The following is a 117467-nucleotide window of genomic DNA, read 5'->3' on the forward strand; positions in this document are numbered from 1 at the left end:
TGGAGCATCTGGTTATCTCTTCCTAGTTGGGATTTTATAAACTAACAGAGGAATGTCAATGAAATGAGGAGGAGCTGGGCTGCTGTAAACACAGTCTGACACTAGGTGGTAATCTTGTTTTGCAAATGGGTTTAACTGTGGTTTCCATAGGAACCCGTGTATGGGTGTCAGGGGTTGTTTCTTATTTCTGAAAGAGCTTGTTTCCACAGATATGGTGACAGACAGCTGAAGATGGTACTAGGCAAGTCAAATTCTTCCTGTTACTACTAGAAATAGTAGAACGTACATTTACTCGAGCACTGTCTTAGGACAAATCTACGGTACTTTCTTTAAGTGTTTCCTTTTATGCTACTTTATACTTCTACATTTCAGAGGGTAATATACCACTTTTACTTGACTGACAGCTGTAGTTATTTTTCAAATTAAGATTTTAAATAAAAAGCATTTGATAAGCTTATAAAAATAAAATGCAATGTTGAAGATTAAACCAGTGGTTTTCAACCTCTTTAGCTTGTGACCCCTTGTCAGTTTCAGATGTCTATGTATTTTTACGTTGTGGCCCAACTACACTTTGACCAGCTACAAGAGAAACATGCACATTGTTGTAGTATTAACAATCTAATAATGCCATATATGAAAATATGGCAGATAGACAGTTTTCTGCACGAGTACTTTTACTTAAGTAAGAGTTTGAATGCAGGGCTTGTCATTTTTACATTGTTGTATTCGTACTTTTACTACCACCAACCACCAAATATACATTCAGTGTTGCAAGTGACTGTGGTGCACTTTTGTCATGGGACTGTCCTTCAGAAAAGAGGATAGAGGCATGGCATGTTTCCTGGACTGGGGAACCACTTTAAGGGGGCGTGAAGAGCGGGCAGCCACTGCTTTCTGTAGGGACTGCGGGGCCAGTCTGCCTAATTCCTTAGATTAAAAGCAGCAGTTGAGTGGCTGTAGGTTCCAGAGGCAGCATGAAGACAATCTAAACAGCATCATGATTAGAAACGTACCGAGCATGTGGCTTTCATTAGCTGCAGGCTGAACCCACAGCACAGCGCTGAAGAGCAGGTCTCAGCATCAATACTGTGCCTGCCAATCAAACGCACAGCCATGAATGTGACATGTTAGACCAATGAGCTTTCCACAGCACTAATAACGGCAGGTTGGTGGTTGAATGAGCAAACTGACATGTCAGTACATAAACAGTTTCCCTTTTATTAAAAGGTCAAAGCACCGATCAGTAGCAGCAGTAACACTACCTGAGGTCCGTACATTCAGTATACTTAATAAACAATATAAACAGGTTTAAAAGAAAAAAACCCAAACAACAAAGTGGTAAATAAACTGTGTTATATGTGTAAACAACAATTAATGAAAACAAGTGATTATGCATGTACAACTGAAAAATTCTATAAACAAAATATGAGAAAACGGTAAACGTGACAAATTTACGGCTCAGACTTAGTCAACAGCATTTTAAAATGCTAGAAGACTGGTATACATAAGGTGCATGATCATCCACATACAACAATACAAGGGCTTTAAGAAAATAAAAATAAAGTACATACAATGAACTTAAAGATAATGGGCAACTTACTTCACACTTTTTTGTGGCATTCTGACACAATAAATCTTTTGTGCCAGGTATAATAAAAAAGTAAAGATTTGCCCTGGTTATTATCTGAAAGTCATCTCGTAAAAAGACATTTAAAAAATAAAAATAAAAAAATCAGCGGATAGAATATTTAAAGTCCTCACTTCATTTAGCTTGTATGTGCTGAGTTTGAGCTATGTTTGTAAGAAAGTACAAAAACACATACGAGTCTAGTGTTGAGAACAACTTTGCCATAAATACTTTGCCTGAGGTGATGCTGATTATCATCTCTCTTCCCTTTTTTTTTTAATCCAGTTTTTATTTAGTTTCTTTGGCACGCTTTCCCCTTTCGTTGCTGTTGTGCTTAATTTGGGAAAGGGGTTAGAAGTCACGAGCCCATGTGTAAGCAATGGTACAGAGGCTGAGGATTCCCATAATGAGACCAAAGATGACCAGAAGCACAGCCTGGAGAAACAAAGAGCAGAGACAACACAGTTAGCACCATAACTTAAAGGAAATGGTCATGATCCCCCCCAAAATTTAGATATACATCAGTGTGTAGTTACCCCAATGGAGCTGAAGGATCTGAGGGGTCCTCTGTTGATCTTGAGGTAGAAAATGCCGGGGAAAACAAACATCAGGCAGGTGGAGGTTGTGGATCCTGGTGAAAGAAACAGGAAAGTCACTTAAATTGCACAGACAGCCCGCAGCACATCTCTGAGAACAGCAGCTTCATAAACTGTTCAAGCAGGACTGCACCATTAATTATGTACGAGCAGATACTGTGATTCTAGCCACCACGATCAATAATTGCAAAATATTGACATCTTGGCTGAGAGCATGGCTGCGTCTAATGTCTGCTGTACAGAATAATGTCAAAGGTCACAGTTAAGCAGAAACTATTGCTCTACTAAAATATAATAATATCTAGCAATACAGACTTTTCCCATATATAATAAGCATCACATACCCACTACTCCAAACACATGACTGATATCAGGCACAAAGATGGCCAGCAGCAGCACCGCACTCAAGATGATTACTGTTGAAGTGATGTGGACCAGCCAGGTGAAGGGTCGGCCTCCAAACAGCAGCAGGGTCGCAGCCTTACGGGCCTGGAGCACACACACAAACAAAGCTCAGTCTAACCAAACATATTCATAGAAGATGTGCAGTGTTAATCATTCTGACCAAATGTCAGATAAGTGAAGAGGGAAACTGGAGTGGTGTTTGGACTAGAATGAAGAACTTGTTGGTGGTAGTTAAAAGTAAATCTATTTCTAATTGCATAACAGGATCTGAGCTAAGGTACAGACATACATTTAATTTGAAATTCAGCATTATAAATACATGTAAATAAAAAAGTTACAAAAGAAAAACAAATCTAGCTCTGCTAAAATAATCAATCAAAAATGTTTTAAGTTAGAAACTGAATAACCATTAAAAAGTAGTGATATAAACATACAAAGCAAGGACTCGATAAACAAAATAAAACTTAATTTTACATCAGAAGTTCTGTTACACAAGTGCAACAACTTCAAGCATTTCTTGTTTTTAAGTAATCTCATAGAATTGAGTAAATATTCCAAAATACGGAATGAGCATAGTACTATTCAGAGTTATTATAACTTTGCATATTTTATTAGGTTTTTTTTTTTTTTGCTTTGTTTTGTTTTTCAATTTTTGGTTTCAATTCAGTTCGTTTCAGTCAGTTTTTAGCGTGGGTTGGCTAATATCACTTTAGTTTTTAGTGTTTAAAATGTTAAAAAAAAATTCATTAGTTTCAGTGTAAGTTTTAGACATCTATTATTGTTATCATTATTTAAAATTATTTAGTTATTTAATCAATTAATTACATGACATATCAATACTGGAGTTCCAAATCATAAAGAAGGAAAAAGACCACGAAAATAAATAAATAAATAACAATCAAGACAGATTTTTTTTATAAAGGGGTCTAAAAGTATGAGTTCATGGGATATAATTTAACTGATAACTGATACATGCAAGTCAGAGGATACATTTTACCACCATAGGGCATGACGAGGGGTGCCATACATAAACACATCTTTTATTATAATACATGGGGTATTTGTGAGGGGCAATAATTAAGAAGTTCTCATTCCATACACATCCCAGGTTCAATCAATATTATACATCTCCTCATGCTTACTGTGTCGACAAATTTGACCACATTGACAAAGACTAAAACCAAAGGCATTTCCTGTATTTTTTTTTTATTTTAGTTAGTTTTGTAAGTACATAATAAACATTTCAATAAGTTTATTTTTTTTTTCTAAAGTCTAGTTTCTATTTTTATTTCAAGAAACGAAAATGTGTTGTTGTTTTTTTTTACATCTAGTTTCAGTCTTATTTTAGTTAACTTTACTAACCACTATAGTCTTTGATACCTGTGTTAAAAGAATATTATGGGGTCAGTGTACTCACAGGGAAGAGGATGAGGGGTACAGTCAGCAACACGGAGAACAGGATGGCCAGTCGAACCACCATCACCATGATGTCATGAGGCATAATCTTGTCGTAGCCAAGCAGCAGCTCAGAGTCCACGTGAGCTGTGGGCAGGAGACAAGGATAGAGTGAGGGGACAGTGCATACAGATAAGGCAGGGCTTGGAAAAGTAACTACAGGCATTAGTTACAGGTAAGTGTGTCGCTGCAGGCTTACCGTAGAAGGTGAGGTACCCAAACAGCGCAGAAACGAGGTAAACCAGGAAGCTGAGGCTAATACTGACATTTGTAATGTTCTGCATCTTGGACTTTGAAGGTCTGAAAGACACAAGGACACATTCACTGAGTGTCATGTTTACTTGGCAGGTAGACAGTAGATTCAGTGACTTAAACTGAGCAGTCACGTGAAGGTGAGAGGCTGCAGTACTCACTGGTCCAGTTCACAGTAGATTGGCAGGATAGCCGTGTGGCACAGGAAGGAGAAGGCCATGGTGGGGATGGCGTAGCCACTCTGCAACACACATCAGAGCACAGCCGTCATTAACAAGCTATCAGCTTGCAGTTGTACACAGGAGTGAGGGGTTAGGTGGGACGAGGTGTGATTTGTGTCATGGTTAATTATCATCTGGGGAGCAGAGTGTGACGATGCAAAGTTCAGGAACTTTCCCGAGTAAATGGATGGAAATATATATCACTAAATACTGTGTAAGTTGAGAGTTTATAGAATCTTCTTGCAAAACATTGTGTTAAAACCACAGACTGTATACAAGAAGTGGATGAAGCTGGTGGAAGTGCTTTCAACCTGCAGTCTTTCTAATTGCCAGCAAGGGGCGACTTCACTGGTTGCGAACAAGTGGCAACTACAGGGGCTGAAAAAAAGAGCCAAAAACTGCAGTTCTCTGAATGGCCACTTGAGGCTGACTCTAAGAGTGAGTCAGTCCCCATTGACCCTCATGTTAAAAATGCCCAAATTTAAGTGGGAAATAAACATGTTTACAGTCTGCTTAAAAAAATAGTTTTGATCTCTAAAGCTAATTTCCCTCTTCATGACAACTGTACGAGGGTACATCTTTACATAAATCACCATTAACTTTTTTTTATTTAGACTTAAAGGTAAGCATAAGTAAGGCTGGGGCCACTTTGAGTGAAAGGCTGTATGAAGATGGAGCCCTCAGATCCACCCCTCACTCCTCCACAGCGCCAGCCTCCTGCCCAAATATGGTCACGTCTGGCTCCAAAAATCAAGATGATGACAGCCAAAATGCCGAACTCAAAGCTTCAAAATGGGAGTCCACAAACCAATGGACTACATCCATTTTGTTTTTTACAGTCTTTGGTTGCAGAGGAAGTTGCTGCCACAGCAACCTGTCAATCAGAATAGAGGAGAGCAATGCCAACGTCTCATACAAATATGTTCACATCTGGCTTCAAAAAACCAATGTCGATGGCCAAAGGGCTGAACTCAAGGTGTCAAAACATTAGTCCATGAACCAATGTGTGATGTAACAGTGGCTTCGTCCACTTCTTTAATACAGTCTATGGTTTTAACATCTGGACCAAACATGTGCTTTGTGTAATTCTGAATGTACATATGCCCTTTAAGTGTAACATAAATATGAGTGGCAGCTGCACGGTGCACCCGCGATCCTTACACATACAGCCCAAACTTCATGAGAAGTTGTTCTGTCTGCTGGTGACAAGTCACACCGTTTTCCTGCCACCTCACGGGTCCTGCATGTGCAGCTTAGAGGAAAAAGGTTGGTTTCATACACGTACCTTACTGGTGATGATAAAGAGTTTGGGTGTGCATTCTGCGTCAGAAGAATTTGATAGCTGGAGAAACAAGGAGAGAAGAGGATGCGTGTTATTTCTGAGAGGAGATGACTTCTGCAGTGCTGCTGAGAATGGAGGAAACATGAAGCTAGATTCCACAGCCTGGCTTTGGAGCCAGGGAAAACAACCGTGCCAGGTCTGAAGCTGTACTGCGGTCTGTATAATTCCAAAAGGCCAGAGGTCATTTCCAGACTGATGCAAGGTCACCTGAACTTCCTTCCCCTAAGGACTGGCATCGTTCACCATACACAGCTCTCTGCAGCCTTCTCTGGTACTCATCACCCTGAGCCGACATAATCATTGAACTCAGTCTCCTGGGTTTTCTTCATACGCCTGTGGCCATGACCGTCTGATCCAGACTACCTACCTCAGACCTGCGGTATCTTATTTTTGCGTGTCTGTGTGCACGTGGACTAGAACAGAAGGAAACTGGGGTTGCTGTTACCTGGACGGCAGCTGAGATTGTCATATTTTGAGGCAGTGGGCACGGGATGGACCACTTCTTGATCACAACCTGGAGAGGAGACAACACAACATGTCAACAACAGGAAAGCTGAGGAAACTAAAACCATCTTGTGGTTGTATGCCTCCACCAACCAGTCGAGTTACAGTTCACACCAGACTTCCAGACTTACATAGAGCGATGACAGCAGACAATTCTTCAAATATGGATGTTGCTGTAAAGAAGCTACAAATTCTAAAACATGGATGCTTCACACACACATCTTCAACCCAGTAGCATAGAAGATCTATACAGTCAGTTCATGGTGGACACCCAAGATTAGAGTCACCAATTTACTATCGGACCGAATGTCTTCCCTTCTGTTCCTCGGTTATGATGTTGAATAATTTGATTTAATTTGATTTCGGAAAGAAATCTCAGATTTGTCTTGCATCTCAGGATGTCAGGTGTTTCACATAAATACAAAACAACATTTGACAAAACAACAAAACTATATTACAAACACCACAAATCACATCAGACATTACGAAAAGTAGATGCAGTGGAGTGGATAAACTGAGGCTACTTAGGAGCCATACTCTGATTTAATAGAGTTAGTTCCTCAGTCTGTTTATTTGAGCCTGTGGGACTCTAAATCTTCTGTGTGATAGCCAAAGCTGATATTAATAATGGCCAGGAAAGTGTTTTTGCAGAACATTATGATGTCATAGTGAAGTTGACCTTTGACCTTTTGGATAGAAAATGTTATCACTTCACTTGTATTAGACATGTGTGGGAAATTTTGTCATAATTAATGTCTGAATTCTGGAGTTTTGTGAAGTCACAGTGACATTTGACCCCCAAAATCTAATTAGTTCAGTGTGCTTTTGAGCCAAAGTTTGAGATAACATGTTCATAAAATAGGACAGACTGATGTACAGACAACTTGAAAACATGATGCCTTCAGCCACAGTTGTCGCCAGCATGGAGGCATAAACAAATATGTTTTTGAAGATGTATATTTCAACTTACCACAATTGCGAAGTACAGCATGAAGCAAAAGGCAATGCTACTGGTGTAGCCCAGGAAGCCTGTAAAGGTGAGAGACATACTGGGTGAGACACAACGATTCAAACCACTCATGGCAGCAAATCAAGATACCACTTGATCTATGTACTTACCAATTTTAGGCAACATTGCCAGGGGTAGAACAACACATAGTGTGGCAAGGATCAGAAGCAACCTGCCGTCTTCATACCAGGTATATCTGGAAAACAAGTGGGCATGAATAATTAACGTGTGAAGCTGAATCAAGCCACAGTTCCCATCATCATCTTCCTGGTCTTGGCGATGACACGGTGACAGAGATGAATCTTCAGAGCCGTAAAAGGGACCAACTCTGGAAATTTGTCTCCATTTCGTGCTCAAATACAGAGCGACAGATTCATCATGTGGTATGAATTAAGGGCTTTAGTTCTTGCAAACCATAACAATTATGTAATTCACATGCAAACGTTGTGTCGCTCCGTCAGATGAGACCACATTTCACTTGCCGGGTTTTCGGAGAAGGGGAATAATATTTTCCTTTGCTGAGGGATAGCCTTGGCGGTTTATTCGGGATTGGAGAGCTCGTGGAGAAGAAGGAGGAGGAAGGGGGGCAGTGTTCGAGGTGACACATGTGGAAGGCATGCCGGCTCTGCTGGGGTCGGGGTCGGGTGGGAAGGGTGCTGCTGTATGTTGGACCGCAGCGTGGGGTCATGAGGGACTGGCTCCACTACTCTTTATGGGGCTCCCACAGTCAGCAGCACCTGCTCTGACCACATCAACACCCACTGACCCCTGTTTGGCAGTTTCACAGCTGTGGCGTTACCATAGGCGCTGATGGATTTGTCTCTGCGTCTACGCTGTTTTCTGCCCTGTAACTGGATGTCAGGGAGACCTCCGCTCTGACCCTGACTCTCTCCTGTCCAATCACTTCTACTCCAACCTAAGTTTAGCTGAAGCACTCGACCGCAGCTTAGCTAACCCCCTTCTCCACTTTTACAGAACGTTATGCACACACGGGGATGTATAAAAATCTCCACCACCACTAGGATCCACTCTCAGGAGGCTGGAGGCTTACTGTAAAGGCGCAGGATACCTAGAAGACCCATGAAATGTGGAACATTTCACGCTCTAACAAGATGCAGGATAGCTCTCAGTTAAGGTTGGAGAGTTGACTGCCAATGAGTCAATCTCCACATAGTGTTGAAGATCAGCATAAATCTGACTTATGCAGCACAAACCCACAGCTGTCCGCATCGTTGGCCTGAGCTGAGACTTGATGGGAGAAACCTAAACAGGACACACAGTCCATTAGCAAAGACAAAGACTAAAAGATTGAGCACAACTGTGTTTTCGCTCTGCTGCGTTATGATAAATGAGCCAGAAAAAAGAAACGCGTTTTAATATAAAACAAGTTGGTTATTTGGGCTTTGATGGAATCAAGCGTGTGTCTGTTAACATCCCAAAGCCACTCATTAACAGAAATGTTTTGTTTCCCTCAGCAGCGAGCTGTAATTAGAATGGCAAAACTGATATCCCCTTGTATCAGTCTGATTCCGGGGAACATGTGCGAGAGATTTGGGGGTGAAAGGAGAGCACTAATACAAAGCAGCTGTGTGTGGAAGATTCAGATGTTGACGGATTGGGCTGAGAGCAGCTACAACGCTCACTTAAACCAGTGTGGCCAATAATAAAGTGATAGAAGTTACATTCTTGGCCTGGGACGGCTCTGTGAGGCTCGTCCATGTAGGCCAATGAAAGACACGGGCTGCTCATGATGGGTGATGTATGGCTCTACGTCGTAAATACATTTCCTCTGGGCATGCTTCAGGCTACAGAGCACCAGTTTCCCTCCAGTCACTCACAGACAAACTGTTAGTAGTGTACTGTGGTTTAGTGAGAGATCTTCTCCCACCGCATTATTCATACGTTTCTCATTGCCCGGCTAAGTTTTTGTAGCTTTGTGGTGCACGAGTGTCAAATTTGACTTATTTGAAGGCCAAAGGTATAATCTACAACATCATGGGAACAGGAATGACTCATTCGTTATCTTAGTGCAGCTAATCTAAAAGAATGGCTCGGTTTTAGCCGCAGCTGTGACAGATTTTGAACCGAATTTCCTTATTGGCGAGGAAGGGAGCTGATGTACCCACCCTTCGCTGTGTGAGCTCACGAAGCTGTTGATGGCTGCAGGAAGCTCTGACTTCAGGATGAACAAATAGGATGACATGGCTGAGGGAAGAGAGGAAAAAAAGATTCAGAGAATGTCTGTTTTTAAAATAAAATAAACAATCATGCCAAATGACTAAATCACAAACACAGCAGATGACTCTATGTGGCCGCAAGCACTTCTAAATTGCTGTGCGAGGATGGTGTGTGTTTTCCAGCACAGGGAAATGAAGGCAGGGTGGAGGGGGGGAACCACGGCTCTGAGTTAATGCAGATGGGTGGGGCAAGCAGCTCAAGGGGATCACCAGCAAAGCCCTCGGTGCAGAGGAGCAGACATTATGCAGATCTTCCAACTGCTGGAGACCAGGAGTAGCAGCCAGGATGGAGAAAGTGTGAGGCGGGGGAGGAAGGCTAACAATAATGATCTCTGACGCTAATCCAGGTATTTCTCCCACTGCTCCACCTCACGAGGAAACAGGATATTATCAGCCTCCGCCGGGCTCCAACATCCTTCCAACGGACAGCCAATCAGAGAGGGGATCGGGGTCACTTCCTGAGGGTCATAGCAGCCCCGAAAACACCAGGAGGAGAATGGGGAAAAGGGAGATGGAGACGAGGTGGAGAGGACGTTTCTGGCCGACTGTGTGGTCAGTCATAAAGGGAGATAATGTTAAGGGATTTAAATTTGTGAAGCCAGGCAGAGCAGGAGTTAGCTGGGGCGTCTTTGCCCCGGGGGCAGGTCTTGCACTCGCCGTTAAATAAGCCTAGACCATAATCCCTCAGATCCTGTATTTGTTTATGAAAGAAAATTCCTCCAATAACCCTCGAGCCCACACAGACGCAAGGACACTCACTCCCTGAATAACTAATGCCATTATAAGCACACTACGATCTGTCAATAAGGTTATTCTGAGGCAGTGGTTGATTTAGTGTCTTTAGCCAAAAAGTTTCCCTGCAATTTAAACGCACCACAAAAACAAAAGAATGATTTCAACCACACAAGCATATAAAGACACACTGACAAGGATCACACAATAGGCAGGGTGCAATGGTTTAGTTTCATGCAGTTGGTTACTGTAAGCACATCAACACTTCCATGGGGATTCCTGGTGCGTCCAATACTTACATCTCTAAACAAAAAAAGGCCCTTGAGTGAAGAAAAAGGATTGTTATTGGCCAAGTGGCAGGGAAACATATTTTAATAATAAGCATGAATTCAAGGAATATTGATGTAAACCGTCTGTGTGTGGTCAGCGGACAGTGGGAGAGAGTGTTCAACATAAGACAGAGCCACTTTCATTTCATTAAGAGTGAGGGGACAGGCAGGCTGTGAGAGCCCTGGGCTGGGCAGTAATTAAGGTCAATTGGCCCATCAGCCTTTGGCAGTACAGATGAATGTTTACCCAGAGTGAGGCTAATTGCACTCTTACAAAAGGGGCCCGGGGTGGAGAGTGATGCATGCTGGAGTGCTGGCTCTCACACTCTCACACGTTACTGCCCCATGCTGGGAAAACCACAAACATACCAGAGGGCACGGCAGTAATCCACTCAGCCGTGTCACTAATGACTGCAGAGGAGCGATCACCTCCGCTCTCCGCTGTCTGAGAAGCACAGTTTGTGGCCGAGGCAGCGGAGATGGCAGTAGCAGAGAGAAAGAGATGTGAGGGGGGTGGGGTGGATGAAGGGAGGGGTCCCATTAGGTTACTCAACACTGGGTGGGTTTACCATCAGTGATCGATATGGCGAAAAGTCAGGTTTCAAGCCCAGGGGAGCGGGCTGAGAGGACAGCGGCTGCAGGGTCAAAGGCTATCAGGGAATCCAGATAATAGCCTCACAGGAAGGAGGGAGTGAACCTGAGCACAGGCGCTCCCGATCACCAGTAGGAGGCACTATCTGCCTCCAAAACATACTGGCCATAGTCTGACCCTGCAGCCCCTCTTCAACACTCCGCTTCTGAAGAAACCACAAAATCGGTTTATGACCAACATGTCAAAGAAATGTGTGTAACTGTGCAGTGCAATGGGAGCTGACTTACCACCAATGTTTTGGACAAGAATAGAAATTCCAACCAGAACCTAAAAAGAAATTTGAAAAGGCTGTTAGAGTGAAGAGGTTTCTGGTAATGTTGAAAATGTAAGTGAGTAAATTCCCTTTTTTTCCTGACAGGGCAAACTAACACTAATCCAAAACACAACACTTACTTTTCCTGGTTTTTGCAAGGCTTTCTCTCCGACCTCTTCGTATGAATTGATACCTAAGAGAGTCAAGTGAAAAACATCAGACCCAATTAAAAGAGTGCTCCACAGAGTCTGGATGAACAGTTTAAAACAAAATTGATGCAGCAAAACCAGACACATTGTCTTTTTGTCCAGGTATTCTTCTCAAATGTTGAAACCCGGTGCCTACTTTACCCATAATGCAACTCGACTGCAGACAGTTAAGTCATAGATTCAGGTATGTTGCACTAATGGTGGTGACTACAGTCTTGAGCTGTTCGACTCAATCAGAGACGAGGAGCAGGCTAAAACGGTCTGCTTAGCTCACTGCTTCCTAACTCCACGCTAAGGCTGCAACTAGTAATCTGCCAATTATTTGCACAATTAATCATTTAGTCTATCAAATGCTTTAAAAAAAATAATGAAAAATGCTCGTCACAACTTCCCAGAGCCAAAAGTGAGGGCTTCAAATTGCTTCTCCTGTCCAACCAGCAGTCCAAAACCCAAAGACTGTCATACATTTACTACATCATACATCACTTACGATCATAGATGACAAAGAAAAGCTACAAATTCTCACATTTAAGAAGGTAGAACAGCAAATGTTTGCTTGAAAAAAGACTGGAAACTATAAATTGATTATCAAGATAGTTAGTAATTAACTTTCTTTTGATTGACTAATTGTTTAGTCGACTAATCGATGCAGCTCTACTCCACACCCCAGATTTTTTTCACTTTCAAACTTGTAGTATTCAGACTAGGGCTGCACAATATGTCGTTGAGCGATAAACACATCATGACAGACTGCGGTGTTGCATTCAGGGATTTTTTTAGTTAGTTGAGAGAGGGTATCGGTAAAAAAGTGCACTTCAAAATGTAACTATCATCCTTTTTCTTTTAAAAAATTGTGCCTTTTGTGTTCAGTTCAACGTTCAATTGTCCAATAAAAAAATTTCCTTTTTTGTCATTTAAAAAAAATCCACAAGCAATCTGTTGTATTTTAGCAGTATGCTGAGCAGCAGAAAGGCAGAACTGAGTACACTTAGTATCTGTTTATTTTTTATGAATTGTATTTTTTTGTCACAAGTAATATTGTTATTGCAATATTCAACAATGTTACTGCATATTTTCCTCCTATCGAACATCCCTACAGACCCAAGTAAAGGGTTTTTAAAAGGTAATTTATCAGAATCTCTCTCTGGAGCCACACAAGGATTTACAAGGTCTATGTCCAAATTACTTTACTAGGTATCTTCAGTATGTTCATGACTCTCATAGCCTGAATACACAGGCTAGTGTGTCTAATCTGAGACAACCCAATATAAATAGTGAAGCAGGGAGGTGTGCATTCCTCTACACGGGGGGAGGAGGGAAATGAAATCCCAAATATTCTCCAAATAGTTTTAAAAAACAGCTGAAAATGGACGCTGAGTATGTTGCTACAGTTAAACTTCTCATCACTTTACTTTATGGACTTGCTTTTTATTTCGCTGTTTTGTTGCTTTAATTGCCACTGGCAACTTGCATGTTTTTTGTCTCCTTGTGTAACCTCATCTTAACTTTACCTTAATTTTGTCTTAAATATGATCAGTAGGCTTTCCATTGCTATACTGCCTTCTCAGTATCCTGTTTCTGCTTTTGCTTTGTCTCTCAAAGCACTCCTTTTTTAAAAAGGTGCTACATAAATAAGTTACGATCCATTCCAGGACAAGTTTTGACTGATTATCATTCATATTTTTATATCTTTTTATTAAGTGTATTACTGGAAAAATGGAACAATAGCACCATATATACATGTAATTTCCTTTTCCTGACGGCCTTCTTCTTGTCTTGTCTTCAAGACCTTAATGAAAGTAAGTCATGTGACTGTATTAAACACATTTGTGTACTGCGGGGGTCTTCAACTTTTGTCAGCTCACAGAGAGACAGAGCAGATGATACTGTGGAAAATTAGTATTGAAACTGTTTCAAATATTCAGAGTAGACATATTTTTGATAAATTTATATTTTTGACAACACTATCTAAATCAAATATGAAAACATTTTGATGCCAAACCCGGAATACTTAGATTCATATAACAAACAGAAACTCTTTGAGCTCACAGAATCAATGACTAGTGTTTAATGGCCCAACCCCAAAAACTATCACAGTCAGTGATGATCAACACATGTCTTGATTGGGATGTAGCTTCCACTGAAGACACCAGGATTATGTTTTCTGTAATGCTGTCGAGAATTTAGAAATTTTCAACAATCTCAGGCGAAGTTTACCTTCTACAAATACAGACAAATTACTTAGTGAGCTTTTTAAGGCTGGTTCTGGTGTTCTTCAGGCTCAAAATGAAACTGTTTTTAGGCAAAACAATTAAGGTAAATCTAAATGAAAGAGAGGAACTGAATATACAGGGTTTGGAAACTCCCTTTGGAGCCACAGACAGAACACATTATGTAACTGTTTTATATGCTGCTGATCATGATGAGCGAACTGAGTGTCTGTGTAAAATCAATTTAAAACTACAAATGATATGTGGCATCTGCATAAAAATTAAATATAAATATAGATTATATCCTCTGTGGAAATGAATCACTGAAATACCATGGTGACAGAGACAGAAAGCAGAAAAGAAACTAAGAAGTTTTCGGAAAAAAGCACGTGATGTCAGTCATAAGCAGCATTTTGACAAGTCAGGCAACGCCTGCTACATTTAATGAATGAAATGAAGTTGCACTTGAGATAACTGTCTGTATATTTTTGGGTCTTCTCTTGCTTGCGCTTGCCTGTAACTACTAAGTCAGCAGCAGTTGTAGCATGGTGAGGTGTGTTAGCCTGTCAGTTGTGTCTGAGGTGGGCGGTGTGTCAGAATCTCTTAACTGAAAAGTTACAAAATTGTGGCTCACAGGAACATCCATACACTTGGAATAATGATACAGCTAACTGGCCATTATATTTCATTGGTACATAAATGTTAGCTTCCTGGTTCACCTCGCTGTTTTGGATAAGTGCTGCATAGTGATTTAGCGTTAGCTAGCTCACATGATTGCATACTGATTCATGGGTAATACTTAGCCTGTCATTTATGTTGTGTACTGTATATTAAATGGTGTTTTTATGAATGGGGTTGTGGCCCTCCTGTTGAAGACCCAGGGTGCCTGGTATTTTAAATTATCAAATCAATCAAGCAGTCAATCAAATCAATACACTTTAACGTTTAAATCTATTTGGAGTTTCCTCTCAATGATGACCAAACATTAGGACAGGATGTTCCCACCTTCAGTTTGATAAAAAGCAACCCCCTGTTATCTCTTCATATCTCATCTCATGGCTTCTTTGATTATTTTGAACAGTATTTACATGTCACCTGATTCACTTAGGAAGGAAATACAGACACAGAGAGATAGCATCATATCAGCTACTTCCCTGAATACTAATCTAATCATGACAAACTCACAGGGAGCTGATTGTCTACAGTTAGATTGTGTCTCCATTGTTCTTGTCTCACCTGTTTGGTCACATAGCTTCAGAAGGAGATGTATAGAGAACGCAGCCAGGCCAGCCACAAATACTAACAGGATACTAGAGAGAGACAGAGTAGGAAATTAGTGCATATGTAGTTATAGTTCAGTCAGATGTTTAAACAGCACTTTGGTAAAAGGTTTTATGAGAGCGTTCTTACCAAAACCCAGCTATTCCAGTGTTGGCCATAGAATAAGCTAGACCGAGTATACCACTGCCCATGATGGCATTCATCAGGTTAAACACAGAGGAGGCGAACGATGCTCCTTTAGATCCGCTCTGCACTGGTCCCTGCACACACAGCACAGAAACAACATGTGGATAAATGACTTAAAACGAGTGTGAGGACATAAGAAGCAGAAGCAACCTGATTAAATTTGTTAGAGCTGTAGCAGAATTGCTCCTGACAGTATTAAGAACAACTGGCCGGCCCTGATGATGGATGTCATGAAACAACACTGCAGTGGCATGTAGGATCAGGGAATGGAAATGGGAATGGATGGGGTGGGATTTGAGCTGCTGGCGGTGGGACAGCTGCCTGAGCTCAGGATAAGGGGAGCTGCCCAAACTGCTTGACCTCTCTAATAGGGGATATCCTGGAGAGAACGAGTGGCAACTCTGGTGTCAGTGTCACAACAAGCTTGGATTGACCTGCGGGCTGCTGAGTCAGATTCACCCTGGGTTACAGTACGGAAAGACAGGAAGTAAACTATGACACCAGGTGGAAACAAGAAGGGGCAATATTACAATATCTTGATATGAGACTAGATATCATTTTAGATTTTGGATATTGTAATATCATAAGTGTTGTCTGTTCCTGGTTTTAAAGGCTGAATTACAGTAAAGTGATGTAATTTTCTGAACTTACCAGACTGTCCAATCTGGCTCTATAATTTGCCTTTGCACACTTAGTCATTATATCCAAATTACTGATCATTATTTATCAGAAATCTCATTTTGCAAATATTTTGTAAAAGGCCCAAAACTCAACCCTACAACCCTTCTCCATATCGCCCAGCCCTGGATGGAAATACAGACTGGTTGCCATTCAAAATTATAATGTATCAAATTCATTTACATGGATTTGAAGACACTATAAATGTGACTTTTAAAATAAATATGTACTATTCTATTATAGTATAGTAATTTATTCATAAAGATGTTTCATCACCAGCTCATTCCTATTTGGGGTCACAGTGGTGTAAAAACATCCCTATCACAGCTTATCTCACCTGCTTCCTGTTCTTTTAATGTCTTTTGCTTGGCATCAGATTGGTGATAGGATTAATCTAGATGACATGATTTATATAATGCTTTATAGTAATGAGTAATTAAGTTGACTTAACATGACAATGTGCCATCAAATTAAGCACAAGGGCGTTTCTATTCTCACCACTTCCTTTTTGAGCTGGTGTGAATGACGCTGACTGATCAGTGTGGACCTCCACCTACACACTATCAGATAACTCATTATCACTGATGAGCCCCGCAGAAACTCTACATCTGCGTCTGCGTCTGTGCTTCTTCTTCAGAATATGTAATGTTAAGGATATTCAAGAGAAAAGCCACCCCAACAAAATGTAAAATGCACATCCTATACTTAAAAACAGCCCCATATTGCTTTGAAAATCTGAACCATTTATTCTTTTTTTTTCAACATTAGAGAAACACGCAACATGCCAGTATCTTTCACAGTGATATGCTAAATGTACTGGACTGTTGGTACACACTGAAAGCTACCATGGAGACTTCACTGTACTGGAATTTCTAACCTCAATACAACACCATGAAAATTATTAGTATTCAATACCCTTTTTTACCCAATACCCGTGGGCAGAAATTTACACTGAGGGTATACAGGTTGAATTAGTGGCAGAGATGAGCAGAATGACTGTAGTAAACAGTGATAATAAGAGAGAGCAAGAAAACACAGCTGGAAAATGAGTATTGAAACTTTTTCAAATATTCAGAGTTGACATGTATCAATAAATTTATATTTGTGACAACACTATCTAACTACTAACTCAAATATGCAAGCATTTCGATGCCAAACCCGGAAGACTTAGAGTCATATATGAAAAAAAAACTCTTTGAGCTCACAGAATCAGTCACTAGTGTTTAATGGGCCAACTCCAAAAATTACCACAGTCAGTGATGATCAAAATATGTCTTGATTGGGATGTGGCGTCACTAAGGACACCAGGGTTATGATTTATGTAATGCTGTGGACAATTTAGACATTTTCAACAACCTGGGGAGAAGTTTAAATTCTACAAGTACAGAAAAATTACTTAGTGAGCTTTTCAAAGCTGGTTCTGGTGTTCTTCAGGCTCAAAATGAAAGTGTTTTTAGGCAAAACAATTAAGCTAAATGTAAATGTAACAGAGGAACTGAGCAAATAGACTTTGGAAAGTACCTTCAGAGCTGCAGAACACATTATGTAACTGTTTTATAGGCTGCTGATCATGATGAGCAAACTGAGTATCTGTGTAAAATCAATTTAAAACTACAAATGATGTGTGGCATCTGCATAAAAATGAAATAGAAATACAGATTATATCCTCTGTGGAAATGAATCACTGAAATACCATGGTGACAGAGACAGAAAGCAGAAAGGAAACCAAGAAGTTTTCAGAAAAAAGCACGTGATGTCAGTCAATAAGCAGCATTTTGACAAGTCAGCCAACTTAGTTCACAGATAGTTAAACTGTAATAAAAGTTTCTGCTGCTTATTCCTGATGTTCAAACATAAAGATTGAAGCGCTGTTTATCTGTTAAAGACACGGTGCTGTTTAATACTTACATTTGCTAATAAAGGTGTAGTTTCGTTTTCCTCGACGTCCCGGGCGACGCATTCCCTGTATAAATCTGCGGCTGCATTTCTATTGATGCTCATTTTCTCCTCTACAAAACTGACGACACAAACTACAGGAAACAATCTCTCTGTCTCGTGCCAAAACGTCTGCTGCTCCGGTTACCGTGACGACGTAAAGAGCTGTGTTACCATCCTCTGATAAATCACTTTTATACTCTCCTCTTATCAACGTTTACAGCTGATAGCTGTTGTTGTTTATCACCCACATCATGTGACTCTGTTCCGGCGCACTTAAATGCATCAGAGAGAGACCGCCCAATCAGAGAGCGGCTCTCCGCTCGTTCGCCCAATGACCAGTCGGCTTTGGTCGAACACTGATGACGCAGTTCAAGCATGCCTGTGAGCGGAGGATGTTGAGGTGAGCTCTGAATGTGAATTTTCTCATTGTTAATAGCGGTTTATTTAACCTAAAATTGCTCTCTAACACTCGTAATGTATTTTTTAACTTTTATTTTATGTAACCGCCATGTTTCTGTCATTTCAGGCTCCTCTCTAGGGTCTTTACACAAACTCAAAGTAACATTAAAGCTGCCGCTGTGCACCGAAGCTTCCGCCCTGCAGCCTCACTGCCAGCCTCAGCTTATCTTGGCTTTTCTGTGAACCCCATAATGGAGCCCAAGCTGTACCGTCCCCCTCCAGAGGTCCGGGGTATGACCTCTCTGGACAAAGACGCCTTCACACAGACCATTACTGTCCCAGCTCTACGGGTGCCCACTGGGGTCTTAAACAAAGTGGTAAAGAGCTTGAAAAAGTCCACCATCCAGCGCCCAGGGGTGCCCAGGGTGGTGCAGGATAAAGAGGAGAGTAGTGACTTTCGTTTAGTGTTGTTGGACCCCCACAGAGTGTCCTCACCGAGCTCCTTCAGTGAAGCTGAAGCTGAGGCTCTGAGGTCATTCAGTGTCCCCGAGGAGCTGCAGCACTATGAGCTGCGGCTCACCTACCACAACCTGAAGAGTGAGGAGGTGCTGGAGGCTGTGCTGCCTCAGGGTCAGGACGTGACCTCTGCGTTCAGCCGGGTGGGACACATCGCACACATGAACCTGAGGGATCACCAGCTCCCATACAAGAACCTCATAGGTGAGAGACAGATGTTGTAAGACAATAGCCTCAGTACAGAATTAAAGGAAACTCCATGATAGGTTTTAATAGAGGAAGGAAAAGGTTTCAATACCTGCTGTGTCAGACACTACAGAAACTCACATTCACTCATATAACCTCCCCTTACTAGGAAGTGATTTAGCACAAGTTAATCGACTCTAGTCTGTGTCCTCCAGTATACTTTGGACCTAATCTCTTAAGTTCCTCCCATAATAATTTGTCTTTTGGCTTCAGTGCCTCTTGTCACAGATCGCACAAGTCTCTGGAGGTTTACTGGGGGTTGAACATCCTTCTTCCAAAAAATACCCCCTCATTTAGTGTTTTGATGACAGTGATGGAGAACGTTGTCCCACATGTTGCTAAAAAATCTCCCATAGCTGTTCAGTAGTGTTGAGATGTGGTGACTGAGCATAGCATGTAATTCACATCATTCTCACATTTATCTGTCACTATATCAGTTTGAATTAGATGTTTGTTACTGTGTGCTTTCAAAATTATCATTGCAAAAAATACAGGTCATAGTGGATGTTCAGTAAGTCAAGTTTCAAGCACACACTTCAGGCCTCAACGTAGCTTTACTGCATAATGTTTTGATCTTGTGTGCAGGCTCAACTGTGATCTACTGTCACATGAGCAATCAATTCTGAAGAGGAAGCGATGTTGACGTTTTATCAGTGCCCTATTGTTCAGTTTTAGGCTGAAACACTTTTTAATCAGCTCTCGGAAAATTTTGCCTCTGAAAGTCTGATAAATGTGTAGTTTTCGGAACATTAAAGGACCATGGTTTCACAAAGAAAAGGTTTAGGAACTCATATTTATTGCTAACTTCATGTCTTCTCCGTTTGCAGGTCAAGTCATCATGGACAAAAACCCAGGGGTTACCTGTGTGGTCAATAAGACAAACATTATTGACTCCACTTACCGCAACTTCAAGATGGAGGTGTTGGCTGGAGAGGAGAACATGGTCGCCAAAGTAGGTTAAATCACAGATGTGCAACTATTTTAATGATTCACATGCACTATCATATGACTGTTCATTTGTACAGACATTCTTAGATCTAATCTGATCATTGACTTATGGTTGATAAAACCTTTGTGCTGCAGGTGAAAGAAAATGGGGTGATATATGAGTTTGATTTCTCTCGTGTCTACTGGAACTCCCGGCTGAGCACAGAGCACCAGCGTGTGGTGCAGCTCATGAAACGTGGAGACACTGTGTTTGATGTGTTTGCTGGTGTTGGACCTTTTGCCATTCCAGCTGCCCGCTTGGGCGCCAACGTCTTGGCCAACGATCTCAACCCGGAGTCCCACCGATGGCTGCAGCACAACTGCAAACTCAACAAGGTGGAGAAGAAAGTGAGAACCTTTAACCTGGACGGCAGAGCGTTCATCCAGGGGCCTGTGAAGCAGGAGCTGCCCGCGCTGCTGAAGGGAACAGCCAGCATTCACATAGTAATGAACCTGCCTGCTTTAGCTCTGGACTTCCTGGATGCATTCAGAGGCCTGTTGGACCAGGAGTCTCCCTGTGATGAGAACCTACCCACAGTGCACTGCTACGGCTTCTACAAAGAAAACGAGCCTGAGACAGATGTGGTGGAGAGGGCCTCCCGCAGCGTCGGGCTCCCACTGAAGGGCCGCTGCTCTGTGCATTTTGTGCGTAATGTAGCACCCAACAAAGATATGATGTGTGTGAGTTTCACACTCCCTAAAGAGGTCCTGTTCAGCGCTGATCAGGAACTGACAGGTGAGAGCTCACTCATAACACAGTGAGGACTATAGTTTGACTTGGTCCAGACCTTTGAATTCGCCCACTCCACTGAGGAGCGGCAGTGTGACATGAAATAGCAGTTTCTCGGTTTAAGTAAAAGTTGATCCAGTCAGCACCACAGCCGCTAATCACACCGCTAAACGCTGCTGTCGAAGCAGTTTTATATCAGTGTGTCTTCTCAGTGTCACCCGTCATCGTAGTTTGTTATACTTACTCTGCGTCACTCTTAAAAACAAATCAGGTAGGTTGACATGGCAACGCATCAGTGTGGACTCTACTGTTTGCTTAGGGAAATTCGAATCCCCTTTCCCAATGGAAATCAGTCAGAGTGGACGCAGTGTCAGACTGAAAATGGAAACTGAGTGTAAGGAGTTGACAAATCTGATATGAGGCAAGAATTTAGTAAAACTAGAAAGACACTGAGCGAGCACATACCTACACAAATCCACAATGTCTCATCTTACACTGTTAACAAGTGATAAAATAATTTGTACTTCTTTAATTCAAAATGTATTGGGTTCTTCCTTGGCCCCTGCTACAATCCTGCTGACGAACAGACAAACAAACCAAGCTGAAAACCTTATCTCCTTGGTGGAGGTAAAAAAAAATATTCATTTGTGAGTTCAGTGAAAAGACAAACACTCAAACCTGAACATGAACACTGAAGAAGAGAAACAAAAGGGGAGTGCAACACTGGGTTAAAAAAAAAAAAAGATAAATAAATCATCTTTTTTTTATACCCTGAACACATTGGCCTATCCTATGTGCATAAAGGATTTTTAGTCTGCCAGCTCACACCATAGGCTTCCACACTGAGTAAGCTGGTACAGTCGTTAAGTTTTAGTCCCATGTGAACATGAATACCATTTGTAGTAGACGTCACAGAGCCAGTTAGGAGTTTTGTGGCTTCTCTTCACATCCCCTGTTCTCTAAGTATGAGAGGCTAAACTCTAGTATTCCTTACAGGATGCATTTTACAGTAAAAACATATATACAAAGTCATGTATTTATTTATAAGTAACTGGGTTGCTCAGTTCTTAGATTTTTGTGTATTTTACCACTTAGACAAGAGCTGAAAGTCAATTAATCAATCGATAAAAACGGTCTCTTTAAATGAATGATTGAGTCATTTTTTTAAAACATAAAGTATCTGTTTCCAGCTTCTCAAATGGAAGCGATATCTGCTTTTTTCTTGTATTAAAATAAACTTAAGTTCCTTTGGGCTGTTTGACAAAAACAGAGTGTCTACAGGTCCTTAATAAATCTTAAATTCAATGTTACAACAGTAAGGCCTTAAAGGTATTTAAATAGTCTTAAATGTAAGTTTGTGAGGTTGTAACTAATACAAACATTTAATCTAATTTCGTTTAGCCATTTTTTATTTCTTTTTGTGAAAATGAATGAAGGCTTTCTATGTAAAAGTCCACGTGTAATTTTACCAACCTTTAAATAAATTATAATATTGTCATTTTACTTCATACTTGCACTTACCTGTTGGCAAAATGTGGATTGACTAAACTCACTCTAAAAACCATAGTCCTACATAACACTTACCTCTACCTGTAATGCTTAGATAAATAAGACATGATTTTTTCTGTCATAAATTTGGTTAAAAGGTGTCTTGAACAGGTCTTAAAAAGCATTAATTCTAACCGTCTGATACCTGTAGACACCCTGAAAAAAGTAGTTTAAATATTTCACCTTCAGCTGTGAGAAATTGTGATTTAAAATCTTTCACTGTTTTGACATTTTACTATAGTTATTTACGATAATCAGCTGATTCATCGGTAATGAAAACAGTCTGTTGTTCCAACCGTCACACATTCCTCAGAGCTGGGTATCAGTATTAGATACCTTTAATTTATCAACTGAAATAACCAAGTATCAGGTAGTATATTGACACTTCTCCAGTCGGAAAATACCTGCATTTGAACCTGTTTGTACCCAGATCTAGAAAAATTGACTTTGGTATGGTTTTGCTCGCAGCCAGTCACTGCAAGCAATTTAATGGGTAGTGTAATTGGCCCGCTACTGCAGCAGCTAAGACCCAAACAGTCAAACACAATGTATTAAATAATCTGAACACTTGTAAAATGTTTGTGCGTAAAAAACTTGTAAAAGTCACTTGGATGGGGAGGAGTGGTGGTGGCATTTTATACAACTGGATGCCTCCAATTATGATGGGCATCAAATGAAGTAGTCAAAAAGGTATCAAGTGATACCAATACTAATAGAGTACTTAACTAAGCATATGAAGTACTCCATTACGTCAGAGTACCTCATTTGACAAATGAAGTACCCTTTGCCTTTAAACACATTAATTATCTGCAAAGAGGCTTGATGAGGAAACAAAGGCAAAATTTATCTGCATTTGATTGGTGGCTGCTGTTTATTCCCCGCCCTGCTGAGTACCGTCACTGCTCTTGGAAGCAAAGAAATGTGCTGGAGTAATTGTACCTGTTGCAACAAATACATAATAATATGTGCCACAGAATAAAAAAGAGAGTAATGTTTTCAGGTTTCCCACTGAATTAGTACAAAGTATTTAAATGAGCTCTAGTATTCACACTGTCACTGCTGTTGTGTGTGCTATATGTGTTATTGTCCTGCCGAAAGGTTTTTGGTGGACAATACAGTTTTACAATATTCAATTCTAACCAGAGTTGTGTTTTCCTCACAGAGACGTCAGGAGAACCAGCTCCAAAGAGACAGAAGTGTGAAGAAGCTACAGATTCAACGTAATCATCACATCAACCTGCTTCTATTGTGAATGCAACGAAGCGTCTGAGTTGAAAATTATTTTTTTAAGTTGTTGTTATTTTTACAAACTGCTGCTGAGGCTTTTATTGAAGGTGTTGGTGAATCATGACCCTACTTCAAAGACTTCATTTGTTCGTACTAGAACGTATTAGAAGTATATTATTCAGAGCCTGACCCCATGTGTTAAGTTGTTTCAGTTTAAATAAATCTCTGAAAACATGAACAGCTTTTCAGTGTTCACTGTGATTTATTTAAATATAAAAATAACACAAAATATAAAAAGTCATTAACATCGTAACAGAAAAACAGTCAGAGCAGCATCTCCCACAGCAGCTTTTACCCTCTCTGTAGCGGTGCAGCTTTTATAGTCCTTTCAGTCACTTTCCTAACCAGTGGCCTTCTGAGCTCTGGATGTGCTTCAGCGTCTCAGAGGAACAGCCCACTGAAAGCATCCTGAACAGCTCGATGACACGCCAAAGCCGAGCTGTATCCTCCAGCTGTGTCCTGAGGCATGGCAGCCCGCACGTGGTTCAGATACCTGAGAACACACAGAGAGCCCTGGTCAGTTACAGCGGCGAGGTATTTTGTAAATAATGTGACTGACTGGCAGCCCGAGAGCTGCTTTTAAAAACTAGTTCCTGTGAGTGTAACCTGAGTGTGAGTTTATTCTTCATTAAACCCACACTTGAAGTTATTTTTTCTGGCTCTCCGCAACCCTTTGGCCCTTTGATGAGATCAAGGAAGACAGACGTACCCGTACACTAACACTGGAACACCTTGTGCCTAAAAGCCTCTCCAACATGGCTCTATTAAAGTATTATGGGTGTCTTTTATTTTTTAAGTGCTTACAGATGTATCCTGCCAAAGCTCCTTTTCAGGTTCTTAGGCAAAGCCAAAAGTCACTGTTTATTTTCACATCGGTGCACAGACAGAAAAACAGTGGAGCTGTTAATTCAGTCCCCGCAGTGATAGATGCCCCTCCGTTCATGAGGTGTGTGTGTAGCGGGGGGGTTGACCTGTGTCCCCACCCGCTGTAATCCTTCCTCCACTGTTGTGTGCCATCAAAGAGTGGACACTGGGACCTGCACACATGTTCTGTACTGCTTTCTTGTAGCATCTTGACTACAAAGCTAAAAAAGCAAAGTCCTCCAGCAACTGAGACAACACGTAGCCTTGCCTGTCAATACTGTCTCCCCCCCCCCGCACCCTGCAGAAATCAGAGTCCCGGCACAGAAAGCTAAAGCCCTCACACGAGTCTAGCTTTGTGGCCCCTGTTCCTGTGAGCTGGGGGAAACTTCAAAGTGAAACGGGAATCAAGAGCACAGACAGCCCTCTGTGATTTCTGTGCCCATTCAAGCTGCTTTACAGAGTAACCTAACACCTGTGGGGAGGCTCAGAGAGACTGAGAGCTGAGGCGTGTGTGCGTAGATGAGAGGTGGACAGGGAGAAAAAGGTGTTGGCAACAGATCATATTTTGCTTTGTGTTTTATGATTCTATAAGTTGCTTTGCTCCTAACACAATAAAGCCTTCACTGAAAATATAAGATGAAACATATTCACCAGCATGACTGTGACATCATCACATCAAGTCAAATGTTCATCAGGTCAAACACTCATGAATATCACACACTGAGTCAATCTGTGGAAGCTGCAACGTTGTCAACTACTGAATCAGTCGCCAACTAATTTGATAATTGATTAATTGGTTTAAGTCAAAGTTTGAATCAGTTTAAGAAGTCAAAAAGTCAAAATTCTCTGTGTCCAGCTTCTTAAAGGAGCAGTGTGTACATTTTAGGGGGATTTAGTGGCATCTAGTGGTGAGGATTGCACTTTGCAACCAGGTAAAACTTCTCCACGTTAGAGAACCTTAAGTGTTCAATGGTAAGGAGGTATTTAGTGGGAGCCAAATTATCCACAGAGGTCTCTAACACTCTACAACAAACAGACCAGGTGATTAGAACCAGCAAAAACACTGATTAAAGCAGTTTCAAGTTACAAATCTGTGATTCTCCAATGCTCTCATTGCAGATTAGCTACAAACTACCATAGCTGACACAAATACACTAACTGCCCTGTTTAGTCCCAGTGTTTGGTTTGTCCATTGTGGATTACTGTAGAAACATGATGGTGCAACATGGTGATCTCCATAGATTAGAGTTGTCAAAAGTATCGATAATCTGAAAAGTATCGATACTCAAACGCTGTATCTGGATACAATACTAATTTACAAAAGTATCGATACTAATAGTGCACGCCACCTGAGCGCCTGTCGGGTGTGCGCGATGGGTCCGACGGACACGAGCTGTGCAGGCAGCGTCTGGCAGGCACAGAGCCCTCACTGCAACCCGACTTGTTGTCATCGCTGTGCATGCATACACACATTTCTGTTGCTGTAATATGGCCAGCGCGGCTGCAGGAGGATCAGAGCAGCCAGTTTTGGTCAAAAATGATAAAGGAAAAAGCGCTCTTTGGAAATATTTAGTGAAGTGAACACAGCACGCTGCAGACAGCGGGTACAGCCCTTCCCCTCACTAGCAGCTGAGCAGCTGGTATCGTCAGCATCAAACTAAAATATAACTTCTAACGTTAATGTAGGAGCTAAGCAGAAAACTTTATCAGTCATGCCCGTCTGTAACATTAATAGACAATATTAGTTTAACAGGACAACACAATTATGTGTGTCTGAAAAGTTATGTTAACTGTAAAGTCACAGATTGAAGCTGAAAAAAAGTTTGGTTTCTCCCGTAAGCCCTGGTTCTCTGATCACATAGTGAGGTAGAAACAGGAGCATCCTGAGCCTAAACTACCAACTCTATTTGATCAGCAATGAAAACATGGTGCCAATTCACCAGAAGCACAGAAAATAAACAGGGCTGTAGATAAATACATTTGTATGAACAGATATTGTTTCTGGTTGTTATTTATTTTGGGGTGATTTTTGTTGTTATCATTGATGTTACTGTTCTGATCTTTATTTAAAAAATGACATGCCTCTTAATTTTTTGCTGCTGTATCGAAAATGGTATCGAGTATTGAATATTTTCCTGGGTATCAATATCGAGTTTGAAATTTTAGTATCTTGACAACCCTACCATAGATGAGGACCATCTCCTTGTGTAGATATAAAGAGCTCATTCTAAGGTAACAAAAACACAATTCTTATTTCAGGAGATTATATACTAAAGAAAACATGTTTATATTATATTCCTTCTCTGACAATATATCCCCCCTAAATCCTACACACTGGACCATTAAATGTGAATATTTGCTGGTTTCTTTGATCTTCTGTGACAATAAACTAAACGTCACCTTGGGCTTAGGTGAACACATTTTCTGACATTTTGGAGAGAGCTTTTACATTATTTTTCTAAATTCTTTTACTTTTCTTTCATTTTTTAATTTGTTTTTCTCTGTATATATTCACCCCTGGTATGGGTACTTTTGTGTGTACATAATGCTGAAATGTTTAAGTATCTTTGTTTCTTTAATTAAGAATTAAACAAAAAATAAACAGAGGACAAAACAAATAAACAATTACAGTGCATTTCTTACTGGAATGCAAGTAATGGGTCTTGCTCATTATGATAAAAACCAGGAGTTGCTGGATGAAATACATCAGGTAAGATCATGTTACATTGAGCATGGAACGTAGTTAAGGTACCTAGCTAGCTCACTGTGTAAGTGACATACTTTGAGCAAGAGGAGACGTGTAGTTAACTGAGTGGTTTAAGACTAAATTAAACAATAATCTGACTTTCTTGAGCTGCAAAATTATCTTTTAAATTGATTAACATCTCTTTTGTAATACATGGCACAATTAAAATATGATTTGTTTCTTGGTGTTTACTACTGTATATTTTTTTCTGAAATAAGGTCCCATGGAGGTCAAACAGAAGGGAAGGATTTCACCTCTTTATAGATCAAACTAATCGATTAATCAAGAAAATAACCGACAGATTGATCAACAATGAAAATACTCATTAGCTTTAGCCCAATCATTCAGTCATAAACATCACACAGGATGACCTTGTCCTGTCTCACAATAGACAATGAAAGTGAGAGGAAGAGCAGCACAAGATGCCAATCAACACATCTCGCACACAAAGGCCACTCATCACCCACTAGAGAAACAACACACAAGTTCAAAACAGGAGGCCCAGTGATTAATAATAACTTCATTAGGCCCAAGCTGCTGTAGCCTGTCCTTCAGAGCACTTGAGGGAGGTCTTCTCATATGGCTTCCTGCATCAGATGAGTGCTATCTATTGATTATATTGTACTGGGCCTTTTTAATGGTGAAAAAAGTGGGCTATTTACAGCCCGGCTAAGTCTGCTCTTCCTGCTAATCTAATCCCCAAGCTACTCATGTGGTCATTCCTTCCAAGAAAGCTGAGAGCTCTGTGTAACTTTATACCTGCCTGCCCCTAAGGAGAGGGAGAGGGGGAGCAAAAAGAGAACATGAAGGAGAGGGAGGAGGAGGAGGGTGAGTGGAGAGGGAGTGGGGAGGGAGGATATGAGGTGAAATCACCTTTGGGTATCATCATCACAAACCCTCTTCTCTTAAACCAACCCTGTCTGCCCTCTGCTCACCCCTAACACTCGAGGTTAGTTCAGTTCTGCTCCATTAACTCAGCGGCCATATCCGCATCTTCCTGTAAAGGCCAGCCGCATAACGAATACACACACACACACACACACACACACACACACACACACACACACACACACACACACACGTCCAGCTACAAAAGAAGCTGAAAAGATAAACTCGACTCTTTTCACATGACTGTACCTGACAATGCTGAGACAATTAGAGTGGACCGACAACAGCTTAGACGTGCAACAACATGAAATGCATTAAAAGTGTGCAGCACGCTCGCCTGCAAAAACATGGCAGGCTCTTTTCACTGCTTTCAATCATAACACGAGATGCAACACACACACACACACACACACACACACACACACACACACACACACACACACACCATACCCATGATTCCTACAGTTAACAGCAAGTTAGACTTTTAAAGACTTTATTAATGCCTGAATGATATTTAAGACCAATTTCATAATAATTAATGGAAGAGGACAAAAACATGAACCAACGTCAATTAATTTGGGTTAGGGACGTTTTTGCCAAAATGTTTATTGTTACAGAAAACTTGACTTTTTAATCTCGTGGTGGAGACGAGGGTAGAACAGAACTGGGAAATACACAATTTTGTGTTTTTCACACTTGATTCCCATCATGCTAAATTTCAAAAACTGCATTGGTTTCAGCCATGTTCCAAAGTTTTAGTTAAACAGTTGTTCCCAATCTTCTCCCTGAAGGGATGCCTATTCTGTCACTGAGTAAACTGACGACCCCAGACTAAGTGACATATCTTATGGATAGTTCATATTACATTCAGTGCATAACAATAACAGTACAGGAACGCAATAACTGCAGGAACTTTACGTAAAACGAGCGATTATCATTTTTTGTTTTCGGGCTTTTATTGTCTTTTGTTGACAGGGTAGCTGAAGAGACAGGACAAATGGGAGAGAAAGGGGGAACTGACACGCAGCAAAGGACCACAGGTCGGAAACGCACTCGGGCCGCTGCAAAGGACTCAGCCTATATGTAGCTCACATTCTACCTTGCTGAGCTGGAGGTTCAAATCAAAAACCAAATCAAGTTTGTTTATATATACATTCAAAAACAACCAAAGTGCTGTACAAAATAAAAGAATGACACACAAATATATAGCAATATAAAATGTATTCAAATATAAAACAGAATAAAAGTGGTGACAATTACAAAAGTGAAAAAGATTTTGAAATACTAAAATATCAAAACCATTGCAGACAACCAAAGGCCATTGAAAACATGTACGTTTTAAGACTGGTCGCACCTAAAACAAGCAATTTGGATGGATGTTTACTTCCTGTGAACTTTACATCAGAGATGAGTTTTTCTGATATTTTTTTAGCAACTTTTTAAATAATTGTCTGCCTGTATGATTTTTTTTAACAATCACACATACTTAAGAGGCTTCTTTTCTGACAAATTCTGTGTTTGCTTCTTCCTGACGCTTGACCATGTTCTAATATGGGACCCAGTGGTCCAGGGTACAGTGACAGTTGGCTAGCAGACAGTGGATTCTCTGCTCTGAGCATCCGACTGGAAACAAAATATGAGTGTTTTGGCTCCACTATCCTGATCTGTGTGACGTTTATGTAAAAGGCATTCAGTAGATTATTTTGAGATTTTACAATGCAACATGACAAAACAATGATTCATAAAATCCTACTTACTATGTTCTAACATTTTTAAGCGGGGAACCCTGTATACCCCTCTGAAACAGACGCCTTGAGACCATTTTGACGCTACTGTTTCAATCTGCTCTCACAGTCTCCACGCACTCCTATCCCATCACCCCCCCCTCCATCCTCTCTCTCCCTGTCTCTCTGAGGACTGGACCGCCTTTTGTTCGCAGAGCCCTGAAACCCAAGCCGTGTCGGCCGGTAACATCTTTCACTCTCCGGGCCCCACTGGAGCATTAGCTGCAACTCGATATGGGTCTTTTCAAAGCCTTGTATTATTGGGTAAATATGGGTCACTTTGGACTGGCCCATTATGTCGCTTGGGGGGAGTGGGAAGAGACGAGTGCAGGTGATGAAGACAACTGAATGACACAGTATGACACACTATGACAGTGTGCGTGTCAGACTGCAATTGCCACGAGGGAATATGACAGGGGCTTTCCATTAGTATACACACTCAGAGGAGTGATATATGTTTTTTCCCTCAGATAAACATCTCAGCATGAGTGTCAAATTCAGATTCTCAAAAGAATTATAGATGATAAAGTGCTCATTTTATTTTTCAGCCTCGACTCATACCATCTGCTGTTACCCCTTTCTCTCAAAAAGACATGTGCAGTTGGATCAAAACTGTTCAGAGCCAACAGCATTTTTCCACTTGAGTCTGGAACTCTGAATACCTGGGCAATGTCTCCTGCTAATGCTAATAACGGTCAGAGATTTTCCTGACGGGACCCCGAAAGTATTCCCCACTCTGGCTGCCTGGAAAACACAGCGCAGCCCCATCTCTAATTCAAAGTGAAAAGATAAGTGGCGAAATGTTCCGGCGGGTTCTGCGTGATTTCCAGCTGAGAATGTGTGGCTCCTCTTTTTGTTTGGATCGTCGACGCTGCTGCGGAACAGAGGGTGTTTGGGTTCTTCAGGGAAAAAGCTAAGAGGTTGGGACTCTGGAGGGAAAACAGCCGATATCAGACGGAGGTGCAGGCTCTGTTGGGCCTCTTGTCTAGACTCCATGTGTTGGCTGGAATTGGATTATGAGGAGCTGTGGAAGCTCGGTCTTGATGGAAAAGAAAAGAGGCCTGTAATGCTACAATGGCTATTTCAGCAAGCCGACACTTAATCAACATACAAACCACAGAGCAGACGCACGGGACAATGGAGCAATCTGAATCAGTCTTAAACAATGTTTACTGTAGAATTACTGTACGTGGTTTGGCTGCTTACTTACATCAAGACTTAAAAGGATACTTTGCCGATTTTCAACCAGCTTTATATCATAACATCGGTAGTATCTGTAAATAAACAGTGGTAAACATCACCCAGATCTTCCTGCTCATCTCTCAAGTCTACCAGATGACTAGGGCTGTTGCTTCAACTACAGATTGTGCTTTCGTATATCTATATGCCGGCAACAACAAACACAAAGAGTATCGAGGTGGACTCTGATCAAACTGTAAAACTAGTGGTGCTGATCTAATATAAACCAAGATTCTGAAACTGAACTGCCTATTTCTTGACTACATTGTCTTCAGAAACATATTTTAGTGCACTGTTTGACTGTTATATGAGAATTTGTGAACAGGAAGTGGGCGGCATACTGTTTCCTGTATTGTAAGAATTGAAGGCTGAAAAAAAAAAAAACGAGATCAAATGGTAACACTAAGCAGCGCTGATCAAATACGAATCAAGATTCTGTTACTGCGTTGCCTACTTCTTGCCTAAATGTTTTCAGAAACATATTTTAAGTTACTGTTTAATTGTAATTCGAGATCATTTGTTACCAGCTAGCCGTCATGTTGTTTCCTCTGTCAAAATGGCCAAGCTCGCATTACGCCACCTGCCAGCGGGAGAGTTTATTGGTCCGGTGTGGTGCAGTGCAGTGCATGCTGGTAGTTGTAGGTTTTCTGCCTCTTGAGCAAAAGCAAATGCCATGGCCCATTCTCTGGTCATACAGCTCCAATTTAAAAAGTATTTGCATCTCTTTACAGCAAAGACATCCCAGTTTTATAAAAAGACCATCTTTCCATCAGGTGAAACAGTTGAAAGAAGCTATACTGGCTCCTTTAACAGAAAACTATAACAGGCAACATCTGAAAGAATTGGATTTTCTGAGACAATCCATAAATTCTGATGTCCGACTGCTTTTGTTTTTTCTTCAAAGCACTGACCTGAGACCTGGTCTCAGCTTGGCACCTGTCTGCTTTCACCCTCACTTATCCAGGGTCAGTATTTGTTTTTGTTTCACAAAAGATGAGAGCCTTTTTGAATTCAGCTTGTCGTCAGCATGATTCATGACCCAAACGGGGTACGCTGACTTAAGGCAGATGGAGAGGTAAACTCTGTTGAATCAACACTGAAGGGAAAAATGACATCTACAAAGATAAATCAATAAAACCTACCCTACCTGAGACTGTTCCAAGGACTGAAGCCTCATTAGCTATGTTTATTAAAGCGAAGGAGCTTAAGACTGCCGTGTTGAGTGCACAAAGAGGGCAGCTGTCAAGCATAGGGCAGGCTATATCTGAACAGAGGCTGCCCCGTACTTCTGAAAGGCCAGTCATGAGGCTGCTGGACGAAAGCACGAATGTCCGGAAGTCTTCCTTTAGCGCTCTGCTCCGGCAGCGGTTGAGGATTCCTGGCCCTGGAAATGATGGGGGCTGGGGGAGGAGGGGGGGGATGTAGAGCCACACACCTGCCAGATGATTTGTCATTATAGAGGGGTCAGCACTCAGCTGTCACCCCCTAATCACCCATCCTACCCCTTAAGTCAACCCCCCTTTACCCCCCAAACTCCACTCCAGTCCTCCAAAAACACCCCCTGCATTCCTTAGGCGGCTCCAGTTTCACTCACAGCACTGCTGCCCCATCTGCCCCTCCTTCCTACACTCTACCCTGAGAGAAAATGTACCCCTGTGAGAGACACGGCACACTGAGCGCATTGTGTGGATGTGCAATGTGTGCTTATGCCCCCATGTGTGTGTCTACGCAGTTCACATGTGTGTGAATACATGTTTTTCTAAGGGCAGAGCTGTTTGTATCGATACCGACGGTGAACCGATGGAGCAGAATTTTAGCAGTGGAGAATGTGTGAATTGGTCCAGGCTGCGTTCCAGAAACAAAAACCCCCGCAGACAAGCCAAACACAGAGGACTCTCACAGGTATACTATATCTGTCAACAGCGGTCTTTCATCACCGCGGGTCATAGGTCACACTCTTTTCCACTGAATGCAGCTTCCTCTGGGACGTGTGAGTGTGTGAGACAGATCCTCAGCCATTAGCCAACCCACTGTCCACCAGATTATCTCAAGTTGTACTCTGTGAGTGTGTCTGAGGAGGGGCGGTTACATCATATCCTCACGAGCCTACAGACCCCTTATCCATTATCATGTGTCTTATCATCACCGCCGACAGTCTCTGCATCCCAAAAGAGAGGAGGAGACAGAGGTGGGTATCGCTAACACTTAGTTATGGGGAGAACATGTTTAGAGTGTTAACAGAAGCTTTGGGTGACACTTGACATTAACGCTTATAGAAATACATTCTCATGTGGAGTGACTGACAACCTGTGAGCTGTCTTCAAGAGCTTGTTGGTATCAGTGATAAAAACTAAGAGGTGCACATGTTTTGTGTCTGTGAATGACAGCATTGTGGAGGTGCCCACGATAAAGGCCCATTGTGCTACTCGTACCCTAACTTCACTTCCTCATCCAAGCATCACCTGTCACTTCTCATCCTGGGCTCAGTTGTGTGTCTGCCCTGCACCTCCTTTATCTGCCCTGATGGGGGCAGTAGAGGCTGGCTGACTGGCCAGGCCACTGGCCTCACACCTAACCGCAGCAGCCGAGGGGCTTGGAGAGGCATCACACATCCCGCTAGCCACTTGATACAGGGAGCATCGTCCTTTCGTCTCCTGAGCTGCCACTTGATAACTCTGCCCCTGGAGAGCTTAGAGGAAGGAGGAGGAGTGGGGGGCGAACCAGACTGGAGAGGGAGGATAATGACATGACATCAGTGTCATCGTTAACCAAATGGGGCCGTAAACAATGGAAGGACATATGCTGTTCAGTGAATGGCTGCTTGCACAAGGCACACCCATACATATACAGCAATGGAGCCTTGACAGTTAGATGTAACATTGTGGGAATGGAGCACTGATACAGAGGAGAAGAATAGAGTTTTCCCGAGGGGCTGGGTCGCTTCCACAGGTATCAGTTACAGAAGCACCTCAAGCACTGAGGAGAGGCAAAGAGGATTTCAATTAAGGAGAAATATGGGAAGAGAGCAAAGATGTGGGGGATGAAGAAAACAAAAAGGCAGGGGGAGGGTGATAATTCATACATCATAGTGAAGTACCTCCCAACATGAGGTGTGCGTGGCAAGCCCAGCAGCCAAGCCCCACATGATGGGAGCTTGTTTTCTTTCTCCAGCTCTTAAGAGGGGAAAATGAGCCTGCTAATCCCCCTGTACACTGCCGGGCCCTTTGCCCCAGGGGTGAAGAGCAGGGGAGAGGCACAGGGTTCAGGTCTGTTGGTGTTTGTGTGAAAAACACACACAAACCGAGGGCGTGTGTGCGGAGCTATGAGCACCATCATGCTCAAAATCAAAGCATGCAACCTTAGAGCGCGTGCAGCTACTTTGCGAGCCTCCACACAGATCAGTGTGTGTTAAAATAGTCAGGAGGCATCATCTCACCCTCCTCTGGGTGTTGACCCTGTCGCCTCTAGGCTGTGACACAAATAAACCTGAAGGCAAGAGACGGTGTTATACTCGGAGTTCCCTGTTTGCTGGTGTCTCCTTCGCTGGCCTGGTTTGGCCTGGCCTGGGTTCGGCCTGGCCTGGGTTCATCCTAGGAGGAGACTGCTGGTCTGTCTGGCACACAGCCCACCGAGGGAAAACAATAACACTAAAAGCAGGCCTCTTTCAGATGACCAGAATACACACAAGACAAATGTTTCTCCCGCTCTGTCATTCTGTAATGCTCCCTCCGTTTCCGCCTGCTCTTTGGGTCAGAAATGACTCACCCACAAGTAAAAAGCCTCCAGTCAACTACAGCGCGTGCTTATTTTGACTCATACTTCAAGAGAAGATCAATATTTGCACAGATCTATGGGAGGGAAAACAATAGTGATGTGGCCTCCACCAGCTCTGTCTGTTAATGGTCTGTTTACTGAGACAGACGGGATAATGGGTTGGGTGGGGGCTGCTGGAGAGTCGGACGGTGCCCACGCTCTGTTTCTGATCCAGTTAGTAACGAGGAGAGTGAGCACTGTCAGAACAAGAAGCTGAGTGTGGAGGCAAGGCGGTGGCCGTGTGCTGTGAATGAAGACGGAGCATCGTGTTGACACAGACAGGTTTGCAAGTCAAATAGCTGGACATGAACCTCCACACTTTTACAGTGCCTGCACTCTCTTTTGGTTATGCAAATTTTAAATCTGAGAGCCCCAAGGCTGCAGTAAAACTTTCAGATCTGAGCTATATGGAAACACTTAAATGGTCAGAGAGGCTCTGCATTGAAGTCTATAGTTTGCTGGATCTAGTAACACAAGACAGTGGCACGCGCAATGAGTGTGTACTGTGGAAGAAAGGAGGATATCAGATATCTGAGAAACCAAGTTCAGCTTTAGGTCTTGGTTATGGTGGCAACCCCAAAGTATGTGAGGGAAAGCCCTACTGTTATGCAAGAACCGAATAAACAGTTTTTCCCATAAATGGCTCTATTTGGCAACGTCACAGAATATTTTAATTGGCTGAATGAGAGAAAAATATGAGCCCCGAGACATTATCTAATAGTAGTAAAAGTAGATCAAAGCACACTGCTCTTGAGGGAGTTCATCTGAGGTCATGCTAACCGGCGCCTCAGTCTCCAGCTCATAACTTAAGCATCAAAGCTGTGTTTGTGCGAGAGAGAGAGTGTGTGAGTGCATGACTATTTGAGGCCAAGAATACAAGACCCGTCTCTCCAAGGTGCCATCACTCTGCTCCTGTCAGTCTCAGCACTCTGACGTTCTAGTGCTGCACCCTACGCTCCCCTCATAGTCAGTGACCTCTGACCCCGCCTCTCTGGCCCTTCCAGGCCCATCAGATGGATCTGCGCCCTGCAGGGATCAGAGAACCTGGGCTACATGGACATGCTATTCATGACTGTTTGTAGGAATTCCTCTGGTGTAGCTGTTCTCTGCACATTGAGTGAAAAAGAGGAATATCATGGCTGACTTGCACTTTCATCACGGAGTCAGAGGGGAAAGCGGGAGGAAGGAAAGAATGATTTGTATGCAATTTAAACCTCATATACTCCAATTTAGTGATGGCAGAAATGGATTCAAGAGTACTCTATGGACCATGTTTAGTGGTCCTGCGAACTCCCAGAGCCAAATCCAGGGTCACTGGTAGTGTTCTTGGCCAGCTAGGCCAGAGCTGGAAAGATGGAGAGCTCAGACCTGGAGTCAGGCCAACCAGGCAGGGAGAGGCTAGCAAAGCACGCTGCCAGGAACTGAGGGCTGTGATGGCACCACTGACTGTTCTGGATATCTCCCTCCCACCAAAGCACTTAACATGCAGTATAAGCCGACACACAAACAAACAAACAAACAGATACACACACTGTTCACATAAACACGCAGACGCCAGGGGATGCTTGGAAAGCTGAAGAACACAGGCAGGAGGAGAGCATCACTCAGAGACCCATTAACCCTTGGCTCCAAACCAGAGCAGTGAGCAGGCGTCCTTTAAGTACATGTTAAACATAGATAGTCTGTGCGTGTCCGTGTGCATGTACATATGTCCATAAAAAGACCGAGTCACTTTCAGTGAAGACTCAGGGGCAGCTTCCAGGAGATGAAAACGATTGGTTATCCTGTGTTTGTGAGTGAAGGTCACAGAAAAGTACCCGTCGCCATTTAACCCCTCAGCTAGTCGCAAGTTGCCTGTTTTGGTGAGAGAAAGTGCTCTGAGGACTACTTCCTCGTGCGGAGAAGTGTATCCCCAGGAGACCAGCTCCAGACTAAACACTCTGCTCATTCAGCTGCTCCCCTTCACCCCACCGACAAGAGACGGATGCTTGACAAGCGCTCCCAACAGAAAACCTCACTTTTTCCACCAATTATAGAAAGCAATGCAGAGTAGGGGGGGAGGAGGCAAAACTTCATAATATTATACACACTGGCATTTGGCGAAGCACATTGAGCAACCTCTGTCAGAAAGAGATGGGCTAATTTCAGGGCGACCTGTGCCAACACAAACAACTGTTCTGGCTAGCTTTCATTGTCAGCACTTGAGGTTTGAGGCGAATTTTTCAACGCTCCGCAGCCAATTTCTCTTTCCCCTATTTTTCCCCCCATATGATTTGTCCTTGTCCAAGATCCCAGTTAGTCTTTCATCGCCTACGCAGTCAGAGCTTAAAAGTGTTCTTGTAGAGAACAAACTCAGACCCAGATGCTCATCTACACACGCAAACAAAAATAGAACTTAAAATTTTCGAGCGTGTGTGTGCAGAAACTGGCTTATTTTAACTAGAATGTAGGCTTGACTTCATTGGTGCTGTGCATTTTAATGCATCCGAGTGCCTCCATTCGGGTTATGTCCATCAGCAGGCGCAGGGTCGGCAAGAGGAGGCAGGAGTTAAAACAGCTACCGCTTCAGTCTCTGGCTGCTGTGTGCTGGGATTCATATCACAGCCATGTCAACGTAAACATCATATGTTTCTGTTTGTGTCTCCAAAGCAGTATTTACTTCTACTTTGATTTTGTTTATTAGAGACTTTTACTATTCAACATAAAAGCAAGGAGCCATGGCAGTACATTTGGAGTACAGACTGTAATGTTACATTCATAGTCGTCTCATAATTCTCACGGCTCACGCATGGCTCTGGGTATGTGCCAGTCAACGAGATGGACAGCACTATACTGCCATTATAGAAGCCTCACACAGGAGGGGTCCAATCCTCTGTGGCAAATCACACGCACCTATGCACATCAGGGGAGGAGCGTTTGGATATGTATGTGTGTGTGAAGGGGGGGTAGATGTTGAGATGGAAGCTGAATGGGCACTTTTGGAGGCCCCTTTTGCCTGAACATGCAGCCTTTACTCTGCTCTAGTATTGAGGCAGCTGTCTTTAATATAAGAGCTCAGCTCAGCCCATATTTATTCAGGTACAGCTGACAGAGAGGGAGAGACAGTGAAAGAGGCGTGGCCCTTCTTTTTCCTGGCAGCCGTGCAGCACTCCTGCGGTTTTTTGGGGGCAAAGGGACAAGGCAAAAAGACAGACACTGAGACAGAGGGAGAAAGAGAGCGTTGTAGAAGAAAAGAGAGTTGAAATAAAAAAGCATGGCTCCACTAAGTCCTGTGTTGACTGGACGTCCTGCGCAAGAGACTGGCCCCAGAGGTCCCGGGGCCACCAGGGAGGGGGTGTGAGCTCAACTCTCTAGTCTCACTTGATGGCTGTGTCCAAGACAAATCACCAGTGGTGCTGCTGTCACCGTGGGCCTTGACCAAGACAAACAGCCGTGTTTTAAAATAAGTACCTGCCCCCTCACAACCCCTTCCACCACATCCACACTCAGGCACATCCATATCTCCTCACACATTCAAGCATATTCCCTTCACAGGTCATAGGACTGGAGTGGAGCTGGAGTCCAACGCTTGACACAGGGGACTCACTTTTCACCCTCTCAACGCTGTCTGCGTTCTCTCTCCTCTGCACACACACTTGTGAAGTTCTACCACATCACACACAACCTCCATTGTGGCCAAAATGCTGGGACTGCAATAACAGGGGTGAGTGTGAGTGTGTATGACACAAAATGCGTAACTGCTTTAAGGGACACCGCCTGTATGCATGTGTACGTGTAAGCTTCATCATCTATGTATATCTGAGCCTGCATGCACAAAACCTCAAACTTAGCTGAATCGCAAACTGCCAACTGCGCAGAAGTGTCAGCACTATTCCTTGCTTTTACTTAACAGCACATTGCATCTTGGGAGTTGTGGTTTGTCTAAATGGGCCTGTCTGTGTCGCTGCCTGCGGCCTGCACCAGTGGGACTGGTGTTCCTCACTGAACTGAACCTCATTTATCTCTGTGGCAGAGCCCTTCCTCTCCAGCATTGGTCCTCCTGGACCCCTGAACTGCTGACACCGGGCCCCCTCCTTCTCCTCCTCCTCCTCCTCCTCCTCCTCTTCCTCTCTCCTCTGAGCTCCAGCATGCGGCAAAAATTGTGAGATGTGTTTCATCTGCATATTGATCAGCTTGGCCAAAAGAAGTAGGACCTCAGCACTTCACTGAATACATAATGTAAATAAGTACCAGTTATTCTGCTTAAACTCTCCCGCAATCCTTTAAGGAAAACATTTCACCTTAAGTCGGTGATTTTCCAGGTAATTAGGTAAATGTGATTGTGCAAACAAAAGTCAATTGCAACTTTTATCTAAAGAATAAAGAAGAATAAACTAGAAAACCCTCATCCTAAACATGCTGACATCATGTACAAATTCACACATCTCAGCCAAATGAAGGTTATTGTCTGGGTGAAGCGGCGCTGAAAGTCAATGAGCTCGCCCAAAAAGAATATGACCCCGTTTTGCTCCTGTCACCCAATAAAAGCAGGCCGCTCTCAGTGTGTGGGCAGGCTTTAGTGCCAGCCAGTTGCAGTGCAGATAGCTGGGCGCTGGGCTGTCTGATGGATAGCTTACATTCGGCGAGGACTGGACCAATGGCGTCGTGGATTGATTGGCCCAAAGGGGCCGTCGGGGGAAAGCACTTCCTGTGTGTGTTAATGGACGCTCCTACAGAGGCACTGTGGCGGCTTGTGGCAGGGCGATGGTTGTTACTCCCTCTCTCTCTCTCTCTCTCCCAGCTCTTCTCCTCCTCATTTGCTTTCACTCTCCCAGTTAATCAGGGAGAGTCAAGTGAGACGAGCCAGGCTTTCCAAGCAGACCGACTCTAACAGCTCTACACCAAAACCTTACAATAAACCACTGTAGCTATGTGGAGATTTAAAAAACACCATGATTTAACTTTAATCACAAACATCTTATTTTACCTGTCTCATAGTTTCCTATAATTTCCTAGAAAGTACATTGATAGGGATGTCCCTGGAAAGAACTTTTTAAATTGGTATCAATTACAAGGAAAGTTGAGTTGGTTTATTTTTTAATAATGAATCATAATTAACTGCTATTATAAGTCAGTGCAAGGTAGGTCAGCTTTTTCTCAACTTTTACTTTGGCTTAAATTGAGCACTTCTTTTAAAGAGATTTCACTGGAAAATCAAAAGCTGCTTCAAAGTTGGACACAACTAACTGATCTCAACGGTCTCAGAACTTTGTCCTATTCTCTACTTGCACAATGTGTGACATATATCCATTTTGTGAACTTCACATCAGCTCTACAGTAACATTACCTTTGCCTCTGACCTTAGTGTTCAAAGTGCTTTTTCACAGTACATATTGTTAATACTATTTACTGTTCATTTTTGTATATTGTGTTATGATAATTTTAATAATGAGGTGCTAAAATGAAAAAAATAACTGTCAAGTGTATGAGGGCAGTCAGCTCTATGGAGCTTTGCTGCTCGCTTTCGCAAAGCAGTGTACTTTAATATTTTTGGCAGCTCTTCAAAGCACCGAATGCCAAAGAGAGCCATAGCAGCCGAACATTAGCTAAGCTTTGAAAGTCAGGCTAATATTGGTGCTACACTGAGTGACTTGCTAATGCCGCTAATGGTTATCTAAGACAGTGAGGTGATCTTTACTAACATTAATACTACTAAATATATGTGCAAAGCTAACTGTGAAAAATTGAGTAACATTAACTTGGGCAGCACGGTGGTGCAGTGGTTGGTGTTGTTGCCTCACAGCAAGAGGGTTACTGTTACTGTTACAGAGGCATGTTCTCCCCGTGTCAGCGTGGGTGTTCTTCAGGTGCTCCGGCTTCCTCCCACAGTCCAACGACATGCAGGTTAATTGGTGACTCTTAATTACCCATAGGTGTGAATGTGAACGTGAATGGTTGTCTGTCTCTATGTGTCAGCCCTGTGATAGTCTGGTGACCTGTCCAGGGTGTACCCCGCCTCTCGCCCAATGACAGCTGGGATACGCTACAGCCCCCCACGACCCCTAACAGGATAAACGGTTACAGAAATTAATTAATTAATTGACTTAAGGATGATGAAAAAGCCATTTGATCACTAAGGTCAGTTTGTAAGATGGATTTATGTCACACTGCACTGTGCAAGTAAAGACTCGCCTACTTTGCACCAAATCACGTGATTCTTTCCAGGAAATTTTCCAAAATTTTTATTCTTCCTTCATTCAACTTGATATCTGTGCTCATCTAAAGGTGAAATTAAAAGTCACAGTTAATGTGCAGCTTGATTAATCTAAAACACCCCCATCCCTGGCTGCAGCAGATGTGTGAGTGTATAAATAAGTATGTACCCAAGTCTGCCCAGCTGCTCCAGTTCAGGCACTGGGGGTCCGTAGATTTCAACTTGAAGAGGCTTGTAGTGGTACAAAACTTCCTCTATCCTGGGCGCAGGCTGAAGAGACACCGTCTGACGCTGGAAAAAAAACAAAAAAAAAAACAATGGTGAGACATCATTCAACACAGGACAATAATCTTCATTGTCTCAGTGTAGTATTCACTGTAACACTGGAAACTGCAGCCATGGCACAATCAGGATGACACAAACAGGGAAAAAAAACAATTTCGAAAAGGCTTACTGTCAATCAAACTGCAGCATTAACAACCTCCAGTTCTGGACGGACTGGTTTGGCAAAAAGAGTTTTGTCTAACAACATTTTCACTCTCCCCAGGCTCTGCTGGTTTGGTGGAGAAACCTTCCTGAAACAATGACTGAGCATGTTCTTAGTGGTCAACACAGCATTGGCAACTCAACAACTATTCCTGATGTGAACCTGATCAAGAAGGAACAAACATAATGCAGGGGAACTGTGGTGGATTTGATGAGGAAATGTAATTCCTGATAACAGAGAGTGTACTTTGGTCAAACTTGACTTTTACCATGAAATCACCAAAAGACAAATCAACCGACAAAGTATAAATGTAGAAGAGGAAGTTAATGTTTAATCAAATTAAGTTTGGAAAGCTAGTGTAAGTGCTTTGTTCTCTGTGTTGAGCTGTGATTGTTTGCTTTTTTTTGCACTGTTGTTCTATGAATTCATGTAAAACAATGTAGATCCAGCCTGGGTGAAACTGAATGTCACTGAAATAAGGCAAATTCTCAGGATTGTTTAACTTACAGAAGTTTTATAAAATGCTACACTGCTGGGTCTCCTATAGTGTTAATTTTGTCAGCTATCTTTTTAATTTATTCTTAAACCCTTTTTGGACTGGACTAGTATTTGTAATAATTGCAGAGGTTGTCTGTGATCTTAATTCTGTGTGTAATTTGTCAAGTTAAAATTCAAAATTACCTACCATATTTCACCAAACACAGAGGTGATGTTACAGCATTAGTACCACGTATTTTTTCTCCGTGCCTCTTTTCTGTTCAAGAATTATAGAAGCTGCATGGCAATTCTAAGTGACAAGTCTGACAGCATTTTGGGCGCAAATTCAGGAGGCTCATCTCGCTACACAACATGGAGACTAATTGGCAGAAAGAACAAGCTCAAATCCATCAGAAGAGCGAACCCTCGAAAGATGATGAGATGGATAATATTTGTGGCAGAATCAGTTATGGTTGTTTAACCCACATTTAAAAGAAAAAAGGAGGTTAACACTGCATGTCACTGCTAGTGATGCTGTTTAAGAGTTTGTGCTTCGTGTAAAGTGGAATTACGAATGACTGCGCTCATCATATCTGCAGAATAATGCCAGTAAATCTGAGTGAAATACAGACTTCTCTTAGCCTGTGCAAATGCGCCGGATGAAACACAGACATGGGGGTCATTTCTAAATCACATTAGGTCCCCTGGTAATACTAGTCCTGTGTCATACGTCCTTGTTGTTTTTTTCATTAGTCACGTTCATCCTGTTTTCTTTTGTTGTCAAGTTTTAATTGACTAAAAGTCTGTTTTTTAGTCTTGTCTTAAGAACTATTCGGACAGGATTGGTTTTACATAGGGATGTGGACTAATGTCAGTTTACCACAGGATGTCTGTAATATAAATGTCCGATTCGCACAGGACAAGAAATCTCCTAATTCTACCAGAGATGGGAGTGGTAACTCCGTTTGCGCCCTGGACTCACCTCCCTGTCAGCATGTGCGTGCTATGTGTTGGTGGAGCAGGGCATAAGGCATCAGCTGAAGGATAATAATAATAATAATAATAATAATAATAATAATAATGATTAGCCCAATATGAAATATTGCCCATGATCAGGATTGTGCGTACACAACGATTAGCAATATGAATTTATATTAGGCCTACCTAACACAACCAAAAGTCTTGTGGCTCTGAAAAGTGCTTTCTTCTCGACCTTTTTAATTGGTCTCCCACGTAGGGCTGTGCGATCATTAGAAGAATGTCTACTATCACGACTTCTGACAACACCGAATGCTTCTTCAAGCGTCTCCATCATTGAAAAAACGCAGAAAACTAGTTGAAAGCATGGAAAAATGGTTGTAAACAGGACATGACGAAATATTTACATACATTTTTACAGAGGATTGCGTTCACATGGGATTAATATTACCCAAGGTATTTTCTCCAGACCATTTCACAGAAGGTAAAAGTCGCCATAATTTTTACTGATATCCGTAATGATTACAGACATGCCGCGTTTGGATGGGACTAAAATCCCCGTTAATAATTACTTTACCCCATGTCTCCACGTTAAACTAATCCCGTCCGAATCAGGCTTTAGTCAAAGAAAACCATAACTGTTCTAATATAGTTTTAGTCAATGAAAACTGTTGACTTTTATAGTCTTTTTTTAGACATTTCAGTCAATCTAGTCTAGCCTATGACCTTATCACTCACTCCCAAGTCCTGTTGTTATCTTTGTTAACTTCAACTTTTTAGGAAGTAAGTTACTTCAAGTCTTCCTGACTGGGCTCATTGTGTGCTGCCAGTGTAGTCCTGATATGACACACACAGCACAGAAAACAGAACGGCTTCATTTAACAAAAAAAAAGAGTTCATAGTATAGTTAAGTTTTTATTTCTTTAACTGCATTTTATTCTCGTCTTTTTATCCTCAACAATAGTGCATGTTGACATTGTCACAGTTAGTGTGTAATGAGGTTGGTATAATCTCGTCTTAATCATGGAAGTGAAAGGTTGTTGATGGTTGAAGGTTGCTTTCGTAAACAAAATGAACACTGGCCTCATACAGTCATAAGACCTGCAGTATCATGTACAGAAAACTGTAGTCTGGTTTATAAAAACCCCTTCGATCCTTAAGTACTCAAAGTGGTGATTTCAGCCGCGCTACTCCAGTTCCTAATGCTCTGGACCATGGCGATGGAGTGAGAAACATGATACTTCTTAAGGACACTGTAGAATTGTTCGATTTGGGGCTCTGCCATCAAAGGGGAATTTCCACACAGCATCAGACCACTTTGTTTTCTCCGGCATTAAAGTAATGAGACTCAAAAGAAAAAGTCGGACTCATGAAACAAACCTGGAATTAAAAAGATGATGTCTAAACAAACACTGCCTTTTTGAGAGAGAAGCAAAGGAGCTCGGAGACAAAGGAAAGATTAAAAAAAAGATAAGAGAGAAAGCAAAGAGAAGAGTAGTGGGGAAGTATAAACAACAGAACACAGAGGGGAGCTGATGAAAACCAAACTAAACGAGTAACATGTGCCCCGCGGCTTCAGACAGCCTGCCTTCACACATGCTTTGGCCCGTAAGAGCACACACACGGGGAAATAAAGCAACCAAAGCTGAGCTGGAAGTTACAAAAGCACCGAGTGATGAGCACTGAGACAGCAGTAGATGCAGAGTCTCTGAGCCAAACACAACATGATGGTAATTGTTCTAACCAGGACAGCCTGTAGGATAGTCAGATGAAGAAAATTTATACTGTACTCTTATAATGTTATAAATCATCAATATTTACTGTTAAAGAACTTACTGACATGTTTTGTTTTTTTTTTCGAAATATGTGCATTCGTTATCCTCGTTATTGGTCTCCAAACAGTTCATGGCTCTGTCCAGCAGCTGTATCTCAGCCTCTGCTGGGAAGAGCCAAGACGTTTAGGGGCCAACAACAACGAAAACGAATACGCATATTTAGATAAAAAATGTCAGTAAGCATAAAGCAACGTATGTTTTTTTAATCTGGAGAAAGAATTTTTCAGTCAAAGATGAAACAACAAAGGCATTATGGATTATAGCGTGATTTGCAGTGTTCGCCCCATTGACTCCAACAGAACTGACACCAAAGTATAGCTCCTCAAATGCTGTCACTGTCGTCATGACCATTCATTCTGTCCCATCTTCCCCTGTAGGGTCGGGCAATGTGACAGTATGTACCGTTACTACATGGCTTTGTCAAATAGTAATTTCTGATTGGCCAATTATAGTTATTTCTGATCAGCAGACCACTGGTATGAATAACAGACCATTGCTATGGACGCAGTTCTGATCACAGACGCTTTAAGAAAGCATTAAAATAATTTTTAAAACATAAACATCATTGTAAAAAGTGGGATAACGTACAGCGAGTAGGTTGTTATTGTGAAATGAACCCCTTCAGAGAGATCCAAAGTCCTGTATCATCCCATACTTAGAAGATATACTAAATGGTGTTTACTGTCAGAGATCAATTAATCACACCGTTTGTACAGAATTACCTACTATCTAATATCTCTGGCTATATTAAATCATTGTGGGCAACACTGCAAATCAATGAGCAGGACTTCTTTAAGGCAGTATTGGGTTGTGTAGAATTTTAACATCAGTGTACCGAAGTACGTCCACTGTATCAGCTTAACAAAAGACACTACTGTGAACGCATTTTATACAGTCACTCCGTTGATTTTTTTCAGAAAATGTAGTATATTACGATATATCAATGTCACAATATAAAATGTCCAGAATGACGTTCAACTGTCTTTACAGAGCGAGCCTGAACCTGTCGCATTCAGCTGTGGTTTATACATGGCAGGTGGAGGGGTAGCAAGGGATAGCGACAGTGGCATGATGTAGGTAAGTGAAAATGTTGTGATATTTCTGCTTTTGTATCTGTTACTTATTCAGTCTCTCTTTCAAACTCAGCGCCAACTAACTTCGAACAATGTTCAAATGCTGCTTGGACAAGAATGGATACTTGTAGCGTGTGTCATTGCATCATCCACCTGGTTGTCATATTTCCATCATTGCAAAGACAAAAGCTAGATGTTAGAAGGTGTTATTGGATTATTTGGCCAATGAGAAAGGGGCTTCACTGTGTCCAAAATAATAAGAAAAACAAAACACCCAATCAACTATTTGACTGAGGAACAGATGGGTATTTCTGCCTGTTGCCCTGTTTTTTAACACTATTGAAATGTTTTAGATTAAGATTGTTGGATTTTTTTTCCTTAAAAACACAAATGCTGGTTGACACACACTTCTCTGTGGTTTTCATTCAACCTTTAACCCCAAGGTGCCAGTGATCCTCTATCCTGTCCCATCCATTCATCCAACACAGTGGAGCCCCACCACAGGCTAATGAAACCCAGACCACCAGACCCGAGCCCAGTCACTCTCCCTCACTTAAGCACTCCTTTAGTCTCTCCATCCATCTTCTTCCAGACTTTCAGCACTGTTTAACCCTCCTACTGCGCCAATCAAAGAGACGCAGTGGGACGAAGGGGTGGAGGGAGAAGCAGAAGAAGAAAAGTTCACAATGTTGGAGCGGCAGAAAAAGAGAGAGGCAAATTGGGAGCTGCAGATAGCTAAAGGGCAGTAAATCAGATTTTTGAGCGACAGACAGAACACAGCCAACCCCCAGTCCAGAGAAATTTCTGTTGCATTCCTCTGCAAAGGCACCTTGAAAACTGGCAGAGACACATCATCACGAACAAACACAGCATAAGTCATGCATACACAAGAACAGGCCTTGCTCCGCTGAATATATTCACACACAAAAAAAATGTAATTTAATGATCTGTAGTGCTTCCAAGCTGCTTTGACGCAACGCTGCTCATCTATCATCATCCCAGACCTGCTCTGTCCTCCACTCCACCTAATAATACTGCTGAAACTTTCAATCATGAACTCATCATGTCCTATTAAAAGCTTGTGTGAATTACGTCGTATGAATGTTGTTTTCCGAATGCTCTGGTGAAAGAAAGCAACAGGAGGGGAGAGAGAGGGGACCCCAGCCAGGCCCAGCAGAGCAGAAATGGCTGAGGGACTAGGGGCCACTGGAACAACACCACTGCAAGAGCCAACACAAACATCTGCTTTTTACATCACAGAGGCCCATCTTACTACCTACACAACATTATGTGTGCCCGCCTGATGCTTTCAAGTTTGTGTATAACTTGGTACTTAAGACTCTTATAATACCCCTGTGACACTAAAATGAAACTCTGGGGGTCGTCAATCTTAATAAAACCGCAGGGGAGGATGATTTAAGGAAATCACCATTGCGCCAGAGAGATTAGTCCTGCTTCTCCTCGTGTTGTGACCCTCTTACATCTAACCTCCAGATAGAGTTTTAGTGATCAAGCAATACCAGCTTCAATTTCTAGGAGAGGAGTCGTTTTAAAAGGTCAAGCAAAGCCGTCACTGGTGCCTCTCCTCCTGCTGGTGGAAGAGACAGGTGTGCTGGCTTGGAGAACTGTTAAGCACTCTGTGCCTCTGTGGGGGGGGGTTGAGTTCAGCTCGTGATGCGCTGTCATGTTACTCTTTCTTAACGCTGCTGTCCATCTTAGCAGTGCCATCTGGGAAAGCAACAGGGTTAACCCATCTGACAGAGGGACAGAACGGACATTCATGTGACTTTTACTGGACAGGGGTCTCATAAAAGTCACTTTACTTTTAAGGTTTGAGAGGTCTGCCCCACGGGGCACAGCACCAAAGTCGTCACTAAAAACAAGAGATTGATGGGGTCAAGGTGCTAATGGGTTGGACAAGTCAGATTGTTCAAACTCACTTCTATAGAAGTTTTTTATGCAACTTTGCTTGTTTTATCACCAGCCAATGATCCCAGTGTTCTGAAGTATGACGTCAGGTATCACCTTGATGCTTTCACCTGTGGGTGGGTGATATGATCAAAATCTTCAATTGTGGTACATATCACGGTAACAATATATATCACGATACAGTAATTATTCCATAACTTCATTAAGAAATGGCTTGAAATAACCGTACTTCATCATATTTGATTCTTTTCTTCTTTCATGTTCAACTTCCACACAAACAAATAACAACTGCCTCACGAGACGAAACTTGAGTTACAAGCAAGACTTAAAAAACAGTAAAACTAAGTTTATTTAAAATGGAAGTTTTAAGGTTTCTGTGAACAATAATGTCAAGTGTTAAAGGTTTCTGAATTTACAACTTGATGCTCTTCCTCCATGTCTACTCAAATCAGGTAAACTTCCAAGGCAAATGGATTTGCGGGATTACTCAAGAATCGTGAGATCACGCAAGGATCATGAGATCACGTGAGAATCCAGCCCTGATTTGCTACATAGCCTGCCCCAAATGGCTCTGCTATAGAAACAGTTGAGTCAAATCTCTACCCGTAAACACATTTCTACTGTCGCGTGTTATTTACCGTCATATCACCCAGCGCTACTTTTACCATTTGTACTTTTAAATGTTGTTAAAGACACAAAGTGCTACTCGGTGAAGAAGGAGGTTTTAATCCATGTCCACAATGCCAATCTTGGTCAAAAGCTCACTGGACAACAGCTCAACTCATGGGTCACCACTAAGAATTCCACTAGAAACACGTGCCCCCTGCCCACACACAAACACACACACACACAAACACACACACTGCACGATCATCAGCACTCTCCAGGCTCCCCATCTATCCTCTGACTTTGCAGCTCAGCAGGACACATCAAGGTCGCTTGGAGACTAACCTCTCTATCAGCACCTCCCCACCACATCCACACATACACACACAACCACATACTGTTGTGTGGTTCCTGAGGGTCTGAGGGGCCACAGCTGGCTCCAGCAGCGTTCCAGAGGCAGTGAGACCCTCGTCACTAATGCACAAAGTGGTAATGAGAACAATAGAAAGGGAAACAGTGATCACCATAGTATAGGGGATAAAATTAATAAGCCTCGTTAGGGGCCAGCGTAGTGCCATCCCATCCTCCGCCCTCACTTCCACCTTCTGCCCTGGCACTACCAGTGCTTCTGTATGGATAAAGAGCTTTGGGCTGCCCACTGGCCCACTGAGCAGCAAGTAGCAAGTGTAAAAGCTGCTGCCCACACAGTGCCTCCCCTCGCCTTACAAGTTTAAATATAACTGCCTGTCCAGTGGCAGCTGCCCCAGCGCAAAGCCCCTAAAGCTGACAACTCCTTTTTCCGCTGGCCTGGGCTAGTTCTGCCTGTGGGCAAGGGTTGCTGAGGCCAACCTGACAGGGCCAAGCTAGGGGCAGGGGCAGAGGTGTGAATGCCCACATGTGCTAGTGCCAATCAGGGCTGACGGTTCCCTTTACCCCCTGAGGTGACCCCCTATCCCCAACCTACATGCCAGCAATTCAATAAAAAGGGAAAGGCCACAGGGCAAGAGGTTGTGCACTCCCCCACATAAAACCTTTGCTTTGTGAATGCTTTAAAAGAAACAACAACAAAAACACAAATATCTGTGTCTGGTACTTTCTGTCCCAAGAGTGTGAATAAGGAAAATGAAAATACCACTGGAGGTAGTGAAAGAGTGAGTGGGGGTTGGGGGTAGTATGTAGCGACAACCTCACAGGTAAAACAGGTTAGGCCAGTCTGCCAGAGTAAAGTAAAGCAGAGCTCGGCCTGCGCTGAGGAGTATGTCTACCGAGCAGAGGTCACTGTAGAGGACAACTTAACCAAGTAAATCAGGCCTGAGCAAACAAGCTCACACCATTTGTATGTGTGTGAGTGTGTACTTTTGTTTGTGTTTTCTATGGTAGTCAAATCCCACTGCCTAAGTGTAGAATGGAATAAAGCCAGAGAGAACCCAGGGTTATTTCAGTCAGCTACACATCTATGTTTAGGGATAAACTTTCCACCCACATTGGGCTGATTGTGTGTGTGAGTTGCACTTTGTTTGTGTGTGTGCCCCGTCTGCTTTCATTAGGTGCCCATGCCGGCCTCGTCAGGTATGTCAGCTGCTCTGCCGCCTGTGAGGAGTGGATTGCGGCCCAGCAGTGCTGGAACCAAGGACCTTTCATCTAAGGTGGCGCTGAAAGCTGCCCCAAGGTGGAGAGATTCCCCATCGGTCAACCGCTTTCAGGAATGGGACACTGTAGCAGCTGAGGACGATCCCCAACCTCACACACACACTCTCAGACTGGAAAACTCAAAACCTTTATTGGCACAAACAAACAAATCCAACATGCTTTAAAGACACATTCACTCATACAAAGCTTAAATTAAATGTAATTTATATGCTAATAACCCTCATCTCATGTCTGTGTTTTGCTCTGAGCAGGTGCCAAACACTCTTGTCATCATGACTCTTGTCATTGTGCTTGGCACTGACGCTGGTCTTATGTGTCAGACAACAAGCAACCTGTTTAAACAGTGAAAAGCTGCCTCCCTCCCACACAGAGAGTCTCTTTTGATATCAGCGGACGTCTTTTTTTAAAAAGACACTTTATTCTTCAAAGGATGTTTACTCAGACTGGGTGATGGGAGTGTGCGTTTATGTGTGTGCACGCACCCGCACAAGGGTATGTGTGCGTCTCGGTTCAATAGAGTGCCTACAAAGTGAGGGATTACTGAGTGATTCCAGACCATTCCTGAGGCAAGACCAGGCCCATCCCACCTCACATCACACCTGGACCGAGACTACTTTCCCTCAGGATCGGCTAACTTCCACAAGCATCCGTTCACCAACATGTTAACACGCAAGTAGAATAACCAGGATTAGGGCTGGAGTCCCCTTTAGCAACCCCTGGAAAATCACCCGGGCAAAGAGTAGTGCCAGAATAGCTGAGATGTCCCCATGCGTGTTCTCAGTAAACAACATGACACAACTAGATGCTATATTAGATCACTCTTTAAATAAAGATCAGGGAAGCTGAGGAGGAATTGGCATCCTCACGTTCCATGGATCTGAAGCCTCAAAGACAGGCAGATATGCCATTCCACCATTGACGGCTCACCTTGGCCCGGGGTGAAGCAGCTGGCTGAAGTGCTAACTGACTAACTGACTGGTGAACTTGCAAAAACATCACCAAAAACATCCAGATGAAAAAACAAGAGGTCATACATCAGCCCTCCGTCCATTCATCACTGTCAGTCTGTTTCTGCTTTGTGTAAATGCTTCACAAGAAAGTACTGATACTGGGGCTTCTACTAACAAATATTTTGATGGTCAATTAGTCTTTCTCGATTTTTTCCCCCAAATAAATGTGTTATTTTTGTAGTGAAAACTATCCATCACAATTTCTCAGAGCCCAAAATGAAAGTAGTTGTGTTTCCATTCAACTGTCAAGTGACTTTTAAGCTTTTAAACTTGTGCAATGTCACAAAAAAGAAATGCGAATTAGGACCGTTTTCATCATCTGGTTTGGAGCGAATAAACTAGGCTACCCAAAGTGTAGTTTTATCAGAAGATGGTGGTATAGGCTACGCTTACTGCATGACTGTAATCTGCCAGTAAAAAAAATATAAAAGTAGGGGTTGTGAACTGGAAACTAAACCTATCTACAAGGGAAAAATAGTGAGAGGTCTTCAAGAATTTGTTGCAATTATCCGTCCATCCATCCATCCATCTTCATCCACTTATCTGGGGCCGGGTCACGGGGGCAGCAGGCCGAGCGAAGTACCCCAGACGTCCCTCTCCCCAACAATGCTTTCCAGCTCCTCCTGGAGGATCCCAAGGTGTTCCCAGGCCAGATGACAAATGTAATCCCTCCAGCATGTCCTCGGTCTACCCCTGGGCATCCTACCAGTGGGACGTGCCCAGAACACCTCTAACGGGAGGTGCCCAGGAGGCATCCTGATCAGATGCCCAAACCACCTCAACTGTCCCCTTTCAATGCGAAGGAGCAGCTGTATTCCGAGCTCCCTCCGAATGTCCGAGCTCCTTACCCTATGGCTAAGGCTGAGCCCAGCCACCCCATAGAGGAAATTCATTTCGGCCACTTATATCCGCAATCTCATTCTTTCGGTCACTACCCACTACCATAGGTGAGGGTTGGGACATAGATGGACCAGTGAATCGAAAGTTCACCTTCTTGCTCTTGTTGTTTCAATTAGGCAAATTTTAACTGTTCTTTTATGTCAGCTAGTATTGGTTTTAGTAATTAATGACATCCAGAGACACATACAAAATTTGTCATAATTAGAATATCCAGGAAGACGTCGGCAATGGAAACAGCTGATCAGTCATGTGACTTAAATGCTCACTACGTCAGAACTTATTCAGTGAAGGTGTTTGTTTCCACATCCCATTTATACCAAAAACTATCTCAAGCAAATGTCAAAACTATTTTGCACAACTGAGGAAGTTTTATCAAATGGCCGTTTCCATACAGCTTTCATAATGTGATACCATAAATGAAAAAAGGTGTTGACTATGTTTTTGTTTTATTATGGATCCCCATTAGTCTTCACCAAGTGAAGACTATTCTTCCTGGGGTCCGGAAACCAAAACATGGCTATTGTCAAATTGCTTGTTTTAGCTGACCAACAGTAAAAACCCAAATTTTGCAATAATAAAAAAACAAAGTAAATGACTGCAACTTCACATCTGAGAAGCTGGAATTATGGGTTGTTTTGCATTTTTACTTGATAAATGACTTGAGTGACCGGTGTTGTGCACTGGGTGCTCATACCTTTGGCGAACAGTTAGCTAAGCACATCAGTTTGCAACTTAAGATCTTGAAATTAAACGCCATTTACTCTCACTACAGTTAACGCCACTTGTTTATGGCACCCAAGGATTTACACCACTCAGCATGCCGACACAACGCTAAAGCAAGTTCATGTGAATATTTGAAGTGCTTCTATGAACAAATCAGCCCATTACAGATTCTAATGGGACCGCCAGGTCTCAAAAAACCAAGTCAGAAAATCAGTACATTGTCAATGACTTTGAAACAACATATTGAGTCTTGGGAAATATCCTCAAGTGACCAATTACCACAAGATTTCATTTTAATTTAAAAAAGACTTGAACATGAACTAGTTGGGACTGTGAACTAAGCTTAAAAATTCAAATTGTGAACTATGAAGATAAACTAGTTCATTTTGAAGCACTTTACTGAACTCTGAGCTACCTCTTGTGAAGTGTGAATGTACACAAAAGTTAAAGTGACAGAATATTAAAATGACTGCCTATTAATTTTCTGGCCAATGACATTTCAGCACTAATTGAAATTCCTGTCAGTGAAGAAAGGAGCACAAATCAGCTTAAATGTGTGTAAAGACATATCATGGAAATGTGGCCCAGCTTTAGAAATGTGTTTTTACATTTGCCTCCCCTAATTTCTGCTGAAGAAAAACTGAACCCTTGCTTGGAACAAGGGACCACAAGCTAGCAGATAAATGAATTCCAGCAATCTGCAGGAATCCACCGCTCTGTGCTGAAACCCCACCAAGTCAAACAGAAGTCATTCTTATGGACTCTGAAGTGAAGGGAAATCCAAACCCACACGTTCCCTTGACTCAAGACTCTCAGTCCAACACAGCAGATGCATGGTGAGAGCTCTGCTACACCAACAGGAGCTCAGGGACGGGAGGATGAAGAGAAATGGGAAGAACGAAGCGAGGAAAAACAGCCACGGATGAAGCCAAGAGCAACACGATCGTGCTGTTTCTCTCTCCATCAGCAAGTTTAACTTCATGCTGTATATCAAGGGGGTGAGAGTCAGAGTACCAAATCCTCCATTTGGATCAGTTCAATGCTTTCCACTGGTGGTGGATGAACCAGTTGTGTCTTTGGGGTTTAATGGGTAAATTAATGTTTTTGTAAAGTCTCACCAATTATCACTGCATCTGAGCGTTTAACCAAAATCCTTTAAAGTGCTATACCAGTGGAAAACACATTAAAACGGGCAGGATAGGCAAACAGATGGGAACAGAGAGCGTTGGGTTATACCTGAGTATGTCAAAACCTTGCTCGAGCTTGAGCCTAGGTGAGTACTAAGCAGATATCTCTCCCACGCATCACTGCACCGTGTGAAGACAACCATGCCTCATGAGGGTTGCTGGGGAGGGGGTGGGGATGATGACACAGCCTATCTCATCACAGTAAAATGAAAATAAACGACTGAAAACCTGAGCGATAGCCAAATGGAAGGTCTCTCAAGACGCGATGAGCACAAAGCTGTGAGCTCAGAGCGGCCAGAGCCCTGAGCCCACATGCTCTCTGTGTGGGTCCCACCGTTCGCCCACAGGAATGTGATGACATGACTGAAGGGGTGAGGGCCCTGTTCCCACACTGGAGAAGCACCAGACATGGAGGAACATCCTCCCTTTGAAGGTCTGGACCATTATCACTGCTCCATTGTCAACAAGCACTCCACATGAAGTTTAAATTAGCACTAAACTAAATTCCCATCGAGACCTTCGTAACTGTTCAGACCTACCGTAGCACTAATGGACAGAGATACACATACATGTGACCTTAACCTGCGTGGGCTCATTGTAAATATAGTAGCCATTTGTTATTTATGGTACGTATAGCTTCTTCAAGCTCTCATGTTTCACTGTGCTCACGCTGCTCTCACCTGAAGCTGTAAAGCGCAGTAAGACAAATGCATGTTAAAGTTGTTTTCAGACCGACATTACCCCTGCGTGAAACAACGTAGCTTCCTCATTCATTTTAATAAGCTGATGCAGTAGGGGTGCCAAAGCAGAGGGAGCTGGGGAAAAAAATCAGACCTGGCCCAACTTTTGTACATTCCTGGTAGATTACTTTTTGATTGCTGCCATGATAACTTTGCAGACTTGTTAAATGCTTACTCATACTACTACTGCTGTCCAGTGTTTTGGAATCAGATAAGCCTTCAAACTCATGGATGGATCTTTGGCCACATCCACACCAATATGTTTTTCGCTTTAAATGATTGTTTATTAACAAAAACGATCTCCATCCAGATAAGCCTTGTAGCACCATTTCAGAAATAATTTTCAGCCATTTCTAAATGCCTGAAAACACATATCAAATGACAATTCGCATACACTGACCCTGTACGTGCCGATGTAAATGGAAAGCAGATTGTCTACTTTGCGGTTGGTTGCTTCATTCCAGAAAATACTACGGAGATGGCGAAAAAATGAGACCAGCGATTTCTTTGCTTGGACAGACGACAAAGTGGAACCGTCACTGAAAGTAACATGAGTATAAGGTGGTCAAGGTGTCGGAAAGCAGATTGGGAGTCCTTAAGCATGGGCAGCACTGCCTGTATAAGCAGTGCATTGTGTTGCAGAACCTTAGAGCAGCCACACTGCCCGTGCGAGATATTGATAATAATACAGATGTTATCAACTTTCAGTGCAATTTCAATGTCTTTATCTGTCACGGAGATGAAAAAATAGAGATAATTCTTTTTAACTCAACCTTTCCTGTTTCCATTTCAAAATAAAAGCTCTCTGACAATGTAGACCTAGCTATGATGTTCTGGCTTGACACATCTTGACCGATAAGATTAAACGTTGGTGTCTGCATCATCGTTTTCAAAAGACTCCATTTCCACCTGTCCAGACTAAGATGCAACCTGCAGTTTTCAAACTGTTAGTATTAGTATAACTATAACATATTAGTGTATTACTTTGAATCTGTATGTATGGTCTGGGGTTAAAGAGCTAATAAACATAATATGTTGCACTCACCATATTTATTCCAGTTGAAAATATACTGGTAGGTTTGACCGCCTGTTTCTGGTGCTCTATCTCAGTTTCTAGTTGGGCAGCTCGGACCTTGTGTTGGGCAAGCAAGATGGTGGCGGGAACGTGAGACTGCTCCTGGAGAAACAAATGAGATTTTATGACAATGTTAATCTTGGTGTGTGATACATGCAACAATGTGCTTCATCAGGAAATTTCCTGCTCAGCAAACAGTTGACACTTGTATATGTTGAGGCCTTCTCCCTTTGTAGCTGTTGTATGTTAAGATGAGATGAAAAAACAAACAGTACCCCACCCCCCCTCAGCATAGGGTGCTTTCAGGTGATCAGCCACATTATTGATGCAAGCCATATCAACAAAACTGTGGCACTGCAGGGGACGCTACTTCAAGTGCACTGCGCCGCCTTCACCTCCATTAAATGCAAGGTCGGACATTTCAATTTCTCCAGTGGAGTGTTGCCAAGCACAGAGGTCTGAGAACACAAGCTTGGACACGTTCACTGAAAAGGTAGGACATTTTTGATGGGGTGGACAGCAGCGGCAGACAGTCTAGAGGTGTCTTAACATTTAACAATAAACCAAAAGCGATTTAATGGCTGCCAAAACTAATAAGTCCTGGTTTGACTGCAAACATTTATCTTTCACTTATATTCGTTATACTAATTTTGGATAGGTGAATTTATTTGCTTCATTTGGATGACATCACATAGTTTACATGCATCTAATTTCAAAAAAATTGAAAGATAAAAGATTATAAATTAAAGAAAAAAATGTATCTGCAGAAAATGTGAAAATCGATGTTTACATTAGTTTAGAGCAATAATCAAAAAGTGTGTCACAAGTTCCCAGTGGTGTGTTTTGTTGATTAGTAAACCACTGTTTCAGCAAACAGAAACAAAGAATTTAAATGTATGTGTGTGAGAACAGTGAGCTCTCAGACCACAGGGACGTACAGATGTCACAGCTCAGGACGGCCCCCCAGGGGGGGTGGGAGCTGATCTCATCTGCCTACAGTCAACAGGCCCTGTGCCTTAAACAAACAAACACACAGCTTAGCCTGCTATCTGCGATGGTCCTTCAGCAGCCCGCTCTGCAGGAACAATCACTTCCAAAGCCGGTAGCTCAACACAATGGAGCCAGGAGGCTTTGGAATCACAGAATGAGAACAATGCGGCCCGCAGCACAATGACTGGTAATAATCTCTTAATGATCTCGCAGCCATGAACCCTCAGGCTGAGGGTGTGTGTATGTGTGTGTGTGTGTGTGTGTGTGTGTGTGTGTCAGACATGGAACATCTGTCATAATGTGACTGCTCTTTGCTTCACTAGACTGTGGACATATGTACTTGCAACATGTGTGCATCTCACCAGTTCATCCAGCAGAGCCTGCTTGTTCTTCCTCTTGACCTGTAGCTGCCTCTGCTCCTCCTGCAGCAACTCCAGTCTCCGCTGCTCATTGCCCTGCTGCTCCAGCAACAGCAGCTCCTCCAGTTCCTCCTGCTCTCGCGTCTGAGAACAGCGGTATTTCAAAAACTTGTGTCACGTCTTGCAACAGCTGTAGCAATGCCAGATTGTACTTGACCCTACACTTTGATTTCTCTAAGGTGGGAATCAAGCAAAGACGTTTCCCTCTGGTATTTATTTTAGCACCTCATTATCATTATTAATGATGGTGTTATGCATGTGAGGGAAAACACTCAGTACATACCAGTTTAACCTTATTCCTCTGGATGAGATCTTTGTTCTCCCTCTGGTACTGCTCCATCTGCAGCTTGGTGTTCTCCACATCAATGTTGTTTGTCAAGTTAAACACTACAAGGAGACAATAAACACCATCAGAAGTCCTTCTCAGATGGTCAAAAAGCTTGGGAAAACCCCTACCCCCGACATTTTTCCAACGTGGGATTGTGTCTGTCCATTTCTGTAACTTCCTGAAATCGATTATCTGATGTTTATACTCAGTTCATACCGTGATTGGCCTGCTGTGTGAAGGTGAGAAAGGAGCCAGGGTTAGAACTTCTCTCTCAGTGAACAACTGAGTTTAACACTATGATTGACCTTCAAGAAGAGGCTGCTTTAAAATGTGTGCCCTTATCCCCATTGTTAAATAATACCACTGTTCCCAAGCACTGCTCAAACCCACAATACTATTATTTTCAATTATAGTCTAGATCCAAAGACTTCCAGGGATAACAAATACGTCCAGCTGAAATACTGGGAAAAAGTGTAGAAAATGATCTTCAAGATATGTACAATTTTCCATTTGATGGAGTGGTGCAGCCTTAAAAAATGACATCTGGTAATTCAATATTTCTCTCAGCATGAGACAGATACTGTGGATTTTCACCAACACACTGGAGTAAGTGGGTACAGAATGTATACTTGTGTGCTGCTGTCAAACTGTGGGGGAAAAATGTAACTTTAAGGATGCTTAAAGGAACACTTGACCCGCAAAATGACCATTTGTATATCAACTACTCAGCGGGTGTTACCTTGAATTCATGAAGAAAACTTTGTTTTTCTCCAGAATCCAAAAAAGCAAACATTCTCCATGAAATGAAGTAAAAAGGGAGACCACATTTAACAACAGTACAATTATATCAAAACATCTGTTTACAAACTCTCACACAACTTGTAGAGTGTATTCCAAGTCTGTTATCCAGTCGTATGCTCAGTACTTCCCAAACACATGCATTTTCATTAAAACTTCTGCCTATGAGTAACGCGCCCCAAGCGTGCCTGAGCATGCTACTTGGCTGCACGTGAAACTGTTTGTACTGAAGTGCTTTAAATTGAAATGTTTTTTATGAAAATACATGTGATTGGGAAATAGTAAGTATGACTGGAACTTGGATGATACTGCATGGGTTGTGTAAGTTTGTAAACTGATATTCTGATATAGTTTAGCTGTTATTAAATGTGGTCACCGTTTATTTAATTTCATGGAGAATGTTTGCCTTTTTTGGACTCTTCATTCACTGTGGTAGGATACGAAAAAAAAATGTTTTCTTTATGGACTCGATGTCACTCACTGTGAGTAACTGATCACTGACCATCAGTATTCCTTTAAAGGGAAATTTATGGAGAATTTTGAGGGTTTACGATGTTAAAAACAGAGTAGCTAGTCAAGTTAGAGTGTACACTTGATATCACTGGTGCACCTTCTAGCACCAAGACTATGAGCTAGCATTCTGTTAAGGGCTAAATACCATCATTTTTATTGTTATTATAGGAACAAGATACCTGATTTCAGTGGTTCTCAAATGGTGTGCTGTGATGCCAATTGAGGTTTGCCATGGGATTTTGTGATAACCACACATTATTATTGCAATATTCAACTTGGCCTATACAAAAAGTTATTAATGAATTTTTAACTGACTGTATCATTATGATGTGCCTAGTAGGAGGCAAACTCTTGCTAAAAAAATATAATCTATTCAATTTAATTTAAAAAACCCTCACAGGGAACCTATTCGTCACAGTTCACATGTGGGAATTTTAAGTGTGTGACACATCAAAAGCCCTGATTGGCAGCCAGTGTGAGGGGTGATAACATTTAAAAGGAGAAAGCTGTGAGTGGGACAATGGATCGCTGTATTGTACTGAGCAAATTACAACAAAGCACCAGCGAAGACGACCTACCACCGAAAGAAAAGAAGATAGTATCAAGAAAGCTACCTGTCTTATTTTTTCTTATTTTTATTGTCTTGAGTCTATCATCTATGAGTAATAACACATGTTAAGCTATTGTGCAAAGATATAAATACAAGTGTGCCTTGAGATTTTGGCTTTCCCATTGGTGTGCCTTGGGCACAAAGAGTTTGAAAACCACTGTCTTATTTTTAGTGTCTCTCTGCCTGGCACTGCCCTCCCTGTCCTGCTAAGCCCAGAGATTGTGCACTGGGATGACATCACACACACTGAAAAATAGTTTAGCCAAACTGAGGGACAGTTTTGCAAAGATAAAATCTTCATGGTTTAAGAGTGTATAATTTAAAAGTGCCGTAGGCGATTTTTTTTTTGTTGCAGCAGCACAGTTGGCCACTGGGACAAAGTAGCAGTGAGGCTGATTTGCCGTTACCTTGCGCAGGAGCTGGATATCATGAAATATCAGAAGATCACACAAAAATCTATCGTCTCAGGCTTCAAGCAATGCATTTGTGTCCGAACTGCAGCGGTTTTGACCAATGAGCGTCCTGTGAGGAGGTAGTCTGAGTGGGCGGAAGTTCGCTGCATAGTTCAGCCTCTCATTGGGCGGAACTAGCCACCCACTGAAGTCCCGCCCTACCACCTCCAGTTGTGTAGCAGTTTTCAACCGTTTAACACATTCTTTACTAACTTTTGCGGTGTTTGATCTTGCAGGGATGTAGCCATTTTTCTGCCATAGTTCTCGTCCTGTAGGCGATATTTTTGTGGGCGTGTTACACTAAAACCTGTTTCCCCCCGGCAATGTTTTTGCAAGCGCACCGTTACTGTGGCACCGCCAAGAACGATTGTGATTGGTTGAAAGAAATACAAGCAGCCGGGGCGTTTTTTTCCTCCAATCTTAAAGTGAGAGTCGGCCCAGCCAGACCTTTCTTTTCTTGAGAAAGGTCTGGTGAGCGAGACTAGTGAGGAGGTGTGGTTTATCTGAGTGTGTGAGGCATCGTAGAAAGGCAACTGTTCATACAAAATAGCAATGGCAGCCCCCACAGAGATTAGCATAGATGCTGCAATAGCATCAGTTGTATCAGAACGGGAGAGTGTTTATTTATTGAAAGAAAAATGAAGAAGGGCACTGGAGACTTACATATATGTATATAAAAAATAGCTGTTTTTGTTTTTCTTCTGGCAGACTTCGGCTTCAGTGATAGACGCTGATAGACAGGTGGTTCATCCAGTCAACTGCCAAGTATTTCTTGAAAGTGCTTGCCCTTTTCCAAACAGTTTACACTGACGGCCTCTCATATGGTTCTGTGTTACAAACTATCTGGAGCTTCAGGTTAGATTAGCTGTATTATGTCCAGCTCTCTTAATACATCCATGCTAAAAGTCCATGGTGGGTTGCCAGTCAAGACGTGATAGCATTAAGTGGGTCCTACCTATTTCCTCTACATGCTCCAGGTAGTCGTTATATTCTCTCAGGCTGGGGAAGTCAAAATCTCTCTTATTGTATCTGCAGAGGAAGAACAGAACTGATGAGACAAATAGTAAAACCTGATGAAAGCAAATATGCACAGACATTAATAGCCTCCATTAAATCAACCATTTTAAAATACCATGTCTGCATACCGCCTAATAGACGCACATTAGATGTCAATTAAGGGGCTATTAAAGAACAGATGAGAGGGAGAGAGGGAAGGCAGGGAGGGGCTGAGAAGTAAAAACCTGGCAGGGAAAGAGCCTTCCCGTTTGAGCCCCCCCGGGGAGACTCTTTGTCTACAAAACAAACAGTGTAATGAGAAAGACAAAGGTAGCTTAAGAAGTGGGAGGAGGCATGAGATGACACATAAACACGCAGAGCCGCACCCCTCACCCTCTGGTCCCCCCCTCACTTACATCTTCAGCACCTTCTTGCGAATCTCCACCTCCTTATCTACGGTCGGGTCTTCGAAGAGCTGCACGCGGAAGTTGCTCTTCCTCAGGGGCGTGTCGCACTGCACACAGTTACCCGAGCCACGCACAAACAGCATCTCCACACAGTTCTCGCATCTGTGGGGGCAACAAAACAAAAAACATACCGTCAAGCTGAGTTGCATGTTTCCAGAGAAGGTGACCCTCCCAGGAAGGCCTGAGGGTCAGCTGTTGATCGTGTGTGGCCGTATGTAGCTGCTGAAATACAATTTTCCTCATAGTAAAGCAAGTCTGTGTTTTTTCTTTTCATGTCTGTAAGTTATCATCAGGCGCAGTGGGTGATAATGGGGCATATGAATATTTCCTCTGAGTGCTCAAAGATGGCTGGGATTATGATTGGAATGTCGATTAGGCTGCCTCCTACTCTCAGACAAGAGGAAATTAGTCTGACACCCCATCGGTGGTGTGTCTGTCTGCACTGGAAAAACATTTGCTTTATTGTTATTTCAACAGACCTCAGTCATGCCACGTTGCATAATATGATAAAATCCAGCTCTGTAATTCACAGCGTAGTCTATCATTATAAGAATGGACTACATCTTACGTAATTTGGGGCAAAGACATACAGATGGGCAGTGTTTTGTGTATTCCTTACTTCAACTTGACATTTGTGCTCAAGGTTTTCATTTATCTGAAAATGTAACTTTAATATCTAAAAAAAGCATCAGTATGTCCACATGCAATTCCAACATTTTTCCCTTGTCTGCAAGAATATGCCGTTATTATTCCTGACACAGTGCCTACACGAAAGGAAGCTGCATTATGGAGACGTTTAAGCCACATTTTCAAATACCGTGGAAATCTAGGCAGTTATTGATCAAAGTATCTCCTGTAAATCTTCTTAATGGATACGGTCACTGTCCAAGACAAAATATGTAGCAGTACAACACAGTCATGATGAGTTTTTCAGGCGGCCTTTGGTTTCTCGTATAGTTCTCTTCAGTAAAGAGCGTGTCTCTCCACCTGACTAATGCTGAACAAAACAGCAGAAATAAAATGAGAGTAGAACTAACATTTCCATTCAAATCAGCATATCGGGATGGTCAGACTGGCGGCCATTTTTATGTGTACTGTTGCCATTGCAACCATTGTACTTCTGTGTAAAGGCAGGAGAGAAGTGACGTTACATTTTCTAATATGCAATGTTATTTCCCTGTTTCTTTTGTTGCCCTTAATTTCATGTTTGCTGACACATGATTTACCGTAGCTGCCTCTGAAGATCGATGAGACCCGCCGCTCAGCTGGCAGCTGTGAGGCATTGAGACACTGTGGGGATAAACAGCGTGTAGACCTGGCATATCTTTTACATCTAACATGAAGAATTGAGGATTTATTATGACCAAATCGTAGTTGGTGATTGCTGGGGCATTGGACTAACTCACTAGACAACTAACAAGACTAACATGGACCGTTTTGGTGGATGTTGTTTCTGGTGAGTTTGAATGAAGTGTATTTTACGGTGAGTTAACAAGGAAGTTAAGTTCAAGTTAGTCTTGGTTCAGAGAAAGAGAGAAACTTGGATTGGTGTGCAGTGGTATTTTTCTGCTTAATAAGAAAAATAAGGGTAAGAATAGGTCAAGACAGTGTTCTCGAACATGTGAGTGACGCACTTTACGGCCACGCTGACCTGTGTTGTCATCATAACAACAATAGGCATTTCTTTTGTACCACTCATATGACAATGGCAAACAGTAAAATGTCCTTTGTACTCATTTCATTATTGCGCCAGCAACACACTTCAGATAGTGTTGGGGAATTTTGGGTAAAACCCACGTTCAAACAGGAAGGTTTACTTCATGCTCTATGACGACATGACTCCATGGCAACTGCCAGACCTACCTGAGGGCACAACCCTGAGCTTAGCCATCAATCACACCTCTATGCAGGTAGGCGTTTACCCATCAGTCACACTCGAGTGAGGAGTGGACACTGAAGACAATGAGAATGTTCCTAAATCTCCCCTGATGGGGTGGAGGGCCTGGATAAACGTTTGCACAGTACGCTCTTTTAATTAAGTCTCTGCGGAGCTTTATTTCCATAGGAATTCACCTTCCTGCTTGTGACCACCTTCACAAAAATGAACAACATCTGGTTTCCAAATGTCACTATCTGCTTTTGAGTGCTGTCAGTTTTCATAATAAAATATAGCAAAGTTGATGGGAAAAAGCCAGATTTTTCACCATACGTCATTGATGGTATGGTTGAGTCATTTCTTTCCAAAGGCTAGACACTGGTGCCTAGTCAAAAGCTCTCTGGGGACGGAGCATTTTAGAACGATCATGACAGACATTTCACTTCATCAGCAGGATTCCAAAAAAAAAAAAAAAAAAAAGCAGTTAGAGGAAAAACTGCAGAGCCATGGAGTTTGGCTGTTTATGTTTAGCTTCTCAGATATGGGTCAAACAAGCCCAACCTGCCAAGTGTGACACCAAGCTTTCACAGCCATTCAACAACAACATGTAACTTGCACTGCATTGGGAACTATCTTACAAGCTTGCCAGTTTAGCTTGGCTTTGATGAAGCCACAAAATAAAAATGAAAGCTCAATGACAGACAGAAACATCTGCGCTGTCCAGTTGGTGCTTCGGAGCATGAGGAGCCCCCTGCTCAAGTGCACCCTGGAAGAGGCAGATGTTCACTGTGGCCCCAGGCTACAGGAGATGTATAGGCCTGGCCATATGGAGGTAGATGGAGGGATTCTGCTTGTTTCCACAGGCCCACAAAGAGCCCATTCATCAACACGGGGCGAGGAGTGGGGCGTAGCTTGCCCCCTGCCCCATAAATGGACCACACAACAGAACTCTCCAAAGGGGAAATCCTGTGTAACTCTAGAGCAAAGAGGTGTACATCTAAGCGGGAGGGAGGAGATTTAAAGGTCAATTTGCCATGTTTCTTCTAAAATGTGTCTTGTCCAAGTGACAGCTCTCGGATTGTGTGCCTGTTGCAATTTGTAATCAAAAGAGGGACTCAGAAATCTCCTGCCAAGGCTACGCTGTATTGCTTGGCATACTGAACAGACATTTAAGGGAGCCGACAGATCTCTAGCAGCTTGCCATCTCTGTGTCCCAGGGCTGTTGTCGCTGACTGAGTACTCCTGACTCCTCCCTCTCTCACCTGTCCTGCTCAGAGCTCCAGGCTCCTATCTCTTCCATCTGCAGCTGTCAGCAGGTCAAAGAAGGGGGGTGGTAAGAGGAGGGTAAACAGGGTCCTGGCTCAGCAAAGATGCCTCCCCACCACCCCTTGGTGACATTGCCTGCATCTTTGCCTCCTCTATATGCGAGAAAGAGCAAAACAAAACAGCACTATAAACACACAGGAGCTTCTGCTGTAACTCTCATGATCTTCACAGGGCAACGACTGAGTTCAGACAGAGGAGCTGGCTTTGTGTCAAATTTAAACCTGCTATGACGTGCTGTCCTGCCCTGTGACCTACAATACCTGCAGCAGCATGGTCAAAAAATGCTGAGGCCCAGGAGTATGATTGCTTACACAGGACGCTAGCATAGGCATGTGTGATCTTAAAAAAATAAAGCTTAGATTTGGTGTACTTCATAGAAAAGCAAAATGGGCAGAGACACAGGTTTCATAAGTATTTCTCCCACAGTTAATTTAAACAGAATAGTTTATATAATTAATTAATTAATTAATAACTCTGATCTGAAAAATGTAACACTACTGTCAGATAATGTACCATGAGAACCACAAGTTAGTGGAAGAGAAGCTGTGGTAGGGCCGATATTCAACTCTCTGTAAGTAGCAAAGGTAACAAAATTTTAGGCTTGTTAATAGAGTGCTGCAGGGATGACATTTTTTTTGTAGTCCGACCTGGAAGTTAGCATCACCCCGATTCCATAGACAAAAAGCCAATGGGATTTTTCCATTGGATTTGGATTACTGCAGAAAATAAGATCAGTGGCAAACAAGTTAATGATACCTACATGTTTTGTCTAGCTAGATAACTTTCACAAATGAACACCACTTTTATGATTTTTGAACTGCGTTTTTAAGCTTCAAAATTCCCAAGCAGGGCATGACGTGTTTTATATCGTAGAACAAAGCGTGAAAATCGCTTCAGCTTGTGTTAACAACAGACCTCATTTCATCAAACCAAAAACTCATTAAACAACCCATTGACTTCAAGACAGGGGAACCAGAAGTGCAAACTTGCTAACTCATTTCCAGGTTTTAGGACTCATTCCTGCACCACTTTTCTGGTTGTCTTTTCCAGCAATGCCCTCAGGAACATACCCCTGACTTCTCTCTTAAAAACATAGGTAAATGTTTTAGGAAATATGCTTATTGGCATTTTTGCGGAGACTAAGAGGAGAAGATCGATATCAGTTTCGTTTCTGTCTGTTAAATATAAAGCTACAGCCAGGAGGCAGTTAGCTTAGCTTAGCTTGAAGACTGTAAAGAGGGGAAACAGCTAGCCGAGGTTAAATACTCTGCCTCCTAGCATCTTTTTTTAAATCCGTGTAGCAACTGAAATGACAAACCGACATTTTACAGGTAGTTAGAGGTGCTGTCAATCTATTCCGTTAATTTTTTAGGTGCACAGTTGGTTGTACTGATCACTCAGCCAAATGCATTTTATGCCTGTCCATATGTTGGAGGTATCTATGGCAAAAATGAATAAAGCTTTTTTTATTTTTTTTATTTTTTTTAGTAATAACAATATACATTTCATATTTCATTACATAAGTTAAATTCCAGTCGTGCTGGTCAAGCATTTGATAACAACAGCAACAGAAAACCAATTTACAGCAGTACAAAAGTAAAGTTATACATCTACTGATACAATGCTCCCTTTCTCATGTCCCAAGTTTTCTCCAAATACTTTGCCAGTCCAAATATTTCTTTTTCAAACAGCCAAGTCAGTCATTGTGAATCATCCGCATTTATCCAATCTACCTTAATCTTTGTATTATTAAACAACTCCTTGCGGATCTTCCAATAAAAAGGAAAGTACAAGACAAAATGATACTCATTTTCTACTTCTTTAAGGTCACACATTGGGCAGATTCGACTGTCTTCTTCCAACCCTACATACCTCCCGGTTTCAACATGAAGTGGCAAAATGCCTGCTCTAATCTGTGCACAGAGTGATCTTCGTTTCTTTGACAGGTTATACAGAACATAGTTTTCAGTGAAGTACTCATAATTTATTTTACGGTAGGTACGTAGCTTTGGTTTACTCCAAATCTTATCTGTCCACTGTTGTTGAACCTCATAAAGCAGCCTTTTCTTTAAAGTTACAATGTCAGTTTTCTCTGTTCTGAGGAATACTTGTTCATATCCATATTTACAAAACAAGTCACACGTGTCCATTATCCAAGGTCCATTCCGTTGTATATATCCCTTTTACTTCTGAAACTCTGGACACCTGAAATAAACGTTTTTCACTTTATACTGTATATCACCCAGAGGATACAACAACAAGGTACAGGAGCTTCTACTTAATAAGCTGTGTCTATTCTGTCAACCTCACTATAGAGGGTGGACCCCTCTATTCACCACTGTGTGCCTGAGCCCCTATCGTTTATGTCTGTCTGCACCCAGTGTCAAATGCCAAAGGACATGGGTCTGGTGTCATTGTCCAAAGGTAATAAATAACACACATCAAATGCCCCCGGTGACAGGGATACAAAATGTGCTGTGGTGGGGTTTAAATTTAGATGCATGCTGGAGGTTGAGAAGCTCAGTACTGCATTGCAACGCCTGATCAGCCCAGACTGGAATGGCCTCTTAAACCAGGCCAAAGTAGAAAGGGGATGACGGTTATTTAAATGAATGAACAAGTGCAAAGGGTCCAATTAGGGCTGCAGCTGATTACACTCAGCATTGATTGTTGTATTGATTATTTTTCCAAAAAATTGATTTAATCATTGAGCCCATGTTCTCAAAATACAGAAAATCATAATCATAGCAGGTTCCCAGAGCCCAAGGTGACATCTTCAAATCGCTGGTTTTGTCGAGCCCAGTCTAAAACTCAAAGGTATCATCTTTCAGTTATTAACAAAGAACATTTGGGCTGGATCCCGTGACTGCATTTTTACTTGGTATATGAAAATTAATAGATGATCAAAAGTGTTGTCAATTAAAGTGGAAACATTTAACTTTTCAACTTTTCCCGCCCAGCAATTCCAAATGGTATTATTGTTGGTGCCGCTTTCGCAGAGACAACTGGATCACTTTCCTGTTTCCTCAAAGCCTAGCAACTACCAGTTTATCAGGGATGGTAAAGGCAAAGAACTTAAACTGATACTGTTTGTTAACTGGGGATAGCTACAAATAGCAACCATAGAAAACAAAAGTGCTATCCTTGCGCAATGGTTGATGCAGTTCCTTCATACCACAAATCGAGCCTTCATTTTCCTGGGGGATTGTACCCGGTGGCAGACAGAATTGCATAGTGAAAGTGAGGCTTATGGAACCAATCTAAACACTGATGGTGTCATTATTCTGTAGGCATTAAACTGTACTATCAACATTTACTTCATTGTAATAAGTTACAGCAAAGAAATTCTATTTCCACTTGAATTTTCTTTCAATCAACTATTCAACTAATAGCTTCAGCACAACAGTTCGACACCAACAAACAAGACCTTAAATCAAACACTGCAAATGGATTGGATGACCGCCATTCACATTCATCAGACTGTTTAAGGTTGTTTTGTCATACTTTTCTTAAGAGGTGGTAACAAAACACAACAAGAATCTAAAGGACAAATTCCGCTCTGTGATTTTTCTGCCTACATGAACAATCATAAACGGAGGTACATCACTCTGCAGAGTTAGGCAGAAACCAAGGATTGCACTTGGTACTGTGTGTGTATGTACCCATTTGCCCGTCTAATTTGATTTTTTCATATTTCCCTTTCTTTCTTACTCACTTTTCTGCATAGAGTTGTTGATTACACCAAAATGGGAAACCAGTAACTGTGAAATTGAAACACGTTGCTCACGCTACAGTACAGACCTCCATATCTATCAACTCTTGAGGAAACCCAGCTGCAAAACAAAAAGCCAAATCACATCAGTGATGAAAATACTAATACAGTTTGAGAGTACAGCAGTTTTCCAAGTGCTGCATTAATTCACCGTTGCACTCACTCCGAGGAACAAATCCAAGGTGACCTGGGCTAGGACATCTCGCTCCAAATTGCTTCATTGCAGAATCATTTTAATTTTCTGTGTGTAGCCCCGCATCCAGACAGAGGCGGTGAGTTATGAGCTTGCTGACCTGATGACAAAGCACGGCCACTTCCTGATGGTACGGTCAATAAACAGACAGGGTCGAAAAGATGCTCTCATCAGGCTACCACCCTCACTGCATGATAGAGAATGTGTCCTCTTCATTTAAATGACCAGGTTTTTAAACAGTTGACAAGGTTAAATATTGGAAACTGCACAACAAACAAGTTTTACCGGGTATTGATACGAGGGTGACGCACTACCAGAACTGTAGTGTGACCATAAAGAGCATTAGTGTGAATTAATGGCAGAACAATTTGTTCAATGAGCAATAAAATTTAATGACTACACTTGCGAATTGTTGGAGTCACTTCTTAATATAAAATATCATATACTGGATGGAGAGAAAAGCAACTTGTTTACATTTTTTCTGTCACTGCAAGTTAAATTCACTTAGAATTTAACCTAATTTAATTTTTCAATGAAATCTAATGATATCTAAGCCTCTAGAAACTTGTGATGTGGGCTGGAATTAATGTGAATTATGTCAATTAGTTATTTGGTCTATAAAACGTCACAAAATGGTAAAAAATGTCCATCAGTGTTTACCAAAGCCCAAATGACATTCTCAAATGTCTTGTTTTGCAGGTTCGAATCCAGCTCGCGGCCCTTTGCTGCATGTCAGTCCCCACTCTCTGTCTCCCCATTTCACCTTCTGTCCTGTCAATAAAGGCAAAAAGCCAATAAAAAAATTGTTTGGCAAATTATTAAATAGTTGACAGCTAGGCTAATCGATTAGGTGTTGCAGCTCTATTGTGATGGACATTTTGCTGTATATTTTCATCTGTTTTATACAAAATCACAAATTCTAGCAGGCTTATAAGTAGAACAGCTATAATGGACCCATCACAGGGGTTTAATAAATAAAAAGAAATGGCTTTGTTTAGGTCTGGGACTGATTTCTGTCTCTTCTTTGCAACTATAGGACAGTCTATAAGAGCCAGCTTTACAGACAACATGTTAGCACACAAAAAAACATATATTGGTAGTGCTGAGATTGTGCATTGCAGTGCTAGTATAGATTAGATTGTATTTTCTCCTTCTTGCTGGCCCATTTAACCACCCCTGCATAATTTAGTACTCATGTGGTTAAAGCCTAAGCACACACACCAAGTTTACTCCTCATCTACTGTCACTCTTCTCTCTGCCATCCTAAAGTTTTTGTACTTTCCTTTAAATGTCATATATTCCAAAGGACACTCAAGTCAAGTGAAAAGAGGCATCATTTCTTATATCAGCTTCTACAGAGAGGTACAAATAGGCAGTGCAGGTCAGGTGCAGTGTTATTAACAGCTAACTGTCCGCCATGTTTATTTACACTGTCTATCAAAATTGACAGTTATCATGCTGCATGTCACTGACCCACATATTAACTGTGTGAACTCCCCTACTGATGCTACCTTTAGCCTTTTAAAGATAAAGTCAATACTTAACAGTACTAATATTATAAATAAGAATGTTGAGTTTATAACCGACAGAAAATCATTTTTCGCACCTTTATATCTGTCACTTTATCAGAGAGCAGAACCAACGGCTGCTGTTAGCTAAATGCTAATAGCTAGCTTCTACGTGTGTTATATGTTAACGGTCAACGAAGATACAAGAGAGGATATGAAGCGTAACACAAGAGGGAGTGGGTTTAAATGAGACTTAACCGCCTGTTTTAATGGTTTCTTGTGTTAGTAAGTGTTCACAAACTGTGGTGAAGTTAGCTTCCCTGTGCTGCCTGTCTCTGCCAGATGTAAATAACGTTACTCACAGTGTGTGACCGCAGACATTCACCATCAGCTTCAGCGACGGATTCCTGTACTTGGTTGTTTTGCATCTCGGACACCCCTGATCGTCCATTTCTGTCTGTGCAACACAAAATAATAAGTAAAAAACAAGCTTGAGGGAAAATGTCAACAACTGGCAGCTCTCCTGTCACTTTCCCGGCGGCGAACCGCTGTGTCACACAGAATGCGGTCCGATGGGAAACGCCATTAGTAAGAGAGGTTCCTATTTAATGATGACTTCGACAGCAGTGGTGGTCACACTGAGGTGCAGGAACACCCAGGGGTCCCTGGAGAGTCCCAGAGGGGTGTGAGGTAAAAAGCTGAGTGGTTTATTTTCATTCAAAGATTGCATTTAAAGAGAATATATGAAATGGCTGTTATGATTATAGGCTTTACTGTCTCCACTGCGCAGGACCCTATAGATTGCTCCCATATATTCCATGATCTAATGTAAGCCTGGACTGGGACATAATTAAAACCAAAAAACTCTCCAGATGTTACTCCCCAGGGCTTTTTGACATCATGTAGTTTCTGATTGAATGTGTAACCGTTTGGGGAAATAACTCACCAAGGGCCATGTGATTTATTATCTTAAATAAACAATGTCTGATAAAGAAAGAAACATGAATATTAAAATATTATAGTGCTAAAAGAGTTATACCAATAGTTTAGTCTACATTTAAATCACTAAAACCCCAGGCATGTGAGTCATATTGATTTATTGACTGCAGACTATAAATGTCAGAGACTCAAGTTAGGCTCCAGTGCCACATTTGACTGGCAATTAAGCAAAAATTACCCATTTTTCAGCAAGTTTTGACTGATACCAAATGCTGTATGACTAATATATGCTTGAGTGAGGCTTTCAGTGGTGTTAAAAACATGTTAAATTATATTTAGGGAAGACAGGTTGTGGGTAAAATAAGTGTGAAAGGTAAGAATAATAGAGCTTTACTTTGTGGAGGAGGGAAATGGCAAAGCACACATATATAATGTCATCGAGGAAATGCTCTGAATTTGCTTTAATGTAATTAATAATTGGGATTTGATCTGTGACTGCTATGGGGATCATTGTGTGTTGTATTGTGAAAGGCTGGTGACAGAGAAACTGGTCATATTCACACATAACCTCAGTTATAATCAGCACCTTGAACTAATATGGATCTGGCTTGAAAGTTATTTAAAGGAGAGTGTATTTAAAATTCCTTTTGAAGTGGAGTATATCCCAGAAATACAGTGTCAGTGTCATTAAATGTTCTGTGAGTTAATTCAGACTTCTCAAAATCATTTGGACAATGACTGACACCAGTCCCAGGATTACTTCCCCCTTCCATATCTGGACATGAGAGTAAAATGCTTTGATGTTTTCTCATATAGCTAAGTCAGCTCCTGACAATACAGACAACAAGGATATCCCGTTCCCACGATCCCAAAAGCACTCACCTTGCACAGGTGAGCCACGGGAATATACTGTAAGTTATATGACTGACAGCTGGAAGCCAAACATTCGTGCCTGAATCCCGCTCGCTCCTCCCTAATGGGGCCCTCGGCGGCCAATAGCGTGGCTCTCCTGCAGATAGACCCCAGTGTGTCTCCTTCCAGCTCCAGTCCCCGCAGAGTAAAAGTCACGTTGGAAGGAAAAGGGGAGAGAGATATCTACTTACAGCTGCTGTCAGATATCCGATCGCATTCGCATGGCGAGGAGGTAACCTGATCGAGCTGGGAGGAGTGACTTTACAAGGGAAGGCTTGAACAAAAAAAATGTCCTCTTCTTCTGCCGGAGAAGTCTCAACAGCGAATGACATCAAGAGGGAAAATGTGAAGGAGGTGGATAAGCGGGAGTGCATCAAGCTTGTGGCGCTGGACGCGGCGGAGTTGTCCATGGAGCGCACGACTCCCAACACGGACGCGGTGCGCACGGAGCTGTTGGTGAGCGCCGCTTCCTCACTGGCTTTCTCCCCGGAGCAAGTGGCGTGTGTCTGCGAGGCTTTGCAGCAGGGAGGTAATGTGGACCGGCTGGCCAGGTTCCTGTGGTCCCTGCCACAGAGTGACCTGCTACGCGGCAATGAAAGCATCCTGAAAGCCCAAGCCCTCGTCGCGTACCACCAGGTTCGGTACCAGGAGCTGTACAGTATTTTGGAGAACCACAGTTTCAGCCCGTCCAACCACACCTTTCTGCAAGATCTGTGGTACAAGGCCCGGTACACCGAGGCGGAGAAGGCGCGGGGGAGACCCCTGGGTGCCGTGGACAAGTACCGGATCCGGAGAAAGTACCCTCTCCCCAGGACTATCTGGGACGGCGAGGAGACTGTGTATTGTTTCAAGGAGAGGTCCCGGAACGCGCTGAAGGATCTGTATAACCAGAATAGGTACCCCTCTCCTGCCGAGAAAAGAAACCTCGCCAAGATTACAGGACTCTCCTTGACCCAGGTCAGCAACTGGTTCAAAAACAGGAGACAGAGAGACAGAAACCCGTCCGAGGCACAATCAAAAAGGTGAGGGAACAAAAGGAACAAACTATCTCAGTCACAAACTTTATATAAAACACACTATTAAAATATTTCTCTGAGTGGAATGTGCGTAAAAGGCGCATTTAAACACACCCAAGATATTCTAACAGTATTAATTTTAACAATTAGAAAGCTTTTTTTTCTTTTTGTGTTAGGGCACCCATAGTTTACAACCATTCACTCTCAGGACTGACTGACAATACTCTGTGTATTTCATAATCTCCCGTCGGACTCCTTTATAAGACTTGATAGTGTGAATCATTAACCGCTGCTAATTAAGACACAAGAAAAGTGTGCGTAAAAGGGTTTGGAGCACGCTTTTAATGTTTTGAAATATGAAGCGGTTGCCATTCAGATCCGGTTTCAAGTGTGTTGGTGCTAGGGGGCATGGAAACCATAAGCAGCTAAATAACATAGTAACGTCCACACTCCAGTGATCTGACCGTCACACACTTGTTAACTTTGATGAAACACGGTGACTTTAATTTCTTCTTTCCTATTTGTAGTGTGTTTCTGTGGCAGAGATGGACTCACACACACACAGTAGCGCGTGCACGTGTCCCCATCCCAGCACATAAGTCACTTTTTTTTTACCCCCTCTCAGACCAGAAAGGATCTCAGAGCCTCCATCAGCTCCTGCGTTTCATTTCATAATCCTGCACACAAACAGACAGAAATGAGGCTTCTTTCATGTTTCTCTGTGTCTGTGAACAAAGCTGACGCACACCTGGTGGAGGTGACCCCTCTCCCTTACACACACACACGCACACACACACACACACACACACACACACACACACACACTATCATAGACTGCCTTTAAGTCGCTACTAAAATTACTCACCAAACTTTTCAGTATACATTTATAACCTGTGGATATTTTTTTAACCAACTGTCTCATATTTGTAGCAACTAGTGTTTTTACTTTTACTTTAAGTGGGGGTGAGACATTTCTGTGTGTGTGTGTGTGTGTGCTGGAGGGGGTGCAGCTGTTTGGATCAATCTTAAAAAAAAAAAAAAAAAGCAGCCCTTCATTAATAAGCTGTGCCAACCACTTTAATGTCATTTCAAGACTTCATGGAAACAGAATAAAAAACAGGGATTTCAAATCTCAGCACCATTTCAAATCGAGAAAGAAATTCAAATAACCACTCTCAGCCATTTGTTTTGTCACGCCAGTGCTGGCAGACAGTTTGTCACAGCAGAATTTATTGCGCCAAATGGTTGCACGGTTGTTGACGTTGGTTGGTTGTTGTCATTACAGCTCTCCATGAGGTAAGAGAGGGCTGCACACTCACAAACACAGCCTGTGCTTCAAAGCTGTGTAATAACACAGCAACAAATGTGACTCTGGCAAGATGTGGGTGGAAAGGAAATAAATGTCAGTATACAAATTGTGGGGTATTTTATTGGATTTGTGTTGTAATGGTGTTTTAGAGTGTGTCCTCTGTGCCAAAAAGGACCACAACTACTTTATATCTACATCAGGAACATACACAGTTCCCGATGTTATTTTATTTTTTATCCAAAAAGTGTCTCAAAGACAACATATAACAAAAAATTATGACAAATACTTCCTTGTTTTGTATTCCTTTGTTTTATGACACACCATTTGTCATTTTTTCCACAGTGAATCTGATGGAAACCACAGCACAGAGGATGAGTCAAGCAAAGGCCAGGAGGAGCTGTCTCCCCGGCCCCTGTCTAACTCCTCAGATGGGGTGATCACCCATGGGACCCTTCCCATTCAAACAGGGCCTCTGGACAGTGGGGTGGTCATCCAGCAGATTGGGGACATCAAGCTGCCCCCTGGATCCAGCGGTGGCGGTCTGTACAACGGAAGTCTAGTGACCAGCAACAACTCCTCCACTGTGTTTCACAACGGTGGCTCGTCTTACCTCCACACACCTGGAAACATCCTCTTCAACGGGCTCAATTTGGGCATCCAGCCGCTGGCCTTCAACCCTCTGAGGCCATCCGGAGGGGTGCTGCTTGGGGGCTCTGGTATGGACATGCAGATGCAGACAGGACAGGAGAAAGGACTGGGCAGTTCTGCTGAGGACTCGGCCCTGCAGTACGCCTCCTACTCCGGCTGTGTGAACGGAGCAGAGGTGAAGCTGGAGGGGGTTCACACCATGGCTGCCCAGAACGGAGGCTCCTCTGTGCTCACGTTCAGCTCCTCGTCAGGTGCCCTGCAGCTGGGTGGCTACAGCCTGGTCCAGGTAGGAAGTGGAGTCTCTGACAGCGATGGCAGCTCATTACTCAACAGCGACGTAGGTCTTCCTCCACTGCAGCTCTCCTCTGCCTCATCTTCCTCACAACAAGGTGGGTACAGAAAACTACAAGATTATTAAAGATTAAATACTTGTTTGGTTTTAATAAGCAGAGGTGGGACCAAGTCATTGTTTTGCAAGTTACAAATCTCAAGTCTTTGCACTCAAGTCCTGAGGCAAGTTCTGAGTCCTAAACAAGACATAATGCGCTCTTCACCAAATCTACTGCTATTTTAACAACAGAGTCATAATATATTAAATTTACGAACATTATGAATGCTTTTTGAAACTTGTATTTCTTTGTTAAAACACGTGTGACTGAAATTAACCATATAAAAGTAGAGTGACATTGCACTTTCATAGCATCTCCTGTCTTGATTTATATTATCTCATATTGAAAACATGTCTGTAACTTTCTTTTCCCAAATTGTTTGGGGGGGCGGGGGTCAAGTCAAAAGGCTCAAGTCCAAGTGAAATTATAAGTCATTGGTGTTTAAGTCCAAGTCAACTCTTGAGTCATTAAATTTGTGACTGGAGTCCATGTCACGTGATTCAAGTCCACACCTCTGGTAATAACCTTGTTATACTTGAAGTTATACAGCTATACTGATGCAGAAATGGCTGACAGTAACAAAATAATTTGGTTATGACTAATTTAATTCACAGTTCTTAATCATAATTAGGCTCTGATGGTATTGTCCAAAATGGGGATATGATTCTTAATGATTTAAGTTTACTGTAAAGTAAATCCATTAAAGTTTATCACTTAGCTTCAATGTAATGTTGGTGTGTGGTTCAGCACTCAAGACCAGACAGAGTTAAGATCTATCGCTGAATTAGAATAACCACAATCCAGACATAATCTACTCTTATATCAACATATAGCTGTTATATCCTTATATGCCTTGTTAGCTGATCGTTGGTGCCCTTTGCCCTCCTTAAATGTTCCAGTCCTGTGCTACACATCCCTGGTGGTTTGTCAACAGGTCTCTACTACATCCACCCAATATATCTGTGCTGCTTTATTCTTGGCTTGTCTGTGTTTGGGCCATAGCCCAAAGGGCCGATAGTACACATAACACAGAGCACAAGAAACAGGGTCGGGCCACACACACGCACACACACACACATACACAGAAGAAGAAGAAGGTGGTCCTTTGAAAACCCTAGAGATGAATAAAAACAAGCTCTGAAGTCACCATCACTCATCATCATTGCACTCTTGATATGCAGCGCAGGGAGGAGGGGAACTATGTTTCAGACAATCAGAGGCCATGAGACGCACTAACAGGGAATAAGCCATTACAGCACTTACTCTGACATGAAGCAGAGAATCTACACCAGGATGAATAATAAGGAAAAACAGAAAATTGCAGCTTGCTGTTGAGTCCTGGCAGGCTTCTGCGCTCGTTCTCTGGGGCACCAAGGGGTCGAGCTTAAAGAGCACAAAGTGTGTGAGACACACAACAGCGATTTCAGAGCCAAGGCCTGCTGTAAATGAAACGTATAATACTGTGAGGAATGAGAAGGGGATCCAGCCATGGGAATGGGGTCTAAACTGCAGGAGCTGTATGTATTGATTCATTGTTATGTTACTACAGGTACAATGCCTCTGAACAATGTAGCAGTGAGTTCCTCCAGCGACGACTCGTTCCAGCAGCAGGACAAGCTGACCATGACGTCCCTGCACCACAGCACAGTCCTCTACAGCTTGAGCAATGCCGGCCAGCCGGCCATCAAGAAGGAGCCCCTGGAGGGAGGCGTCTACTCCTCGTACCACCACGGGCTCCACCTGGACCCCAGTGGTCAGCTCAGCTACACCACCCCCAACTCAGAAGAGGTTCCTTCCAGTCAAGGTCCAGCCTCCAGCACGGAGAACCCCGCCGTCAGCTCGTCCAGCCCTGAGCCAGAGGTCTACACCACCCTCACCGTCAGCACGCCCCTGATGGCTCAAACGGACCCCAGCAGCCACCATCTCCAGCCCACAGAGTACATCGGGGGCCACGAGGTCCGGGGGCCCTCCTCACACCTGATGGGCCCCGGCATGAACAGCAACTACATGAACCTTTCAGAGAACAAGGTGGACGGCTCAGGCTCGGGAGGCGTGAGTGAGATGGTGCGGGCGATGTGTGGGGAGATGGAGGCTGTGGAGGGGAAGGAGCTAGCCAAACTACAGACAGTGCAGATGGAGGAGGACATGGCTGACCTTTAACCTCGAGCCTCCTCTTGCAGAAGCACTCACGTCCGCCCCAAGCCGTGATATGGTGAATCTTTTTACTTTTGTGTGCGCGTGTGTGTGGTTGTTTTTTTTTTTTTACCATTCATTTCCTTTAAATGTTAAATTATTTGTGTTCATTTGACTTTTACAATGCACTCTAGTCAGAGCGGAGCCCCGTGGGTGGGCAAGTTTATCATAAAAATAAAAAAAAGTCTGACACATTTTAAAAAGCCCCGTTCATGAGATGAAACATCACTGACAGGAGAAGTTGCTCTATGTGTGTGAGCCGTGTTTAAATGTGCATTTTTATAGACAACACCTGCTACTTCCTGTTGAGAGGATTTGATCTGCAGAAGCAGGTGCTGGAATGCCTTGAGTCACATGACCAGGATGTTCCTCCAAACTAAATGCGTCATATGGGTCAAACCAAAAAGGTCATTCAGTAGGGGGAAGAGGGAGAGAGCCTCTGTGAAAACAGTCAGTTAAAGAGCGACGGCTTCACCAAAGGACTGCACACACACAGAGAATAGGTCATTAAACACACAAAGCTGCTGATTTAGGAAAAAAATGTCCTTCAGTTATCACTTTAAAGTCTCTGAATGCCTCTCAAGTCACGGCAAACCCCTGTTTTTGTGCTTTATATCATACCAAATGAACTAGGAGTGTTGGACTTAGACGAATGTGCCTTTCTGCTACTTAAAATACACAATGGCATTGGTCTGTTTTGGCATTTGCACTATCATTATGACATTAAAACAGCCTTCATGTTGGAGGGTTTGTCCTCAACAAATGCACACTATTTCAACTCATATTTCGAGCCTCATCTTTAACCTGTGAGACCAACATGATGATCTAAAGGTCACGCTCACACGTTGTTCATCATGTGTTGTTTTTATAATGCTGCAACTCATAGTATGTTACCTAGATGTGATGATGCTATACTATATCCTGTTTCATTTTGATGTGTCTCTCCCAGTGTCAGTAATCATGAATGATATTTTTCTATAAAGGGATTGTGATAATCTCTCGTTGCATGGCGTCATGTTTTGGACACTAGTGCCTTTTACTTTTTGTTTTGTGAGTAACACTGAAAGGAAGCTCGGTCGTAGCTCTTGCAGGCTTCAGAGATTTACCACCACCGCCGCTGCTGCTGGCACATTTGTTGGGTGTCAGCGTGGAGGGGAAAGACAAGAGAATGTGGAGCCCATTTGTCAAGTGTGTCCGGTGCTTTTCACAACAGGAGCCTAATTCCACGCTGTCATACATGACCATAATAGCACATTTCAGCCTCACAGCCAACTCACACCATGCACATCTATCAGTGCATCACATGTCTTCATACAAGTGGACTAGTAATACTTTCCTTTGTCAGGATTTATCCCATCAATTTGAACGGATGTTTCAGTGGAAGTATCTTCAGTGCTTTAATGTCATTATACCAAAAATGAGTCGTGGGCAAATAATAAAACTGATGGTCATTTGTTTTTGTTTTTTATCTTAGTTTGAATTATATGTTTGTCTGAAATTATGTGAATGTATTTTTCTAAATCTCCATACTGCAATAAAAGTTTATATTTATAAAAACATAAAAGAGATATTTTCCCAATTCTTTCTAACAAATTTAGCTTCAAGATGATAAAATTAAGGAATGATCTCTGAGGTTTTTCCACATTTTACGCACACAGACTGTCTGTGATGAATGTTAAGTTCATGCCAGACAAAAAGCACATGTCTTCCCAACATTTAAGAGTCAAATGTAGCTAAACTGTGAGGATGGAGGGGGGAAAGTGGCACGCAGTAATCCAGCGAGCCTGGTGCTGCTCTCTGCAAACCTGCAGTGATCGTTTGCACATGCCTGGCAACCTGGAGTTCATTAGCCCTCCTTTTCTCATCTCAGCCCCTGTAATTCAAATAAACAGCAATGAGATTTCCAGAGGTAAAGCTCCTCTTGGGTGGGGGGTCTGCAGCTCCACACAGCTCAGTCCAATCCAATGGTCTTTTCCCCCGTGCGAAGGCCCAACAGCCCCCTGCCCAACTCCTTCAACATGTGGAGGAATGAATCTGATGTGCTGTCACTCACAAACACTGAGTCTCTATCCAGAAAAGTGTCTGAACTCCTCTCACGGCTTGAGGGGATTCTCCTTAAACTCATGAATTTCCACCCACTGCTTGTTCACTCAGTGGGCACCCGACCAAACCAGCAAGGAGAGATAAGATGGAGACAAAGTTTGACAAATGGACGAACAGCAGGGGATTTGATTTTATTCACAGCGTGTCTGTGGTGGATTATAGGAGTTGTCCTCTTGGCGGATCCTGGCTGGAGGAGTTATATATGATCTAACTGATGACCTAAATAAACAGAGGCTGTTTGTCTGTGCTCACTGTTGAGGCACAGAGGGAGAGAAGACAAAAACTGGGAGAGGCTAGCTGGAAAGGGAGGGAGAGGCAGGCAAGCGGGATAAGGTTACCTGTGCACAGGTGACCTCGTCGCCATGGGCAGTGGATTAGCTGATTGTTAGGTATCAGGTAACTCCTCCTGTAATATTGAAGAGGGTGAAAACAGCTTTGTTGGAGCCCAGAACAATATCCCATTCGCAGCATGGTCTGTGGGTCTCACGGGGAGGGGGCCACAGAAAAACTCCAAATTCCACCTTTGCATTGTGCCTATAAATTAGCCAGGAAAGGAGCACAATTGTTCCCTCACAGAGGATGTGCTTTTTCATGGGGACTGGGATTGTTGAATTTTTCAATTTTACCTCTTCCTTTATGTGTGTCACTAACAGGACATCCCCATATTTAAAAAGCAGAGGATCATTTTGCCCACAATTTCAAACCTGCAACGTAAAACATACTTGGGGTGTGCAGTAAAAAAAAAAAAAAAAAGAGGGAACTCCCCCAGAACTCTGGCCTTATTAAAAACACTGACCTCTGATCTTTCAGACGGTTTCAAAGCTGACATTTAATGCGGCGCAGCAGACTGCAAGCCATATGTAACATGACCTAGGGAGCACGGTACTCCACTGCTCCACGTCCCACTAATGAGAGGGCAGGGGTCAGTGGGTACCAGCCTGCTCGCACAGACCCACCACTACTGGCCAAGGCATGAGGGAGAGGACTTCTCCCTCCTGGCGGAAACTAAATCTACCCTTGGCTTTTCCTGGGGGTTGTGGAAAGTCGGTGGGTGTTTATGAACTAGCAGGAATCAACCCTTGTAGCTTTTTCTCTTACCTCCACTTAAAATAATTGAGTTGTTGCTTGGCAGGGTAGAAGGTATGTGCACTTCATCATCCAGTGTGGGAAGGGGGAAGATGCAACCAGCATGACTCACTAGTTTGTTCTGGACTGTGAGGACAGAAAGCACAAGTCAGAGGGACAGTTTTAAGTGTGTGAATGCAACACACACATGCTCACACACCGAGAGGCAGCAGCTGGGAGGCAGCATCATGTATTTCCCAAAGAGAAAAACAGCACTTTGTAACAGGAGCAGCAGCAGATGAGGCCTGACATGACCAGTCAGTGGAGACCATGCACATACACACACATACACACTCACACACACCTGCTGCTCAACTGTCTGCCTGCTAAAACTTTGTCACAGGCTAAAACACACGCATCAACTCATCCTCCGAGGAGTTACAGCTTGACTTGTATGATAGCACTGTCATGGCGCCCCCTCCCTGCCAGCAGGCACACATGGTAGCAACACACCCCGTTTTAAATCCTTCCTTTAGTTTGTTTATGTGTTTGTCTGCTCGCCTGCTTCGTTTATCCACTGCAACCCCGCAGCAAAAAACAAAAATTGCCTAAAACAAATCATCTATATATGCCCGGGGTGTGTTCACCGAGCAGAGCACTGTAAAAGCCGAGGCCGTAATTGCATATTTGTGGAGGTGGTCCTCTGAGGAAATGCGTAATGATTTTGATGGGGGGGCTAACCCCAGTGCACTTGTACCAGGTCTAATTTTCCAACATGACAGGAAACTCTGTTAAGCTGATAATTGCAGCTCCAATTTCATTTAACTCACTCATGTCAACAGTTGTGTTTTGTTTTGAGAGAAGGGGCTGCTTTTTTTTCTCACTGCACAGAATAAACCGGGTTAAACTCTTAATTAAAGACACATTTAGGACATCTTAAATTAACCATACACTGCAAGACAATGACATACTGTTGATTAGATTAATTGATTAGTCTGAGAATGAGTTGGGCAAATAAGCCAAATAAATAAATACCTTTTATTTAACAAAAAACAAGTTTGATTTACGCCTATATATTTTCCAGTGCAGTCACCAAAAAAATCCCTCCCAAAAAACAAAGCTTAAAAAATAGAAAGAAAATAAAAACCCCTGCGGAATAAATCGGACATTTTTCACTTAATTTAAACAGTATCTGCTTTGTTCCAGTCGATACAGCTGAAATAGCACTTTGGATTTAGATAGAGTGAAAACCATCTGTTCAGTGAGCCAGTGGTCGGTTCAGTTTTCCTCCATATTTTCAAAAAAATAAACTCTCCAATAGGAAACACGGGCTTTTTGATGATGACATTTTTATGAAGTGTTTTCTGCTGCTTTGAGTGGAGACTTTTTTTTTTATTCTTTCTCTCGGTTTTTTCCCACAGGACTGGAGGTCACCGTTACATTTCTGCAGTTTTCCCAGTAAGGCATGCTGTAACGAATTTCTCCAATATTGCATCTATGAATAAATAAATAATTAATAAATCTAAATTGCTGTAATTCAAAAAGCAAAGGTGCCACGTTTCCCTTAGGCCTGTACCTCACATTAATGATAAATGGCAACCAGTTTATTTGAGTGACTCATTTCAGTTTTCCAGAAAGGCTCTGACTAATACTTGAAACTTTTATAATATTCAGCTGCCCTGCAGGAGATGCAGGCTGCGGTTTTTGGAGGTACCGAGGAGAAAGTAACTAGAATAAAGAATCCCTGCTCCCTTTGAGTCCCACTTTGAGAGGAGTAACGAGTGAGCGTCCTTACCTAAGTATTGCATTACTTGTCGGGGTATGAGGAGCCCAGCTCTGGCCGTGGCAGAGGCGGAGGCGGAGAGAGTCCACATCTTGAAATAATCTCGCCCCCCGGGCTGCTCGGGTTAAAGGAGGAGGCGCGGCGCAATGTGGTAGAGATATTAGAGAAACCCGAGAGCCGCTCATCAGACAGCTCATTTACTGAAGCACTGAGGTTTTACACACACACAGCCCGAGTGCTGCTGCAGACCCCGAGCTCAAGTGGCCTGAGAGCCTGTGTGTCCACTACAGACACAGATCAACATTTAGAGGATGTGCTAATTTAATCACGTTGATGCACCGTGGCATGAGTGGCCTTATTCAGACAGTGCTGCCTATAGACATTAAGCTTGTTTTTAAAATCAACTTTTTAACTTTAATTGTAATATTTCGTTGCAGTGTGCAAGAATTTACATTTTCATCTATTATTATAAAGTTGTCTGTGTCTATTGCTCCTCTGCAGCCTGATAAAACAATTAAAATCAACCCCATAACCTCGGCTGTACTATAAAATAACAGCGACTTTAAGTGTGTTTCTGACAATAATCTGATATTTCCTGCAGCTACACTTAAATTCCAGCTTGGTGAGTTACATGCCATCAATCCAAAGGGAAATTAGGTCCAGTCTACTATCTGATGGATAGAAAAAATCATGCTAAAAAAGTGGACATATGATAAAGTTTCACCTGCATTTATTTTTATTTCACACATACAACGATCATATTCAACGGCCTGACTTAACCTGGATAGCATTCTGATTTATCTTATTCAAACTGATTTATTTCCAGCAGTCTAAAGAACTACAAATGCCCATATCTCCATATATTCATTTATTTTTATTTGTTTTATTTTTTTGTATTGTTAAAAACATTTTTTTATTTTTGCATAAAATCCTGTAGGTTAAATTAAAAATATAAGATACTGCAGAGTGGAGCTGGTCACAACAGATGTGTTTTTTCAGATGCTTATCGCCACAAAAACAAAAGCTCAAAGCATTTTATCTCTATAGTAAAAACTCTTTAGGACACGGCTAATCTTCTCCCAACTTTACGTGTGAATTTGTTTTAGTTAAATATTATTTTCTGGGTCAAATCTTGTTCCTTAACATATTGAAAATGGGAGTTTTAGTTTCAGACTCTGGTGCAGATAAAGAAATGTGATCTGCAGGGCTCAAACCAACAACTGCACCACCAAGAACCAGTGTGGCAGAGAACTCATTTACTAATGGATTGGTCTAGTGTTTCACCCCACAGAAAACACTGGAGCCAATGCGGTGCCCGTCTAATCCTTGAAATATAAATGTAGGCTACAGGCTGGAAGGAGCTCTTCAAAAACACGTGATGGTGTAGGAAATGAGACCAAGACAGCGAGGGGCCTGTCTGTCTACACGGTGTTAAGATGTATAGACGGAAAGCGAGGAAATTACCTGAATAAAACAAAAACTGACTCTCGCCATTCAACTAAAATGCAGCTTGACACAAAGCCTACACATATAGGGATAGGTCTAAATTCTGAAAACCTTTTATTTTGTGAGTTAAAGTGTGACGGCTGCTGAATTTGTGCGTTTGTCCAGTATTTCCAATCCTGAAGATGTTTGTCAAATTGTCCAGCAAGCTTGGACCATGTGGTATTTCACCCCCCACCCCCCACCCCTGCACACACACACACACACACACACACACACACACACACACACACACACACACACACACACTTAAGTGGCTGCTTTCCTACTGGTGGTCTATGTCCCATAACACGTTTGGCAGGTAGGTTTCTCATATAAAAGACGTGCGTAATGGCGCGCATGGACCCAACAATCATAGCAACTTATTAAATTATATCACCTCATAAAATAAACGGCTCCGGCTAATTAATAGACTATGAAAGGTGGGAATACAACAAAGTGTTCAATCTGCATGTGATTAAGGTGGTGGGCGTCAACCGTGATCAGCTGTGATGACAAATAAAGCTGCGGTTCGTGTAAAAACACACACAAAAAATGACCAAAATATCAATTAAAATAAAAAAAAAAATTGCGTGTTTTTTTTTTTTAAATGGAAATTTTCTGTGCTATCATAAGGTGGTTATGTGAGCTGTTTTAAGTGTGTTTCAGTCTTTAGAAGTGGATAAACCCTCCTGCACAGATAAAAAGCTTTGTGTTTTTGTGGCTTCACCCTCCACTGACTGTGATTACTGATAAAGTATGGAGATACAGTGTGCGGTTTGAGCCACGTGGGAAGCCCATACAGTCGTTACCATCACAGAAGATGTATATTCACTACATGTTAATAAGGCTTTTTTTAAGAGGTCTGTAATAATTGATTAGTGTTTAGGTGCTGCTCTGCTCCCTCAGCTGCAGCGGGAGAGGGACTGTGGGGGCGGGAGGTGGGAGCGCTCCTATTTCAGCCCCTGACGCACTGCCTCTGGGGAGGAAACGGAGCTGCAAACTCAGTCCTGCTCTGCTGTACACGGTGCAGGGCAGAGGGAGAGCCAATCACCGAAACGCACAGGCTCCCTTTAAGCCTGACATATCTCCAACAGGAACAAATTGTCCCAACAATCAACATCCCAATCTGCTGCGCGCATCAGGGGCTGGAGTGGAGTGGATAGCCTATAGGCCTGTGCTGCGCGGAAGGATTGCGCTGGATTGCATCGAGACAAGACACTATACACACAGCGAATAAACGACAGCCATCATCTTGGATACCAACGTTTTGGGCGGAGGGGCGAGCTCGGACATCATGTCTATATTGCCGTCATTCGGGTTTACGCAGGAGCAAGTGGCGTGCGTTTGCGAGGTGCTGCAGCAGGGAGGGAACCTGGAGAGGCTCGGCCGCTTCCTGTGGTCTCTACCCGCATGTGATCACCTCCATAAGAACGAGAGCGTCCTCAAAGCCAAGGCGGTGGTGGCCTTTCACCGGGGGAACTTCAGAGAGCTTTACAAGATCTTGGAAAGCCACCAGTTTTCTCCGCACAACCACCCGAAGCTGCAGCAGCTGTGGCTGAAGGCGCACTACGTGGAGGCGGAGAAGCTGCGCGGCCGGCCGCTCGGGGCTGTAGGGAAGTACAGGGTGCGGAGGAAATTCCCGCTGCCCCGCACGATATGGGACGGCGAGGAGACCAGCTACTGCTTTAAGGAGAAGTCCAGGGGCGTCCTGAGAGAGTGGTACACGCACAACCCCTATCCGTCCCCGCGGGAAAAGAGAGAGCTGGCCGAGGCCACAGGACTGACCACCACGCAGGTCAGCAACTGGTTCAAAAACAGACGGCAACGAGACAGAGCCGCAGAGGCGAAGGAAAGGTACGTGTGATGACTGACACAGCCTCAGTGCTGCCTGTTATTTATACGCAAAGACATTTACTATTTTGTGCATGCTTTAGGCGCAAAATAAAGTTTGTGTTGCAATGAAATATTCCCATAATGTGGCTACAAGCACCCAAAGTGTGAGACAGTGCAGTTCATATTTATGCTGCAAGAAAGAGGCAAAGTTGGAACATAAACAGAAATGTTTCTCTGCAAGAAATCATTTTTAATTCAAGCAGAAGTTTGAACTTATTTTCTTCCATTTTGGATATGAATCAGACACGTCGTGATAACAGTGATGGAGGGTAAACAGAAGCGTGTTGTTGATAAATGATGCTCGTTTTTCTGGACTGAATTATAACGTAAACTGCATGCAATCTTAAAAAAATATCCGCTGCAGATAAGAAGATAGTGGTATTTAATAATGCTGGAATTAAAAAAAAATAAAAGCAAAACAGCCAGTTTTTTTGAAGAACTTTTTTTGTGTTAAAGGTTAAATTGGGAGTAAAGCTGCCAACATAACACGTGGTTTAAAGAGTATATTAAATTATCAGTAAACAGTATTCGATATAAGAAAAAAGTAAAACATTTCATATAAAATTAAGGAGAAATAACCAAAGCTCCCTGATTAGTTTTTCGTTAAGGCCTTGGCCTTGTATATTTTTGGTATTGCTGCAACAATAATTATGGCTGCCTTTCATGCTGCCATGCCAACACACGGATTTATCCTGCAATCTCCCGAAAAATGTGCGTATTTTCTCTCATTCCCCTCTTGTTGTCATTTCCAGAGAGAACAGTGAAAACAGCAACGCAGGCGGCAACAAACAGAACCAGCTGTCCCCGCTGGACGGAGGAAAGTCTCTCATGTCCAGCTCGGAGGACGAGTTTTCTCCACCCCAGAGCCCCGACCAGAACTCAGCGCTTTTGCTCCAGGGCAACATGAACCACCCCGGGGCCTCCGCTTACCCTATGTCCGGCCTGGGGCCCCCACAGCCGGTGCACAGCATGCACGGACACCCGCACCAACTGCAGGACTCCTTGTTGGGACCTCTAACCTCCAGTCTTGTGGATTTGGGCTCTTAAAGAGGCTGCCAGATTATTCTATTTTACAACAACAAGAAAAAAAGAAGACTGATAATCAGATTGAGTACATGTATGAAATAACACTATAGTAGCCTACCTTATGATATAGACTGACTTGTCTGTCGTTAAATTTGGGTTAGAACAAAATTCCTTTTATGCGCTTAACCTGTATATCCCCACTGACAGGAGCTTTTTCTCGCCTCCTGCACAGGAACACACACAAACAGGAAACTCTTAACTCAACGAAACACTTAACTGGACTGCCCTTTGCTTAATTTATGATATTTTGTTGAGATAAAAGAATTATAGCAAAATCCTGCGATGGAAACTAAGAGGTTTTCATTAGAGTCATGGTAATTAGTTTCCAATAAAACAAAAGTAATGCATTTGTCTCTGTGTTATTTGTGTATTTAGATGAAAAAAAAAAAAATAGATATAAATGTATGAGAAAATCTGGGCCTCAAACGTGTGCAATCCGGACTCGAAAATTTGCCATAAATTGGAAGGGAAAAAAAACGCATTTGCTTATTATTAATTTTAATTTTTGTTGAGCTACTTCATGATACTTTTGCTTGCTGCTTATAGCGCTAAAATGTTTAAAGTACAAGATGCCAAGCAGGCAGTGTGCTGGGATGTGAATCCATATGAGTCACTTTGTGTTAAAGATTAAAGCCTGCTCCACCGGTTCTTTGGTTTTTAACAATAATAATGGTAATTCAAAACACAGAACTCAAACACAGAGTCATAAAGGGAAATTTAATTATACAAATGTGAGTCAACATGAGCAGCTGTCTGTCAGGAGGCTGCTGTGTACACATCAGCCAGTTTTGGTTCCTTTGATTATCATGTCTGCTCCGTAATACATGTTTGGCTCAAGGAAGAGGTTTTTTCTTCTTCTTCTTTTGCTTTTTCTATTTTCGTCATTTTTAGCCCGAGTGCTGCGGATCATTGGCTTTTTGTTGCCGTGTTTTCTTTGCTCTCTCCGAGAGTTTGCTCTGTCGGTTCCGGGCCATGGGAAAGAGCCACCACTCAACCTTTATAGCCACACCAGCTCTGGATGCACTGACACAAAAATGGCAACCATCCCTTAGGAGAAAAAGACATATGAAATCAAAATAAATGCCCTATAAAGATAACAAATTATAGAGCTTATAGTCATGTAATTGCAAAAATGCAATAGGAGCATAAGGAGACACTCCCAGCCTTATTATAATTTCCATAACAAACAACAATGTGATGCCACTTTTACTCATAATAATAAATACAGAGATTATTTGTAAGGCAGAATATGAGAATATGGTAGCCTGAGAGCAGGAATCTGGTGAGGACAGCTCTCATGTCCCCCACCCCCTACGCTCTTCTTTGGGCTCATGTCAGGGTAAATTGTTTTGAGCAGAGAGCACAGAGGATTTCCTGAGCATAATCTGAAACAGTCGCTGCTAGCATTACTGCCTGATTGCGAAGATTGCAGGGCTGCAGGGGCTGCAAACGCCCCGGCTTCAGTGGAGGGACCTTGAGGTATTCTGCATCCCAGAGGCCTCCTTCTCCCTCTCTCTCTCTCTCTCTCCCCTTCTTTCCTCTCTTTTTCTCTGAACCCCCTCAGGTCTACTAAAAACACCAGGGCTGTGCTCCCCCATCTATCACCTACAGAGATCCATATGGTTGTGTTTGAGTGATGTGTCTGTCTGGATGTCCTCAGCAGACCTTCCATCATCTGGCTTTGTGGTCAGTGTTTCTTTTTCTTACATTTTTAATATGGGAGAGTCAGTGGTGGAAGAAGTGTTCAGATCATTTATTAGCAATGCCACATATTGTGTTAAAGTCCTGCATCCAAAATATCACCTAAAATAGTAGCAGCAAAATGTACTTATAGTAAAAGACAGAAAGCCCCTGTCAATCCCTTATTATATTATAGTACTATTAGATTGTCATACAGATAGATGCAAAGCTTTGTGTGTTGTTTGGTTGTTTAATCTATGACAGTGCATCATATTTTTTGCAGTAATGCAAAGCTTTAATTTGAATCTGTCAGATAAATGTGGTAAAAAGTTATATTTCCCCACAAAATAAGATATGATATTGGAAGTTCTTGTGCCAGAGACTGCTCCAAAATTACACCAACATAAGAACAGAAAAAGAGGAATAATAAATGTAAAGTGTATTAGTGAGGCAAACACAAGTGCCTATAGATTAACAATAAAAGTAAGTTAAATTTAGAAAAATAAGTTAACTAAAATACAATAGAAAAGTAATACTGCACAGGATATTGAAAGCAATTGTTAATAAGTAAATGTAGCAGAGTGGAAATGTAAGGAAGCATAAAATGGAAACACTCAAGTATCTTACAAATACCCTGCAGCCCCTAAAAACCTGGTTTTAATCACATTTCTGTATTTATATCTCTTTCTATTATCTATTTATCTATGTCTTTATAACTAAATAAGCACAAGTCAAAGTTAAAGTCAGTAAAAACGCAGTTGTGTATTATTTAACACTCAGAAACTCAGCTCGTTTGCTTTATCTGGACTGTGTGGGAGTGGATTGATCAGATTTGATTGACAGCAGCCTGCCAGCCCTAACTAACAATCCCCCAAACTTTCATTGGATTTTGGTTTAAATGCTGCTAAATCCTGATTGGTGCAATGAAACGTGTGACATCACTTTTTTCCACGTGAGCCACTTTAAACCAGAGACAAAAACAGAAATCTCTCAAGTGAAAAGAAAACGCACTTTTCTGACTGAAGCAGAAAATAGTGTGTTCAGATATGAGCTTTCTCTCATAGTAAGAGCCTGGAGGACAAAATATATTGTCAGGGCCTTTAAGTGTGAGTGAAGTATGAGTGTGAGCATCCAGCTGTTTAACTTAAAGCTGAAAATATGAGGAGTTTAACATCAAAATGCTGATTAAAAAAACAATAGATGTGGATGGTAATTGATATTTTACTGTACTTTATCAAGCAGATAAAGTAGATTATATGACCTATTTTTGAAATACCAAATTAAAAGAGCAAATTAAGGGACATTTTCAATAGACAATGTGACTTATTGAAAATACAAATGGTTTAACGTGTGTGTAATAGTATTTTAAGTAGAGCTGGGCGATGTACTGGTATCATATAAATGTCGTGATATGAGACTATCATCTTAGATTTTGAATATCATAATAAGTGTTGTCTTCTCCTGGTTTAAAAGGCTGCATTGCAGTAAAGTAATGGAATTTTCTAACCTTACCAGACTGTTGTAGCTGCTCTAATATTTGCCTTTATCCATATAACTGAGGATTATTTCTCAAAAATGTCATTTTGTGGCAGCACCAGTAGTCAACCCTACAGTATCGTATTGAGGTATTTGATCAAATATATCGTGATATTTGATTGTCTTCACATCACCCAGCTGGAATTTGAAGATAAAATGTTTATTATTATAGCCCGCACCTGAGTGTATTTCACAGTAAAGCCCATGTGTCACATTCAGTAGGTCACTAGGGAGCAGAGGTCCCACAGATCATATATAATTCTGACCACAGCACGTGTCCTTGGCACACAGCGCAGCTAAATATTCACAAATTAGCAAACAGGTGATCACAAAGCCACCAAAGTGACTCCTCATACCTGTTAATCTAATGACAACATGTCCGGCAGGGTACAGACACAGCAAGGATTAAACAGGCTCTGTGCCACATGACAGAGGGAGGCTATCAGAGTCACCTTCAGGATGTGCAAGAGACTAAAATCAATCCAACACGGAAACTCTGACAGTGCTTTTAATCACGCTCCAATCCCTTGCTTCCGAATCCGGAGGGACGACGTCTGCAGCCATAAATCTATCTGCTGTATCAGCCACTGTGTCTTCCCCTCATGGGCCACGCAACAAGTGCAAGTGGTAGGCGTGCTCCAGCCTATAGACTGGATGACAAAAGCTGGAGGTAACGTCAGCCTGCGGCGTGCCGGTGCCAGCAACAACAGCTGCTGATGGCAAACAGAGTGCGAGTCATCAAAAGGGCATTTCATTTCTCATAGGCGTAAGTGGCAGTGGCTCTAAATCAACAGCAGGAAGGGCCCTGACGTGTGCAAATAAACATGGAGAGTAGCCTGCATGAGCCTGCGCCGTCTGCCTCAGCTGGCTTAATGTTTTCTCTGGCATCACAGTCAGTGAGCATCTCTTATAAGAGCAAACTCCAAAGCTGAGGAACTTTTGGTTGCCTTGCCATGGTCTGGTGCCTGCAGGTAGCTTTACCCCACACGGGAGCCGGGTGTGAGACAGTCCCAGGTATCCATAACCACAGGCTGTATGAGGGGTGTGTGTCAGAGAGAGGTGGGAGACGGGGGAGAGAAGGGAGCGGGGGCTAGGCGGGTGATGAGGGACAAAAGGATCTTTTCAGGTCTGCCTCAGAGGGGCGGGGGTGGTGGAGAGATTTTCTTACCAATGATGCATGGATCTGACAATGTTCCTGCCTGGACGTACCCAGAGGCAGATGCAGTGTGTGTGTGTGTGTGTATGTGTGTGGGGCAGGCACCCTCACGTGTACCAAACTTATGTGTATCTGAGGAACTAAAACTGATTAAACATTTTCTACATGGCAGTGGCAGGCATCTGCTATATTTCTCTGACATAAGCGTACAGAGATCTGAGGGTTTTTGCTGCTCGGCCTAAAAAAAAAAAAAAAAAAAGTTAATTATACTGATGTAGGAGCTGCGAGCCAAACACAGCTTCCACTCACAAGCGTAGGAAGCCTTTTTTCGTCCCACAGGAAGCTCCTATGTGACAGAGCTGAAAGAAACATTTATCTCTTTCTCCCAGACAGATGAGTGATGTATGACCCAGGGTTCAGACACAGGGAGGAGGAGACTCCGCAGATGATCCTCACCTATTAGGGTGTTAAATAGCATGTTGTGTGTCAACTGTAGGACAGCATCATATACATTACTTGATGAAAGGGGGGAAATTTTCTAATCCATTACAAGAGGAAAAGACAAAAGACAAGATAAGACGTGTGTGTAATGTCTACGAACGAGGACTTGTATAAAAAAAAAAAAAAAAAAAAAATTGTGGCCAGAAGGCAGAGTCTCATATAACAAACTCTGCCAGAGACAAAACCCAGCTCTGGTTGCTGAGAATCAGATATGTATATTTTTGGAGCTTGGAGGGAAAGATGATAGTGGCATTAGTCTCATATGTTTGATCAGGAAAGTGACTTCAGTCTGGGATGTTTTTGGGGGGATACTTTTGTGAGGACTAAACACATTTTCTTAGTTAGTTTCAGCCTCTCAAAGCAAAGTCAGCACTAAATCATAATGAACTGTGGGAGAGACAAAGAAAAGACTGAAGTGAGAGAAAGACACGTTAAATTAGGGGGCAGAAGCTGCAGGGTAGCAGGAATATCCAATATAAGTAAAATTATTATTAGTTTAATATCATACGTGAGTGGAAATAAAAGTACAGGTGTAAAAATATCCAATTCAGGAAAAACAAAAAGTAAATAAAATGTCCACAAAGGAAAGGTCAGTGATTTACATTTTAGAGAAGTGGTAGTCATTTAATCTCATTGTGCAGTATTTGAAGATTAAAGCTGATGTCATTCTATTTGCAGCTGCTTTTTCCTCTACTGAAGATGTACATCTCTTAAAAAGTGTTACGAATATATAGTGTGTTTAAAAAAGGCTCTGTAAGTTCCCTAAACAGCTGGTCACTGTAGTTTTTAGCAAACGTTTCTCAAACAGGAATAAATAGTGCATTTATTGGGAACTGTTTTCAGCTGCGGATTAATACACACTTGTTTCAGGAGAAAGGAAAAGAGGGAAAAGTGAGTGCTACAAAGTCCTACAGAAACTGAGAGTTTGTTTAATGGAGCTCTTAACGACATTCAGAGCACATCTATGATTCAGAGGTTTTCTGCACACAGCTCTCAACATAGAGGTAGTTGAGCCAGCAGCTAGCAGATAACTGTGCTAACAGCATGTTAACAATGACAACAGTGCTGACAGAGGTAACAGTGTTAACCAGGGGAAACAGGAGGGTGGGCGCTAGGCTTCCATGATGACTCCGTCCTGATGTCTGCGGTAACCGCCATATGAGCGCAATGCAGAGCAGTGGCGATAAGCTGGCCAGTTGACTAATGTATGTAAACTTCCCACTGCAGGAACCAACACATTCTCACTCCGACCTCGTCACATATTGACGTTTTGATCATGGACTTTCCATGTCCACATGCGACGTGCAAGGTACCCTGGGTGCGTTGGTTGTTGATGTTCTGGGACACCGTGTTCTCTTCCTTCAAGATACACTTCAGTTTTCACAGGAATATTAACATTTACATAAAGTCTCTATCAAAATAAACGCACTACGTCGGTACAATACTGCAATTTGCCTTTTTTTTCTCTTCAGCAACAAACACACACGGTTGGGTTTAGGCAAAAAAAGGAAGTGGTTAGGTTTAGGAAAAAAGAACAGGGTTTGCCTATAGAATCTTACGGGACATGAACACCCTCTCTTGGGTGAAAGTCGGTGTTTGTTAACCCATAACGGCAATCAGCCATGTATCATGCCGACATTAAAGGAGGAGGTCTGCAGTGGTTACAGTCCACTGCAGACCAAGCAAGAATGTTGATTCTCTATTGACCAATAAATGAACCACAGTGTTTGTAGCTCCACCCTTTAGTATGGATCAGTGTGCTAGGTAAAGGGTTGCAACAGTATGATACTGTTACAGTATGAAACAGTATGATTTTCACTGCACGATAACCATCTCAGAAACTATTGCAGTTTCAATATATAATATTATCAATCAGAATGACCCTTAAAGGAATGAAATGGAAGGGTTATTTTTGATTGGACAAACATTTTATTACTACAATTGAAACTTGAAACAATTTTGGTAATTAAAGTTTGTGTAAAAAGTCTACCCTTTGAAAATAACTAAAATAAAGATGAGATTCAACATCCAGTTGCATTTTTTTTACAATATTGTAGATGAGCAAATATATACAGTGTGATAACTGTCAACTTTTTATATCACGATATACCTTAAATCTAGTATATCTTTGCAATGAGGTACTTCAACAGAGGGGTGATGGTTCTGTTGGTAACATCCACAACTGGAAATGCAAATATAACCATTTGAATGTGTAATGAACTGAACTAAACTGAACCGGATTGCTTGGTGGAAACAAGGCCTAACATACATGCGTAGCCAAACCGTCTGCCACAACACACAACAGAGAAGCTCAGGTTACAGCACACACAGAGGTGGTGTGACTTCATTCTGTACTCAGGACGCCATTACTCCACTATATCTTTACATAGCAAATAGTGATCTGCTGCTATACTAATGTTCTGAATGTTGCATACAGCTCCTTTAAAAACGGGTCACAAATATGTAGTTGTGTGTCATTTTAAAAAAAAAAGGCTCTATAATATTCTAAACAGCTGGTCACTGTGGTTTTTGGCAAATGTCACTGAACAAGAGTAAATGGTGCATTTAAAGATAAAAAAACAGCGACTGGCCAGCTCACTCAGTGTAAAAGTCCATGGTACAGGCAGGCAGTCTAAAAATGCATCTTTGGCACTCTGGCTGTAGTTTAAAATCCTTTATTAATACATGGATAAACCAACATGGGTGTGTGACACACCCTGATGACGATTCTCTAGTTGAAATGAGTAGGTCTATCCATGTATCAGTAAAGGATTCAAGTACAGTCAGAGTGCCTCGGATGCATTTTCGGTCTGTTACACTGAGTGAGCTGGCCAGTCATTGTTTTTTATCTTGACGTGACTATTTGCCCCACCCTTAAGGAGCACCTTTTTCTTACAACTAACTACATAGTGTAACCCAGTGCAGCACTCCCTATTTTTCCTCATTAAATAGTGCATTGTTTGGGACTATTTTCAGCTGCGGATTACTACACATTAGGCGCTCTGTGAGTATCCTATTTATAGTGGCAGGAGGTGTATACTTTAAAGCAGGGGGCAGAGACAGTTGTAAACAGACTGCTACAGTGTCCTACATAAATTAAAGTGTTGATAATTTATTTAACACAGGTGGAAATAAGAGCACAGGTGTAAAACGTAAAGTTAAATATAAAATTTACTCACTGCTTTACATTCTAGAAAAGAGGTCGATGTTTAATCTAATCTCTTGTCGTTTTTAGAGGTTGAGTTTCAAATTAGAGAGTTTCACATGGAATTTTAAAAGGCCAAAACAAAATAAAAACACGATACTCTTTTTAACTTAGAGGAGAAGTCTGGTGATTTTATATATTGTCAACAAATCCCATGAAAAGGCTAAAAACAATAATTAACTGATAAGAACAATGAAGCCTGATGCAGCTGATATTTAGAGCCATAGATCTAAATTATTGTCCAAAAACTATTAAAAAACATCAGTGGGTGACATGTTTCTTCATCACCATGAACAACAGCACTGCAGTTTATTTTGCATCAGTCCCACATACACCATTCTGATGGATTTAATTCCCACTGACTCATCCACAACAGAAAGTAGTCCCGAACAAATGTACTATTTACTTCTGTTTGTGTAGCATTTGATAAAAGCTACAGTGCCCAGGTGTTTCAGGAAATTACTACGCCTTTTTTAAAAATGAAACTGTATATTTGCAAATTCTTTTTTTTTTCTTTTTAAACAAAGTTTTATGTTTTCAGGAGGAACCAATGGGCTCGAGGCCGACAGTCACAGACAGGAAGGAAAATATGCAGTAATACCAGCCTGAACCTTTAAGTAAATTTACTGTATTCAAAATATAATACATGAAATTTAATTCCTCAAAAATGTGACTCAGTTATAATACAGTTTCTCTTGCCGCCTTGGACATGTGTCCTACTGTATCTGGAGATTTATTATGTCGGCACCGAACATAAAACAGCCTTGATGGCTTCTTTTAAGGAGCCAGACATAACTAGAGCCATAATGACTGGGTTTGGTATCATATTATGGGCTTTATTTCACAATAGGATTAATAATTGATAATTCTGCAGGCTGTTACCACTACACTGCTTGTTGTTCTGCTTCTATATCCAGCCAAGAAAGATCCACAAGTCTAAACACAGACACATCTCTGCTCCAGGCTCGAGGGGCTTTTGGGGAGGGGCTGGGGTGGCAGACACAACAAGAGGAAGTGGTATGGGATATGGGATAATGAAATATACCTCACACTCCCAGGAGGCATCACCTCACCTATCCTGGGGCTCACAAATAGCTCAAGTAACCAAGCCCCCCCTTACTTCACACACATGATCCACACCCCTGCTGTGCCCAAACCACACCACGGCTACCCTCCACCAGGACCCTGCAGCTATGTGCAGTTTGTACTTTATTTGTTTGCCGATATTAGAGTGACAGCAGCCTGAATCTGAGCTGCCATCTCGCTCCCCCTTGCCCTTCATCTTCATGCTGCAGAGCAGGAGGATAAAATACCCTTCTTGGTTTCCACGCAGAAGAGAGGAAAAAAAAAGAAAAATATTCAGGAAATGAAAGTTGTAACACGATCCTCTGTGTGCCAAACGTCTCCCTGAGCAGGGACAAAAGGCCCAGAGAAAAGCTGCTGCTGCCGGGCCTATTTTAGCCTGCAGATGATAGAAGAACAGGGAGGGAAAGGGGAGAAGAGAAGCCATGAAATTAAGATGAGTGAGGAATTAGGAATTATTCAGTTGGGGGATGAGCTGAAATTATTTCCTCAGACAGTGAAAGAGGAGGAGGGTGCTGCAGTGATGAAACTGGAGTGCTCCTGCAGCCCTCTGTGCACAGAGCCCCACATCCCACAGATATTCATGCACCAAGCAAAATAAACTTCCCATTCCGGCCCTGCAGTATGTTTTCCAGCGGGCCTCTCCTGAGAGAAAGCCTTCATGACTCCTCAGTCAGTGCTCACGGCCCAGTAGAGTGTGTCCAAGGCGAGACCACTCTTCCACAGTCAGATTTGTATTAATGAAGCAGAAAGAGACAGGAAAGAGAGCTCTTTCTGAGAGCACTGTCTAAACTTTAATAACTTGTGTGCCGTGGCTGATCACCAGGGCATCCTGGCATAGCGTGAGGGAGGGGGAAATGCTCTGCTGGTCCTCTCAGTGCTGACTGGTGCATTTGCAGCATGGTGTCAGCGGCCGGTGGTAATTACCAGGCTCTCTCTGAGTTACTGCTACACCAATGTGCCACCGGCTCTGGTATGCCAGCTAAGCTCTGTTATTAGGCACAGAGCTGCCACTGGACAGTAGGCGCTACTTCAGCAGACACAGAGTCTATCTATCTATCTATCTATCTATCTATCTATCTATCTACCCCTCTGTCTGTGTGATGAATGATTTTAGTACTTACAAACTACAGGCTGGAGCACTAAATGAGTAGATCTTTGTCTCATGTGGGAGACGTGTTTATCATATGCGGCGGCTGTAATTACACACACAAGAGAGTTGTCATCTGGCTCAAACAAAACGACTGAAATGTCTTTATTAAGGCCGCGTTTTGGAACAGTTGGAGAGAAACATTTATGTAAATCCACTCACCCATCAAAGACGCTGTAGAAAAGAAGAAGGCTTCTCATCATCTTCAAACAGGCGGCTGCTGCTGCCTGCAGAGGAGGTCTTCTCGGGAAACATGGAGATATGGAGCAGATCAGTTAGTGACATATTTATACCTCAAGACTGACCTTTTTTTAAGATTATTTTTGGGGTGTTTTTGCCTTTTAATTGATAGGACAGCTGCAGATAGATAAGAAAGGTGGGAGTGAGATGGGGAGGACATGCATCAAAGAGTTGGAGTCGAACCCAAGCTGCTGCAAAAGACCCCTCATGAGGTACCAGGTGAGTTAGAGCTTACCGCAGATACAACATTATACATGCTGATTTATCTAAGTAAAGTATTTTAAGATATTTTATAATTTTACCAGTCAGGCAATAGTTATTATGTAAGGTAAGACTCTCACAATACAGATTTCTTAGAGTCACACACAGAAAGTTAAAAGACATAAAAAAACAAAACGTGAAATGTGTGTGTGTGTGTGTGTGTGTGGGGGACCTGAATAATATTTATAAAAAGCCACATATTACATAATTAAAATTCTTTTAAGATTCTCAGTTTTTGTGGAAAAGACTAACTTGCAAAAATAATGTTGTTGTTTTTTTTTTTTTTGGTGACTGGACCTTCATCAGGCAAAACCCGATGCCTGATGAAGGTCTAGTTTTGCTCTTCTTGTCCCTCTCCTACACATCTGTTTGGAAATAGATGTGTGAAGTATTCCTTTGAGTTTTTCCACTTTTTGACGTTAATCTTAAAGGAAAATCATTATTCTCAAAACACCGTGAAATTACATGCTGCTTATTTAGTCCCTGGTGCATTATCTCACATCGTTGTTTGCATCTTGTGTTGCTTTCAAGCACAGTTCGAATGTTTAAAGTGTAAACCATTACCGTTGATACAACTCTGACAGCTTGGTTGGGTTTCATTGTCTTAAAATTCCCAACACATAACACACTTTTCCACATGTTCACCACAAAACACAAACACAAACAAATGCACACAGATTCAAACTGATGTAAAAACAAGCATGCATGGGTTTGGGAGTCCTTGGCAAGAAGATTTTAAGCGTCAAACACTTAATTTCCTGCATTCTGGTGATTTTTTATGCATCAATTTGTGGGGGTGGGGTTTGACACAGATGCACATACACTTATGGATGCATGATACAGGAAGAAAAAAACACTAAGAGTTAAATAAACATATTCCTATGATGGTCCTGGTGTATCCAAAATCACGACTGTTGTGCCCCTGCTACACAAATGACTGTGATCAGCAGCTTATACTGCATTATACAACAGTGTGACTTACAATAGACACAAACAGCTAAATCAAGGAGACTTGCTTACAGTAACTTCATATTATTTTTATCAGCAGTGATAAGCTTTTTGCTACTTTTGACTGCTGGCATGAGCAGGTGAATGACAAGCATCATGTATGTAACTGTATATCACCTTGAAACATTTCCTGTAATGCTGGTGAGACAAGTTGTTTTGAATTATAAATGTACACCCTCAGTTCTGATGCATTTGTGGATATTATTGAGCTCTTGAGTAGTTACACAGACAGAGCTAAAAACTGTAATTGATTCACTCACTGGTCTTGGTTGTATCCATTGTGTCATTTTACATAATCATAGTTGGTTACAATAAAACACAAACTCTGAGAAACCTTGGGGCTGCTTGCAAGTATGTAGTCGACTAAAATAATTATTTGAGCCTGTGAGAAATGATAAGGAGGCAAGGGAAAACAAGATAAACAACACAAAAACAAATAGTTTGCACTCCTTGCTGAGTAATTATCAAAATAGTTTTAGGTTTCAGGGGGATAAAAAGAGGAAAACAAGGCTCCCATAAAGAATAAAATGGCATAGTGTGAAGCACTGTAAAGCTGGTACAGTGGCAGTGTGTAAGGTAAGGGTGAGCTCATAATTAAGCAAGTATTTTGGCACGGGGACTATTTGGACTTTCTGCCACTCCGGGAGATACCACATGAAGGGCAGGCGAGGGTCCCTGCTTCACCCTCTCTGTCTCATAGTTTGGCAGGTTTATAACTATGACCCAGGAGCATGACTGAGAAAGGCCCAAGGTGCTGAACTTAAACTTGGCGACAGCTGCAGAAACTGGAGACCAGAGAGTTTAAATATAGACCGTTAAAAATCCCAACTGGTGCCCTTGCCCTGCCTCAACACTTTCTTACACATGTACGTTCACACCCTCCTCTCAGTAATGCTGTACGCTCATTTACACTATAAATTTACTTGTGGTGTACCTGTAGTTTGTTTGTATAAGAGCTCCTTGTATAGTTGTTGTCTGGGTTAACTATTCTCTCATTAAATGGAGCATAAATGGAGGCCTGAAAGAACCCAAAATTACACAAAACAAACAAAAAAAACAAAACAAATACTTTGTCCTCTCAGCCTACTGTCTTCAGGGTGACTTTTTTCTCTTTTATTTTTAATTTTTAAATAAAAGCAGTCATTATGGTTTTGTTTACTATGTGAGGCTTTTCAAAGACGTAGGGATGTATGACAGAAGAGTCCAGAACCTGTAGCTGTGGTACTGCTGAGTCGTTTCCTCTCTACCACAGATCTTGTCCGCCATCTTGTGGTCTAAAGTCAGAACTACAAGTAAGGACACTCCACACACTGTTACACAATGTGAGAAACAGATTTTTCTTAACTGAATAAAATTATAAAAGTCTGCTTGTGTTATATATGCAGGCCTACATTATGTTTATATTGGCAGCTGTTTGTATTGTTTTTGGTAAAAAACAAACAAACATGATAAACAAATGGCAATAAAAGATATAAAAAATAACGGATAATGTAAAAAATAGCGATTAAAATAATTCTGAAAAACATAAAAAATAGCATAAAAATAATTTCACAGCACTTAAAAATAAAACAAACAAACCAGAACCTTCATAAGTAATAATAAATAATCAAACATGTTTTTTGAGTGTTGGTAAATGAGCCACAGGGGAAAAAGGAAAAAGAAAGCATATTTGTATTAAATAACAAGGCTTCTGTAGGAAGTCTCTTTCTTTGGTCACTGTCTCCATCTAGTGGCTGAATACTGTACTTCACTCACTGACCTGAGAAAGATTCACCGCAATAATTCCCTTTACTTGCACGCTCTGCCTACAATCTGCACTCACTGTAAAATATAACATAATTATGATGGAAAATATCAGCTCATAAAATATAATGCATCACTAGCTGAGTCTTACCAATAGCAAAGTCACTTCAACATCTGGTCAAGGCTTTATTATCAAACAGGCAGAGTGTGCAGCTGTACCACTATAGCCAAATATAAACTGAACTGGTATTGTACTGCTTTATACTGCATTATACAGCAATTGCAAACTAACTTGGGGACAGGGATGGAGAGGAGGAGAAAGGGGCCCCGCAGCCCTTTACCCTCTGGGTAGTGGGATAATCTTGCCCACAACCTGGATCAACCATATTGCTGTAGAATAGTAACATAAATAAATATTTTAACATTGAAAGGTCAAGGTAAGCCTATTCAAACACATACAAGGGAATAAAAGATCTACTTTCTCTTGGTCTAAGACTCTGCAGTCTCTGTGAGATCCACACAGCCTTTGACTTTGCTGCAGGTCATCTGACCTTCAGCAGACAGCCTCATCTTATGATCTGCTTTGTCGATTGTCGTGTTCCCACAATGCACCGGGACTGGATCACATTTTCATCTCATATTTTGCCACTAGCGCGTGTCAAAACAAAGGCCACTTACAGCTCCAATATGAGGCGGAGGATCCTGGCTGACATCAGTCCTCTTTGTGTGCGCAGAGCAGCCTGATGATGTGAACGCTGGCTGACTTCACATAATTGCCTCACATTGTCTGCATTGTATCTGCTAACAAACGGCGGAACTGTGAGCAAAGCAGACGGGCCAAGGTTGGAGCAGCGACGCATCGATTGATCGATTCGCCTGTCGAAGTGTACGAAGCGCTGCTCGGAGCCTGAACACGCACATGATTTAAAGCAGAAATAAATGGGGACGATCAATGACTGTTAAGACAAACTCACAGAGGTCTGCTGAAGGTATAGCCTGTGCAGCAGCAGCAGCATGTGAATCATTACATACATCCTCACATATGGGGCAATTATTTTAGTCTTTTAAGAAGGCCTGAGGCACACAGTGGCGCTCCAAAGAATGTTTCATAGGGGTGGCCAGATGGGGCAACTTAAAATCTTTGGGGGCACCAAGACCAAAAACCACAACTAAATTTCAGGAATTCACCGTTTACACTGTTGAATTATATAGTTTAGTTGAAATCTATGTCAGTATGGAGAGTTGAGGAATCTTATACTAATATACTTTGGTTTCTTCATTTACAGTCAATAATAGTAACTATCTGATGTGCATGAGTTACACAACAATGCTGTTTTAATGTGTTATGTATCTGTACATGTGTTAGGTCAGAGGTCAACATCCTCTGCTATCAATTCAGCCATTTTTGGCCAAAAAAATTAAAAAATCAAAACATATTTTCGCCTTATAATGAAGGTATTGTCAGTTTAAATTAGCCTATTGACCATTCATGGTATCGTGCTTAGGCAATATGGCAGAAGGCTCTGTGTTAAGAGAAGACAGATACCTACTGAAAATCTTGCTGGCAGCCTGTAAAAAGGCCATCATGAAGAAATGGTACAAGGCAGAAGCACCAACACAAGATGAATGGCTGAAAATTATGAATGAAAGCTATGATATGGAAGTGTTAACCCACAGGATGAGGACTCAAGAGGAGCGATGTCGAGAGTAATGGGAGAAATGGACTGTGTTTTCATGTTAACGACAAGATGAGAGTGTCAGTAACTGACAGGTCGCAGGGATGAATAGCTTTTGAGAGATAGGGCTATCCAGACCTTTTTTTTTTTATTTGTATACCTGTTTTTGTTTGTTTTGCATTTTGTTTTCCTTCTTTTCTCTACCTTTTTATGAAGGCTCAAAAAACAGCACGCACACCCAAAAATGATTAATACTGGGTGCTGGACAGGAGAACAAATACAAAAATACAATAAAAAAAAAAAAAAAAAAAAAATACAATAACAGGTTTGCACACCAGAAACTGCTCCTTTTGGAGATTTTAATTAGTGGTGACATGATTAAAGTTTTCCAAAAGGTGCAGTTTTTGTATTTCTCCACCTTTTCATAAAATGTTGTAAAACAATAAAAATAAAATGTTAATAAAAATTAACTGGTCTAAATAAGCAGTCATTAATATGTTTCACCACAAGGTGGCGACTCTGCAGTGGGATATCTGTGATTATTTGGTATCTTTATGTTGGAGCGTTGGCGGAAATCAAACAAATCTGTCCAAACTCTATTAATTTCCTCATTTTACTCAAGACATTTCCTGTTCTGGATTTTGAATTCATAGCTAGCCTAACTAGGGAGACTCAACACTAACCACTGCTATTGAGGTTGAGAAAAATTCCAAGGAAAAGGTGTCAGGTTGGAGACATGATGCAGATTTAGCTGAAATAATGGGGCAGCAAATTTACCGGAGGTGCCCCTTTGGATGTGCCCCTGGAGCCACACTCAGTCTCTTTATAGTAAAGATGCAAATACAACATCTCTCAGAAAGTAAGAAGGTAATCTGGCGCCCCACCCTCTAGCTGGCCCCCTTGGAGTACGCCTATGTCGCCTATTGAGAGATCCGCCACTACACATGCAGGTGTAATGTTTGGGTGTCCGCATACTTTTGGCCACGTAGTGTGCAATGGTCTGATATGCTTTTATCCCTAAAGGATTTCATCATGTTCAAAAAGGTCAAAGAACTTGTTCGACCTATGGAGAAACGAAGGAGAGGCCAAAATAACCAGACTCGTTAATGCGGTTTCACTCTGCTGCGGGAGAGACTCTGTACACATGATTAAACAGACGATACTGTAGACAGGGTTTACTGCACAGATTAAAAGAATCACGTGAGGTTTTAACCACAAAATGTCAATGATATGAAACTGATCTGATAAATTATGGATTAGACTACTGATGAATTAGTGAAACCGTGTCTCTGTCCATGGTGCTGAAAGTCTCCTGCAGCGTTACGCTGTTGATCCAGTGGCTCAATGTATATAAAGCAGAATTTACTCAACATAAATTTAACTAATATGGAGTATGGCTGCCTGAATTTAGATTTTAACGTAAGCCTGGGACATGCATTGTGCCAATCTGCGTCCTTAAATCCAGAGGTCCTCTGTTGGATTAGGTCATGTCCCTTAGTTCTGTCTCTGGAAATTTGGAGACTTTAAAAAGAGATTAGGTTTTACTATCACACACAAACTACACCTGATGCTTTTTTAGATCACTTCCAGTACTCTTTAGAGTCAACATCTTTAATTGGGGCTATTTCAAAAATGTTAAAAAAAAAAAAAAAAAAAAAAAAAATTCTGAATTGTAAATTAGAATAAAATAATAATAAAATATGTCAAAGAAATATTACTTTCTCTGACAGAATTGTGCAGAAAATTTTGCAACATTTAGAAATCCATGGACAGAAACATAATTTATTGAAATTATAACTAACAATTAATGCCAAATAAATAAATAAGTACAATTAAACTATTTATTGATTCCATTTTTCCCCCCACTATTTCGGTGTGTAGTTAAACTTTTTTAGATGGGTGGAGGGAGTTGCACTGATTTCCTTAGTATTTCTAAAGTTATCTTAAAATAAAATCAGTTTGTTTGGATTTTACAGTCTAACAGGTGAGTGAACTGTCTGCTTAAAATTGAGTACAATATCCTGCATCTACTATCTAACTCCATCTCAGTTTGTTCCGGCCAGAAATGGTGAGGAGAGCCACACATGTGCTTGATAAACCTCTGTCTCCCTCCTGCAGATCCATGTGAGGCAGCACAGCCGCCAGGGGGCGTCACTACTCTGCAGCTCCCATGTTTCAGTACTCTGTGAAGTCCTCCGAAGATGAAGCTGCTGCACACCATAAATGAGATTGTTTCCCATTCTGTGAGAAGAAAACATCTCTGATGGGAAGGAAAACATGGGCCGGGTCACAATAACACACACAGCGGCCTTGAAATAGCTGCATTTCCAAGGTTGGGGAACACTGATAGGGAGAGAGCGGCTTTCAAATGAATATTTTGACATAAATTCATGGCCTTTCGTACAATGAGCTGACAGAAAAACGCCCCGCTGATGATTTCTTTAGTCCTCGGAACAAACTATTTTGATAGCGAGTTTTTTCCCCTTCCAAAGATCACCCAGTGAGTTTGGGTTTAACCTTGTAAACAACAAGCAATAGTTGTTGTTTTTTTTTTTAAGTTGGAGTGTGGATGGGATGGAGAGTGCTTTGGTTGAAAAGGGGGAAGAGGGCGGAGAACAAAAGCCCTGCTGAAAAGGACAAGTTTCCCCCGCTGAGTGACCTCGACCACTTCAGGAGGCGTGTTGAGAGGGACAAATGTGACGGCGTGACAGTGTCACTGTTAGCCCTACACTGCTGCAGTGTTACTTCGATTATTAGCACCATTACTATTTATTATTAAGCAACAGCAATTATTATCCCTATGCAAAAAGCTGATTATAGGGATGGAGCAAAGCAAGCCTGACTTTTTACTTAAGTATAGGAGTAACAATACCATCATGTAGAAATGCTCTGATGCAAGAAAAAGTCCTGCATTAAAAAAAAATACTATAAAAATAAGGCACCAAAGTCCTATGTATTATGCAGAATGACCCTTTTCAAAATAATTGATATTATATGATTGATGCATTATTGTACAGGCATTACTACTGCTGCAGTTTACATCATTTAAATTAAACCAATAATTTATTGGTTGATTATCCACTCAAGGGGGAATTCATTAGATATACTTGTCAATATATACTGCAGCCCTCTTTACAACACTCCTTATGTTCTTTTTTTGTGAAAAAGTGTCTATTAAATTAACTGTTTACTATCAAGGTTAAAGGTGGTGACATTCTGGACTGCAGAGGTGTTTCTATTTGTTTGTCCTCCTTAGAAGTGTTTCTAATATTCTGACCCCTTCATTTCTGAGTATAATGCAGCCCAACACATCACTAACCTTTATTCTAAGACATATTATTAAATTAAAAACTCTATAGCAGCGTCAAAGACTGAACATTACAGGCTTCATAAAAGTAGGCAGCTGTAGTGGTTCGCATCAGACTGTACAGGTGTCTCTGTATTTTGTTAAAGTGCCTAACCCGACAAATGAATGCGTGTGAAAAGTACAATATTTGCCTCAGAAATATAGAGGAGTAGGAGCATAAAATTGCATGAAATTAAAATATTCAAGTGACGTACAAGTGCAGTGCTCGAGTAAATATCCTCCCACCACTGGAAGGACCTGCACCTGCATCACAGAGACTAGACACACACATCCCTCTGGATGAGGACCCTCTACTCCCAGATTATGAAATTTAATTTTACTGTTCAGTGACAGGATTTAGATTCATGCATGCAGCAGGTCCAGACGAGGTGTCTGCAGACATGTTAAAATACTGAGCACACTTGTGTTTCTCAGGCAAACTATCTGGATGTTCTAGTCTTCTGTGAGTATTATTAAAAGCAGTGTGCATCCCACAAGTAAAATGATGAGCTACCAATACAACTGCATTTGAGTACATGAAGCTGGATACATTTCAGTTTGTATATAACAGCTGATCACCCCCCTGTGACTGCAAATAATTAAACTCACAATAAATCAGTCCAACAGTGGCACGATGGCAGATAAAGCAGCATGGCAATAAAGCACAGAGCTGCTGTGGTAAAAGTTGCAGCTCAGCAATTTGGTTTAGAGCATCAGCAAAACGGGGTGGAAACTGGGAGATGCCACTTAAAAAGGGTGGACACTGCAAAGTCTCTCATCTCACATATTAAAGCTGGAGGACAACATGAACACTGCTATTTAGAAGAAGAAAAAAGCACATTAGAGGGTTCGTTTCTGCGTCTGTTAATGTCACAAAAGAAGCAGTGACGTGCAAAGAGTCCGCGCCTTCATGCTCACAGTTTGGAGAGTTGGACTGTTGGATGGTTGCTACAGTATTTGTGACCTTGAGGATGTTGTAGATAAAAGGTGCTGCTGATGTCACCCCCATAGCTACATTTTTAAATTCCTCTCTTTTGGTTAAAGAGTCAGCCCTGTAGCCCTGGACTCAGAAAGGCATTTTGCAGGACTACGAGAATATAAACAGTTTAATCATGCACCAACACTGGACGTGGACGTGGCTCGCTGCATTTAATCTGAATAATTTATAAATCTACACTTGTTTTTATTTATTTTCTATTTAATCTTATTTTAAATTGCTGTTCTCTAATTATTTAATAAGCTAAAATACACATTTTCAATTTAATAAAATGCATTATTATTATTTTTTCAATTTATTGTATTTTATTATTATTATTATTATTATTATTAGTATTTATTTCACATGAATTAGCTTATTGGTTGGACTTACACTACTCTCAATATTATAATACACATATTTAATATTCTGGTATAAATTGTGTGATTAAATACGTGTTTAAAATGTTTAGGGCTTTATTACATATAACTAAGTAACAGGGATCAGATCCAATCAGACACAGATGCTGTGTAGACAGATACCCAGGCTGTCATGTCTGTGCAGTCATTTATGCTGACAAACTATAGCGCGCTGCAGAGTGTCTGCACACTGTGCGACGTCGACAGATTCAATAACAATAAAGACGTATAGCCAAGGCTGCAGCCCGTCCTTCGACACATATCACATCCACCGCTGAAAGAGCCTCTACTTATATGCAAGTTAAGCTCACTTATCCGACAACCCTTAACTTGTCTGCCCACCAGATGAATAGAAGAAAGGTTTTCTCCACAATGCCAAGAACAGGTTAGAGCGAACTATATTTAATAAATTACTGAAGCATATGTGCTGCGCCCGTGAGGAGGCCACTACAAGTCAGACAACAATCAACTGGTAATTAAATCCTTTTAATAGGCCAAGCCATGAGCTCAAAAACCCGCACGCGCGCACGCACACACGCTGGAGAGAAGTTGTGATTTCCGTGCCCCAGACTACCCTCACAGGAGGCTTTTCTTTAGAGAGGGACCCGCGGTCGCTTCCCTTTACAAAACAGCGGCGGGGCCCCTTTTGTCCGAGCAGGGACCCCAGACCCATCATTAGCACTGATTACCGCTGACCAGTTTGACAACCTTATTGACTGCGAGAAAGACTTTTTCATCCAGTCCCCCGGTCGTCCGTATTCTCAATAGAAACGGAAATATTCAGCCATTTTGTCCCCGTGGTTTGAAAGAGGAGCAGCAAAAAAATATAAAAAGGAGAACCTCTCCCCCCTCCCTCCTCAACCCCATTTATTTCCCTTCACTTGTTTCCTCTCTCTCCATACACATTTAGCTTCTGTGTTGTTGAAGCTGAAAGGCTTTTGTCTGTTGCAGAAGTTACTGTAGCCTAATTAATTGCAAATTGGACGGAACCAGGTGTCTGCCCCATCAGTTGGAAAAGCCTAACGTTGCTTCGCTCTTATTCTGTGCATCACCACATTGAGGCTTCACTGTAGGTCATTTGTTCTGGTTTAAAGTCTATTTACAGTCCAGTAAATAAATAATAACATGCTGTGCAGGTAGATTCATTTTAAAGGCATTGTTTTAAACGGAAGAGACTATTGTGGGGCTGCAACTATTAAGATTATTGTCATTAAAATGTGGAAAATGCTCATCAAAATGTCCCAGAGCTCAAATTAACGTCTCCAAATTGCTTCTTTTTACCAACCAACACTCCAAAACCCAAACACTATTATTCATTTCCTACATAATACATTATTAACCATCATAAATGACAAATAAAACAGCAATTTCTCGCATTTAAGAAGCTAAAACCTGCAAATATTTGCTATTTTTGCTTTAAAAATGACACAAATAAAATGAATTAATCATTATCAGAATAGTTGCCAATTAGTTTTCTGTAGATCAAATGATCCATCAATTGGTTACAGCTTTTATTACAGAAGATTTCAGTTCGGAAGGATGCAACAAAATAATATATATTATTTTAAGACAGCCTTCCACAGAGAGGAAGTGAAAATAGTGGGGACATTTAATTAAAGGAGGGACACTGCTGGATTTAAATTGAGCCTGCAGTCAACTAAAACCACAAAACTGAGCAACACAAATAAGACACTTTCTCCTAAGATAATTTGTCATTTTCAGATTATATATGTGTGCATTAATGCTCCACAAATTCAGCCATAATTAATCCGTCATTTTGTGTTAATTCCATGGATGCATCTGCACCATGCACGGCCTATTTCCTAAATTAAAGCCTGTCTTGGGAAAATGGACACTTGCAGAGATTTCTGAAGGAGTCCCTATATTGTGTGTGTCCCTCTCCACGGGCAGAATAAGGCCCGTTTGCACAATCTGCTGTGTTTTGATCTCTATGATCTCTCTCGCAGATCATCCGGGTTAGTGAGTCGGCCTCTCTGTGACCTCTCGCTGTCACCCTGCATTACACGACGCAAAGCATGTTGGCCAATTAGGCCTCTGTGAAACGTGTCAGGGAATACAGCACAGTGGCGTTATCATCACGAAAAGAGGATTTTATATAAGAATATGTTTTTTACAATCTCATCACCCCACACAGCATTTAAAAAAATAAGAGTAAACTTTATACTCTCTTGATCAACAATTATTTTATTAAGTTATCTTTACTGTTTTTTTTTCTTTTACTGAAACACATTTTCACTAAAGCGCGCATGCTCAACAGGTTCACCTGTGTACAAGGTAAGTATTAAAAACACCAAGCAAATGAATATGAAATTCGAAGAGACAGAGCAGATCGTTTTTTAAATAGGCAAATAAACATTATTTATAAAACTTTGAAAGTAAAGTAAAAATATCACAGTTCTTTTTCAACATGAAATACCCACAGAGAACAGCAGGTTAGGCGTTCGGATGCCTTCATCCCTTCTTTTTTTGTTGTAATTGTTTTCTTCTTTTTTTACTTTTCATCTCGGGGCGTTGGTTTATTAGTCCGTCAAATATGTGTCTTCCGTATTAAGTTCAGTTATCCGCACGTGGGTAAAACGCAAACAAAAAAAATGTAGGCCTAAAAGGAAAAGGACGGGCAGTCCGCCGCAGATCACAGATCCCCTCTTGTTTTGGCACCCGTCAAATATCAGTTCATGTGTGTGTGTATGTGTGTGTGTGTTTAACTCAACGCAGGCACTATGACTTGTTTTATTGGATTGTCTTTCACTCGTATCCCTCTTTAACTCATCAACACCGTGGATCTGCCCGTCAGATGTCACATTCACTGTCGCTGGAGGTGATGGAGATGGCCGAGGCGGCTGCTTTGCTGGACAGACTGGCCTCCGGACTGGACGAGTTCCCCAGGCGGTCCACGGTGCCGTCCTCGTCTGCCAGGGAGCGGACCGAGCCGCCGGACAGGACCTGCTGCTGGAGCCTGGGCAGAGGACACAGAGAGACGGAGCAACGTGACACAAACATCCACCACTGTGCAGAGACTTTATTTACAGAATAATCAGACTTGTTTTTCGGATATTTATTTTTCTAATGCCTAAGAAAATTAGGTATGTGCAGCTTCTATTTTAAGAGCTGGATTATTTTATATATATATTTATGCTCTATTATTTTCAGTGTTTAAAAAATCCTGAAACAGCCAGCAGTAAATTAAATAATTCTATCATTCTTACCCTTTAAAAACACACAATATAAAATCAAAACGCAAAACTGGCTTTTTCCTGGGATCCATAGTTAAAAATATTCCTCACAAAAACAAACAGCAGTGATATCCTATAATTTATTGTGCAAAAGAGCCACAGCAAGATCGATTTTTTAAAAAAATAATATCTTAAACCAACAGGATAATTACAAATGTGCTTTTTCACAAGCTCTCACTAATTAATGTTGGCTATAGATTATACCACTTTCTGTTAATGGGAAAATTATGGGCTGTTTTAGCTGTATTAAACCTGACCAATACAGCAGTGTGACCTCGACCCACACTGTAATAGCCCTTTCAACTGATTGTAATTAGAAATTACATCATATTATCTATGAAATTATATTTTAGATATTAGATTAGATAATGCACTGACCTAATGGGGTGCACTGACAGTCACATAAGCACATGTGACAGTGGTTTATTCATGTTAGGTTGTGTTAATGTTATTTATTACAATTAAAAGTAAAATTATGAAGCTACAGATTTGTTATCTCAATATATAATTACAGGTAAGGTTTTTTTTTCTTTCTTTTTTAAATATTATTATCAGGCAGTACTGGTGGGCTATTTTCTGCATTTTAACACCCTTTAATTATAATTTCATTACAAAGAGTGTGAGCAACCTTTATTACAAAAGGAAAAGGCCCTGATTTTAGGATCACAGATTGATTTTTTTTATCTATTATCAAGAGAAATTATGTCAGAAGTGAATGTATCTAAGCAGCGTGTGTTAGGCCTGTTCTGCTTTATTAAACTGAGTAAGGATGCTTGTGTTTTTTCCTTTTCAAAAATGTGTCCAAATAATTTGTTGAAGCTACGATCATGAGGAACCAAGAGATGCATGCAGCTCACCTGTTCTTCGCAGCCGCTGCTCTGTCTCTTTGTCTGCGATTTTTGAACCAGTTTCCTACTTGTGTGGGTGTAAGTCCTGTAGCCTGTGCAAGCTCCCTCTTTTTACTGGGATTCGGGTAGGGATCCTGCAAATACCATTCTCGTAACAAGTGCCGGGTTCTCTCCTTGAAGCAGTGGGTTTTCTGCTCTCCATCCCATATGGTTCTGGGTAGGGGGAACTTCTTCCGCACCCTGTATTTGTCCACCGGCCCCAGCGGGCGTCCCCGCAGCTTCTCCGCCTCCTGGTAGTGCGCTTCGAGCCACAGCGCCTGCAGCTTCGTGTGCGACTCTTTGGTGAACTTGTGGTTCTCCAGGATGTGGTAGAGTTCACGGAAATTGCCGGTGTGGAAGGCGACGACGGCCCGGGCCCTCAGCACCGACTCGTTCTTGTTGAGGACCTCGCAGGCCGCTGGCGCGACGGGCAGCGACCAGAGGAAGCGGCCGAGGCGCTCGACGTCCCCGCTCTCCTCCAGAGTCTCGCAGACCCCGGCGACCTGCTGGGGGCTGAAATTCAAGATGGGCAGCTGAAACATGGAGGCTTCTCCTGTGTTTCCCTCTCCCCCTCCTTTCTCCTCTCTCTCTCTCTCCTCCGCGTCGGGTCCTCCTGTTTCTGCTCTCCGTGCGCCAAGGCAGTCCAAGGCACCCAAAAAACAAGGCAATCCCAAAGTTACCGAACCAATCGGCTGACCAGCCGTGAAAAACGCGCACACAACACAACACCGCGGAGGAGGACCGATGCTGCGTGGGGGCCGGCTACCGCATCCTCGGGCTTGGCAAACTTGGCAGGCAAAGGGCTGAAGGTGCGAGGAAATTAAAGCCGGAGCCGTGATGTATTTTTCAAGGTAGGCTGGGATTGGAAGTACGAAAGAATTAAAGCCGGAGCCGAGATGTATTTTTTAAGGGGGGAGAAAAAGACAGTCAAGCCCCCTCCGATGATTTCCTATTGGACTTGGCAGATTGGCTGCCCGGTTGCCATGGATGCACGTCAATCACTGTCAAGTTCGGCCAATCAGGCGGAAAGGAGATCTCAGCACCTCCCTTTTCAAAAATAATATAAACATTTTGACCTTTTTGCTTCGCGTCTTCAAACGTTTAGCTGCCCCGCCGTGCTTTGCAAACACCCTCTGCCTTTGTGTTACAGAAACACCCTTCAGTCTATATAGTCAAGTGGCACAGCAGCCACACGGGCTCGGCTCAGGCTCCCTTTAGAGCTCTTGAAACCGGCTCAACACAGCAAAAAGACACGTCCACGCTGATAGGCTGCCCTGCCCTGAAATCCACGGATAATATTAAGACAACAGTATCATATTTGCACAGTTGTGTTAAGTGTGGCCTATTAAAATCTACCTTATATAGTGATGGCTTTCAGTTTGATCTATATTTCTATTATATTTCACGTGGCTACACATTCTGAATGCACGCCTTCATTTTATAAGATTTGTGTCGTTATGTTTAATTCCCATATATGCCCTTAAGGTTTATATCGACGCAGCATTGTAGGAATCATTAAAAAAGGGTCAATGTGGGCTTTATTTCAACAGGACTGCGAATTATCAGCCAACTCAGTTGCGCAACCTTGACCAGCGTTTTGTCGAGGCTTCTTGCATTTCCAACCTCTCAAAAGTGCTAATTTATTAAAACATAATAAATCATATCAGACCCTAAGTTATGACGACGCATGCTCTTTTATGTGGGACATGAATAAAATGCTCTTTTTGAAAACACAGGCTAATTAATTGCTGTCATATTGGCAGTTGTGTGACGGTGATCCCGTGCAGGCTGCAGCTCAGCTACAGTATCTGCCTTTATTTACAGCATCAGCACACACACACATGGCGAGGCATGGTTGTAAAACATAGCAGGGAATACAAAACGTGATATAGGATTATCATGGCCCTGCCAGGCTACTCGGCTTTAGTATCAGACACACTCCGTTTTGTGCACAGGCTGATTTAGTAAATAAGAGGGCGGATAGATAGCGCAGATGGTTTGAAGTGTCGGGTCAGATTATTTCATGGCTGGATACAGTAGGAAAGTTCATTCTGACGGAAAAGCCTGATATTATTTTCACCGACCCCCCACCCACCCCACCCACCCTCTTCCCCCCCTGCACACACACACACACACACTCACTCTCTCCCTCTTCCCTCTCTGTCTCTCTCCCATGCACGCGCACGCACGCGCACACCACACACTCGAGCTGAATCCCCTTCGGGCTCTTTTTGCATGAATTATAGACTCTCGATGCAGGGTTATGAAATGCCTTCTGCACAGGAAGCTGTTCATTCTCTTGCTGGTTAACTGCAGGCTGCAGCATCATAAAAAAATCTTAATAATCAAGAATTTTGCATGATGCCTCTTTCTGATGATGTTTACCAAAAATAAATAAATAAACCTGCGTTGACAAACAAACAAACAAACAAACAAACAAACAGGCCGCATCATCTGTATGAAATTGCAATTTCATAGCAGACAGATGAGCAATGAGAAGATTAAGACGAATCGGTGTCGCTATTCATTCACCCATTTTATTACACCACCCGCTAAATATTGGTAAATAAAGGATAAGACCTCCATCAGATGCAGCAGTGGAAGTAAACTCCGAGGGCGACTGACAAGGTGCTGCTCTGAAATATTCAGCTGCATGTGAATATTTCATCCATGCAGGCTGCCCGTCCCAACCTAAATTTACAAGGGCTGCAATATTTTTTTTTCTTCTAGGGAAGCGCGCATCAATAAAATATAGGCGAGTTTTGGATCTCTTAAACGGAGGGCTGGAAATAACAATTGTAGACTGTGCTCTGTAAGCAACACGTCTAGGGTTATAGGCACTGTTTAAACATTTATGCAAGATAAAAAAAACAAGGGCACGATTTTTTTTTCCTCATTGTGAATTCGTGTTTTAGTGTCGCTGCGCCAGTAAACAGGCGCGGCACATATTAATCCTATAGAAAACCCCGCATATAGGCCATTTAATTCAACTATTATCGCTGTTTTTTAATTGCTCTCACATCTCCATCCAATGTCAGTATTTAATGGCGTTTATTTTACCTCCCATATAAAATGATAATTACTATATGCCATTTTAAATAGACTAAGCCGCAGTGGTGTACTGTATCCCAACGAGTCCAGGCCTGTGTCACTGTGTCAGGAGATACTAGGCCTCCTGACACCAATATCTCCGCACATCCAGCACCGCAACACAGTGGATCTCATTCAAACACGTCTGTTTTTTTTTTCTTCTCTTTTGTCTATTTATTTCATGGATGGAGCCAGCCCTCTGTCACACAAAACTGATTTTGACGCAGTTGTGTGTTTCTATATCAGACCTGTTGATTTTTAAATAACTACTGTCTCTATTTATTTTTTTAAGTATTATTTTAATAAAGATTCTCTCATTTTCAGAGTTGTACATCCTCCTACTAAAATCCCTGGAGGCTGAGTGTGGAAATCAGGCGAACAAAAATTCAGAATCACAGCTGTGAGGCACAGAGGATGGACAAAATTCCAGGAACACCTGACAACAGGATCCAAGCCAGCAGAAAAATGACTAGAAATTTCATTCAACACTTTTCTGACAGAGTCAAAACAAAACAGAAATTGGAGTTGTTTTGGCAGGTTGATTGCACTGAATTGCATTTATGTCTTTACCATCTGCAGAGGTTAGATGGGACCATATTTAATCATTTTAAAGCAACATCAACCACAAGAAGTCTTTAAAGGGCAACTACACCTATTTTCAAAATTCCTATGTTATTCCTACGTCCCAATATAAAAGTAAACATAAATAAGTGTCTTCAAATCCAGAAACTAAACTCAAAACTCACACTTGTGACGTCAGCAAGTATAAAGACCGGAGCTACTCCATAGACAAATAAATGGGAAAGATATTATAGATGACACTGAGCGCACCCAAGCAAATGTTATGAGTATATGGGGACATTTTCTGTTTCTGAACAGAGAACACCACATTAGAATTAAGCTCATTTGGATGTATAAAAAGGACAAAAAACACTCTGTGGGTCCACAAAATCAGACTCCCATTCATTGTCTATGGAGCAGCTTCAGACTTCATACTTCATGGCACAGATTTGAGACTTACTTCTCTGGTTTCTGGCTTTGAGAGAGAGTCACTCATGTTCACAAATATTGATTCAGCTTTGTGAAGCCATGGAAATGCCATATTGAAATTCTCAGCTTAGGTGGTGCTCCTTTAAAGTGTTTAGAAAAATGTGTATCTTCAACTCCATAACCAAAGCCAAACTCCATCTGTTGTTGAAGATCACATGACTGAAAGCTCCAGAACACCATAAATGCATCTTAAGTAAGGGAGAGTGTTTTGGCAACTGCTGTTTCCATGTATAGAAATGAATGTAAAGCCTCAAAAATATTACCGGTAATTGTCTTCCACATTAGATTAAAAGCATTAGACCACTCAATTATCATTACAGAAACATAGGCAAATCTACATTACAACAGTAACACTAAGGAATTTGAAAGCTCTACTCTGAAACAACCAGCAGCTGCTGCGGCTGCATGTTATGCCAACTGATACAGGTCCTTCACTGCATTTAACAGTTTGAGTAGATTAGAGACAAAAAGCTGGATGCACGTTTCTCTCTGAAGCTCAGTGACAAACAGAGACATAAAGAGGACTACAAGGTGAAGAGAGGATTGATACGGCACAGAGGTGTGGTGCGCCCCTCAGCTTCCTCCCAATTTCTGATAGGAGACGAGAGCGTTTACTTTGTGTCATCATTAGCATGTAGCTGGGTCGTAGCTTGCCCTGGGCAGAGGGAGGGAAGGAGTGGGGAATAGTTACATATGAACAGGCTGGAAATGACCCAGATTCCCTAGGATCACTGGAGCAGAGGAGACGCTACTAGAGCCTGTCACCAACAGCCATCCTGCCACTATCATATCCAGAGTACCTTTCTGTCTCCATCACTGCTCATCTTCATATGCATACACCCACAGAGATGTATGTCAACATGCATGTGAGCACATGAGACTGCTCACTGTAAACATCACTGGTGAATGTCAATCTGAATCGGAAACAAATAATATCATGTTGGTGTTAACATGCTCTGTTTCTGTAAATATCCTGTGATCTGTCTGTGTAGGCTGAGCCTGTTTAAAGCACTTTAACTGCATCAGGAGAGGGTGGGCAGTGATGTAAAACAATGCCACACAATGCTAATGTATGCTGTTAGTTGCCTGGGGCGGGAAGGCACTTCTGCTAAGCAAACATGGAGGTTGCAAACATTACTGTGTATGTTCACCGCCTGCTTCGACTTCAGTGTTTTGTTGACTTCCCTGTGCACGACAGACTGTTTTAACTTGGAGTCAGCTGTCCCAGCACGGGATTAACTTTCCAATTAAGATATCATGTCAGCAGCACGACCCGTAACCCCTGGATGACCTGGATGTATTTAAAAGGCCAGGCTTATGCAGCGGGACTTAAAGAGAAGTCTCGTACGTGGCCTCATGGCTACACAGTGACAGGAGGGATACGCCAAAGCTCTCTGAGAGTTGTGTTTTCAGACCCATTTGCCCTCGGGGCAGCACTGGCTCTCGACACTGCGTTTAATCTGTGGATTTGCGGTAACAGAGAAGACTTCTTATCCGCTGACCCATTGGCCCCCAGAGTACGTAATCCAGTGCCTTTCAGTCACACAGCCCTGCTGACACGGATAGAGGAGAGCCAATACACTGCGGCAGTCAGTGTGGGGGCGCACACACACACATGGCCAGCCTTGCCCTGACACACATACTCCTCCCCCAAGCTTTTGTTTCACAGGGCATATACTACACAGCACAGCCAGGCCACTGTTATTATAATCAGTGCACGTGATATTTGACCTTATATCCACTAAGCCAATTCACAATAGCACAGTAAATATGTAATACCATAATGCCCATTTCTTAACTGTGATTGACAGTAGCACTGAATATTTATACTGTGCCCGTCCTCATTGCTGCCATGAATAGAGTCATTTTTACCAACAGAACAGTGCAGCACACAGACAGTCAGGCCATACAAAAGCAGGGGTGCTATTACACTTTGGTCACAGAGATTTTCTCTTGTGTAGATCTCTGCCCTGCCCCTGCACATTACGCGGAGCTTTATCAAGCATCCGCGGTGTGTAAATGTAACTTCATTGAATCCCGCTATTGTCACGCAGCATAAAAGTGAGATCCTGTATCGAAGGTTTCCCAGAATTTCCATGTTTCATCCTCGC

At 42.1% G+C, this 117467-nt stretch overlaps 6 protein-coding genes across 6 annotated transcripts; 3 read left to right on the forward strand and 3 right to left on the reverse strand.

Moving 5' to 3' along the window:
- Positions 1 to 1198: 1198 nt before the first annotated feature.
- slc38a6 (solute carrier family 38 member 6) lies at positions 1199 to 18378 on the reverse strand. Its single transcript, XM_049596967.1, has 16 exons — positions 18087 to 18378; positions 15444 to 15574; positions 15270 to 15343; positions 11755 to 11807; positions 11589 to 11628; positions 9538 to 9616; positions 7522 to 7607; positions 7373 to 7431; positions 6344 to 6412; positions 5842 to 5898; positions 4497 to 4576; positions 4283 to 4383; positions 4046 to 4170; positions 2568 to 2712; positions 2164 to 2258; positions 1199 to 2062 (listed from the first exon to the last, which is right to left on the reverse strand). The coding sequence occupies exons 1-16, from the start codon at positions 18177 to 18179 to the stop codon at positions 1979 to 1981; spliced, it is 1371 nt and encodes a 456-aa protein (XP_049452924.1). The 5' UTR covers positions 18180 to 18378; the 3' UTR covers positions 1199 to 1978.
- An 89-nt stretch (positions 18379 to 18467) lies between these two features.
- Positions 18468 to 23971, forward strand: trmt5 (tRNA methyltransferase 5). The gene is made up of 5 exons (XM_049595722.1): positions 18468 to 18516; positions 18643 to 19235; positions 20105 to 20229; positions 20361 to 21000; positions 23705 to 23971. The coding sequence occupies exons 1-5, from the start codon at positions 18476 to 18478 to the stop codon at positions 23764 to 23766; spliced, it is 1461 nt and encodes a 486-aa protein (XP_049451679.1). The 5' UTR covers positions 18468 to 18475; the 3' UTR covers positions 23767 to 23971.
- A 63-nt stretch (positions 23972 to 24034) lies between these two features.
- On the reverse strand, positions 24035 to 72228 carry mnat1 (MNAT1 component of CDK activating kinase). Its single transcript, XM_049595723.1, has 9 exons — positions 72096 to 72228; positions 70637 to 70731; positions 61549 to 61701; positions 61092 to 61165; positions 57719 to 57822; positions 57379 to 57519; positions 55997 to 56128; positions 41526 to 41647; positions 24035 to 24322 (listed from the first exon to the last, which is right to left on the reverse strand). Exons 2-9 carry the CDS (start codon positions 70723 to 70725, stop codon positions 24211 to 24213), a joined length of 927 nt encoding a protein of 308 aa, XP_049451680.1. The 5' UTR covers positions 70726 to 70731; positions 72096 to 72228; the 3' UTR covers positions 24035 to 24210.
- A 48-nt stretch (positions 72229 to 72276) lies between these two features.
- On the forward strand, positions 72277 to 79244 carry six4a (SIX homeobox 4a). The gene is made up of 3 exons (XM_049595721.1): positions 72277 to 73147; positions 74793 to 75487; positions 77037 to 79244. Exons 1-3 carry the CDS (start codon positions 72414 to 72416, stop codon positions 77645 to 77647), a joined length of 2040 nt encoding a protein of 679 aa, XP_049451678.1. The 5' UTR covers positions 72277 to 72413; the 3' UTR covers positions 77648 to 79244.
- A 5867-nt stretch (positions 79245 to 85111) lies between these two features.
- LOC125901362 (homeobox protein six1b) lies at positions 85112 to 87442 on the forward strand. Its single transcript, XM_049597025.1, has 2 exons — positions 85112 to 85970; positions 86762 to 87442. Exons 1-2 carry the CDS (start codon positions 85411 to 85413, stop codon positions 87054 to 87056), a joined length of 855 nt encoding a protein of 284 aa, XP_049452982.1. The 5' UTR covers positions 85112 to 85410; the 3' UTR covers positions 87057 to 87442.
- A 22092-nt stretch (positions 87443 to 109534) lies between these two features.
- On the reverse strand, positions 109535 to 112291 carry LOC125901412 (homeobox protein SIX6). Its single transcript, XM_049597110.1, has 2 exons — positions 111187 to 112291; positions 109535 to 110052 (listed from the first exon to the last, which is right to left on the reverse strand). The coding sequence occupies exons 1-2, from the start codon at positions 111756 to 111758 to the stop codon at positions 109887 to 109889; spliced, it is 738 nt and encodes a 245-aa protein (XP_049453067.1). The 5' UTR covers positions 111759 to 112291; the 3' UTR covers positions 109535 to 109886.
- Between the last annotated feature and the right edge of the window lie 5176 nt (positions 112292 to 117467).

The sequence above is a fragment of the Epinephelus fuscoguttatus genome, linkage group LG14 (assembly GCF_011397635.1).
Source record: "Epinephelus fuscoguttatus linkage group LG14, E.fuscoguttatus.final_Chr_v1".
NCBI lineage: Eukaryota > Metazoa > Chordata > Actinopteri > Perciformes > Serranidae > Epinephelus > Epinephelus fuscoguttatus.

What these genes read in the sequence shown, in the direction of transcription:
- slc38a6 (XM_049596967.1), bottom strand. Translation starts at nt 18,179, where the DNA reads ATGAGCATCAATAGAAATGCAGCCGCAGATTTATACAGGGAATGCGTC. An exon ending in CTACACCTTTATTAGCAAAT is followed by an intron (nt 15,575 to 18,086) that starts GTAAGTATTAAA and finishes CTGTGTGTGCAG; the next exon opens with GGACCAGTGCAGAGCGGATC. An exon ending in CCTTGCAAAAACCAGGAAAA is followed by an intron (nt 11,629 to 11,754) that starts GTAAGTGTTGTG and finishes ATTTCTTTTTAG; the next exon opens with GTTCTGGTTGGAATTTCTAT.
- trmt5 (XM_049595722.1), top strand. Translation starts at nt 18,476, where the DNA reads ATGACGCAGTTCAAGCATGCCTGTGAGCGGAGGATGTTGAG. An exon ending in TGTGAGCGGAGGATGTTGAG is followed by an intron (nt 18,517 to 18,642) that starts GTGAGCTCTGAA and finishes CTGTCATTTCAG; the next exon opens with GCTCCTCTCTAGGGTCTTTA. An exon ending in CCCATACAAGAACCTCATAG is followed by an intron (nt 19,236 to 20,104) that starts GTGAGAGACAGA and finishes CTCCGTTTGCAG; the next exon opens with GTCAAGTCATCATGGACAAA.
- mnat1 (XM_049595723.1), bottom strand. Translation starts at nt 70,725, where the DNA reads ATGGACGATCAGGGGTGTCCGAGATGCAAAACAACCAAGTACAGGAAT. An exon ending in GGAGCATGTAGAGGAAATAG is followed by an intron (nt 57,823 to 61,091) that starts GTAGGACCCACT and finishes GTCTCCTTGTAG; the next exon opens with TGTTTAACTTGACAAACAAC. An exon ending in GAGCAGCTGGGCAGACTTGG is followed by an intron (nt 24,323 to 41,525) that starts GTACATACTTAT and finishes GTGTGTTCTCAG; the next exon opens with GTATCTGAACCACGTGCGGG.
- six4a (XM_049595721.1), top strand. Translation starts at nt 72,414, where the DNA reads ATGTCCTCTTCTTCTGCCGGAGAAGTCTCAACAGCGAATGACATCAAG. An exon ending in TCCGAGGCACAATCAAAAAG is followed by an intron (nt 73,148 to 74,792) that starts GTGAGGGAACAA and finishes TTTTTTCCACAG; the next exon opens with TGAATCTGATGGAAACCACA. An exon ending in CTCATCTTCCTCACAACAAG is followed by an intron (nt 75,488 to 77,036) that starts GTGGGTACAGAA and finishes ATGTTACTACAG; the next exon opens with GTACAATGCCTCTGAACAAT.
- LOC125901362 (XM_049597025.1), top strand. Translation starts at nt 85,411, where the DNA reads ATGTCTATATTGCCGTCATTCGGGTTTACGCAGGAGCAAGTGGCGTGC. An exon ending in GCCGCAGAGGCGAAGGAAAG is followed by an intron (nt 85,971 to 86,761) that starts GTACGTGTGATG and finishes TGTCATTTCCAG; the next exon opens with AGAGAACAGTGAAAACAGCA.
- LOC125901412 (XM_049597110.1), bottom strand. Translation starts at nt 111,758, where the DNA reads ATGTTTCAGCTGCCCATCTTGAATTTCAGCCCCCAGCAGGTCGCCGGG. An exon ending in GCAGCGGCTGCGAAGAACAG is followed by an intron (nt 110,053 to 111,186) that starts GTGAGCTGCATG and finishes TCCTCTGCCCAG; the next exon opens with GCTCCAGCAGCAGGTCCTGT.